We start from the raw sequence: 144179 nt of genomic DNA, 5'->3' as shown, positions 1-144179 counted from the left end.
ATCTCCAGATATTGCTAAAGGTCCCCTGGGAGGCCAAACTGCCCCTGTTAAGGAGCACTGATCAAGTAGTATTGTCCTATAACTTTTAAATAACGTTAGATGTCTGATTCTCATTTTGAATATTAGTAGGAACTCTATAGTTCAGTGTGCTGGCTTACCCAGTCTGATTCTAGCAGTCTTCCTGTTTACACTCCCTCCAAAATGCCCACAGCAGGTGAGACCCACAGCAGCCTCAAAACAAAGGCAAGCAGTTGCCTAACAAGGGATGATGCCATAGCTATGCACAGCAGGTGCAATTCGGGCCCCAGGAAGCAGTGGGAAATGGACAATACTGTCTCTGTGTAACCTGATGGCCAAGGAAGTAAAAACCACCTGGATATTCAAAGCACAGATATCTGTGGCATTGGGGCCAGCCCTACATCAGGTTCTGAAGTATGCCCAGGTCACCTTGGGTCACATGCTTCATCTTTCCAGCATCCTCCTTCAGCACAAGTCCAACCTGTCTCCCACACCACAGGAGCTTCTGGGGCATCCCCCACCTGGGCTTGTCTGCCCTGGGGGCGTCGAGTGCTTAAACCATCCACTCGTTGAAATTTACCTGTCTGGGATCCCGTCTGCAGCTGACCTCAGAAACTAATCTGCAGTTATCGAGATCAAGGTGTCTTAACTTGTGGCCCAGGGGCCAGGTCTACTCCCTGAAATATATATTTCTTTAGCCAGCACGGTGTTTTGAAACTCTTCCGTTTAACTGCCAACATTTATAAACCCAGAACTTTTACCTAAAAATTCCAGATTTCCAGCTTCTCCGGAAGAACTTGCACGTGACACTACTGGCATTGAAACAATCAGCCATGGCTAAGCCAGAGCAACCTGTTTAGACAGATCAGACTGTGTGCTCCCCAGTTCATCCCGGGGCCTGCCTCCCTCCTTTATTTGTGTTACCTGCCCTACCCCCATAGGCATCTGAGTATGTGATCCTTTCATCTGAATCCCGGAGATTGACATGCTAAAATTGTAATTACTTCTGGAAAACAGAATCAGCAAGGCTAATGGAGGATGTAATAAAATTAAAAACAATAACTAATGTTTTAAAGCTATTCACGCACTTTTCAAAGACGTCATTTTTTCATAACAGACAATCATCAAGAGCCTCTCATCCAGTGTTATTTTTAAATGCTATAATCAAATGCCAGTCACAGTGTGAAGCACTTTCCACAAAATATTTCATCTGATTCTCACAATAACCATCTGAAGGAGGCACCATGATTCTCCTCTCTTTGGAGATAAGGAAAACGAGGCACAGAGAGATTAAGAAACTTGTTCCAGTGTCAGAATGGGAAAGAATCCAGGGGGTCTGACTCTAGACTCCAAGCAAGTTTTCCAAGTTTGCCTGGCACTTTCCTGCCTCTGCAATTGTCGGTTCTCACCATAACTCTGAGAAGCAATCATTATTACTATCTCCATCTTTACGGATGAGGAAATTGTTGCTCAGAGAAGTTAAGGAACTGTTCTGAAAATACTTGTCAAAGCATTGCAGAGGAGAGATGACTTACAGTGTACACCAGCTTCCCAGAGTCAGCCGTGCTGGGGTTTCAGTGCCACGAACCATCCATGGCTGCAGCCCCTTCCCCTTCAGACTCTAACAAAAGGACATGTGAGTCACCGTCTGCTCTGCTCTGCTCCAGCCCCTAAGCCCTGTTTGGGGTCAGCACAGGCAGCCAGGAAAGAACTGTAGATTCCCTAAGCCAGGTGGCCACACTCCCTGAAGGGCAGGCTCATCCACCAACACCTATGCCGCGTCTGCTGAATTTGCCATGCCCTGTGTGACTGTTCCTGTTCTGCTGAGGGGCAGAGGAAGAAGCTGAAGTGGGAGCTAGGGAGTAGGGGTGGAAACTGGGACGGCTGGAGGATAATTGAAGCAAAAGTTACAAAGTAATCCACCACAGGTACACAGAAAGGGCAAAACCTAAAGGATTCAGGAAGTGATCAACATGTCGTCTTGAGTTCTACCAAAGCTATAGCCCACGCTCGGTTCTCACTGAATGCAGCACAGACAGACCTAAAGGAGCTCATCTTGTACAACATGAGAAATAATTCTCATTGAAAACACACAGTGGAGCCGTGAAGAGACTTCTGGAATCCGCAACAGACAAGTGCTCAGCCCAAAGCCCAGGAGTCATCCTTGATCACTCCATTTCTTTCACATCCTATGTTCTATCCATGTAGGTCCTATCAGCTCTTCTCCAATACTGACCCCAAATCCATCCTCTTCTCTCCATCTCAACTGCTGAAATCCTTGGCCAAGCGACAGTCATCTCTCATCTGAGTAATGCAGTAGCCTCTTAACTCGTCCCTTTGCCATCTTCACCCCTCCAATCCATCTTCCAAACGGCAGAATAAATCCTCCTTATAAAACATAAATCAGATCACGTCATTCCAATGTTCAAAACCCTCCCATCATATTTAGAATAAAGTCCAAACTTCTTGCCATGTCCTAGAAAGTTCGGTCTCTCCATATTCTTCTCCTACCCTCTCTCTCATTTACTAAACACCAGAAATCCAGACTTTGCTCCTCAAATACAAGTTGATTTCACTTGTGTAGACTCTGCCCACGACTCTCTTTCCATGCATTTTCCCATTGTTCCTTCCTCCCTTCCCTCGTTTCTTTTCTGATATCACACCCATAGAGACTGCTTCCCTGAGCATCATTTCTAAAATAGCCTTCATTCCTGTCTCCTCGTCTCATCCCAGCTGTCTCTGTCTCCTTACGCTGCCTTGTTCTTACTTTTTTTTTCTTACTTAGCACTTAACATTGTCTGAAATTGTCTAATATATGTGTTTGCTTATTTTTTTCTTTTTAGCCGCCCTTAACTAGGATATAATCTCTGAGAACATAGACCATGTCTGTCTTGTGTAGGGTTGTGTCTTCAGAACCTAGGCCCGTGCCTGACAGACAGGAGGTGTTCTATAAATATTTGTTGAGTGAAAGAACGAAGTTATAAGCTCACCATCATATTTCTAGCTTCGGAGATTAAAAAGAGACTAAGAAGACAAGGGAAAATTAGAAAGAAGGAAGGGAGCATAGTCATATTTTTTAAACACCTACAAGAGAGCGCAGTTCCTCGAATGTCATAAGTCCCCACCAAAATGCTAGCTGTGTACATACGTAATTGCACTTAATGCTTTCATGGATCCTACGAGGTAGACATGAGTGTCCTCATTTTACGGAAAAGGAAACTGAAGCTGAGAGGTGTGGAGTAACATGGGCTAGTCAAACAGCTGGAAAGTGACAGAACCGACCCTGAAGCCAGAGATCTCTTCCTTCTCGCCACTCTGTGACTTTGACTACAGTCCCTGAGATTGACCGGATGACCTTACATCCTTGCACTTTCTCCTTCAAAAAGTTGGCAGAAAAGAACTTGCCTCCTAAATCCTAGGAATGTGGCCAATGCAAGGTGATAATGCTCAAAAGTTGTTTCAGAGTCTTGGAAGCAGAGTACCCTTTGATGGCCAAGTGTCTTGATTATCTGGCATGCCAGAAGGAATTGTGTCCACGTTGATAAAGTGAGGTGAACAACTGAAGGCCTGCTGTGTCCATTCCTGCTCATATTGATGCAACACAGCGTCTGTATCTGCCAGTCTCTAGTGGGCCAGGTACTAGGACCCCAGGTTTCCCCGTCAATTATGATGTCTTACCTTGCAAAAGAAATGTAATGTGGTCAGACAGCATGATCACAAACCTATCACAAATTGGTTTTTTTGCATTTGAAGAACCTTTATCAAGAATCAGTTTCCTAAGGAATTGATGCTCTATTTTTTTTTAAACAAAAAAGAGCATGCTGGGAAGGTAAAATAACACATAACGCAGCCACTCTGAAAAACAGTTGGGCAGTTTCTTTAAAACACTAAACATATGCTTACCATATGACTCAGCAATTGCATTTATCCCAAAGAAATGAAAATATATGCGCACACAAACCTGTACACGATTGTTCATAGCAACTTTAATCAAAATAGTCAACAAGCTGCAGTACATCGATACCATGGAACGCCACTCAGCAGCACAAAGAAATGAACTAGCTTGTATTGATACAATTTCGATGGGTCTCCAGGGCATTAAGCTGAGCGCAAAAAGCCAATCTCAAAAGGTCACCTACCATATGAGTCCACTTATATAACTATCTCAAAATGATAAAATTAGAAAGATGAAAATCAGATTAGTGGTGGTTAGGATTTAGTTATGGTGGGGGGGGGCAGGGTAGCAAGAGGGAAATCTTTGTGGAGTTGGAATAGTTCTGTATCTGGTGTATCTGGATTGCAGTGGTGGTTACACAACTCTACACATGTAATAAGATCACATAGAACTATCCACACACATTGTCCCAATGTCAGTTTCCTGGTTGTGAAATTGTACTATAGTTATGTGAGACGTAACCATTGGGGGGAACTGAGTGACCTGTATACAAAGGAATTCTCTGTACTCTCTTTGCAACTTCCCGTGAATCTAGAAGAATTTCAAGACAAAACGTTTTTTAAAAATAGCATGTGTGGAGAAAGAGGAACCCTCATACACTGTTGGTGGGAATGCAAACTGGTACAGCCACTATGGAAAACAGTATGGAGATTTCTCAAAAAGTTAAAAATAGAAATACCCTATGACCCAGCCATCCCATTACTGGGTATCTATCCTAAGAACCTGATAACAGATATCTCAAGAGTCCGTTGCACCCCTATGTTCATCGCAGCATTATTTGCAATAGCCAAGACGTGGAACCAGCCTACATGCCCAGAAACTGATGACTGGATAAAGAAGATGTGGTATATATACACAATGGAATACTACTCAGCCATAAAAAAAAACAAAATTGGCCCATTCACAACAACGTGGATGGACCTCGAGGGCATTATGTTAAGCGAAATAAGTCAGTCAGAGAAAGACGATCTCTATATGACTCCACTCATAGGTGGAAATTAGTATATTGAGAAGGAGATCTGATCGGTGGTTACCAGGGAAAAGGGGGGGTGGGGGGAGGGTACGAAGGGGGAAGTGGTGTACCCACAACATGACTAACAAAAATGTACAACTGAAATCTCACAAGCTTGTAATCTATCATAACATTAATAAAAATATATATATATATTAAAAAAAAAAAAATAGCATGTGTAAGCCACCCTGGGTATCCAGGAAATGGTGGTATAAAGCATACCATAAAATGGCATAAAGCAGATCACTTATTCTCTGATTAGAATAACTAAAATTTCATACACGTCATAAAGATTTGTGATTTAGCTCTTAACGTTTTCTATCCGCACAAGAGACCTGAATAAAGTTCCCCCTAAATCACTGACTTACAGCATCCGTTCTCATTTCTCAGTGGATCTCACTCAAGGTTAGCTTCCACCAGTTAGGCAAGAGTTCATACACCCTCTCCTAACAAGTGCCCAGTTCACAGTAGCTGCTTAACAAATATCAGCACATTCGTGAGTATAAGATAATAAGGGGGCCAGCCCAGTGGCATAGTGGTTAAATTTGCACACTCTGCTTCAGCGGCCTGGGGTTCGCAAGTTCAGATCCCTGGCATGGACCTACACACCATTCATCAAGCCATGCTGTGGCAGCATCCCACAAATAAAATAGAGGAAGATTGGCATAGATGTTAGCTCAGGCACAATCTTCCTCAAGCAAAAAGAGGAAGATTGGCAACAGATGTTAGCTCGGGACCAATCTTCCTCACCAAAAAAAATAATAAGACTATGTATATACGACTATAAGAAGACAAATCACCAGGGCAACCTACATGGGAAATATGGGAAGGAAATTAATAAATGAAACCACTTGAAATGCTAGAGAATAAAGTCTGTGGTGAGGGGAGATGGGATTCTCACTTAGCATCATAATGCTTTGTGCACATACAGAAAACACTATGCTCCCCAAATCAGACCATCTTATAGAAACAATTGAGATGAACCCCATCCTTAGAGTAATTCCAGGAAACTCCTTTGAGTTCCATGTCAATCCAAAGTCACAGTTCTATATAGATAGATGTAAAGATAACCAAGCTTTGAGGGTCCTTCCACAGCTGGTTTCAACACAGTTCTGGAAGCAAAGATTGAAAATGCTAATTGTTCCATTTATTCTAGGATGGTAAGAAAGCCTCTGTTTCCCTCTGCATTCTGCCTGCTTAACCTAAATAAACTCAGCCTCAATGCCGATTTCCTTCTGTGGTTTTAGTCTGGGGAGGCAAGGTCATTAACTGCAGGCCTCAGGCAGGTAATGTAAATACGCCAGTCAAATAGGAAGTGGTGAGACTTACAGGGAACCAAAGAGCATGCTTCACCTAAAATCATTCAAATCCAAATAATATAAAAAGAAAGAAAAAGCACGAATGTTGTGCCAGCCCAACACATTTGCAACTTCTGGTTGGACATCAGGGCTCAGAGCAACACAGTTGCCGCTGACCTCAGTAAACAGCCTTGCAGGTGCACACTCACTGAGGGGGAAGCCAGCCTTGTTTGTTTTCTTTGAGTCTAGATGAGGAGGCAGTTCTAATGAGGAAGTGCTCAAACTGTTGCCGTGAAATCCTGAGGGCTCCTCCCAGAGACACCCACCTGTTGAACTGTTCACTTTATCAAGAGTTTGGTGTGGAACTGGATGCGATGAAACAGGCTACAACTCTAAAAACAGCAGCAGTAAGTTGGATGCAAAAGGCTGCTAGGAAGCCTTCATGAATATTCTGTTCCCTCCCACTCACGGTAATTTGTAACATTTATATTGTTCTGGGTAAATCGTGAGGGAAGTAGAAGAAAACTTGCATCAACAGGGAGTTCCTAAAAGCTGCCATCAGTTGCTTTCTGTTGGGTTTCTGTTGAGCGCTGTGTTCTAAGTCCCAAAAAACACAAAATTCTGTTAGAAATACCTGCAAATCTTCAACCCATGAATCCATCCCCCCATCTTCAAGCAAAATAATTCTAAACCTATTAATGCAGGCTGAAAATCTGGAAGCTTCCATTGTGTGACATTCACAAGCTTATTTAATTCAGGATCCAAATCGTTCATTTAAAAAATGTAGCACTTATGTCTGTTTACTGCTAAATGTTATTCAAATGGTTGACATCTGGTCTATTATAAAATCCTATGTAATTTGAGTCCTGATTATATTATTGTATCTCCCTCTGTCCCCTCCAGAAAAGATGCTCTTACAAATGCCTTCTTTTTTTAATTTCAGGAAACCACGGATTATTTGGACTTTATGTTTTTAACTACAGGACAAATATAGATCAGATTTGCCATCCTTCTGGGTACTCATTTATTAACTTATTTATTCAATGGCATTTATTGAACAGCTGTTATGTACTAGCCACCATGATAGATGCCAGAAATAAAAGAATGAGTAAAACATGATACTCAATCTCAGCAAAATCCAGCAGAAAGAAATAGAGTAGGTGGACATTGGCAATTGTCTGTCTGGCATGCGTTTCCCCAATAGGCCTTCCAAACAGAACTCTAGCTGAGGGCAAATTCATTCCTCTTGTCAGTGATGGGGGTGGGTGAAAATTCTTGCCAATGAGTCATGAGAATAGCAATCTGGGGGCTTTCCCCATGTTCTTCAGAATGAGCTTCTGGAAGCTTTTTTGGTCTTCCACTCATGATATTACTCATGCATTATATGTCTGGAACTGCTGCGTGCAATTCTCTACCAGCCTGAGGATGGCGCTGACCCATGGAGAGATACAGAGCTGAGAGAGTCACAGGGAAATGGAGCCAGAGTTGACAGATTAAGACAACTGAAAATCTCTCCTATGTCTGGGCTTCCGGTTTTGGGAGTCAATACATTTCTTTGTCATTTAAGCCCATTGGAGTTGGGTTTCCGTGTACTTGCAAGCAAAATTGTTTGATATGCTTTTACCAGCTGCTCTTCCCATAAGAAGATAGATGGTTTGCAGTATTTCTTTCTCAACGATGAGAGTGACATGTAATGCCACAAACACATCATGGCATTTGCATTAACTTGCTTCTGCTTCTCAGTTAAAACACTTGAGGTTATTGGACACCTCCTCCTCTCTCTTTGTCCTTGTATTTCCGGTGTCCCTTACTCCCAGCTAATTTAACCCAGACTACAACATGAGAAATGTAAAGTAGGCACAGGAAAGTTTCTCAAAATAGGATTGTTTCTGCGGGGAAATTTTCAGTTATAAAAAAAGTTTCTCAGTGAAAAAATATTTAAAATGAGAGCCTGGTTGCATTCATCTGACCCGGTTCAAGGATAATTCAGCTGGAGCAAGGCCACAGAGAGTGGACACAGATAGGTAAACAATCTTCCCAGAGTAGTTGTAGTCCTAGGGCCCTGGGAAACTTGGCTCTATGTGTAGCGGACATGGCGGAAATGTTAGCTGACCTCTACTCACTGCTATCCTCACAAGCAAAGGGCTGAAACTGAGGAAAGATGGGCATTTTGGGTGGCTCGACTGAGGGGTGAGGAGCCATCACCTGGAGGGCTAATTCTAACTCTGAGGATCTGTTGGTCTTAAACTAGCTGTGGCTTTGGTTTTTCACCCATCAGTATTGACAGCTCAACTGCAAAGGATGCCATTCTGTGCATAAACCATCATAGATTCAAAATTGGGAGGGAGGGATAGCAGGGAGAATATTCTGGAACTGACGTCAAGAAAATTGTGTTTGATTCCTAGCTCACACAGGAATTAACTGGGGATAGCAGTATAGGATCCCATCCTTCCCACCATCTCTAACATTGCTTGCCCTCCATGGTGAGCAGCCAAATCAATTCCTATACTAACAAAGATAATGGAAGGCCTGAGGTCCTCAACACCACATCTGCCATCCATACGGAAGAGCGACTGCAGGTGGTCATTTATTTAATGATCAAATTCTATCATTTAACATTAAGAGAGGAGGGCCAGTATATAAAATGGAGCACCAAAATGTCAAAATTAGAAACCCTTCGTTTTTTAAAATTTCTGAAGTGTTTAATTAAAATGCCTTAAGGATAAAATCCTGCATTGTTTATGATTTCCCTCTGAAAAGAAACTACTTCAATATCAACTTCTAACGTAGGTAGAAATGTTAAAATTTCGCTCATTTTTGTGGTCCATGTTGCCAAATAAAGCAAATAACGACAATTCTATTTAGAATATTATTTTTTTCTTTAGCTTTATTGTATTTCTAAGTCCAAGAAGAGATTGCCATTTTCAAAGGACTGTTGCTGGTTCCTCTAGTTGGCGGGACACATGATCTGCCGAGTATTTTAAAGTGTGTCTTCAAGACTCCCACGGTATTCACAGATGAAACACACAGAAAAATGCGCAGCACTTCTCACTATATTAATACAACCTCGTATTTCTATGATACTGTTTGTTTGTTTGTTGATAACACTTCTTTGCTTGCCTTAGCACATTTCATTTTTCACTTGTCTGTGAGGTAGGTTTCATGATACCAATATTAAAAGATACGAAAAGTGAATATACAAAGAGCATGAAAACACACAATTAGTAAATGAAAAAGTAGAGCTCAAACTCAAGTTTTCTGGCTGCCAATTTAGTCCCCTTAAAAATAATTTTCTTGGAGCTGGCCTGGTGGCACAGCGGTTAAGTTCACACGTTTCGTTTTGGCAGCCCAGGGATCACTGGTTCAGATGCCGGGTATGGACCTAGCACTGCTCATCAAGCCATGCTGCAGCATGCGTCCCACATATAAAGTAGAGGAAGATGGGCACAGAGCTTAGCTCAGGGCTAATCTTCCTCAAAAAAAAAAAGGAAGAGGAAAAAATAATAATAATGTTCTTGTAAAAACACTGGCCATCCTGAAGAACATCACTGACAAAGTGCTCCCTTTGAGGGATTCCTCTGGGAAATATCACAGTGACACGGACTATGTTACTGCTTAACTTAGGTTGTCATTATTTTAGACTATGATGAAAATATTATTTCAATTTTAATATAATAATCACAACTTAAGGGCAACACCCACATGACTTCTCTCTGCCCCACATTGCTTGGCCTAGTGCTTTAAATGTAATAGAGTCTCAAATAGCCCACTCCTTCTACCCTACAAAAGCACGAGTCAATAGACGGCGACTGATGGGAGCGACTTCCATCCTCCCCAGACATTCTTAAACACATCAGCATGGGTCAAAGGGAAGCATCTTGCTCTCATTCCTCACCTCCAACAAGGTCAAAAAGCAGCCCCAGATACCTCCCTTTGCCTGGCCCCTAACGTTCAAAGCCTCACCACCACTGCCTTGAATCCGCTAGGATGCATCTCATTATGCCCCATATCTTTGTGCCTATCAATCACCCTAAGAAGTCCCAGATGTTCAGGTCATCTGGAATCTTCCTCACTCGAATCCCCTTAAAGCTCTGGCCAGCCCCATTCAGTCCCACGTTCTATGACCCCAATCCTTGGAACCCTCCCCACACTGTCCTCTGCAATTCACAGCCCATCCTTTGTAAAACCCCTGTATCTACAAGCTGCCTCTGTATAAGCCCTTCTTTTTCCTGCTCTAACTGTATCCTGTCTCTTCCCTGAAGATGCTGTTTGCTCTGCAGCCTCTCAGCCGATGGACCTCTTGTCTCCCACAGCCCTCGTGTCACTTGGATGTCTAAGAGGCGTCTCAAGACTGACATGTACAAAACAACTCCTGATCTTCCTCCACAAAACTCCTCCACCATAGACTTCCCTATTTCATGGATGGCAACTCCACCCTTCCAGTTGTTCAGGTCAAAAACCCTGGAGTCATCCTTGAGTCCCTTTTCTGTCACACCCCACATTCAGTCTGTAGGGAAATCATGTTGGCTCTACTTTCAAAGTATATCCAGGATCCAACCTCTGCTCTCCACCTGCAGTGGTTCACTACCATCCCTCACCTGGATAACTGCAATAGCATCTGTGAAAGTCTGACTGCTTCCGCCTAAGTCGATTCTGCCTTCTTGAGTCTATTCTCAATCCAGCAACCACAACGATCCTTTAAATACGTAAGTCAGAGCATGCCACCTCTCTGCTGGAAGCCTACCAAAGACTGCCTGTTTAAATTGTAGTGATGCAACCCAAAGTGCTTACAACCACCTACGAGGCAGTATACATCTGGCCCCTTGGTCCATCGGATCTCTTCTACTGTCCATGAATTACTCTTCACTCCCTGATGCTCCTGGGAGGAACCAGCAAGCACTATCTGTCTTAGCGCATTTGAACTGACTATTTCCTCTGCTTGAAACACTCTTCTTCCAGACTTCTCCCCACCCCCACCCCAGCATTCCTGATCCCTATACCCCGCCCTATGCTTTCTCCTAGCTCTCATCCCTTCTAACATATACATAATTTTCTTATGTGTTGCATTTTTGTCCCCCACCCTCCATGAGAATGTAATGGCAGGGGTTGGAACCTTTGCTTGTTTTGTTCACTGAGGTGTCGCAAGTCCCTACCTAGAGCACAGGACTGACTCCTGACCATCTCCCACAAACCTGCTTCACCACGGACCCACCCATCTCAGTTGATGGCAACTCTATCCTTCCGGTGGCCCAGGTCAGAAACATTGGAGGCATCCTTGACCCTTTTATCTGTTATACCCACATGCAATCAGTCAGGAAATCTTTTTGGCTCCACCTTCAAAACAATTGGTCAATAACTTCATGTTGAAAGAAGGACTGATTGATCTTTGTGAAACTGGCTAATAACATGATGCAATCCCAATAAAATACTATGACCTAATTCCAATATATCTAATCCTTTTACATATCCCACACATTGATACTCCTTTAATTACGTGCATATGTATGGGTATTCATTCTAAATATTAATTTTGAATTACTTTTGTCTGGCTTGATTTCTACCATGTATAGACTTCATTAACTTCCTAAGAGCAGAGACCACGTGCAAGATTCTTTTTTAATTTATTTTTTTTAATTTTTCTTTTTTTGAGGAAGATTAGCCCTGAGCTAATATCTGCTGCCAGTCCTCCTCTTTTTGCTGAGGAAGACTGGCTCTGAGCTAACATACATGCCCGTCTTCCTCTGCTTTATATGTGGGATGCCTAGCACAGCATGGCTTGCCAAGTGGTGCCATGTCTGCACCCGGGATCTAAAACGGCAAACCCCAGGCTGCAGAAGAAGCAGAACATGCAAACTTAACCACTGTGCCCCTGGGCCAGCCCCGATTCTTCTTCTTTAAAGATTGGCACCTGAGCTAACATCGATTGACAATCATCTGTCTTTTTTTTCTTCTTCTTCTTCTCTCCAAAGCCCCCCAGTACATAGTTGTATATTCTAGTTGTAGGTCCTTCTGGCTCTGCTATGTGGGACGCTGCCTCAGCATGGCTTGAGGAGTGGTACTAGGTCTGCCCCCAGGATCCAAACTGGTGAAACCCTGGTCCACCAAAGCGGAGCCCACAAACTTAACCAGTCAGCCATGTGGCCGGCCCCGATTCTTCATAAATCTTATAGATCCAGTTCAGTTCTTCTAGCTATGAGGGCTCAGTAAGTGTTAGTTGATGGTAATACAGATAGCAATTTCACAATCTGCAAGGTCAGAACTTGGAGTTCTTGAGATCCTATTAAAAAGTCAATCCAATTCAACAAATCTTTTATTGCATGAGTATACTAGGAATTCTACTGGTTGCTGAAGAGAACAAAATATGTAACTTTCAAGACCCTCATCATCTGATCGACAACACAGTCATTTAAACAAATAATTTCAATGAAGTGGGATAAATGGAATATGAGTATTGATACAAGGTGAGAGTAATTCATCCTAGCAATCCAGAGAAAGGCAAGGGCCAGTCAGAATTCATCAGAATACAGCATGGGGGAAAGACGACCCAAACAAGGAAAAATGGAACCAGACTTTTCTGTTTGTTGTTAAGCTTCTGTTCTTTATTATTGGTGTTGCTGCTTTTGGTCATAAGAGGGCAGATGGTGAGGAGGGACTCAATTCATGGACCAGAACACATACTTTAGGTAAAGAGTTTGGATTACACTCTTTCCAGAGTCCCTTGCAAAACTTTGATATATGATGACTCATATGATCAAAAAAGGACTATATTAATTTAGTCAAGTTTCGACTCATAGAATGCTTTTGGCAAAGTTTGCATGAATAATAGTATTTTATGTGTCTGGTGCCAAAACTGAAATATTAATAGACTGTGTTAAGATTTAAATCTAGTCATAAACATATCTCCAAGATCAGATGCATGATAATTAGGAGAAAAAATAATCTGGAGCTGTTTCTTTCCGTGAACCATTAAAACTGCGAACAGCTACAATCTGTCTTTGCATTTTCCTTGAAAGTCAAATCATGAAACAACAACGAAGAAAACTGTCTGTACCTATACAATGGCCTGGGTATAATTCTGTTTGAATTCTGTTTTAAGAAATTTTGACCACTTGTTATGGAAACAGTTTCTTCTGGAATCTGTAGATTAGTCTAGGCATTGCTTTTCCAACAGGCCTGGATAAATACACTCATGTCTTCACAAAACTAAAAATAGACAACAAATTTCATCTTTCTTTGGGAGTAGCATGCTTCTGTTGACATTCTCTAAGATAGTCTTAAAGACAGAAGTGGATTTGAGTGCTGACTTTAGCACGCACTGGGCAATTATCTCCAAGAGCTTCTGTTTCCTTCTGTAGAAAATGTAACTAGCCAGACTTGCCTTATCTCACAAAGTATTTGTGAGGCCCAAATCAGATCTGAAAGCACATCATAAGCACCAAAGCATATACAAACAAAAACTTGTCATAGCAGCGTTATTCCTAATAGCCAAAAGATGGGAACGACTAACTCAAATGTTCATCAACTGATGACTAGATAAATGTAGTATAGTACTCAATGGAATATTACTTGGCCATAAAAAGGAATGAAATACTGATATATGTTGCAACATAGATGAACGTTGAAAATTTTGTACAAAGTGGTAGAAGCCAGCACAAAAAGCCACATATGATTCCATTTATATGAAATGTCCAGAGTAGGTAAATCCGCAAAGAAAGAAAGTAGATCAGTGGATGTAGGGTTCAGGGGAAAGAGGACTAGGGAGTCACCAATAATGGGGACAGGGGTGATGAAATTTTTTTTTTTTTTTTCAGGAAAATCAGCGCTGAGCTAACTGCTGCCAATCCTCCTCTTTTTGCTGAGGAAGCCTGGCCCTGAGCTAACATCGATGCCCATCTTCCTCTGCTTTATATGTGGGATGCCTGCCACAGCATGACTTGCCAAGCGGTGCCATGTCCACACCTGGGATCCAAACCGGGGAACCCCGGGCTGCCGAGAAGCCAAACGTGTGCACTTAACCACTGCTGCACCGGGCCGGCCCCGTGATGAAAATGTTTTGAACTTAGATCATGATGATGACTGCACAACTCTATGAACCAGAAACCCCTGAATTGTACACTTTAAAAGGGTGAATTTATGGTGCATGAATTATATCTCAATTTTATAAATCATACGGTACAAATACAATATAGAAATATTTAGTTATTATGGTCATTATTGAGCAGTCTCCCTTCATTTCCAGATCAGGGGTCCTTCCCTGAGAATATGCTATAATTCCTTTTGTTTCCCCTCCTCAAAATCTCTCTCTAAAGTACTTGGAGCTGTCCTCCCAGGCTTCTGGACAATAATGGAGAAAGCAATGGGTACTTAAAAGCAAGCCAGGGTCAGGGGAACCGTAGAAGTTCACAAACCGCATTTAACAAGAACTCCTTTTTCCTCTATAAGCTGAATGTCACGAAGAGGGGTAGGGTCTGCTTTCACTAATACAGTGCCCTCAGGGGCTAGGTGTGTTGTGACATCATTTTTCACAATTGCACTTAGTGCTTATTTTGAGCCAATAATTTCATCTAGGTAAAATGTGTGTGTGGGGGGGGGGGCGGGTGTGTAAGGGACAAATGTAAACACGCAACACAATTTGACCGGAGCTCTCGTCCTCCTACACCTAAAATTCACCAAGATCTTACCATTTCCCCTGTTTTTGAAGAATTTCTTCTTAATTTCCAGAAATTGCGATTAACCAGTTTTTAAAAAGAAATCTGTCAGCAGAAGACAGAAGAATGATCAAAAATATAATACTAAAACTTTCACTAAAACTATATAACATCATCATCTGAAATGCTGCAAAATATGTATTTCCTATCCACAACCTAGTTTCAGACAAAAGGGAATATAATTTTATTTAGTTGGATCACTTTGTAAGAACAATTGAGAAACATACATCACACGAAAGAATATATTCAGTAAAACCACACCATGAGTTTCATAGAGAATTAATTTGTTGTTGCACTGATTGTTATTTTTTTTACCACCCAAAAGAATAGCATGGGGCAATAAACACAAAAAGATTTTTTAAAAAATATAATCTCTAAGAGTATAAGTATAGATACAAAAGTGAACACAGGTTAAAAAGCAGCACACGTAAAATGCTCTCGTTTTCGTTGTTTTCAGAGTATAAACACGAAAAGGAGAGGATGTGGAAGGCAGTTAAGAGTAGCTGCCTCTGAGCAGTGGACCGTGGGTGGTCTCAGCCTGCTTGCGCTCTTGTGTATTTTCTGCCTTTTCTGTAGTAAAGATGTAATAAAAGATGGAGTATTGTAATAAGAGAAAAGAAGTCATTTGTACGTAAAAACACTGTCATTGTTTTAGTTCGATTTTACCAAAAGATGCCATGCAAAATAAAACAACTTCTCTAGATTTTAGGAAGGTTGATAAAAATCCAGAACAAAACAAGGGCAATTCACTCAGACTAAGCAAGACACATACAAAGTGAGTCCTCCCAAAGAAAGAAAATTAAGTCGTTTACATTGTCTGACTTGATTTTTCCTGCATTTTTCCTTTATATTGTTTGACTTGATCTTTTCCTTTTTTTTCCCTTTCGGTGGTTATTAGAGACTCAACCTAAATTATGGAAGGCTTTTAGAGCAATGCTCTTTTTCTCATTTTCAACTGATATTTTAAGAATACTTTGGAATTAGAGCATTGTATGCAAACAGCAGATGATTTTAAGTTTATTAAGTAGGTAGAATGCTTTTGTTTACACATTTTTTTCTTTCTCCCCAAAGCCCCAGTACATAGCTGTCTATCCTAGTTGTAAGTCCTTCTAGTTCTTCTACGTGGCATCGCTTGATGAGTGGTGCGTAGGTCCGTGTCCAGGATCTGAACCAGCCAACCCCAGGACATGGAAGCACAGTGCACGAACTTAACCTCTGCGCCCCTGGGCCGGCCCCTGTTCACACGATTTTTGCATTAATAAAATCTATTTTCATAGGAAGCACAAATGTAAGGTTCAGTCTACCATGTGTACAAATACAGTAATTTCATCTGGTTCTTAACATACTCATTAAAGTATAAAGAAGACCATCAAATACATTTAGACCTCTCTCTTCCCTGACACCACCTGCGTGCCAGAAATTGATCTTTTAAAACATTGGAATATATCTTGTTTTGCCTATATCATAAATTTCTATTGTCTAGCATCAGACAAAGAAAAAACACAAATGACCATTTTCAACAGATAGATAACAACTGAATAAAACTGATATCAAGAATTTATTCAGGAGGGGCCAGCCCCGTGGCTGAGTGGGTAAGTTCAAGCTCTCTGCTTTGGTGGCCCAGAGTTTCTCTGGTTGGGATCCTGGGTGCGGACATGGCACCCCTCATCAGGCCATGCTGAGGCAGCATCCCACATGCCACAACCAGAAGGACCCACAACTGGGATATACAACTATGTACTGGGGGGCTTTGGGGAGGAGGAGAAGAAGAAGAAGGAAAAAAAGAAAAAAATGTTGGCAACAGATGTTAGCTCAGGTGCCAGTCTTGAAAAATAAATAAATAAATAAAATAAAAATAATTTATTCAGGAATTTATCATCCTTACACACTCACACAGGCACATAAACCTATATTTACAATCATGTTCACTGGAACATTGTTGGAAATAGCGAGTAACTGGACACAACCAATATGTCCATCGATTCTCGGCTGGTTAGGTTAAATCAAGGTGCATCTAAATGATAGAATATCGTGCATTCATAGGTCTACAAGATAGAGTCGTCTCTCAGTATTCGTTGGGATTGTTCCAGGAACCCCCGCGGATCCCAAAATCCGCAGATGCTCAAATCCCTTATATAAAATGGTGTAGTACAGTGAATGCAGTTGGCCCTTTGTATCAGCAGGTTTCACATCCACAGATTCAACTGCCACAAGAACCCGATACGAAGGGCCGACTGTATATCATTAAGTGAAAAATATAAAGTATAAAATAATATGTATTTTAGGACCCCATTTGTGTAAAACACAAAAAGGATATACCATATAGGCACGTTTATGCATTAAGAATATCTGTAAGGACACCTGAGAAAATATAGTTACTTCTAAAGGGCAAGGCTGGGCACTGGGTTTGTTAAAGGTCAAATTTCATATTTTAGTTTATTTCTTTCTGTACTATTCAAATTATATCTTCATGCATTTTTTTTTTTGAGGAAGATTAGCCCTGAGCTAACTACTGCCAAGCCCCCCGTTTTTTTTTTCGCTGAGGAAGACTGGCCCTGAGCTAACATCCATGCCCATCTTCCTCTACTTTATATGTGGGATGCCTACCACAGCATGGCGAGCCAAACCAGTGCCATGTCCACACCCAGGATCTGAACCAGTCACCCCTGTGCTGCCAAAGCAGAAAGTGCAAACTTAACTGCTGTGCCACCAGGCCAGCCCCACATGGCATATATTCTTACATGGATCTGAGAGTAAGAAAGAATTGAGGACTCTGAAAATTCCAAACTCTGAATTTTATACTCTGTGATGTTTAATTTTAGGTGTCAACTTGACTGGGCCACTGGGTGCTCAAACTTTTGGTACAACATTATTCTGTGTGTTTCTGTGAGGGTGCTTTTGGACGAGATTAACATTTAAATGAGTAGACTGAGTAAAGCAGATTGCACTCCCTAATGTGGGTGGGCCTCATCCAATCAGTTGAAGTCCTGAATAGAACAAAAAGGCTGACCCATCCCTGAGTAAGTGAGATTTCCTCTTACCTGACTGCCTTCAAACTGAGACATCACTTTTGTCAAATGTAAACATCAGCTCCTCCTGGGCCTCAAGCCTGTGGCCTTCAGACTGGAACTTACACCATCAGTTCTCCTGAGTCTCCAGCTTGCTGTTCACCCTGCAGATCTCGGGACTTGCCAGGCTCCATAATTGTATGAGCCAATTTCTTATCATAAATCTCTCATTATTTATTATTTATAATAAATCTTCTTTTTAGGATAGATGCATATATATTTTAAGATATTTATGTAAATATGTCTCCTATTGGTGCTGTTTCTTTGGAGAACTCTGACTAGTACATACCAGATTTAAGGAAATATGATCCCAGATAAGCTGAGGAGCCCGCATTATGCTATTTCCCAAATGTTAGAAGTGGCCTCAGAAAGTGTAGCAGGGCTAGGAAAATGGTTTAGACACACGCTCTAGTGCTTTTACTGGAAACATTACTGAGAAATCTGTCTACGCTAGCTTCTTTTTTCTTATTTGGTTCATTTTTTTTTTTTTTTTTTTGAGAAAGATTAGCCCTGAGCTAACATCCACTGCCTATCCCCCTCTTTTTCTTTTTTCTTTTTTTTTTTGCTGAGGAAGACTGGCCCTGATTTAACATTCATGCCCATCTTCCTCTGCTTTATATGTGGGACGCCTACCACAGCACGGCTTGTCAAGCAGTGCCATGTCCACACCTGGGATCCGAACTGGCGAACCCCGGCCACCGAAGCAGAACATGCACACTTAACTGCTACGCCACTGGGCCGGCCCCCATATGTTCTTAAATGAACCTCAAATTTGTCGTATCAAATAGGAGCTAGTGTCTACTCTGTTCCCTTCCCTCTGGTGTATGTGGGCATATATGAATTGTATATGAAGGCCTGCTTATGAATAAATGGATTTGCTAGATCATGAGAAGAGACTGATTCTATAACACTTGTCCTCCCAGCTGTGACAGATAACCCCAACGGACAGTGCATTACATGCATTTTTGAAGATGTGTTGCAGGTGAAAATACCAGCTAAGCAGCAGTTGGGGTAGTTGTGTCAATACTGGGACTTGTCTTGGCTCAATTCTATTGTAATTGACAAAGGAAGGTTTGTAATAAAATCTCAGAATTTATAGACACTCCCAGCAGTGGAGTGGGGGAAGGGAAGGATATTATCAAAAGGACTTTATCTTATCACTCATGAGGGAAGAAAAGACTTATGAAAATATTTGGGAAATAGACAATTTTTTGAGAGGGAGATTAAGAGCTGAACTTAAACTGTCAGAAAAAGGAACAATTCGGTGGTAACGTCTGATGGAAACATATGCAGACGGTGAGTACAACTGCAAATAAACGGACAGTGGAAATGTTAACATAGCAATACTTTCCTATACACAGCCTCATTTGACACTTACATCTCCATGGGGCAAAAGTAATGGTCTGGTTCTACAAATAAGAAATGTGAGGCTTGGAGGTTTCCATGGTTTTAGAATCCTAGAGTCCAAATCAGGACAACGCACCATCTTTTATCCATGTCTCATAAATGTTCTGCTTTTCCTGGCTAGTCTTCTCATTGCATTCATTACCTTCCATGCAGTTCCAAGACAATATTGTGTTCTTCCCAATAAATGTGCATTATTATGCAACCCATGGGGTAGACTTCTCTCTCTCTGTCCCTCTGTGATATTCACTGTCTGCGGGATGATTCTTCTGGATCCCAGTAGCCCGTGATAAGGGCTCTGCGTGACTAGGGAGTGGCTAGGGAGGGGACCGAGAGTCAGCTCTGCCTCTCCCTCTTACAGACAGTGCCTCACATACCTTTGGCTGAAGTGACTTTGCACAGGACTGCTTGAGGAATGAAGTCAAAGCTTGCAAATAAAACCAAAGATGTGCAGAGCCATTTGGTACAGAGGGCAATTTTTTTTAATTCAAATCTAAGGGCCTTTGGGTGAGAGACACACTCATCACAAGGCCCAGCTGCCTTACACTTGGCTGCCTCTGGCATTTGAGATACGTCAGTGGCCCCTGAAGGCATTTGAATTTGTAGTTCCTGAAACAGGTCTTTACCTCCAGGTTGCTGATGTTTACTCCAAAGTTGCACTAAGTAGGGGGATGCAGGTGGGATCAAACATGATACCCCTCGTCTAGATGCTCAGTTCTCTTAAGCTTCACAATAGCTAAGATTTCATGTCTCACTTTCCCGGGTTGGGGGGATTAGCCCCAGGAAGAAGCATCTCAAGCTTTCAGAGGGTGCCCTGCCTGGGTCTCCCTTGTTAACTATCTCCTCTATCTCCCTTTAACCCATCCCTTCTAATTCCCGCTCCCTTATCTTTTCCCAATGCTTTCATCCCTCCCTAAAGAAGTAACTAGATCAATTCCATAATCCCAGGTATTGAGTGCCAGTGATAATAATAATCATAGTTAACATGAATAGACTTCCTAGTATGTGCTAAATGCTTTAGTATTTTACATGATGCTCAAGGGAATTATTTACCCCATTTTACATAGGAAGAAGCTGAAGCTCCAGGCATGGAATGTCATCCCCAGTGCCCCAGGCCATGGGATTCCGATCCAGATCATCCGTCCTGGCCTCTCAACCACATTACCTCTTCTGCATTCTCCGCCAGCTATCCAGCATCTTCTGCTCTACAGAGGAGAGGCCTGGGCTCTGACTCAGGCTATGGAAGCCTGCCCCAGAGAGAAGGACTGGGGAAGGCGGGCAGAAGAGAGGGAAAGCGGGAGTCTTTCTTTCAGGCTCAGCCCCTCCACCTCCCCTCTCTACACGTTCTCTGCCAACAGCAAAACCAAACACATCCACCGACACAAAGACTTGTTTCCTTCTGAAACTTGGTCTGGGGGGTCTAGCGTAGAAATTCAGACCCTTCCCATTAACAGAACTTTGACTGTATTTCTTGTAAATTCATATCCTAGTCTTCTTAGGCCTACAAAGCAATGGCCCTGACTTTTCCCCAGATCACACCTTGAGGCATCCATATCAACTAGATGGTGAGTAACACAAGGCTCAAATCACCTTTCCCCAGAGAGAAGGCAGGGGAAGGCAAGGGAGAAGTAGGGAGGGTCCCAGTGTTCCCTTTTATAGTTTAATATATGATAAATTTTGATTAAATGTTGATGCCTTTTTAATATGATGTCTTTAAAACTCTACATAAAAGAAGAAAAAAGACACCCAGGAAATGCATCCTGATATAGGGCCCTAGGGATCCAGGAGTACCTACAGATCTCACACCTGGCTCTACCCTTGGGCATCACAAGAGGCTGGCTTCTTTCACGGAAGCAGGGGCTATACGGACCACCAGAGACAGGCCCGCTAAGTGACCAAGCCTCCTGTGACCTGGAAGTCACCCATGTGATGGTAACCACAGAGGCTTATAAAAGTTAAATGAATGAATAAGAAAAATAAATAGGGCATACATGCATTCGTACATTTGTAATGTATTGAGGGTAGAAATCCATTCAAAGCTAATTGCTAACCAAATTAACAGACTAACTGAATTGCCTGGAAATTGTTATTTAGTATGGGTAATAATACAGTGTGTTAAATACAAACTATCGTTGACCCTAGAGGAAATTTTATTTAAGAAGGGGGAGAAATTATGCATTAGAGCATTCATTTTTTAAGCTCTTTGCCATCTGTTTGGGTGAAAGACTGCATAAAGGCCAGTAATCACCATTATCCCTAATTATCTGTCACTGGAAATCTTTTTCAGTTTACCATTAGCATTCAATTTGAAGCAAGAAGCAGGCTTGTTAAATCCTAGAGTAGGTTTTTATTCTCTATAGAGACATGTAGTTTATAAAATACTTTTGATATTCTAATGTGGACTCAAAGTCTCGAAATATAAGAGCCAAGCCGACTGGACCTCTGTGCGTGGAACTACCTGTCCAGTCCACCAACTCCAAGGGCTGTGTAATCTGGGCTCACGTGGGCTCTGAGTCAGTGCGGGTCTAGCTGGCTAGCCAGTAACCAGGGAGACTCTGAAAACTGTTAGGGGAGTAACAGGTAAGTGCTACGGACAGTTGGCATGGATGTCAAAGGCCTTACAACTCTCAGATTCAATGGTTCTAGACCCTGAAATAGAAAGGTGATATTTGTTTACTAGATAATGAATAAAACTCTCATTCACTTACCTTGCTCCAGTCACACAAATGCTTAACACAACCTCGGGCCCACAGAAGTTTGATAAATGTTAGTTGTTGTTTGCAGTTGTCATAGAACAGCTCCTGCCTTCTTGGCTTGACTTTTTAATTCAGTTGTTGCTAGTGATCAACTAACTTTATTTTTAAAAAACCAAGATAGCAGATAGTCTGTCTTTTTCACTAGCTTACTAAGCAGTCTCGTTTCCGGTTGCCTTATCTCTATTTCATGGCTTGATGTCCACTGTAAAATCAAATTAACCTGCTACTTGACACTGGAGCCTAGGGCTTACCCAGGAGCCAAAGAATATTTTCTAGAAAAATATGGCAGATTTCTCCATGATGCGTCCTCAGAGATTACGGACACCCTGGGAAGTCTAAATGCCTCAGCCTGCTGCTTAATACCCTTTAGACTCTGATACCATCCTATATTTCCAGCCTCATTGCCTAATATTCCCTGTGTGAACCTTGGGCTGTGATAAATCCAAGCTATATAATGATCCCCAAACCTCACAGTTTAATTCATGTGGAAAATTTACTGACTATATATCAAATACCTTTGTTCTGTGCCTTTGTTCATGCCATTTCCTCTTCTAGTAGCTAATTCTTCCATATCCTATTCACACTTTAAAGGTGTTGTAGACATGTTTTCATAAATGTGTCTTCCCACAATCCCTTTCCTGGAAACTGCCACCATTCACCCCATCCCACTAGGGCTGCTGAAGCAATGGGTGTAGATGACCATGTTTTTATCGTGTGTTCCCTTCCTACTCTCAGCTGAATGCATCATGTTGGGTGCCTAGCTAACCCAAAGTGGACAGAGCAGATTCTTTTCCTGGGAATCTGGAATTAACACACTGAGTCAATTCAACATAAAAAGCTATGTCAAAGCTCATCTAGGGTCTATTCCTGAGTCAGTACCATGTCAACCCGAAGCCATGCACGAGACAAAGTTATGGAGGCTCAGAGACTAAGAGTAAGCAAAGAAAGTCAGTTTGCCAAACAGAAGAGAGCATGCTTGCAAAATTACGCACAAAGGAAGAATTACACAGCCATTGAAAGAAAAAGCAACTGTGGTCCTTGGCAACTCCCTAGTTTGCAGCTCCATTCCCAGCTGTATCCCATTTATGTGAGAGCTCTATGTCCTAAAAATAAACCTCCCTTTCAATTGGAATTAATCTGAGTGGTTTTCTGCCCCTTACGACCATTGAGTTTTGCCTTTAAAAAAATATGCCCACTCAGATGACAACTCTTCCATGATACTTTTCTGAATTGTCCCAGCTGGGACAACTCTTGCCTTGCTATGCTACCTTGTCAAGACCTGCCAGCTTCTCTATTCCCACTGCCTTCTAATGCATCCCCTCCTAGAGGCTCACCCCCCACCCTAAGCTCTAGGATAGATCGAATTGTGTTATCTGAGGAAACCAGAGAAGCCTTCATTCATTCGCCTAGCACTACTCTGATCAGAGTTCTATCAATCAGTATTTAGCTCTGAGGATACTAGGAAAAACAAGACAATGAGACAGAAGTGGTCCCTACCTTCACAGAACCAATAATTTAGTTCTAGTCAGATGTTGTGAACATGTGTAAGATTTATGTTTGATTTCAGGAACATGTGCTGGAAAGAACACCAGTGAAGAAGTGCTATGTGTGATACAAATTACAAGGCCAATGATTCAATCAAGGTTTATGTGTAGACCTCAAAGCTGTCTGCAAGCTGTGGAAGATACCTAAACTGTGTCCATTACTTCATCTCACTCCCTGGTAAATGCCCGCTCTGGCATTTGTCCAGATTCCAAGCTGAGAAGGGAGTACAGCTGCCAGAAGCATGCTCGTGCCATCTCCACCCATGTAGCTATTGGGCCCTTGGAATGTGGTTCTTCCAAATTGAGATGTGCTGTAAGTGGAAAATGCACACCACACCAGACTTTGATGACTTAGCATGAAAATAAGAATGTAAATACCTCGTTGATAATTTTTATATTGATCACATATTGAAATGTCAATATTGTGGATATGTTGAGTTAAATAAAATATATTTTTAAAATTAATTTCATGTGTTTCTTTTTACTTTTTTATCACAGCTACTGGAAACTTTTAAATTACATATGTGGCTTGCATTCCATTTCTGTTGGATAGTGCTGTAGTGGAAATTAGCCTTCTCTGTACACAGATTATCTCATGGAATCAAGATAGGGAATACGTCTGGGCCACCCACAGAATCAGAAGAAGAAATCTGAAAGCTCTCTGAAATCAAGATATGTGTTCTGTCTTCTTCTTTCTTCTTCTCTGTCACTGGAGCCACGTGGTCACTGGTCTCTGTCTTCATACCTACTGGTTTTACACTTCTTTCTCTGTCTCTTTCATGCCTGTTCTAATCAGCTACAGTCAGGAGGGTGGGGCCAAATGGCTTGATGCCCATTCACATGACAATAGGAACAGGTTCTCCAGAAGGGGGCACGAGTAGGTCAGACAAATTGACTGATGTGTTTGCTCGGCAGGTAAAATGTGTAAATGCTACACGGACTTGGCAGCTGTCAACATTCCCCAGTTTTTATACTTAATAGACTATATTTGCTTTGAGGCGTTTTGTAAGAACTCTGTGTTGAATAGGTGACAGATTTAATCTGAGGTTATACTATTTAACTCATGTCATCCCTAAAGAAAACATGTAACTAGTCTTTCTTTCTGAGGCTTATACAAGTACCTAGAAATAGTCACCCTACTGAGATGTCTTGAATTTCCAACAGTGTACCTTGGGCTCAATGCATATTCATATAGGACCGGGCTCTTCAAATCATATGCAGAAATTATGTGAGGGTACAGATTTAATAAATGAGAGATATACTCCCAAATATAACTCTCCTTTTGGGCTGGAACTTTTAAATTTTAGTGCCATTCTCTGGAGTTTAAGAAACATCTCCAAGTAGCTCCTGTTAGAATATATATATATATATATGTATGTATATACAGTCATGCATCACTTGACAACGGGGATACTTTCTGAGAAATGTATCATCAGGAGATTTTGTCATTGTGCAAACATCGCAGAGTGCACTTACACAAATCTAGGCTATTTGGTACTAATGTTATGGGACCACCATCATCCATGCAGCCCATCATTGCCTGAAATATCATTACGTGGTACATAACTATACATACATACATATGTAACATATATGACCTGTTTATGACTGCATGTATATATATGATTGTGTGTGTGTGTATATATATATATATATATATATGACCTAGAGAGATTACCAGATGGTTTTATATTCTCTGGAAGCATTATTACACCAGACATTGTCCTAAATTCATGATCACCGTTAACAATTAATCAGAAATGGATTTTTCAGTTATCTCTCACCCAGCAATAAAAAAAAAAAGGGGGGACTCATAAGGAGTGGAATAAAGGATAGTAACTTTTTTTGAAAGATAGGATTTGGTTAGCTTCAGAGTACATCCAGGAAAGACGAGATTTTGTGGGGTTCTGCCGAGGAACACCGGACAACCAAAGTGTAGATTAGAACCCTGGGCATCAGGGAGGGAAGGAGAGGTAGGAGATGGTACAGAAAGAGGTGGCAGTCGTGTCACCAAATGCATGTTTTGCTTGCTTTATCTTTCTGATGGAACTGGAGCTTTGACGACGATGCTCTTTTTGCTCATCCAGTTTCATAGCCCCGCTTTGAGGCTATGGACTTCTAAGTCGGTAGGAGCCTCCTAAATCTCTGAGGTTCTTGTGGACTCATCTCGATAAGTAGACGACCTTCCAGAAATGAGCTGACGTTTCCTGTGGCATTTTTAGGGTGCTGAGCAGGGCTGGCTGTAAGCTGTTAAGGGCGCCTCCTTTGCCTTTCTCTCTCCTGCAAAGCCTGCTCAGAGTACAGTGGGTGTGGAGGTCTGACAGGAGAGGGCCGCCACTCCGACAGCACACTGAGCCGGGTCTACCATCTCCCATTGAAAAGGTGACCTACCCCCCGGGAAGCCTCGCCTTTCCCTGTGGGGGATTCTTTCACCCTTTCACTGGGTGGGGGTGGGGTGACCGTGCTTCTGCCAGCTGTACTCCCCTCACAGCTTGGAATCTAGACAAATGCCAGAGGGGGCATTTACCAGGGAGTGGAATGAAGTCACGCAAACAGCTTAGGTATCTTCCAAATTTGTGGATGGCTTTGAGGTCTATGCATAAAGCTTGATGGAACCACTGGCCTTGTAATTCACATAATGGAGAGTACTTCTCAGTAGATGTTCCTGAAAGTAAATATACACCTTACGCGTGTTCACAACATTCAACTAGAATTAGATTATTAGCTCTAGGAAGGCAGGGACCACTTCTGTCTCATTGTCTTGTTTTTCCTAGTATCCTTAGAGCTAAATAAACGCTGATTGAATGAATGAATAAACAGTGAATTTACTTATACTCTTCGTGTTGTGTTGTCTATGTCAACTGTGCATCTTTGTTATACTCATTCTTTTAGGGAAAGATAAGCTCTGTTTTCCCTTATTCTGTGCCTAGCAGACTGCTATGTTAGGGAGCCACTTACTACAATTTATTTGCTAAAAAACAATTGGACAAGAATACCTAGAAATTTTAATTGTGGAGGATAAATATGCCTTTCCTCAAAAGCACCAACCCCCTTTTTCCACTTGTTATATGAAAATAAATAATAATGGAGATCACCTAAAGATAATAAACAGTATCTGCACAGAACTCTATCGTGTAAAAAAAAAAACCACTTTCACATACCCTATTTCATTTTACTCTTAGAGCAATCTTCTCAGAAATAGAGCTGGCATTATAATCTGTTTTATTAATAAAAGAGGAAGTTAAGACCCAGGTAGTTGTAGGGTAAATGAAGGAACATATCTGCGATGGCACCAGACAGGTAGAGCTCACTAATTATGTGCTGCTTACTTTAACTGTGAAATCTGGATGCAGAATTCTGTATATTGACACTGAGTTTACAGACTTGCGAATGTAGCCAAAACTAGATTTTATGTCTGACTCCTACACATCCCTCAGATCTCAACTCAAATGTTTTTCCTCAAGGAAGCCCTCTCTCTATTCTCCAGGCTGGGTCAGGTCTCCCTAGAATATGCTTTCATAGCACCTGGTAGCTTTCATGCACAGTACTTATCATAGTTTTCCCTCATGGGCATTTTTTGTGGCATTATTTGATTCCTGTCTTATCTCTTTGGACAGAAAACATGCTGTTTTAGCACGGTATTCCTGGAGCTTAGCACACAGTAAACATTCAATAAATTCCATGGCATTAAGGTGTAAAGGAACACACAAATGTTGAATTTTTAAAAATGGAGTTTAAAATCCTAGAAGGCATTCAAAAAAAAGGTAAGAATAGAAATTCATTTTCAGAGGATTTGGATTGATGTTTACTTTTCAGAAGAATTTTTAAAATTTAAATAAATGTAGCAAAGAGAATTCAGTTATTACTAAATCTTATTATTTTTGTAGTTACATATATATAACAAAAGACTATTTAAAACACTTCTTAACATCTATAAATCAGTAATACAGTTTGAACTTATTTTTTATTTTTTTGAGTAAGATCAGCCCTGAGCTAACATCTGCTGCCAATCCTCCTCTTTTTGCTGAGGAAGACTGGCCCTGAGCTACCATCGGTGCCCATCTTCCTCTACTTTATATGTGGGACGACTGCCACAGCATGGCTTGCCAAGCGGTGCCATGTCCGCACCTGGGATCCTAAGCGGCGAACCCTGGGCCACTGAAGCGGAACACCACTGTGCCACCAGGCCGGCCTCTGAACTTATTTTTTAAATACTTGATTTATTTTACGATTTCTTTATAAAGTGTAGGTTAAATGTTGAATTTCATTAATTTTCCTCCCTAATCACCTGAGTATCCTATGTTTAGATAGAAGCATTTGATTCATATATGTGTAGAAATATATTTTATTAAACTGATGTTAAGCAAGGAAGAAAATACTAGGGAATTTAAAGAAATAAAAATAATGTAATAGTATATTTGGATTCAATTTACAGGAAATTTTATCCTACTTCCTACTTAAATTTTATAGGGCAGTAAGACATAAAAAAATTTTTTTAAGTTGGGTAATGGAAGAAAAGAAAATTTACAGGATTTTCAAACTCTTCTTGGTCCATATTAAAAAAAGTAAATACCATTTAATAGAATTTAAATGTAAGATATTTAAATGTGGAAAAAAACAGTAGCTAAAAATAAAACGTCATATTAAAACTGTCAAAATTTTAATGTGGAAGATTACGGTTAATTTTTTTTCAGCCTAAACATTGATAAAATATTTATGGAGAGATTGTAATTTTATTAACATTTTTCATATTCACATATAGGTATAAATATGGTGTGTTGAGATATCCTTAGATTTAGACAAAGAAAAGAATATCTAAAAGAGTAACTACAAAAATGAAAAAAGGATTTGGGGGAAAATTCTTGAGACAATGTCCTTAATATAAAGACTCCAGTAATTTGTAAAAGCGACTGAGATCTTTAAATAAGAGATTCAGTCAGAGCAAGCCAAGAGGACTGTTTGGGAAGAATACAAGAGGATGGAAGTCAGAGTTGTTCCTAGAGTAAGAAATAGGCAAATCTTTCGTCCTCTGAAGAGTTGGTTTCCATAAATATGAGTCTCTTCCCCGGTACGCTGTAATTTCCTACTAGTGTTGTTTAGTTTAATAGTAGAATTTTACCTTAGTCAAAAGTTAAGTAGGCTTACTAAAATTCTTGAGTGTTTCGTTTTGGTGAATTCCATAGTTACCAGGAAGCTGATTCGCAGGAGTCTGACATAAATGATACATAATGCTAGAAAATTGAGTTTAAAATACGCTTCTCCTTTATATTCTCATCCCCATAATAGAAGAATAGAAAATTGAGTCCAATGCTGCTGTGTTACTGACACTTCAAATAAGATTTAATTAGTTTCTCTGACAAAGCAGTAAATTTTTAAATTAAAGAGTGCAGGAGTGCTTAGCCCCATAAATTCTCTAAGGAAATTTAAATAGGAATAATAAGTTTTAAACACATCTTTCTTTGTGCTTCCCATGAGACAGCCAATGTTGGCCCTTGACAAATGGCAAACATAAGTATACCTTGAATCTATAAGAATCCATGTCAGGCATTTAGTAAAATAAAATTACACAGTGTTAAGGAATCCAGAATACCAGAGAATCATATAGACAAAACATCAATCAATCAATAAATGTCATATTCTTTTATAACAATAGCCAACATTTACTAAGTGCTTATGAAACTCTATGGCCTGTTTTAAGTACTTTACATGGATTGAATCTTTCTTTAATCCTTCTATCAACCCTGTGTGGTTGGTGCCATTATTATTTGCATTTTACAGATGAGGAAACAGGAACATAAACAGGTTGAGTGACTTCCTAAGACTAGACTGCTAGAGGGGCTGGGCCTGTGGCCCAGTGGTTAAGTTCGTGTGCTCTGCTTTCGTGGCCCAGGGTTTCGCCGGTTCGGATCCTGCACACGGACATGGCACCGCTCATCAGGCCATGCTGAGGTGGCATCCCACATGCCACAACCAGAGGCACTCACAACTAGAATATACAACTATGTACTGGGGGACTATGGGGAGAAGAAGAAAAAAAAGGAGATTGGCAACAGATGTTAGCTCAGGTACCAATCTTTAAAAAAAAAAAGAATAGACTGCTGGAGGATGTCTGTAGCAAAGGCTGTGGGTGTGCCAATGATATAAGGCCGTTGGGCCTTATCAATGTGGTGTACACTGGGGTCTCACTTCCAACTGCCAGGGCCTGCTGTATGTAAGACAGGTCAGAAACACCAGAGCTAGAATCTGTGCTGACCCTCTCAGGAGCCCCCAATCAATGACAGATGGAATTTGGTATAAAACATCCCAGGTACCTCACCCCGCAGGTAGGACACAGAGTTGTACGTTCTATATTGACTACTAAGAGTTCCCAAGCAGGATGAAACGTGTTACCCACAGTCATAATTTACTCGAAAATTCATCTTTTATTGGCTGCCTTCCTTTCCGTTTCTTATTTCCTTAGTCCTTACTAGTAATTACTAGGATCACCTCCCAAATAAACTGTTTTCACTCATATCCTTATCCTAGAGCCTTATCTTTAGACTCAAGCTAAAAGAGAGCCCTAGACAGGATTAGAACTCAGTCTGGCCACAGAGTCTATGTGTTTAATCACTACAATATGCTGCCCGTTCTCTCAAAAAGTTGATCTGTATTTTGCAAAAATTATCTCAAGACATGATAGGAGGGACAGTCTTTGTCTCCATGCTACATCCCAACTTCTTGTCAAGAACTGTGAAGGGTCTAAGATTTTGCTCTCCTTGCCAGCAAACAAATTAGCCTGCCATAGCTTGACGAAGGCTGATAGAAGACGTGAGACTCCTGGGTCAGAGACAAGAGACTTTATTACACACAGCAATAGCAGTAGCTAGAAAATCAGTATTTGCACCAGTTCTCAGAGGCTCATTTCCCACAGGATGACCTGGATGAGCCCAGATAGATAGTTGTACATACAGATGACTGTGTTGTGGGAGAGAAACTCTGAGGTTAGGGGACCAAATCTTTTATACTGGACAATAAGCATGCCTACTCTTTGCTCAAGAGAGAGAGACATACACTATCTCTGTCTTTCAAGGCTGCTAGCTATATAAAAATCTTTGAAAAGATAGTCCGTAATAAAGGCAATCAGTGCCTCATTGGAAAGGTATGCAGATATGCAAGAGACTCATGGAGAATTGTCTTCTATGTTCTGAAATCAAGAAAGATGTTCATAGTTTCATCACACAATGGTAATACAATTATGCCTTACAGAAAATGGTAAACACAACCAAAGGACAAAATTTTTAAATTGTTAATTGTGGTGTTCTTAGTTTGTATGTTTTTGTTATCTTGTTTTCAAAGCATAAATACATTTTCCTTTGATGCCCACAATAATCCTGTCAGGTAAGTATTTTATAGCTGATGGAAGAACGACTCAGAAAATAAGGAGTTTCACTGACACTCATCTAGTGAGCGGTGGAGCCAAAAGTTAAACCCAGGACTTTTAACCCCAAAGCTGCCAAACATTTGACTAATGCACTAGTGTAGAAGGACAATTGCCTAGACCTTAAAAGCTAAAAGATTTGGTGGGTCTCTTCATTTCTCCAATGCTGCCACACTTCCATGTCAGAATTTGGGGAGTAGTATTGAAGACATGAGCTGAGATGAAGGGAGAGATGCAAGTGGAAGAAAGAACATAAATATGTCCTTTTTGTTTTTTTAATGCTCGACTTCCCTTTTCTATTTTCATATTTTTTTTAGGGTGGTTTGCACTGTGTAAATCAGTCACTGATAAAATTTTTTTAAAAAGTCCCAGAAAAGTCATGGGTTTGGAATTGAGCTGTGAAAAAAATTCCAGAATTATCAGAATTATAGCATTTTCATTCAAATGGATGCAATACATACTTATTTCAGAATTGCATGCGTCTTTCCCCGCTAGGGAAATGTGCACAATTTGAGTGCATTCAAAAGCTCAAGCTAGTGTTACATTTTTGGACATACTGTTTATAGCAGCAGGGTGCCATTGTTTACGACATATACGATACCTGAAAAAAGTATATAGAGCAAATTCTTCTATATCAAATTATAGTTAAAGTGCATTATGGAAATTGGTTATTTAAAGGAATTCTATAGTGAATCCATTTTGTAAAAAATAACTGCACTTAGAGAGACATTGTGGATAGTGGCAAAAGCTTTGGCCGAAGAGTAGAAATTCTGGGATTCTAGTGCTACTGACCTTTTGTGTCATTTGTAACCAGGGGTGGGGAAATTGAACTAGACAATCTCTAAATGTCTCTAATTTAGATTTCCCTGTCCTGGAACGCAAGACTAACAGCATTGGCTGTAGACACAGACAGATGTGGTTTAACTCTCAGCTGTCCTGCTCGCTGGATGCACATCCTCCTGCAAGTTCTGTAATCTTCTTCTTTTTTTTTTTTTTTTTTGAGGAAGATTAGCCCTGAGCTAACTACTGCCAATCCTCCTCTTTTTGCTGAGGAAGACTGGCCCTGAGTTAACATCCATGCCCATCTTCTTCCACTCTTTTTTTATACGTGGGATGCCTACCACAGCATGACTTTTGCCAATCGGTGCCATGTCTGCACCCAGGATCCAAACTGGCGAACCCCAGGCCGCCAAGAATCGGAACGCGTGAACTTAACCACTGTATCACCAGGCCTGCTCCTCTGTAACCTTCTTACACCTTTTCCTAACCTGTAAAATAAGGGTAAATAATATATACTTCAAACAGTGCTTGTGGGTATTAAATTAAATTAGATAACACTTACTAAGCACATTGTACAATGCCTCGCACACACTAAGCACCCAATAAATTGCAATCAATATTATTGTTAATTCTACATTTTCATGAATCAAGTTCACTTAATATGAGACTTCCTATAATGCATACACATTCTGGACTCTTCTTTGAGATAAAGTCTGAGAACAATTAGTTTAATCCATGCATTCATGTTTTTTTCTTACATTTTATTGAAAATTTTCTCTTTTTTTAAAAGATTTTATTTTTCCTTTTTCTCCCCAAAGTCCCCTGGTACATAGTTGTGTATTTTTAGTTGTGGGTCCGTCTAGCTGTGGCATGTGGGACGCTGCCTCAGCATGGCTTGACGAGCGGTGCCATGTCCGCACCCAGGATCCGAACTGGCGAAACTCTGGGCCGCCACAGTGGAGCATGCGAACTTAACCACTCGGCCACAGGCTGGCCCTGAAAATTTTCAAACCTACTGTAAACTTGAAAGAACGAGGCAGTGAATCCTTATATACCCATCACCTAGATCCTACCATTAACATTTCACTAGATTTGTGTTATCACATATCTGCTCATTCCTATACCCATCCAACAAGCCTTCTTTTTTGATGCGTTTCAAATACAGTGGAAAATATCACTACACTTCTCTCCTAAACATATCAGCCTGTATATTGTTAAGTAGAGTCCAGAATTCGTTCGTAGGCCTTTTCTTTTCCCATTTGAGGTAAAACAACATACAATCAAATCATGCATTTATTTCTATATTTTGGGGTGATTTAAATATTCCAAACTGACCCTTGTGGTGACTTAAATTTTCAAAATCAAATCACCAGTTATATTTGCTATAATCTATAGCATAGGGCATTGAAGCACCTTTAAAATCCTGGTGTCATAGGGTCTTACCTTATAGGTCAGTTGAACCAGATCAAGTTTCTCTTTGGTAGTTGTTGTATCTGGGCATGTGTATTTTAATCCTAGTGTTGTATATCCAAATCCATAAAATAATGAAGACAAGTTCCATCACAAGAAAAAATATTGTAAGTATGTGTGGTGATGACTGTTACCTAGACTTATTGTGGTGATCATTTCACAATATACACATATATTGACTCATTATGTTGTATACCTGAAACTAATAAAATGTATGTCAATTATCTCTCAATTTAAAAAAAGAGAAGAAAAATAAACATACAAATATGTAATAAGAAGACTTCAAAAAAATAAATAAAATGATTACTGCGAGTCAGTACAATTAGAATGATGACAAAGGTCAAGTTATGGTTCTCCAACTTTTTGTTTGATTGTTCGGTGTTCAAGCACCCAAACTCAGTAGTTCCCAGGAGTAACACTGACAAGATCCCTAATCGAAGAAAGGGCTTTGACACTCTTGAGTCTTATTACATATACTTCAGGAGAAAGGATTCCGACAATACTATCCCCTAAAGTGTATCTGTTCAAAGTGTTTTATAAACCACACCTTTTCCCCTCTCACTTCTCATAATATATTTGTTATACAATGTAAACCCTGGACTGAAAAAAAAAAAGAAATTCTACTCTGGTTACTGAAAAAGCATCAATTAATCATATCTTGGACACTCAGAGAAACCTAAATTTTCTGGTGGAAACTAAGGAAATTCACTTTGCTCTAAAACCTCTGTTGAAACTTCGGTTCCTTTCTCTAACATTTGAGAACATACTCAGCAAAACTCAATTTTTCCTTGCTAAGTTATGTCTTAAAGTACCTAGAGGTAGCCTTCATGAGTAAAGAACACAGTAACACAGAGGGGAATAGAGAAGCTGCAGAGGGCACGAAGAATGATGGACTCTGGATGACCCTGCCTTCACCCCAAACCAAGCCCATGAGGGTGTATGCTTTATTGGCTAGTATGTTTGTTTGGTTTTAAGTTTCTTTTGTGTCATTTCTCTCAATCAGAGCACAGAAAACCAAGCCAGGTGTGATGGTTAATTTTGTGTGTCAACTTAACTGGGCTAAGGCATGCCCAGATAGCAGATTAAACATTATTTCTGAGTGTGTCTGTGAGGATGTTTCTGGAAGAGATTAGCATTTGAATCAGTAGACTGAGCAAAGATGATTGCCCTCACCAATGTGGGTGGGCATCATCCAATCCATTGAGGGCCAGAATATAGTCTCAGAACGTATCCCCATTTAAGCAAGGCATGACTAGAGAACAAAAGGGGAGAGGAAAAGGGAATTTACTCTCTGCTTGCGCTGGGACATTCATCTTCTCCTGCCCTTGGACTTTGGCACTCCTGGTTCCTGGAGCTTCAGGCTTGGACTGAATTCTACCGCTGACTTTCTGGTTCTCCAGCTTGCAGACAGCAGATCATGGGACTTCCTAGCCTTCCTAATGATGAGCCAATTGCTTATAAGACATCTATCTATGGATCATCTATCTATCTTTCCATCTATCTATCTCCTATTGGTTCTGTTTCTCTGGAGAACCCTGACTAACATCCTGATTCTTAAGTTCTTGTCATCTAAGGTTTTGCTATACATTGTGCTAAATTCATTCTGCGCACATTGAGAGCTTTTTCAAAGCAGGAGGCAATTCAGCAGATGGTCGGGAACATGGGTAATTCAGAACACACACTTCCCTCCAGGGTTTTCTCAACTCCCAGTTATGTGACCTGGGGCAACCACTTCACCTTGCCCAAGCTAGGAATATTACTACATTTTCAGGCCATCACTCAAAATTGCAGCAAGGTAGTTTGTCAAGGTCTTAGGCACACACTCTCCCTTTGCTGGTCATTCAGCGACATCCACTTAGCGCCCTCTAGGTTCATAGACCTCTGGAAGAAGTCAAAAAAATTCTTCTTCTTCTTCTTCTTCTTCTTCTTATTTTGGTGAGGAAGATTGGACCTGAGCTAACATCTGTTGCTAATCTTCCTCTTTTTGCTTGAGGAATATTCACCCTGAACTAACATCTGTGGAAATTCTTCTTTTATTTTGTATATGGGTCCCGGTGATGGCATGGCTGCCAAGAAGTGGTGTAGGTCTATGCCTGGGAACCGAACCCGGGCTGCTGATGCAGAGAGCGCCAAACTTAACCACAAGGCCATAGGGCCAGCCCCCCCCAAAATTATTTTTGATCCTCCACTCTTAGAATCTTCATCCACTATCCTGTGTGGAATAGAGTGTGTGAAACAGATGATTCAACAGAAAAATGACATAGTTGTGATATGTGCAGACTCTAGAACTGGACAAGCCTGAAATTAGATAAAAGGGTTTGAATCCCTCCCTCACTACTTATTTATGTGGTGACCTTAGGCAAATGACTTAACCTCTCTTAGATATGACAGGTTACTTAATCTCTCTGAGATATTACTTTATGATCTGTAAAATGAGGGAAATAAAACAGCAGCAGATATTTACTAAGTGCTTATTATTCGCAAGGTGCTGAGCTCAGAGCACTTAGCGTTCCTTAACTCGTTTAATTCTCACAACAATCTCCTGTGGTAGGTACTGTTATTATCCCCTTTTTATACAGGAGCAGCCAAGTCACTCAGCTAATTAGTACGGTGCCTGAGGTTGAACCCAGAGCTCTTCATCACGTTGCTAATAATACTGAATCGCACAGGGATGCTGTGAAGCTGAAGGAAGCAAAGCTGAGCTGTGAAATGTGCACGGAGTAGATGTGCAAAAGTGGACCCAAAGAAGAATACCAAGAAACTGTACTTTAGATATTTTCTTACTTTTAGGAAGTTAGTGAATGTAAAAAAAAAACCAAAAAACAAAACAGGCAATAAATTAAGAATAGGTCTGACCTAAAATACTTACTTCTATTCCCAAAGGGAAGCTTTCTTGTCACACCACTCCTTATACCTTTGGGAGACACACACACCTTTGCTACCAGACGGTAAAGACAGGATTAAGAGCTTGAAGGGTTCTAGAGTGATGGATAAACATTTTTGTATCAATCAAGTATAAACATTTCTGAGCTGAACATCCCCATACAAAGTTCTCACCAACCCACTCACTCCCTTGAGGAGGGTCTGACATGAACCCAAGGTCATACTTTGGTCTTGGGAGACATCTTGATTAATTACCATTGTAATGTAGAGAGGAGCCAACCTCTTAGTAACAAGCAGGAAGTGGAGTGAAGAACAGAATCCACCTCAGGAGCCAAGCTAGGAGACAGGAGCTCCTGAGGGACATGGCTTCTCTCCTGAGAATCTTAAGTCCTTGGTTTCTTCTCCATACATTGGCTCAAGTAGGGTGCGTGTTAGAATCTCTGTCACATCATTTTCCCATGTGTTTTGCATATATGTGTTTGTCTGACTGCAAATCTAGGCAAAATGATAAAGAAGCTCCTTTTCCCTTTTGCAGGATCCTGCTCATCTAGGAAATTTGCTTGTTTCTAGGAACACTTAGTTTCTATGATGTAATAATTAATGCTGGGGTGTTGGTGGGCTAATGTAATCTTCTTCCCACAAGCAGTTACTTTTGAAAAGACCTTAGTGCCTAATGCTTTGTCCAATAGTGGAACTGCTGGCTTTGGGGCTCAGGGTGGAGTACTACGGCGTCACGAGAGACAGCACAGGGCCTCTCTCACCATATCCCACAGCTAACTATCTTGCCCACCAAGCAGATGGCTAGTTTGGTCTCTGTGTTTTTGTGCATTTGGCTTCCTTTGTTTTTAGACGGGAGAGTTTTGGAGGTTAAAGAGGCCTCTTCACCACCTGTTGAATTTCCCTCTGTGGGCAACTACCTTGTCCTCATTTGCCTGTGGCTGTCCTCTTCTAGAGATCCCATGAAAGCAGGGAGCAGAGAATAAGGTTTATCCAGCATCTCTGAAAGAGAAGCATATGATTCCCGAAAGGAGAGCGCTAGGGTCTGTGTACACGTGCGTGCCCATGGCACCTTTCTGAAACAGGCTGCAGCTTCCCATGGGTCCCTGGCTGTGATGTACCTCTCTTTGATCTCCTTATCTGTGTTTGAGAGCTATCCTTTCAGTGCAGTTTGGGGCCTGAGATCATGCCCCCTTCATTGGCTAAACACCCTATTATTCACACACACGCATGCGCGCGCACACACACACTTCCCCTTCCATACTCCCTCAAACTCATTAATCTCCATGTAAAATCTGTTCAGACAGAAATTGCTCTGTACCAATAGGTGGTAGCAGTTGACTCCCAAGATCTCTTCTACTCCAGTGATTGGTATAAACTATGCCCATTCCCCTTGCCACTGAGTGGGTTAAAACGGACATGAGAGCTAGTCTTGGCTAATGAGCCATGAGAGAGTCTCCTGGGACTGCCTCTGGGAAGTTTCCTACCTCATAACCCAAAACCATAAGGAAAAGACAGTCTCTCTTTTTCCTCTGGATTTTGTTGTGTCTGTAAGTGATACCTCTAATGATCAGAGTCGCCTTCACACCAGCCCAAGCCCAGAGCCAAGAGAACTGCCATAAAGCTGAGCCAGAGCCCTGATGTGCCACACCTGGAACCCATCCTAACTCTGGACTTCTTGTGATGTGAGATAATAGAACTGATCATTGCTTATGGTGGCTTGAGTTGCGTTTTCTGTTACTTGCAGCAGAAAGTAATTTAGCTGAATTGGATGCACTATTTTCATGGACAAATTTAATTGTTAACAGTCAGCTAATTTCTTGTATTTCTTCAGCTGCTCATCTACTTGATTGCTTTGATATAACCATATGATAATTGCTAATATTCTTTGAGTTCAAACTACATGCCGGGTATTTATATAGAGCAGAGTCTGCGGGCTTGTTTTAAAAAGGGATATTGCTTACCTTCAATTAATTTGTAATTCTTCCCTATCCTTACCCATGGTCACTTGTTACCATGTATCACTGGTTAGGGTTAAATGGTACTGGTTACCATGTAAATTCACCCAAAACTGGCAGTGAATGAGTTGATTGAACCAGAGCCATTGGACTATTTCTTTTGCTTCTAAAAGTCTGGACACAATTATGGAAAAGACTGCCTTCTTATCAGTAGACATCAAAAAATACTTCAGATAACATAGCATCATACTTTCAATCAAAATTTTAAGGATGAATTTAATTTGCCATGTACTTAACATTGATGTGAGAATCATCATTTTTCAGTTGTAATAATGTGAGGTCCAGCTGTGCCGTCGTGTGCAAGACAAAAGTGACACGACAGTGGGGAAAGGAATGCAGAAGTACAAATGATGATGAATTGGACTACCTGTAATTTACATATCCAAAGTTTATAATTTGTATGTTTTGGAAAGAAAGAACACAGTATAAGAAAGATCATGAGAAGTGACAGTCAGGATACATTGCTTTGTGTGTTTATTTTTAAAAGTCCATTGTCTAACCTTAAAATAAGCACAACAGATTTAAAGTCTGAGTCCTAGAATTCTGGTGCAACCAAATCTTAATCAAAGTACAGGGAAGGTGTCAGCGCTTTAAAGCTTGTTGAAGATTTTGACCTGGTTTGAAAGTCAAAGTAGAGTTTCTGCCATTATTTCTTCTTTTCAGTTGTTTTTAGGAGTCTTGCTCCTCCTGAGCCTCCTGGGAGGGCAGATAACTCGAGAACTTCCTCCACAGATAAGAGACAGCTAGTGAATAGGAGAAAAGAAGAAAAGTCGCAGGGAAGATGAATGCTGATTGGAAAGAGAAGTGATCGAAAGGACGGAAGTGTGGGTACCAGATCTGGATGAAGGGGAGGCCACCGCCTAAGGGGTGATGGAACTGGGCATTGGGGAATAGATTGAGCAAACTGGATGTTGTAGTGGCTGCATGAATGCAGAAACATGCAAACACTTGTTTGTCATTTTACCGAACCTAGACTGAAGAGTCAAAAATGGTGTTGGAATTAACTGTAAAATAATTGCTAATATTCCTTGGGTTCAAACTACCTGCCAGCTCTTGTACTAAACACATTACCTATTTCATTTGATCTTCACACTAGCCTTGTGAAGTTGGCACTGTTATTAAGCTGATTTTACCGACGAGAATAAATGGGGATCACTTGATACATTGCGGAACTCCGATTAGAAACTAGGTAGTCTGATTTCAGAGTTGGCACTCTTAACCTTGGTGCTGTATTATTTCATAATTTAAAATGTTAGTGTACTGGCAATGCACAGCCACTCCTAGTCTATATGATGGTTTTCATGCAAATTAAAAAAAGCCAAAGGGTCTCCCCACCACCCAGAGAAATCCAGCCCTGTATCTTCACAGCTGAGAGGGCAGGTGGCATCTTTGATTAAGGAAACAGGTGCTCCTTCTTTCAGGAAATGACAGCACTTGCCAGGGCACATGCCTTAGACATCAACCTCCATTAACCTTCTCAGCTAGGCACCTTCCTACAGTGTACAGACTCTACAACTATATGAGACAAATTTTAAAAAGTTAATATAAATGTATATTTTACTTTTTTTTTTTTTTTTGGTGAGGAAGACTGGCCCTGAGCTAACATTTTGTTGCCAACCTTCCTCTTTTGGCTTGAGGAAGATTGTCCCTGAGCTAACATCTGTGCCAGTCTTCCTCTCTTTTGTATGTGGGACGCTGCTATAGCATGGCTTGATGAGTGGTGTGTAGGTCTGTGCCAGGATCCGACCCTGTGAACCCCAGGCTGCCCTGAAGCTGAGCATGAAAACTTAACCACTAAGCCACAGACCTGGCCCCTGTTTATTTTACTTCTATCAGTTAAAAGACTTGTTTGCAAGCCCTCTACGTGGATATTCCTGGTTTGCCTTTCCAGATCTATTCTCCCGCCCTCTTCACTCTGCTCTGTCTCTTGGAAGGCTGCCCTCTATGGTCTCCATCTCTGGGCTCCCTTGCCTTCTGGCTTCCAGTTAGGTTCATCCAATAGGAGGCATCAGCCCCAGCCTGAGAGGAGAAAAGCGAGGCCGGCATATTTTGTCCCCTGGCTGTCTCCCTACTGAGCCAGTAGCTTGGGTCCTCTCCAAAGGCCTCAGTTTGTCAGGCAGCCCTTTCCCATAGCTACAGAGAGAATTCTCTCTCCAGGTTCTGGTGGCCACTTCTCCTCTTGGCCCTTCTAGCCAAGAAGTAGGGCAAGGCTCCTTACTGTTGCTAGTCTTGAGATGCTTCATCATCCCTTGATCACTCCCTAACTCAGCCCACACTTCTGTAAATAGTCCCTGAATTAAACTCGCCTCTATTTCCCTGTTTGAGCAAGCCATCTGTTTCCTGCCGGGACCCTGAGTGATAAGACAGCGGAAACAAACTTTGCCTATTTTAAGAAGAAATGGAATTTAGGGAAGGCATGTTTGGAGTCACAGAAATGAAGGGAGGTGGGAGCACCAGGATTGGAGAACAAGCAGGAAGCAGGGGACTGCTGGAAAGTTGAAGAGCAGGAATGACAGCTAAAGTCTTTCAGGGGGAAGAACCTAGGCTACTCACTGCCACTGCTTGCCTGCCCACTAACTGTCCCTGTGTCCTTCAGGCACCTACTGAAGAGTTTCTAGGAGACGGTCTGATTGCCTGAGTCGACATTATACATCTCCAGGCTGAGCCGGGGAGCGGAGAGGGAGGATTGGCCCCTTTTGGCTCTTGCGATGGGAAGTGGACACCACTCCCCACCAAGACCACACTCAATGGGTGAATCCTTCAAAACAAGAAATCAGGGTGCTAATAGGAAGCACCACCTCCCAAAACAGGACAAGTGTCGCTATAATAATTAATAAAAGAATGGGAAACTGCCTTGACAATCCAAGCATCTAAAGTGACTATTCCCAAAAGATGAAGGTTCATGTAGGGATAAGCACTTCTCAACAAAGATTTCAGGAGCAGAGAAGTACCATCTCTAAAGGTCTCATAAATGAAAATTCTGTAAAAGGTTTTTAACTGGGTTAGATATAAAGCTGCTGGTTTCATCTTAACGAGGTGTCCACGTTGTCCCTTTCTGAGAACCGCTCATTCGATGGGTCTTCTGACCAATGACCAGCCACTCAAGAACTAGAAGATTCAGAAAGCTGTAAGTTCAAATCCAGCTTAACCTTAGGAATTAATTCATTACATCAATTTGGGGCTAGAAATTGGCCCCAACAACTTTTTTCTTATTTGTTAGTCTCTTAAAGGTTATTCTTCATCTCTACCAGCACTCCTTTGCTTTACTCAGATTTTGATTTTCACTAGTTCGAGATATAAGAATAAAGAATACAGTTTTACTGCAAACTAAAGACAAATAGGTTATTGAATAAGTTTAAAGATAATGTATTTTATTACATTTGCTGACTGTTGTATTTATAATTCATACAATTACTAATTCTAGCATAAGATTTAGACTATTTACTTTTATAGCTCTTTAGAATCATGCTTTATCTCAACTCCAAAATTAACTTACTTCACAAAGACAGAGCTGATGAATTATAAATTTCAACATATACTTTACTTGTCAAGAATGAAAACATATTCGTAATTGTCCCCTCAAGGTTTCTTGATAGAGTTACTCTTATCAATAAGGGGAAATTCTTTTCCTTCAAAATAAAATTACATGAATGTAATGTCTATAATTCATTTTTTTTTTTTTTTTGGTGAGGAATATTGGCTCTGAGCTACCATCTGTTGCCCAACCTTCCTCTTTTTGCTTGAGGAAGATTGTCACTGAGCTAACATCTGTGCCAATCTTCCTCTACTTTGCATGTGGGACGCTACCACAGCATGGTTTGATGAGCAGTGTGTAGGTCTGTGCCCAGGATCTGAACCTGTGAAGCCCAGGTCGCCAAACCAGAGTGTGCAAACTCAAGCACTATGCCACCAGGCTGGTGACTACAGTTTTTAATTGAGAATTTATATTCTGTTAAATTAGATGGTTACATATATAGATATTTTTATTTCCAAAATATTATTGGATAAACATGGAATAAACAGAACACTGTCCAGGCCAACTAGAAAGTTTCCAGACCTGCCAGTGAGATGATTTTATTTAGCATGACAATGGGATGAAAAATTGAGATGGATTTTGATGCTATAATAGACATTTCAGATTTTTCTTTAATTCAGGACACAACTTGTCTTATATGCCCATATGTCTCATATGCTTCCTGTCTCAATGATATATATATAAAGAAATGAGTAAGGACAAAGTGGAAAATGTGTATGAAGAAGATCTACAGGTTTCATACTTGTAAGTATCTGTGGCTATGTTCTCAGTGGGATACTCCTGTAACATGTCATCTTTAGAGCACATACCAATGCTACTCTCTGAATATTACAAATCCAATGGCCTACAATACTTACTAGTTGCCTGGTGGAGACAGGGGAAAAAGTAGCAGATCTAGACCTTACTTTCAAGGAAGTGATGTCATATCCATAAATCTTCCCCTTGCCATTTGAAAAACACACACCTTTCCTGAATACAGTCGTTGTCTCTTCAAAACCATTGAACAGGTCTTTCTAACTGAACTGGCAGGCTGTCAGCTGTTTTAATAACCAATATCTGCACAATCAAATCAGCAGGTCTGATACAGTGATTAAAGTAGTTTGGTATCCCGGATGCCCAGAAACTCATGGCCAAGAGAAGGCTGTTCCCTTTCACTGGCTTCTCAGTGTGCACCGTCTCTTTCTAGACCGAGATGTAGAAAAGGGGCTGGCCCACTGAGCCTCTGGCTTCTCTGACTGCACGTGCTCCACGCGAATAAATGGAAACGGGGCCACTGTTCTCCTGTGTCAGGACTCAGTCAGCATAAGTAGAGATACCAACCGCCAGGCATGCAAGATCTAGTGAGTTCCTATTCCAGCACTGTTTTCTCTGCTAGATCAGGTGGCAGCTGGCAGAAAAACTAGCATCCTGAAAGTTCATTTGCTATCTGCAAATCAGGGAATAGCAGTGGGCAGAGAAGAATAGTCTACTGCTGTTGTAGAGAGTCTTTCATACACATTTTGGGGATGCTCGTTTCCTAGGAAGGAAAATCTCTGATTTCTGCACTGGCGTGTATAGGAAGTTGTTGCTAATCTAACTTGGGTCTGTGGTTACCAAATTTTGAAACGTGAAAAAGGACCCTACGTCCTGTGATGGCAGGTCCCAGCTGTCTTATTCACCTTAGTGCCTGCCATATAGCAGCCATTACATAAATATTTCTTGAATAAACGAGCAAATAAGTGAGCCGTAGATTTCTTAATGGTAGTGGCAGATAAAGTCATTCTGAAGAGTTTTTCTGGGTCATCGTGATTAAAAACCTAACAGAAGACACAGTTGATAATGATTCTTTTAAGTGCAGTTAAATTTTGCTTAAGCAAAACCAACATGTAAAAATCTGAGTCCACATAACAAATGAAGGGTGATTATATGCTTCACAATTACTTGGAAATATGCCTTAATGCAAGGGGTTGCTAAATGCTGGCCCATGATGATCTCTCAGGTTCACAGTGAAAGGAGAAAAATCAGCTCCACGCATTGTTCTTCATAGGGCTGAATTAACCAATTTAAAGGATTGTCCTTTCTTCAAAGATTGACCTCCCCCATTTCTGTGGTTAAAATATTTTTTTAAGAAAGATAATGATGCTAGTCTATGGTAGTTATTCCTTTTGAATGCCCTTAGTTGCCAAAATAAAGTGGCCAATCCTATATTGGTTCCTAGTTTTTTAAAGAAATATTTGATTGGTTTGTGAAATTTAAGTGTTGGAGAGTAGCTTAGTTTTATTCATTTTATAAAAACATACAAGTGTTCTTAGAAACCTACATATTGGATAAACAAAGTTAGTATAAGTGCGGCCTTAATTACTCATGGTAATAATAGCCAACAGGTGTTGAGTGGCTGTTCTGTGCTGAGCACTGCTCTCAGGGCTTTTTTCTTTTGGTGAGGAAGATTGTTGCTGAGCTAACATCTGTGCCAATCTTCCTCTGTTTTGTATGTGGGAGGCTGCCACAGCACAGCTTGATGAGCAGTGTGTAGGTCTGCGCCCAGGATCTGAATCCACAAACCCTGGGGCCTCTGAAGTGGAGCGTGCGAACTTAACCACTATGACACTGGGCTGGCCTCCTTAAGGGCTTTTTTTTTAAGATTTTCTTTTTCCTTTTTCTCCCAAAGCCCCCTGCTACATAGTTGTGTATTTTTAGTTGGGGGTCCTTCTAGTTGTGGCATGTGGGATGCTGCCTCAGCATGGCTTGATGAGCCGTGCCATGTCTGTGCCCAGGATTCAAACCGGCGATACCCTGGGCCATAGAAGCAGAGTGTGCGAGCTTAACCACTTGGCCGCGGGGCTGGCCCCCGCTTCAGGGCTTTTAAGAATATATTAATCATCTAAATTTCATAGTAACCTAAGGAGGAAGTATTATTTTTATCCCCATTTTACACATGAAGAATTCTAGGCACCAGTAGTCAAGTCTTTGCCCACAAAAGCCACATAACACAGGGAGTAAAGTGGTAGAACTGGCTCCAGAACATATATTCTTATATTACAAAGAAACTGGGCCATACGACAGCACAACCAGTAGAAAAACATTGGTTGTTATTATATTCTAATGATTATGGAAATGGAGGTTCAATCAGTATACAGATTATAAACTCCTATCCAAGACTCCTCTTATATTTAAATCAGAGCCCTTCCCAATTCTACCTTATCAACCCAGTTCTGGATGACCTATTTTTAGCTTGAGTATTTACACAGATATTGCTTCAAGCAACATCCTTGTTTCTTAAGCTCGTGTTTTTTTTTAGTATCTCATTTATTTTGTTTTTGTTGTTATTTTTGCCTGTATCCGATTACCAATGTTGCCAAAAACCTATAGGTTTTTTTTTAAAAGATTTTATTTTTCCTTTTTCTCCCAAAGCCCCCTGGTACATAGTTGTGTATTTTTTTAGTTATGGGTCCTTCTAGTTGTGGCATGTGGGACGCCGCCTCAGCATGGCTTGATGAGCGGTGCCATGTCCACGCCTAGGAACATGAACCTGCGAAACCCTGGGCCTGGGAAGCAGAGCGCAGCAACTTAACCACTCAGCCACAGGACCGGCCCCTTAAGCTCGTGTTTTGATTAGCAAATACCAGGAAACAAAATGAGAAAATGTGATATTTCCCATGGAACATTTCAACCAAGTAAAGGATGAAAACACAACACTCAAATTTAGTCATCAGGATTAAGTTAATTTATGGCAAATTCAACCTTATAGTAAACAAATAAAAGAGTATATTTCAGTTTACTTCTTTTTAAAAAGTATAAAAATCCCCAGCTTCCAAATGCTATAAGAAAGTACTAAACCCCAGCTTTAAAAAGTATTTAAATAAATAAAGCATTAAAACTCTAGCTCTTGAGTGTACATATCCATCATATTTAAAACATTACAAACTCAAGTGAGAACCCACATATTCCTCTGCAGAGTCAGAAATCCAAATAGGGCAAAGATGTAAATTAGGAAGTACAATTCATAATAAATAGAAAGCAAAACTGATGAATCAAACTAGACCTTTTGACTATAATGACAAAAAAAATTTCTAAATTTACAGCAAACTGGAATCAACAACAATAATTTTGGCTTTCAAAATCTACAGTACTCTTGGTAATGGTAAAAATGATTTGGCAGGTTAAAGATAGCTCTTTATCATCCCATCGTCTATTTAACACCATTTACCAAAATATTGCATTACATAAAAGAAGTTCTCATTTTAGTTCAATGGTAACGAAAAAGAGATTTTTAACATGAATTAGTCCTGGGTCCCCCAGAATACATCAGTGAATCAAGAGGTCCCGAAGCGCCCGCAGTTTAAGAAAATTTTGTGGATTAACATCTGCACCTCTCAGTCCTCAGGCGGGTGGTGCACATCCAACCTGAATACCTTGTTAAGCACACAGGACCCTAATTTCTGACAGGTAACTCCAGCACAAAACTTTTCTTTCAACTTCCTGGCTTCTGCTCAAGTACCCACCCCTAGTCCACATGCCCTAGAAAAACATAAGAACCTGTTCTGGGACGTGGTTATCCATCTCGCACCCCACGCTCCTCCCCGAGACTAGCCTCCTTGCGTGCCAGCCCAGCCCAGCCGGACCCAGCCCACTACAGTCCAGCTCTCCGAACTTCCCCCGCCCACTCCGTCCACGTGACCAGGACGCCCCCCCCCCCCCCGCCCCCGCTCCGCTCTCCACCAATCAGCTGCCACCTCCGCCCAGAGCCGGTCTCCAGAGCTCCCCTTTCAAAAAGGCAGTTTACTCCTCCCGCCCTCAGCCACGCCCCTTTCCCCACCTCCCCGCCCCGCTGGCCCCGCCCACTTCCCCAACTCCCCGTTCCCTTCCTCCCCTCCCGTGGTCCCCTCCCGCTCCCCGGCTTCGCCCCGCCCCGCCCGGGGCCGCGCGCTCGGCGTCTTCTCGCGAGATCTGAGCGTCCCCGCCGCGGCCGCCCGTCTCCCCTCCCGTCTTCCCACCCCCCCTTCCCCCAATCTCTCCACTCTACGGCTCTCCTCCCTCCCTCCTCCCCCCTCCACCCTCTGGGCCGGATCTCGTCTCGCTGAGGCGGAGGAGGAGAAGGAGGAGGAGGAGGACGTTCGGCCTGCGCAGTGAGATGTTTGTCCGTCGCCGCCGCCGCCGCCATCGCGGAGGAGCGCGATAAAGGGAGCTGAGCCGGGCGCGAGGGGGACCCCGCGGAGCCGCCGCGCCAGCGCAGCCCCCAGCCGAGCCCGAGCCGCCGGAGCCCGAGCCGCCGCCGCCCCCGCCGCGGCCGCCCAGGGGCCGGCCAGCTCCCAGCCCAGCCCGGGGGCCGCGCCGCCGCCGCCCCCAGCGTCGCCCCTCGCCCGCCCGCCCGCCTTAAATGTGACACCGGCGCCTCGGAGTGCGACCCGAAGCAGCCGCCGGGGAGGGGACGAGCACCATGTCGAATCTGAGCAAAGGCACGGGCAGCCGGAAGGACACCAAGATGCGGATCCGGGCCTTTCCGGTGAGTCTCTCGTCGGCGCCGGGGACCCCGGGGCCGGGGGCCCGGCCGAGAGCCGCACGCTAGGCCGGGGCTGAACTCCCCCAACAGGCCGCAGGCCCGGCCTCCCCTCCCCCACGCCGCCGGCCGCGGGGCGCGAGCCTTCCCGGCAACGGGGCGCCGCGGGGCCCCGGCGCGGCCGCCTCCCGGGCCGTTCCCCGCGCCCCCGCCCGGAGCTCGCCGCCCGCCGGCCCGCGGGCGGCGGCTGCGGCCGGGCCCCTCGCCGGTCCCAGCACCTCCCCGCGCCCCGGGCTGTAGGCCCGATCCCCGGCGCTCCGCTCCCCGCCGGCTGCCCCGGACTCCCGGCCCTGCAGCGGCGGGGACTGTCCAAGTCCTTGTATGGGGCGTGTGTGTAACTTTTCACGTGTGGTTTCGCTGCGGTTTGAAAAATAACCCAGCCCAAGAGACGGCCAACCAAACCTTGAGAATGATGGAGGGGACTGTCCTCTCTTTCTCTCTTCCCCTCCTCGGAGAGGTTTCTGCCACCAGCCTACCCCCGACGCAGTGACAGGGGTTCCACGTAATGCTCGATAGTAATGTATCAGTAACATCGGTGTATTTATGGCATATTTCATCCACGAGCTTCCAAAGCGCTTGACCAACTCTGCTGGGCAGGAATCGCCTCACCACTCATAGGGGAAGCAAGAGAGAGCAAATTGGACAATCGGTTCTTTCTTTCTTAGCCCTGGAAGCCCGAGGAATGAGTAGTCCCCATCCTGAGTTGCTTTACTGTATAGGTTTTAGTGACAGCAAACGTATTCTGTTTGGAAACTTTTTCTTTTTTAGCATTACGTTGAGTCATATGCTTGCGGTGTTTAGTGTATAGGGTATAACTTCGGATGTCATATCTGATTCAAATAGCCAATGGCAAGCAATTAAAGTGTGCTGTTGTAACAGAGAAACTGGACATACTTGCTCGTGTCGCTACAGTAACAGGTCTACGTCAAGACAGACAAACTAGCAATTGAACAGAAAATTTTAAAACAGTAAAACCAGAGAAAGGTCTTGGGTTTCCTTTCTTAGAATCATAAACATAGTGTGTGAGGGGGCCAAAGAGGGAGTTTGTACTCACTTTTTAAAGCATGCCTTTTCTAAAGTGTAGTTTGCAGTGAGGAAAGGCTTATTAATGTAGTTATCCTGGTTGAGTAAGAAATGACCCAGAGAACTTGAGGACCTCTCTGAATTTTTAAAATTTAAAAGAAAAGAATACATCTGGTGCAGAATTTTGAAGTTGTAGTAACATAAACACTAATGTCGATGTGTAGAGACTTTTGGCTTCATGTAAATAAAGCTAGGATATATTCAGGAGTTAAGTATTTTGATACTGATGAAAGGGATTTTGAATTTTTTCTTAAGTAAATGTGAGAAACTACAAAGAAAGTTAGAAATGGTGGCAAAAGAGCACCAGTGAAGTTCACTAGCCTGTTTTCCCTTATAGTGGAACCAGAGCTCGGTTTATGACTTTTCGAGTAATGTAGTTTTCCTGCTGAATCAGTTCTGACCATTTTTAGCAGAATTGGAATAGTTTTCTGCAGCAGATTTTCTGGGGAAGGTTTGCTATTCTTGAAGTCTGAGTTCTAATTCAGATTTATTACTAAAATGTGGACTCGCTCACATTTGACATCAACTCACTTATTTTAGTATTCTCATTAACCAGTTGTACCTTTATCTATGTGATCAACTCTCTGATCTCTTTAGGTTTGCCTGTTCCTACCTGTTCTCCCATTCCTTCCATCATTCAACAAATACTGAGTACTGTGTGCCAGGTAGTGTTCGAGGACCTTGGGAGTTGTCTGTATAGCTTGAAAGACCAAGAACCCTGCTTTCTGCATCTTGTATTGTTGGGAGGAAGGGGTGGGAGAGAATTTCTTTAGCTGAAAAGTATACTTTGATAGGTTAGCACGTAGCACTGCAACTGATTATTTTAAAGTAGTGTTATGGTTATGAGCTAATTTGGACCCTTTCTGTTGATAACTTGTTGGCTAAGTTTTTCTAAAATCCTTGAATGAAGTTACAAATATTAAACTAGTGTTTGACATTTAGTAGTTAATATCTGCTGATTTTTCAAAGCGTAAGAAATTTTCATTATTTCATAAGTATTGACATCATTTATAAGTAGTTCTCACTCAAAAGAACTATTATATCTTTTAATATGTAAATTTTTAAGTCGTAGTTCCTTGAGCCTTCCTTAAGGATAGATATGTGCCTCAGTGGTATGGTATTTCACTGACTTATCCTTTAGTAAATGTTTGAGTACTTAGAGATCTTGAAGAAATTTTTCTTTCTTCCAGGTTAGCAATCTTTTACATGACTGTAGTCTGCATGGATTGTTAGTCAGAAGTAGTAAATGTATAGTATTCTATAAAGAAAAAATATTGTTTGTGTATACCTATGTACATATAGCTATTGTATTTTACTTTACCATTTGGCTATATAGTTAGCCGTAATTTAAAGGAAGTTGTAGTTTAACCAAAGGTCTCGAGCGCTCATTTCAGATTCTGTTTTATAAAATGGATGTGTAAAAATATATTTTGGGATTGTTTTGTTTTCATTGCAAAATAGAGTGGTACGTGAACTTACAGGATATTTTATAGATGTGTAAGCCTGCTGCAGATATAGTCTCATCAATAAAACCAGGTTCTTTCTAATGTTTTGACTGCATATTTTAAGTGTGCCTTCATCATTGTTCACAAGAGTAAAAGTTACGCCATCCCACAGTCTTATGCACAGTTTGCATTTTAAGGAGACTTTTTCATAAGATTTCAAGAGAAATTGGTTCCTTTTAAGATGGGAAACTGTAAGGAACTTCCTGTGTTTATAAATTGTTGATGGAGGAAAAGTTTATCCTAGTTTGTAAGCTTTCCTGCAGTGCACAATATATATGTCATTTCACATCTTTTTTTTTGCTACCCAGTGTGACAGCAAGGGCTGCAAAACTTTTTTAAGGAAGGAGGCTCTGGTTGTGAAACTCCTGGAGACTGTGGATTTGCACCAAAGAATGCTGCTCCAAGAAGTTTCTGCTCTTCTTGACTTGCTGTTGCTATGTGTCTCACTCCTGAGCTTTTGTTCCACTATGTAGGATTAGTTGCTCTCAGGTGAACCTTTTGTCCTTGTCTTTGAAAAGCCATTCCTCACCATCTGTACCATCCAGGGTTTTGTCCACGTGGGCTTGAAAAGCTTGATTGCATTGGTGGGGATATGTTTGAATGGAAATGTTGGCCTGTCCTCTGATTTGCTTTTCTTAGCTTAGCTTTCTGAGTTTAGGAGACATATTATGAAAGTGATTGTCATGAGAGTGTGATCTGGAAATGGCTTCAGTTATTAGTTTATAGAAGCATGCTAAATCGTGATGAAGAACCTCTGGTTGTGATGTCCACTCCGTAATTCTAGATGCGCTTCACAGAGCTCCACCTGTATGGCATGGCTAGTAAATAATGTGGAGGTTATTGTTAGATGGAACCCGCAAAGTGACTGACGTTAGAAAGAGATTTTTAAGATCATTTGTGATGTCCTTAAGAGCACAAGAGTTTAACAACAAATAGGCACAGTTAATGTTTTTGTTGATCCTAGCTACAGTAATATTTGTCAGGATTGGGGGAACAGCTTTGATCTTTGTAAGAGGTTGCTCTTCCTTAGGGAAAGTAATTCTTGCCTAGAAATACGTGGATTATACATACTGGAAAGCTGAATAATCTTGCAAATCACATAGGGCAGGGAATTTACTATAACTTTGTTTTTTATTGTCTTGTATTTTCTTACATCTCTGTAAGAAGATTGCTGAGTGAGGTGTAACATTCATTAAAGTGTTCCTTACACTTAAACTGATTCTTTCTGTTTAATAGTTTTATGACAGCCAGCCATGTTGTAACTGTTACTACCTCTCTGGCTTTAGAAGTTGAAAAGTAAAAGCATAAGTGGTTATCTATAAGGTATTTATTTTGCATTATCTTCCTAGGTAGCAGTTCAGAGGAACCTGGAAAATTATTAGTACCAATGTTGAATTTGAAACTATTTTAGTAATATAGAATATCATGTGAGAATTTGGCCTTTTAAATAATACCTTAGTCACAAGGTTGATTCATTCAGACAAAATAGAGAAAGCTACATTTGTACATCATTCATTTAAATGTAGCTGTTAATAAAAGCATTTTTCTAGTTCAGGAAGATTATATAATTAAGACTAGAAAAAGTAGTATGCCTCCTCTTTGTATTACAAATTGAGAGACCTTAGAGATAATTTTTTGCTATTATTTTCATTCAAGATTATCTGGATGTTCTTTAGCGGTTTTGTTAGATTTTTATAAAGGTTACTGGACAATTTGTAGTTTTAAATAATGCAGCTTTGAAAATAGTTCTTATTTGTCCATTGTAAAGTCAGCAAAAAAGGGAAAGGTGTTACTTGTAAGGAAAAAAAATCACTGAGATAAAATATGCATTAGAATTAGTGTGTATCAGTGTGCTGTGAAAACTGTTCAGTCACAGTCTGTCAAAGCAATGAGTTCATTTTAGTAGCTTTTCTAATTATAAAAGTGATGCATATTCATGATAGAAAACTTAATAAATACCTAAATTTATAAATAAGGAAATAAAAATCACCTGCCACTTGGAAAATTAGCATTTTGATGTGTTTTGTTTAATCTTTCATACCCACATGAGAACACAGTAAAATTGAGGTACTATACCATTTTATATACTGCCTTTTAAAAAGTATATCATCTTACTTTATATCTATTTCCATGTTAAATATATTGAAAGCATGATTTTCAATGACTGTGTGATACTCGACAGTATCTCAGTTTGCTTAACCATTTCCTACTGCTAGGTATTTTGATTGATTCCAGTGAATCCATATTTTCTCTATTATAAATAATGCAACTGAGACTATTTAGGCACATAAACATTTGAGCCCATCCATGATTATGGAATTACTGGGCTAAACATAATTGATATATATAAATTGACCTCCAGAGAGCTAGTAATAATAATAGCTAAAACTTATTGAATGCTTATGTGCCATGAACTCTGCTCTGTGCTTCACATGTGTAAACATTTAATTTGCACGAATCTATAGAATACCATATTACCTATTTTACAAATGAGGCCTTGAGAGGCTACGGTCACTATGCTTGTAAGTGGCAGAGCTAGGATTCTAACCCAGGCCATCTGCCTCTAATGTAAACGCTCCTAAGAGTTAATTTATACATTTTAAGGTTGTATTAGTTTAAGTTCTACTGTGTCGCAGTGTCTTAGCCAGCATATTATATCTTTAATTTCACAGGTGAAAAAGTAGTACTTTAAGTTGCATTTCTTTACCTACGTGTAAGAAAGAAACGATGGATAATCTGCAGGGAATTTTCATCTAGTTTTACATTAGAGTATTCAACGTATGTATTAGGAGTATGACTGAAAAGTACAGAGAGACTGAGGGCATAACAGTTAAGGGTGTGGGCTCTGGACTGCCAGAGTTTGAATGTCAGCTCCACCTCTTTCTAGCAGCGTTACCTTTAACAAGTTGCTTACCCTCTTCTGACTTACAATGGGATTACTAAGAGGACCTACCTTAGGGATTGTTGTGAGAGAAAGAAAATAGAGCATTAGAACAGTACCTAGCCTACAGTTAGCTGTTTTATTATACCGACATTTAGCCATGAGTATGCCACAGTTTAAAGATAAAAATTGAGTGTCATTTTTGCAAGTGATTATTTTGTAATACTATACACTTATTTTAGTAATGCTGCCATTTTTTGGTATAGTTTTGAGAACTTATATTTTGAAAGGCCTGCAGGGTCAATTTGTGAACCACACTGAGAAATCCATCTCAAAGGATACAGGTTTGGAACCACTGGGGCACTTCACAAGAATGCTGCTGGCTCTTGGGGTTAGATTCAAAAGAGAAGTCCCAATGATGATTCTCACGTAATCATTGGAGTAAGTATGTAACCTCTCCAGTTAATTCTACTGAAGGAGTAAACACTCGTTTGGTGTGTGCATTCTAATAGGTACATTAGATGTTTATCTAAAAATATATTGTTTTTCTTGCACTGTCCTTACTTTTTTCCCTTCCTTTTCTCTTCACATCCTCATTTTTTTGTTTCACTCGTGAACTAGGTTATGGTCCCTTCCCAAAGCTTATTCCAGACACACTTTTGAACCACAAAGCACTTAGCATAGTGTTAGACACGGTATGTGGGTGGTTAATGAATGGTTGATTAAATGAGAAACTAGTCCTTTAGGCCAAACCATAGTACGTGATTGATTAATTAGGTAAGTTGATTGAAGTAGGACAGTAGTCCCCCCTTTATGGGGGATACATTCCAAGACCCCCACTCAATGTCTGAAACCTTGGTTAGTTTCCAAACCCTATATATACTGTTTTTTCCTATGCATACATACTTATGATAAAGTTTAATTTATAAATTAGGAACAGTAAGAGATTAACAACAATAACTTAGTTCTCTTTGGCATGTCTGAATTTCCAGCATCACTCCTCTTGCACTTTGGGGCTGTTATTAAATAAAAGAAGGGTTACTTATTATAAGCACTGTGATACCCGACAGTCTGATAACCCAGGTGGCTACTAAGTGACTAACGGGTGGGTAGCAGATACAGTGTGGATACAGGTGGGCAAAGGGATAATTCACATCCAGAGCGGGAAGGAGCAGGATAGCGCAAAATTTCATCACGCTACTCAGAATGGTGCACAGTTTAAAACTTACAAATTGTTTATTTCTGGAATTTTCCATTTAATATCTTCAGACTGCAGTTGACCGTGGGTAACTGAAACCACGGAAGCGAAAGCATGGGTAAGGGGAGGACTACTGTACTTTGAAATGTTTGAACTCTTTGCAGCAATAGGTGAAGTCTTAAGATGTAGTGGGTCGTTAATGATCTTGTGGCGCTGTCCTTAGAAGGGTAGTCAGCCTAGTCTCCGGAAACAGTAATGTCTTGAAAATAAAGGTAGTATGATGCATTGGCAGTAACCTTGGATTGAGCATCGAAGACGTGACTCTGGTCCAGTCTTTTCTATTTACGAGCTTAACTCCACATTTTACTCCCCCACCGTGACTCCTTCCTCCCAGCCTGGTCAGTCAACTGTACACTCTGATCCCCTACTTCATTGGAGATTGACTCTCCCTATCCTCAGCCTGTTCTCAGAATTCTTTGCTGCCTTTGCGTCTGAAACCTGGCTTTGCCCTGAGGATACAGGCTTATCTTCTTGAATTGAGGTATCTGTTTTCCTTATAATCCTTGAATAATTGGGCCCAGATGCCATTTATTGCCACATCCATCATCCTCTTTTGTGGCTCAGGCTTCTGTGAACTATTCTTTTGAGACTACCCTCTGACCATCTCCTAACTTCTTAGAAATGCTCCCTCAGTCATTGAAGACTTTAATACCTCCTTCACAGAGGTTCTCTCTCGTTCAGATCTTAACTTTATCCAATGCATGTGGGCATAGTCATTCATTTATTAAATTTAAAGTATATTTATTGTCTGTTGCTACCAGGAGTCAGGCCTTAGATATAGTGATCCAACAAACGGCCTCTTCTGTGTTGTAGTGATCTCCACCCTGTCTCGGAGCTTGTCCTCCCGCTACTTTAGAAATCAGAAACTCCGATACTGCATTCTAACCTAGCTCCCCTCCATTTGTTAGATGGAGGACTTGAGCAGATCACTTAACCTCTGCCTGTTTCCTCTTTTGTAAAAAGGAGAAAACAGTAGTACCTACTGCATAAGGTTGTTATAAGGATAGTATTAATTCACGTAAAGCTCTTAGGGTAGTGCCTGGCACATAGTAAGCGTTATAAATAAATGCAAGCTGCTGTTGTTTTTGATTATTCTATCCTACTTGTTGCTTGTTTCCTTCTTCCGTTAATGTGCTCTTGGATCTCAAGAAGACCCCTTCCTTCTCTTAAGCTGTGGTGACTTATTAGTTACCCTTTCTTTTCTACTGCCTCCCCAGGGCAAGGCCAGAAATATCAGCAAAAAGCATCTTGGGTCATTCCACCCATGTGTCTTCACTGCTCAAGGTTTTTAGGCTACTGTGCGCTTCTGGAGAAAATTGCAAGACAGTGGTCTCTAACTTAGATGGGTTCTCCGTGCCTCTGGGCATTTTTTTTATGTCCCTGGTAAGCTACCTCTCCCCTTCCCTGCATGAGCCATTCTAAACTTTAATCGCTATCCGTTCTCTTTATTGAGAATTCCCTTATCTCTCTTCAAGAAACTTAACTACTGCTTCACTGTGACAACTAATGTTTTGAGTAAGATCCTTCAGCTTTCTTCCTTTTCCATTATCTTCTATTAGAAAGCATTTCTTCATTTTTTTAAAAGTCAGTTTTAAGGTTGAAAATATAATTAAATAAAACGTCTTAATGTGACTTTCATTCAGTTTAGTAGTTGTAATCATTGAGAACAGAATGGACCCAAATTTGCTTTTCAAATGAGAAAGGCTACTGCTAAGCAAATGAATAAAGACTTCAAAGGGACATCTTTACCTACTTTAAGAAAATACAAGATTCGTTGGAGATACTGTTCTAGAAAAGCAAGCCATCATTGCTAAGAGCTTCACCATACTGATGCAAGTCCTTCTTATCTAAAGCAGCTGTTAACTGAGCAACCCTTAGCCTCTTCTATCTGCCCTATCCTCTTGAAAGTAATCATGAAAATTCTTTCTCCTTTTTAATTCCCAATTCATTAATAGTGTGAAAATTTGCTTTATGAGGTTAGTAAGTACAGTTGTTGTATGTCTACCTTGTGTTAAGCTCGTTTTAGGTGCTTTGAACTATAACTATCACAAATCCTCACAACAATCTTAAGTTTGGATGTTGTTAGTCCTGTTTTAAATCTTATCTAGGGCTCAGAGAGATCTAGTAAAATGTATATTACATTTATACCTAGGAAACGGCAGAGCTGGGATTCAGATTTCAGGTATGTCTGACTCAAAAGTTCATGTTCTTTCCATTATACCACACTACCTAAGAATTTGCTAGATTCTGAAGTATTTCCTTTCTTTATAGGAATATATTGGAAAATTAATTCTAAGCTTGCCATTTACATTATTAGCCAGGAGCAGATCCAGGGGCCCTGAAGCTCATACAACGCAGTTCTTTCTTTATGAAAAGAATTCAGAATTGGGTTCTAGGCCTTGGAAGAAGCTTTTGCAAGCTTAAGCCTCAGTAGATTCAAGATAAATGCACCTCTTGCAAGAGATTAAAAGTTATAAAAACTTTGAATCGATGGAAGTATATATTGGTCAGTAAAATTTGAGTATATAGGGGCCGGCCTGGTGGCACAGCAGTTCAGTTCTCACGTTCTCACCCCTGGTGTGGACATGGCACCGCTTGGCAAGCCATGCTGTAGTAGGCGTCCCACATATGAAGTAGAGGAAGATGGGCGCGGATGTTAGCTCAGGGCCAGTCTTCCTCAGCAAAAAAGAGGAGGATTGGCGGCAGATGTTAGTTCAGGGCTAGTGTTCCTCGAAAAAAAAAAGAAAATCTTTAAAAAAAGAAAGAAAAAAGTGATTCCTTCAAGTTAGCATGTTTAGATACTTTTACTATCTTTAATTTTTTTGTCTTTGAGAATATACTAAGAGGTAGGTTAACCAGTAAAATGAATTTTGAAACACAAACAGCAGATACTTTAAAATAATTCACTTTTCTTCATGGTATATGCAAATGAGACATGAAAGAAGTATATATTTTTTGATGAACGCTGTCACTAGCTGAATAAACAAGTAATTTATTTGCTCCTATTTGTATTCATATTTTAATTTTTAAAAGCTAAAAGAGACTTTAGAGAAAATCTGTTCTAATCTTACTTAATAGATGAGGAAATGGAGAACTGGGGAGGGTGATTTACCCAAGGGATACGGTCATGACTGGAGTTCATGGAAGAACCGTGATTTCCGGTTAGAAGCTCCTTTCTCTAGACCAAACCGAAATAAGCATATAGCCGTAGTAATTCAGTGTTAACATTAGCCTGTTCAGTTATAAAATTATTTGTTAATATTGAATACATAATATTGAGGTGATTTGAGTTGACATGGTATAATGGAAGGACAGTAGTTTAGGACTCTTTAGATTCCTTCATAGCTCTAACTAGCTGTGTGATCTTGGATAAACCACTTGGCCTAAGTTTCCTCATTTGTAAAATGAAGAGATTTTTAATTTGGAGTTATCTTAGGCTCAGTCTAACTCTTTTCAGTAAAGGCAGCATATTTATTCCTAACTGTAGGAACTGAGTGCTAGTATATTCTCCTGTGGCCTAAAACATTTTGTGTGATGTTGCAAACATCCACTTATGTTTTCAGCCTTAGAATTTTCCTTAAAATAAGAAAGGTGGATTTCGGTCATGATGCTTAAATCCTAATGTGAAGCAGTGGGAGGGTTAGCTGTCTTTTTGCATACTTACTTTTGTGTGAATTGGTAGTTTTAGACAAAGTTTGAGCGTATTTGATATCAGGTTTTTGTAATTTTATGTGATGGGCCTTTTGCTTCATACCACTTTCGGTGATAGTCAGGCTCATTCAAAGACAAAGCTCACTGTAGCAGTTTATGATGTTTTACATGTTTTTTCCCCCTTCCTTTGGATTTTGTGTAGCTGATTCCAGTGTAAACTAATTTGTTATTGTCTTAGAGTTTATAGAGCTTTTACACATTCTAATTTTAGAAAACCTGGGTTTACTCATTTCAGAGAAAAACCTTAGTGACTTAAGCTAAAGAGAAGAAAGTATTGTCACGTTTGATTTAAATTAATTTTAGAGTGTAGGATAAAAATACGGAACTCAAATTGTACTTAGATATGAAGTATTTTTCTCTCTGTAAGAGTACTACTAGTATTTTGTGATTCTATCCAAAATATATGATTCCTGCTTTCCTATTATTTCTGTTTTCCAGATGAATGTTTAAAGAGCAATTTTATACACAGGACCCTTTAATAGTAGTTTGAGATTTAATAGTATATTGGGAAATACAGCAAACGTTTAAAGTGTTGATCATATAGATGTAATAAGTAATTTTCTTAATAGGGAAGGTCTCTAATTACAACGTTTGAAAAGTTCCAGTCAAGATGAATATTGTATTCTCTGGATAAAATGTGTTTCAGGGTGCCCCAAAACATCTCTTTTTTCACCAGGGAAAACAGCACCCATAGTAGGACAATGACACTGTTCCTGCCTCAGTAAGAGTATTTGTGATTGCATCTTGCTTGTGATCGTCACACTATGAAATGTTACACATAGATCATTTTCATATATTGCTAAAGTCATTCACAGAGATATAACTGAAATAATATTGTTAATACTCCGAAGTCATTGTGAATTTCATGGACTTTTGTAGGCTAATCTGAAGTTGACCCTGTGTCTTTGAAAAAAATTATTCCAAATTTTCAAGTTGATTTTTGAACAGCCTGCTCCTATTGAGGACAGAAATGCAGATTATAATTGAACCCTTTTTTGATGATTTGCCTTTCTTATTATAAATGTTATTGTTCTATAATTTAATGATATTGGAGAGCAGTTGAATGTGGATCAGACCTAGTTTGTGATTTCACAGAATTGTCCCAGGGTATTGTGCTTTTCTGATAATCTTTTTCTCTCCTTCCTTGACATCAGTTACTGCTTTTGGCAGCACAATTTCACCCTCATCTAGTCTCCGCTATACCAAAGAGAAACTAGTTAACCAAACAGTAGTAGTCTTTACATTCAAGTGTAAGTCATAGAGGAAGGCTATATATCTCTTCTGCGTAGTAAAGAAAGGAACAGATTTATTGAGCAAGTGCTGTGTGCCAGATGCTATCACAAACTTTCTTAATTGCCACACAGTACACCTTCTCCTCCCATTTCTCCTGCTACAAGCGGATGAGGAAAGTGAAGTTAGATACCTGTCCAAAGTCTGAGTGTGTCCCACTGGTCTGTTTTCCTCAAAGCTTGGATCTTTGGGTATATTTTTGATGGATGAGGTTGCTTAAAGATTAACTGATGGATAAATGGGATTATTGCAGATGCCATAGGTCATTGCATAGTCGTCATTCATCAAATAAGATTTATTAAGTATAGCTGGACTGCATTCAAATCATATTTTTGAATGTCATCTAGGCATCATGCCGTGTATTATAAAGGATAAAATAAAAGAAGAGAGACTTTATATACTCTGAAGTGCTTACAGTCTGGGAGGGGGCTTCCTTACGTAATTTATGGGTTAGTTGTGTGCCATTCCTCAGATATTTGTACCAAAGCAACTTTTTTGAGACTGAAGCTCAAAATTAAGATGAAGCATTTTTCCTTGTTTATTTTTTTCTAGCTGCGTCATTCTGAATTGCCTGGAATTTCAAGTTCTCACCCTTTTCCCCCACCCACCCTGTTCTAAATTTCTTGTAGAAAATTATTCACAGGGGACTAAAGGCTTCTTGTCCTTTGTATGTAAGTGGATGTGAAGAATCCAGTTCTCTTCATTTTAGTTTTAATTGGCTCATGCTGTAGTTCTCTCCAACTCTTAATAATCACAGAACTTTCAAGATGTGTAAGTATATAATAGGCTGATGTCCTTTCAAAGTCATGGATTTTGAAGGTTGTTTTTATATCATTTGAGGTAATGGAGACGAAAAACCAGAGATGTTTGTGAAAGAAAATAGCGTTATTTTTGCTGTTGATAATTAGGGAATTGTAGTCTGAGTTGGGGAAAGATGGGGGGTGAAGGTCACTTTCACAAATTAAAGTCTTGATTTGGTTTTTAAAAGTCTCACTAACCATAAGCATTTAAGAATACTTAATTGGATCTTTCCTTTTAAAAAAGAGCTTTTGTTTCTTTTCCTGCTAAATGAATTTCCGTTCTTGCTGATCACTTTGTAACTTGAGCTTCTTGGGGAAGGATACTTATGCATCTAATAATTAGCAAACATTGAATGTTTATGTATATATGTAAATATGCATTTTATTTTATCACTGTTGTTTTGCTGAAGTATTGTCCCAAATGCCTTCCCTAAGTGTATTTGCAGTTACTGCATCCTCAGTAAATCAGTTTCATCAACGAGATTAAAATCCTGCTTGAATAACTTAGAATATTACTTTAAAAGAATATTACTGCTCTTTTAAAAAATGTGCGTAAAGTTAAGGTCTTTAAATTTTGTGACTCTGAATGAAGTATAGACTGATGTTTTTATGGTTAACATGCTGATGAGATTATTTAGTCCTTTTAACTTTTATTGACAGTTAATGTTGTGTTCTATATCAAGGATGCGTGAGTGAGAAATTGAAGTTCACTGATAACATAATTCTTTTGCCACTGTTGTTGATTTGTTCACTTGATGCCAAGACCAAAGCACATATATGTAGGACTCTGCACTTGAAGCCCGTTTCTGTTGGCAAATTGTTTTCGCACTCGTTTGATTTAGGGAAAGATTCTAGCTTATGGACCCTCTCCTGAAGGGTCTTTTCTGTCGACTGTTTTCATCTCAGTTAACATTTATCAATAAAATTCATGATTAAGCAGCCTTCTGAGGCATTTAGTTAGGTGAATGGGAAAATCTGAAAATACTACTCCATATATGGAATTTGAAAGTCTCTTGCTTTTGCATTATTGTACTTTATTTCTATTTGGAAAAGACATTTGATTATTTAAAAATTACATTCATTACTGTAGATAGGCACATTAAAATATTTTTTTCCATATTACTGTGCTTAGTGGTTCAAATCTTCATGTTTTCAAAATTGCATTAGTTTAATAGGTAAAATGATACTCATTCACCAAACATTTGTTTATGACTTTCCAAGTGGCACTGAAGAAAAATGCACAATCTCTTAAGTATCTTATAGTCTAGCGGAAGAAAACAACGCACAAATGTAATTACGAAGTAGTATGAGAATGTAGTGATACATATACGCTGAGTATTGTGAAAGAGCTTAGAAGGAGTCCTTAGCTTTGCTTGAGAAGGTTAGGGAAGGATTCCTGGAGGATGTGACACTTGAGCTGTGTTCAGAGGCTATGTGAAAAGTCAGAAGAGGCAGGAGAGGAGAGCATAAAGAAGACATGAGAGGGTAGGGACTGGGCGAGGTGGGACAGTGGGCCGGAATAACCATTGGTTTAATGTTGTCAGGGAATAAATGTAAGATAGGAAGTAGTGAATGGAAGGTGAAGTTAGAGAGGTTGGCACAGACTAGATCTTGAAGAGCGTTATGTTCCCTGTTAAAACACCCCGCACCCTGATCCCCGTTGATGACGAGAGCTGGGTTTTCAACAGGGGCATGATGCTCCTGTGTTTATTGTAATGGTGATTTTTGAGGAAGATAGATTCCAGGAGGTTATTAGAATTCGTGATGGTTGGAAGGCTGTTGGAGTGATCTAGATGAAAGTTTTAGGATAATAGTATTCAGGATGAAAGAATGGGAACATATTTGAGAAATATTTGGGCCTCATGTTAGTAGCACCTGATGATTGGATTGGAAGGGGATGAGGGAGAGGAAAGAAAAAAAGTTAAGGCTCATGCTTCTAGCCTGTATAACTAGGTGGTTTGTATTGCCGCTGCCGAATTAGAGAATACAGGAGGAAGATTTGGGTGGGTTTGGAGAGTGAGTTTACCAGGGATTTTGGACCTAAGTTTGATCTGTGTCTGCAGCATTTGGTTGGAGATGTCTAGCAGGTAGTAGAATACAGTAGTTTTAGGCTTTGGGGGAACATGTAGGTGGCAATATAGATTTGGGAGCAATTTACATATAAGCCAATAATTCATCTTTGAGATATGGGCTAGACTTCTTGGGAAATCTGATTAAGAGCTAGAGACTAATTATCCAGAAAAGAAGAGGACACACATTTTATTTCCAAGATTGTATGTACAGTTTTAGAAGGCTCTGGAATCCCTTGCCAGTCTAGAGTCTTAACAGATTTTAGAACCCTAGATGTGTGGGTAGTAGTTGTAACCATGATAATGAATGAAAATGCATAGGGCCCCAGTAGAAATGGAAACAGCTAAGGGCAGAGCCCTGGGGATTAAAACGATTTAAATGGCATTGGAAGAATAGGAGAGGTGAAGTAGGGGAATACCATTTCTGAAAGAAGGCCACACTATTACTGACTAGCATTTGCATAGTTGTACTCTTAAGTGCTTTTGTTTTAGCTCTTATCTATTTATTTGCTAAGCTTGAAAAGCTGTATTTCTTTCTGACATTTGATGCCCATAGATGAGAATTCACAAGATTCTATCACTGGGTGCTTTTGTTAGTTGACATGTGAGGGATTATGCTGTGCCCACTGACATTCTCATTTAATTTCGTGATGGGCCTTTGAGATAGATACTGTTATTAAACCCACTTTACAAGTAAGGACATAAAGGCGTCTCCATGGCTTGTGAATTTAGCAAAGCTGTGACACAAATCCAGTTCTGTTGAACACAAAACCTATGTTCTCTACTAATATACCATCCTCTGTTTACCAAGATAACCAGTGACTCACACTGTGCTATCACTTTACTGTATGAGCATGGTGGAATGTGAGGTGAGTCCAGTGATTTGGACATATGTGAGTTCTAACCCCAGCTCTGTGATTTGGGTAAATCATTTAATCTCTGGGTCTATTTTCTTCTCGTTGTTTGAAAATTTTTATATTCAAGAAGTCACTAGAAGAAACCTTGTTGTCCTGTGGCTTCGTCTTTGCTCTGTCTATAAAGCATGATACTGAGGAAAATACCACGTACGATCTTAGATTATAAAACAACTCGATTTGTGTATGTGAGAAGCGATCCTTTTATAATGTGAGAGTGTTTGTACAATATTTGAAGCCTCTTGGTGTATATCTTTAAAATTCTTTAGTTCCTAATAGAAAATTCAGTAATTTGCGCTGGGTAGAGACCTTTTTGTATGTTTTCTAGCTTTCATAGGATCTTATGTTACAGAGCCTGAAAAGATCATTTGAAGTTTTGCTAAATTATTAGCAGTATAGTTATCTCTAGAGTCCATACTAACTTTGTTCTTTCTTTTTCTTTATTTTTTTTGAGGAAGATTAGCCCTGAGCTAACTAGTGCCAATTCTCCTCTTTTTGCTGAGGAAGACTGGCCCTGAGCTAACATCCGTGTCCATCTTCCTCTACTTTATATATGGGACGCCTACCACAGCATGGCTTGCCAAGTGGTGCCATGTCTGCACCCGGGATCCGAACCGGCGAACCCGGGCCTCTGAAGCGGAACATGCTCACTTAACGGCTGCGCTGCCAGGCTGGCCCCTTGTTCTTTCTTTGAAATTGTTCTGAATGTTCTGCTTTACATGTTTGTTATTTAATGTGAAGGGATGGTGTCTTAGCTTTATTATAATCTCTGCATGTGCTGTCACCAGACTAAAACCACATTACACATGCATGGAGTATTTGAGGCCATCATTACCATATGGGCTTGTATCTTGTATTTGTGAAAAGTTGTAAGTAGCCCCATATTATTTATATTTATATGGAAGGCATCCCATGTATCAGGATATCTGATAAAAATAACAGTTTAGATGTAATAGTAAATTCTTTTAAGGCCATTTCAGAAAAATCTCTGATAGACCTGGGATTTGAATATTTGAATAACAGGAAAGAAGTTGTTCTGTTAAAGAGTTCCTTTTTAAACTCTCCAGAAAAGATTAGAATAGTAAGACTCAGTTTGAGTCATCTGCTGGACAGTCCTCTTGAGTGAGAGTTGATTTTATTGCTCGGGTGACTGAAAGAACTATTTGCCTACCTGCTGCTTCCTCTTTCACCTTCACACCCACTGGACTTGGCTTAGAGAGAGTTTTTTTTTTTTTTTAACCACTTTATTGAGGTATGATTGACACAAAAAGCTGTACATATGTAACGTATGCAACTTGATGAGTTTGAAGGTAAATATTCACCTCTGAAACCATCACCACAATCTATGCAATAAATGTATCCATCACCTCCAAAACCTTCTTCCTCCCCTCTTTGGAGAGGGTTCTGTTAGCTCAGTAATTTCTATCCAGTTCAGGTCAGATGTGTGTGTGAAGCTGATGCGTAATTGTTGTGGTGTTTCCCAGGTTGAGAACGCAGAATTTATAGGTTTTCTGTGGCGTGAAAAGAACCCCCTAGTCAGAGATTAGCCGAAAATCAACAAGTCAACAAGTATAAGTGACTGTTATCTGTTAGGTACTATTTTACTGGCCCGCCTTCACAGGGCTGACATTTGTCTGGGAGGAGGGAGGCCAGGAAAAGAAATAAGGAATCTGGGGTTGGAATTTGGGGGTCACTAGTAGGAAGAGGCTGCTATTTTAAATGGAGTGGGCATTAAAGCTTCATTTTAAGGTGACAGTTGAGCAGTTTTGAAGTTGATAAGTAAATGAGCCATGCAGGTATCGGGGGAAGAACATTTCAGACAGATACTGTTAGCAGACCTAACACCTTGAAGTGAACTTGCTTGACTGATCCAAGGAATAGCAAGGAGGCTGGTGCCATTGGAGCAGAGTGAATAAGGAGGAGGAACAGATGAAGCCAGAGAGATGTGATCAGATCGAGTAAGGCTTTCTAGGGTAGTGTAAGGACTTTGACTTTAGCTCCAAGAGAAGTGAGGAGTCACTTGAGGATTGTGAGCAGATGAGTGACATGATTTGATTTATGTTTTCAGAAGATGTAAGTTGTTCATTGTTCTTAGGGCACAGCACACTCTCGTTGGCCCATGCAAGGTCCCTCTGTTACTACTTTTCCCTTTCATTTTTTTCCTCTGCCCTTCAGTGCTGATGCCTGTACCCTGTCGTCTCCCCATCCCCTGTCATGGGCCAGCACTCTAGTATTTTTGATGTAGGTCCTCACAGCCTTGTAAAATGAGTTTTGTGTGCTTGCGTTTTTAAATTACATAAATAACATGGTATTTAAAAAAAAACAAACCAGGAAGAAGTCACTCTGCCTGCTCTATGATAGTGAGTCAAGAGCAGAAAGAGCAGGTAGGAGGCTGTTGCAGTAATTTGAGAGATGGTGGTGGTTTGGACTAGTCTAGGAACACTGGAAGAGGTGAGAAGGAGTTAGATTCTGGGTACGTTTTGAAGGTAGAGACAACAGAATTTCCTCTTGGATTAGAAGTGAGGCGAGGAGTAAAGAGGATTACAAGCTTTTTGGCCTTGGCAACTGGAAGGATGGAGTGAACATTTGCTCAGTTGGAGAAGACTAGGGGAAGCAGATTTAAGGAAAAGATTAGGATTTTTGTTGTAGACTTGATAAATTTGAGATGCCTAATAGGCATTCAAGTAGAAACATTGATTAGGTAGCTGAATATATGACTCTGGTATTCAGGGGAGAGAGCCAAACAGTATACATTAAATTTTGAGGTTAACTTAAAGTCATAGGCAAGATCAACTTCACCTAAAAACTGAGTGTGGCTAGACAGGAGGTTCAGAACCTGAGGCTTAGAGTTGGAGGTTGTGGTGATGAGTAAGAACCCGTAAGCCGATTGACAAATAGGAGCTAGTGGAACAGGAAGAAAAACAAGAGATTGTAGTACTTGGAAGGCAAGTGAGAGATCTGTTTCTCAGAGTGGGAATGATCAGCTCTTTTGCTTGCTGCCAGGTAGGTCAAGTAGGACGAGGACTGAGACTCTGAGCATGAGATTTAGCAGTGCGGAAGCCACTGGTGACCTCGAGAGCAGTTTCAGTGAAATGGTAGAGATGAAAGCTTTATTAGTGTAGATTCAAGATATGATGGGGGAAATGGGACTTGGAGACAGTGAATGTAGACATCTCCTCCTCCTCCGCCCTGTGATTTTGCTGTAAATGGAAAAGAGGGAAATTCAGTGGTGCTGAAAGAGAAATATGTGAGGTTGTGAGGATTTGTTTGCTTTTAAGATGGGAAACTGATGATTTTGAATACAGGTGGAAATTACCTGGCAGAGAGGAAAAAATTTGATGATGCTAGGAAGGGAAATTGCTAGAGGGAGGTCCTTGAGTAGGTGAGTTGGGATGGAATGAGAGCAGTGCTTGTTAAACTTCATTCTGTATACACCTCGGGTTCTTGTTAAAATGGCAGATTATGGTTCTGAGGTCTGGAGTGGGGCCTGAAATTCTGCATTTCTAACAAGTCTCTAGATGCCTTTGTTTCCGGTCCTTGCTCTGTAATTTGAGTGTAAGAACTTGGCACTTTGAGCATAAGAACTAGCAGATTATATTTGTATGCAAATCAGTTGGGTTAGTGGACATGGTCGGAGTTTGTGCAGTGTCTGTCTCTTCAGGTTGTTTCTGTTTTCTTAGTGGAACAGGAAGGAAGTCATTATTGTAGAGTGAGGACAGAGGAGCTGGTGTAAAGTCCTCAAGGAGAGTAGAGTCAGTAGACTAGAAAAGTAGGATTGTGGGGTTGACTCAGGGCTCACTTGTGGTTAGTGGTTGTGAATTTAAACTGCGAGGGATCGAATATGGGTGCATGCGTGTTGTTCTTCATTTACTTTCAGCTACATGGGTGCAGGTGAGGAGTAGGTAGGCAGTTGGGCTTTAGAATGGCAAGTATTTTGGAGGGAGGAACAGAGGGGCAAGTGGTTTATGGGTGTATACAAGGTAGTTACAGATGATGGACCGTGGAATCTAAACTGGGAAAGGAAGGAAATGAGAGAATGCTAGGTTAAACAAAGAAAATGTGGGGGTTTTGTTTGTTTGTTTGTTTTGTTTTTAGTTGCAGGTCTTCTCCCAATCTTTAATTTGCTAAGGAGCTCTGTAAATCTTCAGGAGAGGAAAACAGTGTTCACGTCCCCAATTTTTTTTAATCAAGGAACAGTTTCTGTTTCAGTATCTCTCTGAGCTTGTATTCTGTTAAATAAACTTAGGGAAAAGATGTCTTATACTTTGGCTAAAGCAAGTATTAATGTTAACCTCAGGGATTATGATTTTGTTTAAAGTGGACGGTTCTGCTCCAGATCAGAAAGGAGGGAGGTCTTAGAGGATTTAAAAAAAAATTGTTTCTGTCAGTTCTAAAAACTATTTTGAACTATATCCCTTTATTTCTGTTAAAACAGATTGTTAACATTGTTACCAAGTCATGCAGATTTATAATCATAGCCATATAATGTGAAATATTTACTATATGGACAAATACAGACAGATATTCAACCATTGGTGTTTTTTTTGTCTCTTTCTCTCTCTCTCTCGGATATTACAGATGACCATGGATGAAAAATATGTAAACAGCATTTGGGACCTTCTGAAAAATGCAATTCAAGAAATCCAGCGTAAGAATAACAGTGGTCTTAGTTTTGAGGAGCTCTATAGAAATGCATATACAATGGTTTTGCATAAACATGGAGAAAAACTCTACACTGGACTAAGAGAAGTTGTTACCGAACATCTCATAAATAAGGTATCCAACTTTAAAGGACTGTTGCTAACTATGTGCAATCCAGAAAATCCTTTATACTGTATTTTACTTTGACCAGAAGTATTACTTGTCAAGGCTCCAGGAAGCCTGTGGAAATAATAATCAATTAATGGTTGTATTTATTATAAAACCTCACTCAAAAGTTTAGCTAAATCAGAATTTTTGATAATTAAGGGAAGATGAAGTTTGTGATCTATAATAAATATATTCTCTGTAATCATAATTAAGGAAGCAAACTTTCAGTTATTTAGAAATATTTATTAATATGTTAAGGAAAAAATAGTTATCTGTAATTAAAATGCTTAATCAGTCAGCCCATGTTAGCTTTCTCTACTTCCTCTAAGTGTTTAATAAAACTACATTGTTTAAAAAAATATTGCCTAAGACTTTTCACCAGTTGAAAGTGACTTTATTCATTTTAACTGTTTTATTATGGTAAACATGAATTTTTTTAAAAAGATAAATTAGTAATGGGCTGTTTATAAACATTATAATAAAATGGTTCTTTGGTTCCAAAAAGATGTATTTGTTTTTTTAGAACAAATGTTTTCATAGAGCAGACTCTTCTACTGCAAGTATGTCTTGCTTTTAGATTGTCAGAGAAAATATAAAATAGCACAGATAAATAAAACTTCCTGGAGTTTTTGTGTAGTATTAGGGTATTTGTTTTTTAAATTTTATTTTGAAAAAAATGGAAAAGTTGCATCAGTAGTACAGTGATCTCTTGTATTGTGGATTCATCAGTTAAGATTTTGCCACATTTTTGCCAATCTTTCTATTGATACCTATTATTACTATTATTGACATTATTATTGCTGAGCAATTAGAGAATGTTTTAGATTTATTTACCCTCTAATACTTGGGAATGTTTCTCCTAAGAGCAAGGAAATTCTCTTACTTAACCAAAGAACAACGTAAAAAATGAGGCAGTTTAACATTAATACGGTTGTCTAATACAGTCCACATTCCAGTTCACCAGTGGTCCTCTGTAGCAGTGATGTCCTTTATAGCAGTTTGTTTTCTGATCCAGGATCCAATCCAGGGTCACACACTCAGTTCCTCAGCCTTTCTTTGTCTTTCAGCACACTGACATTTTTGAAGAGCATAGGTCAGTTGTTTTGTAGATTGCCCCTCAGTTTTTGGTTTGTCTGATTGTTTCCTCATGACTAGTTTCAGGTTATGCATTTTTGGCAGGAATAATACATAAGTGATGTTGTGTCCTCAGTGCATCACATCAGGAGGCACATGATGTCAGTTTATCCCATTATTGGTGATGTTAACTTTGATCACTTGGTGTTCGCCAGATTTCTCCACTGTGAAGGTACCTTTTTTTCCCTTTGTAATTCATAAGTGATTTGTTCAGAGAGATTTTGAGACTGTATAAATATCCTGTTCCCCAAGAAACTTTTGTGTGATGGTTTAGCATCCATTGATGATTCTTGCATGAATCATTATTACTATGGTGGTTACAGAATAGTCACTTTCTATTTCTACTATTCCTTCTATAATTCCTTTCTCTAAAATGGAATTATATGAGCACATAGCTAGTAACTCATAAAACAAGGTGATTGTGTTTTTCATGCAATCAGTAGTTTTTTGTTAAGTGCCTACTGTGCACAACTTTGTAGGAAAATACAGAGGATGTGAAGAGATATGATATATCCCTTCTTAGATTTGTTTTTACTCTGATGTGAGAGATGATACACTCATTCAGATAACAGTGTGAGGCATTATATAATTAAGTGGCAAGTGAGTTGTATAGGCAATAAATGGTTTAGGAATTCAAATGAGGAAGAGATTACCCTAGACTGTACGGTTTCATGGGAAAGGATCAAATTGAACTGAGCCGTGAAAAATTTGAGTTGTAAGTGAACATTGTGCAAGATATTCCAGGATGACAGTTGTCATGTGATTATACAGAGATAAACTGAGTACACTTAGGTGGTAAGTAGAGTTTGATTACGGTATATATAATAATTCATGGGGATTAGTGGATTATAGTGTTGCAAAGATAGTTTGGAGGTTTATTGGAGGTTTTTAAGTGAATGATAATGTGACAGTATTTTAAGATTTACGATGAGAATGATGTAAATGTAGAATTGGAGGGATGTTTGCTAGAAACAGGAGAAGACCTCTAAAAATCTGAGTAAGGTGACAGGCTAGAAGTACGTGGATGATGTCAGAAATTCTGAAGTTAGATTAGATAGAATTTGGTTAGTGGGAGAATTAATGGTGCCACCAGTAGAAATATTGTGAAGTTGTAGTGGAAAACTGATTGGCAATCGGTAGAGATGATGATGAATTTTGTTTTAGATTATATTGGAAATTTTTATAGTTGGAAAGCACCTTAGAAATTATTTTACATGTGAGGAAACTTGAGTGTGAGATTGTAATAAGATGCTCAAGTAGAACTATCATATGTTTAGAAATACACAGATTAGAGCTTGGGCAGGAACTCAAAACTGGAGATCAAAATTTGACATTTGGTAGCATATATTGAGGAATAACTGTTGGAATTCAGAGAACGAAAATCTCAGAGTTAGGGGATGAATCTTCAAAAGCAAACTATGGTAAGTAGGTGCAGGAAATGAAGAAGACTTATTTAAGAAGCTTGGCATCAAAAGAAAGTAGGAGAACAGTAGGGTGGAAGAGATTTCCTTGAATCTATTGAAGGAGCAGAAGACTGAAGCAACTGAGTTCCTGGATATGGAGGGAGTGTGGAATCGAGAACAATGGAGAAGTAAAGGGAGAAGAGGGGCACGTTCTCATTTGCTGGAGTTTTGATAGAGAATGATAGTAATGATCACATCTAACTTTTAATTAGCCTTTACTATGTGCTAGGTCCAGTTCTAGTGCATTTACATGTATTAACTTGGTTAATGGTCACAACCCAACCAGTCAGAAACTGCTAATAGCTCTATTTTACAAGTGAAGAAATTGAGGTGCAGAGAATTGATTTTCCAAATGCATGTAGCTAGTAAGTGGGCCAGCTGGAACAGCATTCAAGCAGTGTGGCTTCAGGCTGAGTCTTTGACTTCACTAGAGCTCTGCCTCTGAGGCATTATAATGGATGGATCAAGATGCAATAAATATGCTGAAATTGAGGGTAAGTGAGGAGCTTCAAGTAAATTGGGTTGGTGTTTTTAAGCTATAGTCCTTTCAATTCTAGGTCCTGGTGTATTTATAATTAAAATGAAGGAGTTGGCAGTAATATCTCTGTGATTCTTTAGTTCTTAAACTATTACGAATCTAACAACTAAGCCATGCATCTTCTGAAAATGAGGTGAAGAGACTTGGAGTAGCCCTTGTGGGGAATATACTAGGAATTGGCAAGTGAGGAAAAAAGCTCAGTGGGAGTTGGCCTGAATGTGTGATTTGTCATTTTTTTTTTTTTTTTTTTTTTTCTGAAGCAGTGCTTTGCAGCTTGGGCACAGAAGCAGAAAAAACATCTGTAGTTATGTGCTATGGTCAAGAATTGACTCATCCAAAAAGTGAGGAGAGGAGGGGAGGCCAGAGTGTGAGGTCAGTGTTTAAGTGACTGATTTTTGGACTCTGAAACATGGTTAGGTAGAAATTGAAGTCATGTGAACAATAACTCTGTGCTAACTGTAAGAACTTCAGCATGCTGTAACTTGCTTAAAGTAGTCCTATGTCTAAGGTTAACTGTCATTTCCAAGTATAGGCAGTTCCCTAGACTGTATTCCAGAGAACGTTTTCAAGTTGATTGTGCTAAAGAAGTAAAAAATATATGTGCTAAATTCTTAATTTTATTTCTCTTACACAGGCATTAATGATAATATCACCAGCATGTGAAAATGTTCATTAATCTTTTTTCCACATTCATTTGACCAGCTTAAGCTAGTCAATTTCTGACTGGGAAATGTATCAGTTTCAGCATATCCAAAGATTGATTTCTTTATTTCAATTGAATTAAGTTTTTGAACCTCTGCTTGTATCTGTGCTTCCATTTTTGTGTTTTCCATTTATCTTATTTCAGTTTTACCCTTATTTTATGAAAAAACTTTTAATAACCTTACAAATAGAGTACTGCTGTATGAAGCGAACAGTGTCAAAAGAAGTCTGTTAGGGGCCAGCCTGGTGGTGCAGTGGTTAAGTGTGCACGTTCTGCTTTGGCGGCCTGGGGTCCACCGGTTTGGATCCCGGGTGCGGACATGGCACTGCTCATCAGACCATGCTGTGGCAGGCGTCCCACATATAAGAAAGTAGAGGGAGATGGGCACGAATGTTAGCCGGGGCCAGTCTTCCTCAGCAAAAAGAGGAGGATTGGCAGATGTTGGCTCAGGGTTGAGCGTCCTCAAAAAAAAAAAAAAGTTGTTGTTGTTAACTGACAGGCGGAGTCATAGCCCAAAATGTTTGTTCCCTGATGTAAGAAATCTCGATTTGTTCTACCAAATGGGACTTAGGAATGTTACTGACACTGCAAAAGTGTAGTTTGCATGAAAATCTATATTGCCTGTCTTTACATTGTGTCTTCTGACTGGAAGGTGAGAGCATGGTTTATGGTTCTGTGGTGTCAACGTAACTCTTTTCAGCCTCACAGAATATGCCTCTTGTTTAGGTTCTGAGAGCATTACTACATGATCTATTCATCAATTTTGTGTTCACTGTGCTTTTAGCAGTTAGCTGAACTGCCTAACTAGTAATATGTTTTCTTAAAGTGAAGTTATTTTCTACTGCTGTGAACCTTTTAGTGATAGGATATAGAGGGCCAGGACCTATCTTTTCCTGTTGAAGAATTCAAAGGAAATACAGTTTTTACATGGCGCGTCAGGGTTGGCTCATTATAGTTTGTGGTACCCTGCTTTCAAGAGAACAGTAGTGAATATTTTGAGGAACAGTTTGGTAAAGCAGAGCGGTACAGACTACCGGAGGGTACATGAAGGGAGGACGCTTCTTTGGAATGGAAGTAGCTGATTATTCGCTTTGGAAATAAGTTCACAAAATTGAAGTGGGTGTAGAAAAGCTAAGTGCTATTTCTCTTACTTGGTAGTATATTCTTCCTGTCTCTAGAAGAATGTTTCCTTTGAGGAAACTGAGACCCAAAGGAGGTTAGTGAATTTCTCAAGACCACAAAGCAAAGCTTAGAGTGTGATGTGGCCTTTGTGCCTCTCCATGAGAAAAATCTTTTGTTTTAGTAAATGTGAAAACATTTCAGAATTCACAGGGGTTGTTTTTTCTTTAACTTTTTTTCCTAAATAACTTTAAGTGCATGGTTATACTGGAGGAAAAAAAGTTCTGCTATTTTCCAGTTTTGAGGATTTTTAAAGACTGTTTTGTCAAAGCCTGAAAAGTATCCTCATAAGACTTAGCATCACAGGATTCAACATTCAACAGTATTAATTATTTGCCAGGCTCAGATTTAGGTGTAAGAAATATATTGGTAAATAGAATGCCTCTGATTCCTGCACTTATGGAATGAATAAACAAGTAAACAAATGTTTAATTATAGAATATAATGAAGAAAACAGGACACAGTGATAGAGAAAAGTAGTGAGGGCAACTACTTAGGCCAAGAAAGGGCTCTTTGAGGAAGTGGTGATGTTTAATCTGGGACTTGACGAATGAGAAGGTGCTCATGAGAAAAGTGGGTTGAAGAGCATTCCAGGCAAAGGGAATGGCTGTAGAACATTTTTTCTGTAACGTCCCAGATAGTCAACATTATCAGCTTTCTGGGCCATGTGTTTTCTCTCGCAGCTCCTCAGCTCCTCTTGTAGCACTAGAGCAGCAGTAGGCCCTATGTAATGAATGGGCATGGCCACATTCCAGTTCAGCTTTATTTCACAAAGAGAGCATGCCATCCTCTGCCAATCTCTAGACCAGAGAAATTGAAAAAGAAAAATGCCTATTGTGAATGGGGTATTAAGAATTGTCAGTGGAGAAGAATGGGATAAGGTGAGGTTGGAGAGAGAAGCATATGCTAGATCATTCCAGGCTTTGAAGCCATCGTATAAGGGCTTCATACTTCATTAGATGTACATTAGGAAGCCATTCAAGGATTTCAAGTGGGCCGGCACCATGGCCGAGTGGTTAAGTTCGCGTGCTCCGCAGCGGCCCAGGGTTCGGATCCTGGGTGCAGACATGGTACCGCTGGTCAGGCCACATTGAGGCAGCGTCCCACATCCCACAACTAGAAGGACATGCAACTAAGATATACAACTGTGTACAGCGGGGGTTGGGGGAGATAAAGCAGGGGAAAAAAAAAAGATTGGCAACAGTTGTTAGCCCAGGTGCCAATCTTTAAAAAAAAAAAAGATTTTAAGCAAGACAGCAAAGTAATCTCATGTAGGTTATTAAAATATTACCCTCGTTGCTGTGTGGTGAATAAGTTAGAGGGCTCAAGCGTTGAAGTGAGAGGAACAGGAAGGAGTAATTCAGTGATTCAGGTGAGCACTACTGGAGATTTACACCACTGTAGTGACAGTGGGGATAGAGAACAGTTTTCAGATTCAAGATCTGTTTCAGATCTAAAAAGATTGTTTCCTTCTGATAGAGTGATGATAGGGAGTGAGGAAGAGGGAAGGATCCAAGATGACTTCTAGGTTTTTGGCTCTTGGACAGCTAGGTGTTTTCATTTTTTGATACAGATTTGGGGTAGAAATAGAAGCTCCATTTGGACAGGTTAATTTTAAGATGCCAGTGAAATTGGATATGCAAATGTAGTTGTCTTGAGAAGTTTGGAGTGGAAATGCAAGTTTGGGAATTGTGAGCATATTGATACTTAAAGCTCTGAAAGTAGATGAAACCACACAAAAAAGAAACGAGGGCTCCAGATTGAACCCTTAGGGATTTAAACCTTTCACATAGATTGAGAATTGCAGTGGAGACTGGAAAATGGCCAGAGAGTCAGCGGTATGTATTTTAAGACTCAGCTCTAACCTTAAATTATAAAATAATTTAATTTCGACATTCATTTAAGTAGAATTGTGGTTTTCACAACCATTTTGTCTGTGTGTGTGTTTAATGTTAAAAGACAATCTTATATTCAAAAATAATGATAATCAGTTCTGTTTCTTGTGGGGAGGATTAGGCAAAGGTGGAGCCATCTTTTTATGTTTTTTTTTTCCCCCTTCAGCTATTGAAGTATAACTGACAAGTAAAATTTTAAGATATTTAAAGTGTTTTGTTTTTTTGGAGCCATCTCCTTTTAGAAGATTCCTGTTTGGGGTTCCACTTGACAGAAAGTCTCTGAACTCACAATAAAGTAGTCAAGGACTTGCCTTTTCTTCTTCTACCCACCTCGAGCACTCCATGTTTAACAACAAGAAGTAACTTAGAAGTAGCCGCAGTGGGAAAAGTACTGGATAGGAAGTGGGGAGAACTAGGCTTGAGGCCTAATTCTGCCACTAACAATCTTGAAGAAATTAGTAGTTTTCTGGACTTCATATTATTAATTTATAAAGTGAGATTGGGATTGGTTTTGTTAGCCTGAGTGAGCTTTAAAATTCTGTAACAACGATCATGTGTCTTCATAATTTCGGTTTATTAGGACTTAGGAAGATCACAATTTTTGCAGTTTACCATTATGCCTTAATATGCATTTAGAATAAAAACGGTTCCATTTTTAATTGTTTCTTAAAGTCAGGGGAGAAACTTTCTTTGCTTTTAATGTGGCAAGAACTTTATTACCCAATTTTGTGATGTTTAACAGGTTTCTTAGATTTGCCTTGTACTTAATTTCCCCTCTCTTTCAAATGATTACTCTACAGCAATAATTGAATAATGAATGTGGCAGCCTCCTAAATGAGTTTATGAAAGCAAATTCTTGTACTTTGAGAGTTTGTTTTCCTCTTAGAAAAACAGCTGAACAAAAAGGATACTGACTTTTTAACTCTACTAGAAACGGCTTCTTAATGTTAAAAGAACGTTTAATCCAGTAGTTTTCAAAGTTATTCTATCCATATATCCTGTTTTTCAGTAATATCTTAGTTTGATTGAATGGGCGGAAGGCACAATAAAAGGAGCGTCATCCTGCTCACTTTTCATTCATTCAGAAAACTGCCTCTTGAGGACCTATTATGTGCCAGACACAGGGCTCATAAGCATTTATGGTATATGGAAGATCCCTGCCTTTTCAGGACCAGTGTTTTGGACTTAGATACTTGAATCTGTGTCCTGTAATCCTAATCAATTCTAAGCGCTTTGTTTTACAGGTAGGGAAGTTGAAGGCTTGAAGGGGAATGGTTTCAATTTTTAGGTGACTTTCTTGTTTGAATTTTGTTGTAAACTGAAGTCTTTTTGTACAGTAACACCCTACTGATTATTTCTTGTATGTAGGGTCGCATTTGCTGCCAGTCTCTATGTAAACTCTTTTTTCAGTATATTGATTTTCCTCCCCATTTTCAGAGGGAGAATGAGAAGAGCCAGAGTTTTTAATATTATGTTTATCTGTAGGTAAATTAAGATGTTTATGTGAGGATACTAATTGCAAGTGGAAATGAAGTTGGTAGTTTTATCAAGCTCTGGACTGTTTTCTAGGCCAGTTATTTAAACAGACTTAGCTTTTGTAATAAAGCTTTCTGAATACTTTTCCTTCCTTTCTAGACAAATGTGAATGAATGTAGAAAGATTTTTTCTGGCTTTTATGTACAAAATATAATGATTGCAGTGAAGTATGAAGGACATTGATAGAAACACTCAGGAATAAGATTTTCACTAGCAAAGACAGATTCAGCTGAGAGGCCCACAGATACTGAGTCTCTCCTGTGTTTCATCCACCAAAAAATAATTAAGACACCATGCCTGTCAACAAGAAGCTCCCAATTCTAGTGAGGTAATCAGATTTGAAGGGCAATTATTTTCTCTGAGGAATTCAGGGCAAGGTAGAAAGAGGAGGTCACTTTTGATGAGCCTTAAAGAATTATTAAAGATTCATCATGTGAATGAAGGCAAATATAGTCTCAGTCGGGAAAATGGCATGAGTGAAAAAGGTGAGTAGGGATGAGCATAGTCAGGTAGATCATTGTAGATGGAACATAAAGGACTTCTGATGCGTTTTTCGGAAATGAGAATGGTAAAGTTATAATTGGACTGGTTTTGAAAAACGTTGTAGGGGATTTGGGTTTTATTCTGCAGGTGATGGGAGCCATTATTTTTGAATCTTCAAAAACAGACTGATGCAGAGAAGATAGAGTAAAAGGTTTAGTAGGAGTGCCATTTTCAGTGCTTTATTGCTACTTTTCTTTCTTCTCCTGCCATCTTGTCTTGTTCTTTTTTCTAATTTAAAGAAAAAACTTGGAAGAAACCGAGAACCCATTACATCGAATATTGCAGTTGCTTAGGGTGATGACAAGAGTCAGAAAGTAAGAGGAAGGCTAGATGTAGAAACTCTTAATGAATATGACTTGTAAGAGTGATTTGACTATGTATAGGGTAATCCCCAAAGAGGAAGAGGTTCTTGGGGGCAGGGTGAGGACTAGGAATTATTAGAGATGAAGATAGCAACCATGGGATATGAGGGGCGTAGGAAATTGAGTAGTTTCTGCTTTGAAAGGATTAAAAGAGAAATGTTGAGGGAGAGCCAAGTTTAAAGTGTTATTTAGCAAGTTCACCCATGTCAGATGCCAACTATTCCCACTTAAGTTGTTGAGTAGACTGTAAGCACTGTGAGGGCAAGTACCCCTTTCTGTCTGTTCTGTTGTATTTTCTAGTGATGTTCTTTTAATATTTAAATAAGTGAATTTACAAGCTAGGACCTCTTTCATTCATCTGTGTGTCTCCTGCTCCTTCATAGAGTAGGCACTCAGTCATTGTCCACTGAAATGAACCTTGTAGAAGAATACTAGCAGTCAAATGGAAACCGTCATGGTTTAATCTGCGAACTGCTGAGATCTGTTTTGTCTTCTGTATGTGGGGTAATACTTCTACCTATCCAAGTTTATTACTAAATCTAACCATTATTAAAGCAGAGTGTATTTCACCATTTAAAAGCACAGTGTAATCTTTGGGCTGTTACCTTTGATTTTTTTGAGACTGGATTGTCTCAGTGTGCTTGGGAATCAGATTGTGTGATCGGAACTGTGGGTTTTCCCGTGATAGTCAAGAAAACCAAAGACTGCCATCTTTGTGTATGTTTTACTACTGATTCTGTCAGTGTCCCTTTTGTTCAGAGTTTAATTATGGTACTAATGCAAGAATGGCTTTTAATGTGTATCTTATTGTCTTAACCACTGGAAATGGAGTAGTTTACAAATGATGGTTCATATTGTCCTTCTGTGGTATACTACTTTTTTCTTTCTGTTTTCCTTTCCAACCAGTAGGTAAAAGGCTACCATTTTTCATGGCACTACTTACTACTCTATGTTACACATAGAGAAATCCTGATTTCCTAAGGTGTGTGATTTAAAAAGAAAAAGAAAGAATATTTGAACTAAGAATGTATTTCTTAAAAATGATGCCAAATTTAGATGATTTTTTAATTTGCTTTCCCATGTACCAAATTTTTTTTAATGTATGAAAGTGTACCCCTGCTTTGAACCTCATGACTTCTCTAGTGCATTGTATTCTACCCTGTATTTAGGTCAAATGAATGCTAGTTTTAGGCTCCTCTTTCCTCCGTTTCCCCATAGAGATTGTAAAGTGGCTGAATGTGTTTTATATCCCCCTTAGTGCCTGGCATCCTGCTTTGCTCCTTGAGAGTAACATTAAATATTTGAATTGTCAGTTTGGAAAGATTTCGATGTGTTCTTTTTGAGCTTCACTTTGGGCACTTAAAGAATGAGTGAAGAGTATTGCCACTAGGAATGAGTTTGATTTTGAAATTGCCAGTAGTGTGCTCTTTGTGAAATGCTTAAACTTAACATTACTAACTATATATACACTAGTAAAATTACTTAGAGAAGAATTTTCTGGCAGCAGTCAAGAAAAGTTTTCCCTGCATGGCTGTCTTACTCTTTTATTAATGATGCTGGTATGATTCTTTTGATCAGGATTACCACCTTTATCCTAAAAGTTAGTGAAAATAATGAGAACAATACCGTCAATCTAGAAAATATCAAGAGGGCATTGAATTTTATATCATTCAGGAATCTCTTGTCATTAGTGAATTATTGGCAAGTTTAAAATATCTACAAAAGTTAAGATTAATTCTCCTAATCTTAGTCGAAGCTTGTTTTGAAATACAGAAATCTGAAGGTTGTTATATGTATTATGAGAGATAGCAATATCTATTCACTAAATTTACATTGAATATACAGATAATAGGAGATTGCATTACAAACTCCTCAAAGTATGAAGTAAAAGAATTTCTTCCAGTTAGGGAGAAATTTCTGTTCTTTAGAGGAAAGGAAAGCAAGAATCAAGTGGAAATTGAGAGTTTAGAAAATACTGTATAGAATATGTGAACATATCTTTATGTTTTATGATACTTGTTTCTCAAAATTTAAGGCACATGTAAATTTTCTGGGGATCTTGTTAAAGTGTAGTAGACCTGAACTAGGACCTGAGATTGTGCATTTCTCACAAGCTCACAGATAATGATGGTGGTGATGATGATGGTGGTGGTGGTGGTGATGATGATGTTCTTGCCCCTAATGTTGCTCTGTGGACCACGGTTAGAGTAGCAAGATTCAAATATCTGTAGGAGTAATAAAATGAATAGGTAAGACAGGTAATGCTGTAACAGTAGCAAATGCTTATATGGCATTACGGTGGCCTGGGCACTGTTCTAAGCATTTTGTGTATATTAACTCATTTTATTCATACAACAGCTTCTTGAAATAGGTGCTATTATTATTCCTATTTTATGAAAACTGAGACACAAAGAAATTAAGTAAGTTGCTCGGGATCACACATCTCCTAAGTGTTGATCGGTGATTTGCATCAGGAAGACAGGCTTTTCAGCATTCACACTCCTGTGCTGCCACTGTTCACTGTATTTGACTGTTAGATAAAAATAGCGAAATAGTACGCTCTCTCTTTGTAATTTTTTAAATCAGGAATTCTCGGGGTAAGGGAAAGAGCTGTGGAGCATTTTTCAAACTCTGTGTCAGATTAGGAGAGATGTCCTCTATACTCCGTGGCTTGGCTCTCATTCACTTCTGTAGTAAGCCACTTTTGTCAGTAAGTTTATGTCATCTCTCTGGTGTGATGAAGTGAAAAATTTCTTGAGATCTTCAAGTATAATTATTTAATGGCATTCCTTGGGAAAATAGGATTTCCATAACTAGTAAAGTTTGTAAAGCAACAAGCCCACAGATCTCATATGCGGGACTCTGAAAAAATTCAAAGGTTATAAGTGGGATCTTAAATGCTATTTTCCATCATGGTAAATGTTGCGTATTTATGTAAATACTCTGGTTTCATCAGATGAAATGAGCAGTGTGTTTTTGAATGTAGCCAGAAAGGTACTTAGCAGATATCCAGTGGCTCTCAGTTATTTTAAAACTGTGGAAAACCCGTTTGTATGATTTTAAAAATCATACAAAACCAATGCCAATCATATTTAATCAGGGGAAATGGAGCCTGCCTTGCAGTGGTACTAAAGTGTCTTAGTGGAGTCTGGTGTGAATGCCATTGATCTAATCAACCCCAGTAGTATTACATGTAAGAGGGCTACAGACCAGATAGGTGGAATAACTTGGTCACAGTCCTACTTAGTAACTGCCCTAGGCGGTTGTCTGCAAATACTAATTTGATTGGTTTAACTCCTGCATGAATGTTAAACTACTACTAATTTCTAGGAGGTCACACCTCTTAAAATTATAATATCTCTATGATCCTTTTTTATGTTCTTTGTGTAATTAGCATGTGCTGTATGTTATTCATGCCCCATTTTGTGTTTTTAATACATGAGGTGTATTTCAATGCAAGTAATTCGAAATACAAATTTCTGTACTTCAGATATTTGTCTATATTTGAATTAAATATTGTCCTGAGTTTTGAGACTCTTTAAGAAGGAAGTCCTTAATTTTCAGTAGCCCATATCATCAATTATATGGCTCAGTTCTAGTTTCAGTGAACTTTAGAACTAAAATCTTTATAATTAGTTTTAGCTGATGAATTTTTTTGTATTACCTAGACATTTAATTATGGTTGGCTGGCTGGGATTTTGCCCCAGGCATGGAAATTTAAAGGGTGAAGAATTTTTAATTAATGATTAAAAATAATTTGTGTGTGTGTGTTAGAGGGTGAGGGGTACTGTGCAGTTTATTAATGTCATTCAGCTCTTCACCCGGCTGAGAGGCGCTGGCCCAGGGTCAGCCTCCTTGTCGCTCCGTGAAGATACTTGGATGTGCAAACTCAAGGGCAGAGGCTAGAGGGTAGTAGTTCGCACTCATGCTCATGCTGCTGGCCTCTCCTGTCATCCCCCTTTCCTTCGCCTTCCTCTTCCCTTTGCCAGTAATTTGATTGATTTGCAGATGTGTTTCTTGTAACTTGGACATTAATTTATTAGTGAACAGGTTTTATTACAATGTTGAAAAATAAAAGTTTCCTTTTGACTTAGTAATTTCACTTTAATTTTTGCTAAGGATTAAGAAAAAGGACAAGAAAAACTGTATATGAAGAATGTAGTATGCCAGTTTGAATTATTGCAGACTTGTTCATAAGATTGATATGCTCAAAATAATTACATCTTTCATTCTTTGGTATTCAACTTGCTTTTATGAGTAAATATTGTGGCATCATAGCTTGTGTTTATGATATAATAATAATAAAACAGGACACAAATTGAGATTCATAATTGCTGTAAGTTTTAAAAAATCAATATACAATAAAATTAGCCTTTTATTTTCATGTACAGTTCTGTGAATTTTAGCCGACGTATAGATTCATGTAACTGCCTTCACACTCAATATGGAATATTCCTTTACCACAGAAAAGTCTCTGTTTTCCCTTTATAGTCATGCTCTCCTCCCACCCCTAATACCTGGCAACCACTGATTATGTTCTCTGTCACTATAGTTTTGTTTTCTTAAGAATGTCATATACTAAACGGAATCATAAAGTTTTAACCTATTGGGATTAACTTCTCTCATTCAGCGTAATCATTTGGAGATTGATCCAAGCTGTTGTATGTATCAATAGTTTGTTCCTTTTTGTTGCTGAGTGATCTTCTCTTGTATGAATATACCACGTTTATCGATTTACCTATTTACTTGTTGAAAGTCATTTGAGTTGTATAGTTTCTTGTGATTATAAATAGAGCTGCTGTGAACATTTGTGTGCGGGTTTTTGTGTGAATATGAGTTTTCATTTCTCTAGGATAAATACCTAGGAGTGGGATTGCTGGGTCATATGGTAAGTGTATATTTAACTTTATAAGATACTGCCAGCTCTTTTCCTGTGGGGCTGTACCATTTTACATTCCCACTAGCAATGTGTGAGAGTTCTAATTGCTCTGAATCCTCATCAGCACTTGGTATTTTCAGTATATTTTATTTTAGCCATTCTAATAGGTGTATAGTGGTATCTCATCGTGGTTTTAATTTGCACTTTCTTAATGGCTAATTCTGTTGAACATCGTTTCATGCTCAAAATTGCCTTTATAGAAGTGTCCATTCTTTTGCCCATTTTTAAGTTGAGTTATTTTCTTTACTGAGTTGTAAGAGTTTTTTTTTATATTCTGGATAAAAGTCATTTGATATTTTCTCCCAGTGTGTAGCTTGTGTTTTTATTGTTTTAACAGTGTCTGCAGAACAAAAGTTTTTAATTTTGGTGGAGTCCAGTTTATCATTTTTTTCTTTATCATACTTTTCGTGTTATGTTGGAAGTTGCTTAAAAGCCCAGATGACTTTTTTCTTAAAATTCATTCTAACATAACCTTTTTCTTTGAATTACTGTGGTGCTTTGGAAGTGGTGTGATAAGCTAGATATTTTTCACCTAAAGCAAAGGTTAATGTTGAATGTTAATTGATGCTTTAAAAAAATCAGGACTCAGAATTGCTTCAATGTTATTATTACAACTATATAAAAACATATTTCATGTTTAAGAAATTTGGCAAAGGGAAGGAACAGAAATGGCCGATTTGGCTCTTTTCAGCCAGTAGTTTCCTAATCCTGGCTGTTGTATCAGAATCTCCTGGGTATTTTTCTTTCTTTCTTTTTGAAAACAACAGCAATTCTCTTTCTTTGGATCTTGAGTGGGCTCCAGAATCTTTTTTTTTAATTGACTTTATTTTTTAGAACAGTTTTAGATTCACAGCAAAATTGCGCAGAAGGTGCAGAGGTATCCCATATATGCCCTACCCCCCACCTCCTGCACTGTCAGCATCCCACACCAGAGGGATACGTTTGTTACAGTGATGAATCTACACCGATGTAGCATTATCACCCAAAGTCTGTAGTTCACATTAGGGGTCACTCTTGGTGGTGTACATTATATGGGTTTTGACAAATGTATAATGACATGTATCCACCATTATACTACCATATAGAGTAGTTTCACTGCCCTACAAATCCTCTGTGCTCTGCCTGTTCATCTCTCCTTCTACCCTAATCTCTGGTAACCACTGATCTTTTTTGTAGTCTGTTTAGTTTTCCCTGTTCCAGAATGTCATATGGTTGGAAGCCTTTTCAGATTATCTTCTTTCACTTGGTAATAGGCACTTAAGAGTTCCTCCATGTCTTTTCATGGCTTGATAGCTCATTTCTTCTTAGTGCTGAGTAATATTCCTTTGTCTGGATGTATGACACTTTATCTGTTCACTGACTGAAGGACATTTTGGTTGCTTCCAAGTTTGGCAATTATGAATAAAGCTGGTGTAAACTTGTGTGTGTGGGGTTTGTGTGCACATAGGTTGTCAACTCCTTTTGGTATTCATAGCAAAGAGCATAGTTGCTGGATCGTGTGGTAAGAATATGTCTGGTTTTGTAAGAAACTGCAAAACTGTGTTCCAGAGAGGCTTTACCATTTTTGCATTCTCACCAGCAGTGAATGAGAGTGCCTGTTGCTCTGCATGCTCACTGGCATTTGATATTGTCAGTCTTGTGGATTTTGGCCATCCTAGTAGATGTGTGGCTGTATCTCATTGTTGTTTTAATTTGTAGTTCCTTGATGATCTTCATCAACATCTTTTCATATGCTTATTTGCCATCTGGATATCTTTTTGGTGAGGTATCCAGGTCTTTTGCCAGTGTTTAAAATTGGATTGTTTGTTTTCTTATGGTTGAGTTTTATAAATTCTTTGTATGTTTTGGCTAACATATGTCTCTTGTGAATATTTCCTCCCAGTCTGTGTCTCGTCCTCATTCTCTTGATTGAAATCTGTTGCCCTTCAGATGGTTCTGATTCTCTGCCCGGTTTGCGATCTCCTGTTCTAAACTACTGTCTGTGTCCTGCTTCCACCTTTGCAAGGCTAAGTGCCATGCATAGCCATTAGTTTTCAGCTACTCATTTTAGCTTCTTTGTTACAGCTGGTCCCATCCTACTCTCAACTTCTGTGGCTTTGTTACTTGTTTTTCCTTATTGCAAATTCCAACTCTTCATCTGGATAACCAGTATGTAGCTTTTCTTAAGTAGTGATACTGGTCGCACTTGATCTGCAGGCCCCTTTGGTTCTGGTACCACCTTTACAACAGGGTTCCTTCCCGTTGCCTTTGCTGGTACAAAAACTACTGGTGGTTGTGTTAGGGTGTGAGATTATCAATGTTACCCACACTTGCACTCTCACTACTTTCTTTTTCAAATTTTCTGTATTGTTAATAATTTTTAAAATGAGTTAACTCGTTTATTTCACTTGATGTGTATTTTGGTTTATATGCCAATTTATGTTTTTTTAAAAAGCCTGTTTTGAATTTTCATCTCATTCCTACCATTTTATTGTATATATTTGAACAAATATCCATTCACTTTTTGTGTATCAGAGTAGAAAGATATTTTTATGGGGCAGTATTAGAGGAAGAATTTTTTGCTCATAGAGTGATCTGAATAATTAAGAGGAGGTTGCAGCAAGTGTGTGTAAGGCATTTATTTTATGTCTTTTAGTCATGTGTCTCTGTGTGTATATGTAATCATTTGAAAATAAATAGAACAAAATTAACTCTTAATAGCGGCTATTTTCTGCTAAGTGAAATTAACTCTTATTGGTTTGTCAGGATAATTTTTTGAAGTCCGATGCAAATAAAGCAGTTTTATCATTTATGACACATTGTGCTAATTGATTACATTTTTATTTTTTTGAAAGGCAGATATACATATAAATATTACATGAATACTTGATGTATTTTGAAGTGTATAAATCAGTGATTTTAGTAAACGTGCCTTAGAACATTTTTTTACTTAATTGGTCGGTTTTTCATTTCTCCAACAAATGTATCAAGCACATTATTGCGTTCCAAAATCAGGGTGAGTTTTAATAGAGTTAACACATAACTTGATTTTATAACAAAGGGTACGCAGAAGTTCACTTAAATCCTTAAGAGTAATCACTTGCTAAATATTCTGATGTTTGGAATATATAATTTTATTTTTGTTATGTAGTTCAGCTTCTCTAGTATTGTCATGATTTTAATTTAATTGCTACTCAAAATTTAGTGATTCAGTGAAAGAATATGAAGCTTGGTGAGGGAGTTCGTAAATGGGCACATTTTCAATTTACTGTGTTGGCTACCTTGGGAATGTTTGCATTTGACAAGTGATAGACTTAATGAGTTGAGGTAAATGGTATGTTATGCACTTTGTATAAAAGTATTTGTTTAACACAATACTGTCAACTAACTGATGTGGATGTTTATCAGTTTTGATATAGTCACCATATTTATAGAGTAATTTCTGGGTGATTTATTTTGAAGTCAAGGACCTTAGTCTTGTGGACAAAAGATTAAATATGTAATAAAATTGTAAACTATGTGATATAGGCTAGCGATTTTCATACTTTATGTTTAGTAGAATAGATGTGTTGTCTCATCACTAAAATCTTTTAATGACTTCTTTTCCTCTAATATATAAGAAAAAATAAGTTCCAGTTTTCTAAGTAAACTTATTCTCTCATATATTGGGAATAGTGTATTTTCTTTCAGTCTTCGGCACTTCCAACCATTTGTTTTTACTAGTTGTAATATGCAATAACATTTTATTTACATGCATTTATAATTTAGGTTTATTATAGATATCTGTATAACTCAACACACATACTAAATAATTTGTTTTTCAAAAAGCACCATGCCTTCACATGCTCCCCAACATGAAAAAATTTAACCACTACTATAGGTTATCTGTAGTGAAGGCTGTTTGGAGATAGAGGATATCTGTTTAGGCTGGAGTTATTGAGAGGAGCTAGACATGGAGGATTGGTTGGATTTGAATAACTGGAAAGGTTGCCAAAGTGCTGTAGGAACTTAGAGGATAACACACACACACTTCTTTGTGAGAAAGGGAGAACCAAGGTCTAGATTCTGTTTCCTAATCAAGTATTCCTTTGATAGCGTAGCAGGAGGAAGTAGTGGTCAGTAACCTTGTATGGGAGAAGGTGGCAGTATGCTTGTGGACAAGGGAAAGGAATTCTTGAAGTCTGAGTAGTCTTAGCAGGATTGCATTAAGATGGCATTTCAGATTTAAGGGAACTTTATGTACAAAGGCGGATATCCTGAGTTTACCATGTTGGAGGTGGATTATGGTATTGGAGGGTGGGGAAGATACAAATAGTTTTATATATACTAGGCACTCTTCTAGGTGTGGGAGGTACACGTGGAAAAGATGAAATTTCTCCTGCCACAGAGCTTACATTTTAGTGGATGAAACAATAAAACAGATAAAAATATGTAACACTGTAGTTAGAGAGTGATGAGTTACTGTGAGGAAAAATAAAGTGTAGGGTAGAGTAGTAGAGATCGAGATTGTTGTTTGAAATAGGGTAGCCAGGGAAGACCTCTCAGGAGGTGAACCTTGAGCAGAAAAAAGGGAAGGAGTGAGCTGTGTGAACCAAGGCAGAAGAAATGGCAGAGCACATTCGCTGTATGTAGCTCCGTTGAGCTGGAGGGGTGCTGAGTTACAGTTTCTGCTGGTTGAGTGTTTACTGAGTGCCAGCCACTGTTCTAAGTGTGTTACTAGTGTTAATTCAGTCCTTCCAACAATCCTACAAAATAGATGTTATTTCACAAATAAGGAAACTGAGCCACAGAGATTAAGTAATTACCCAAGGTCACACAGCTGGTCAGGGAGCTGGGATTCGAGCCCAGTTAGTTTGACTCCAAAATCAGTGTTCTCAGCCATTCTTCAGAGATGGGGAGGGAAGGTCTAGTGGAAATGTAGTTGTGGCAATAGCCTGGGGCCAGTTCTGCAGGGCTTTGTGGTTGATTATAAGTATATAGGAATTTATTCTGTGATATTCAGTCATTGGAGGGTTGAGAAATGCCTCAGAGGTTGCCTTGTGATTCTGGAGGTAAAGAGACAGGTCTGGACTATACAAAACACATTTATTAGTCATTTGTATATAGCTTATATTATAGATTAAAATATTTATAGTGGCCTATAACATATTTCTTTGATTTAAAATGAAGATTCCACTTCATTATTTTATTGAACAGATATTTGCATGTATACATTTGAGTGCGTGTGCGTGTGTATATAAACAAACTAATGAACTTTTCTGTTAATAGGTGCGAGAAGATGTACTAAATTCGTTGAATAACAACTTTCTTCAAACGCTAAATCAAGCTTGGAACGATCATCAGACAGCTATGGTGATGATTAGAGACATACTAATGTATATGGTGAGTAGAGCTTTTTTGTTGTTTTTCCTCTGAAAAGTTAGGCATTTCAAAACAATGGTGCTTTTTTAAAAAAAATAAACAATGTTTCCTTTGCAAGGGCTAACCTTAGCTTATATGAGTAAAATCTTAATTGTCTATATAGTTACTAAATGATTAGAATGGAAGACTGAAAAGGAAAGATTTAATTTTTTCCCCTCAGTATCTAGTACTTGTGCTTTAAAATGCAGGGAGAAAAAAGCCTTATTAACATCTCTTCTTGAGTAAGAGTGGTCTAGTGACAACATGAGAGATGAAAGCTGAATTTTCTCTTAGAAATTTTTAAAACCTTATGTCCTTATATCTTCAGTGATGAGCTGTCATATAATACAAATATTTTTATAATGATTATACTCTAATAGCTGTTGTGTCTCTCTCCTAATAGTAAATCTCTTCTAGTAGTAAATCCTTGCCATATATGTATTCTTCAGACATACATTCCATTTTTCACCTATTATTATTACTACCGTTTTTTGTTTTTATCAGTCAGGAAAAATACCTTATTTGGTAAGACGGTTTGGAAAGCATTGGCTTGAGCTAATCTGTTTAATAACTTTCAAGGAGATTAAACTATCAGTTGTTTTTAACTTTAGTATGATTATAGAATGAAGCTAGGTTCATCAAGCTTAATTATTGTGTCACTGCAAAATTATCAAGTCTAATAACTTGTTACTTCAGTGTTTATGTTTGGGAATTGGACATAATGATTTTCTTCTAAGGTTGGACTCTACTTTTCAAATTTCTGTTTTCCATTTCTTTAGTTTTGCTTTTTAGTTGTAATACAGTGGTGAGAGCTTGTCCTAGTTTTTTACTTGATAGAATAAAGCAGTGTTTGCAGAGAATTTCCGGCGAGGGCAGACAGCTCTGCTGTTTTTGTTCTGCCACGCCAACTCCTGTCGGGCCCGTTCCCCTGGTTCTGTAGGGCTCAGCGGCCCGGGGGTCTGGGAGAGGCTACTTCATCTTCAGGGGCTTGATAAAAGGGATAACAGGCTATTTAGCCTTTCTGAGGCTAATTTTCCATTTCAGGATATAGATTCATCTGGTGATAACATTTTGAGGTAAATGAGATAGCTGTGGAAGCATATATCATAATGTCTGGGGTATAAATGTGAAACACTAAGCTCAGTGCTGTTCTTGAGTTTTGGATTTGGTGAGTCTGTACATTCCACCACTAAGATAGAAAACCAGTTGTAATTTCATGGTCCATTGCTATTTTGATGAAAGAAGTGTTTTAAAATTATATACGCACTCACTTTTATATCATGTTATTTCTTAAGTTTCTGTTTTATTTCAGTTCCTTTTTTAGTCCTAAGTGAAATCTCAAACCTTGAATCCTGGCTACATGACTGTAGTCAAGAAACTAAGTAGTTCATTCCTCAGCTTCCTGATTTATAAAATGAAAATAATATTGTACAGTAGGGTAGGGTAGCCATGAGGCTTAAGGGAACCATTCATGTAAAGCACTTACAGGGCCTGCTCCATAGTAATGTGTGCTCAGTAAAAATCCCCTAGTATTAATATTTCTTGTCCCTTCATCCTTTCGTCAAACCCATCTGGTAGGACCACAACCCTGGATAAACCCAGCAATGTAACCTTCCTGTGCCTGTGCTGCAGGAAGCTCCACACAGGGTCGATCAGTGCCACTATCTGGCCATTGTCACAAACCTCCAGTCAACCCTCCACACTGCCCAGCAGTGGCCGCCTTTCTCTCATCGGCTCTTTCCAAGACTTTGAAACAGTTATTTCTCATCAGACCTCCAGCTCTCCTGCTGTTCCCTCACTCTTAATAAATGGTCTTGCCTTCCACTCAGAGAAGAGAGAAGGCATCAGGTGGAAACTGCCGTCATTTCTTGCCACTGAATCTACAACTTTACCTGTATTTTTCCCCTTTTGTGTTCCCTTTTCCCTCCTGCTTTAATGGAGGGCAGCATCTCCTTTCCTGTCAAAGGCCAGTTCTCCACCTGTGCTAAGGATTACATCCCCTTCTACCTTGTCAAAAACCTGAAGTGTTTTCAGGTTCTGCCTGTTTACTGGGTCTTAACTTATCAGCATTAGATACATTCAGGCCACTCTCATGCTCAAAATAAAATTCCACGAAATTTTTTGTTGGACCCCTGCACTGCCTCCCAGGGTCTCAGTGCCACCATAGCTAAATGACTCATAAAAAAGATTGACACTTGCTGTCTCTATTTTCTCATCTTTCATTCACTTTTTGAATATGTTTGAGTTAAGCTTTTACCTCAACTATGCTTCTGCCCAGTCTTGCTCTTTTTAGGGTCACTTATCTGTCTCTCTCTGAAGGGTAAGGATCACTGCTGATCTTCATTCTCCTTGATTTTCTCAGCAGCATTTGGCACAGTTGACTACTCTTCGTCTTTTGACATGTTGAGTCCTTGATTTCTGTGACAGCACTCCCTTGGCATGCCTCCTGTCTTTCTCACTGTTCCTTCTCAGCCGCTCTTCCTCCTCTGTCCCTTAAATAGAGATAAAGATATTTACTTGAATTTTTCTATATTTCCAGTCATTTCCACAAACAGCAAAGATACAGTACTATTGCAGGTTATCCTTGAAGATTAGAGGCTGTAAATTCAAAGGCATGGGGAGAGAGTTAGCCAGGAAAGGAGGGTCACTGCTGCTTTGAGCTATTTGGAAAGTCATCAAGGACAGGTAGAGGTGAGGCGGAATGTAGCAACAACTTTGTAAAGAGGAGAGAAGCTGAGGAAACTGTCTTCTCTTAGTTCCTTAAAGTAGAAGGTGGGACCATCAGTTTAGGGTGGCAGAGGCATGTGAGGTGTTGAGGAATGTGGTAGGCTGAATATTGATTCCCCACACCTGTCCATGACCAGTGTCTGGAATGTAGGTCCTGTTGCCTTATATGGCTAAAGGGACTTTGCGGATGTGATTAGGTTAAGGATCTTGAGATGAGGAGATTGTTCTAGGTTCTCCCAGTGGGCCCATTGGACTCCTAGGGTCCTTGTAAGGAGGGTCACAGTCAGGGGAGAAGGCAGTGTGATGACAGAGGCAGAGACTGCAGTGATAGGCTTTGAAGATGGAGAAGGTGCTACCGCCAGGGAATGCAGGTGGCCGCTGGAAGCTGGAAAAGGCAAGGAGGTGAATTCTCCCTCAGAGCCTCCAGAAGGAACCAGCCCTGCCGACGTGTTGACGTTAGCCCAGTGAGGCTGATTAAGTCTTCTGAACTTGAGGACTGTAAGAAAATAAATAAGCTACAGAATTTGTGGTAATTTGTTCAGCAACATAGGAAACTAATACAGGGAAAAAGTTTAGAAAGTCCCCGGTGCCAGAGTCACAAATAAATTGGTCATTGTAGTTGTGAAGGGATAATTTAGGTGAGTTGGTACAAATTTTATTTGGTGGAGGTAGTCAGTCGAGTTTGTACTTTTTCCAGGGTACCTAGCAGTCTCAGCGAAGCCTGTTGGAAAACCCACTGATAGAATTTGTCTTGTTGTTATGCGGAGAATTCTAAGATAAGCAGCATTATTGAAATGCTTCATCATGGGTCTGTGCTGCTCAATAGCTAGGCAAGTGAATGATAAGGTCCCAGTAAATATAAGTATTAAGGATCAGTAGACCTTGAGATCCAGTGAGGGTGAGGAGCAGGTTTGCTTAAGTGTAACAAAGCATGCGAGGTCAGAGGAAAATGATCTTCAGTGTCAGAGATATTTGATGTCTTCTCATGATGAGGTTCAAGGTTTGCACATATCAGTATGTGGGTGAAGGGACTCCTGAGAAGATGGGAGATGAAGATTTAGGTATCTCTAAGGAGTGTGTTACGTTGCTCATTGTTATGAATGTTGCAGTTGGCGAAGGTAATAAATGGCACTGAGCAGAGTTGAGAGAAATAACATAAGCTATTAACTGAAGTCAACATGGATTTGTGTGTTCTTGGAGGTCCGAAGATACAAGAAGATGGAGATGGTAGAATTTGTGAATCTGTATTTTCTTTTGTAGAGTTTGACACTTTTACTTCCAAAAAAACATTTCTTCTTTACAGTGTTCTAGATTACTCATTTAGAGAAGTTTGAAAAGAGCTATATTCCAGAAAAGTACAGATGGTTTGCTTAAGTCTTGTTACCTCCTTTTCTGCTTTCAAAGCGACATCTTAGAAGAAAATAGGATCTATTGGCTTTTGGGCTGTTAACCTTCACACTTATTCAATATTTTTACTGATTCTGCTTTTGCAAGAAGGGTCTGCTGTTGACAGGCTTTCCCCATGTGTGCTCTCATTCTTGCATTTGTGACTGACAGTATAATACTGTGGCATCTTTTTATGGTTAGGTCAAAAGCTGAGTACTAGGCCTTTATGTAAAATAAAACCAAGGCAGCATCATAAATACTGTGAAGGTTAAGAATATTGTGCTTGATAATTAGTATTGCTTCCTTGTTTTCCATCTCAGTTCCAGTTTCAGACAAATTGAAAGAATCGTAAATGTCTTGATTACTATGCCCTGTGAACTGTTTTAGTGTGTGTGCAGTGATGTAGCAGTCCACGACATTGAGTTCAGGGAGGCAAGTATTTTCCACTGCCTAGCATGAAGTAGGTCCTGTGGTACCGTCAGAAATAAAGCACCTATTTCTTAAGGTGGTAAGGGAAATGAAACTTGGTGTATATAGGAGACTGCTCTCAATACATAGACTGTAAGAAGTTTAGAGTAGTGAGAAAAGTATTTAATAATGAATTAAGAGACACTCAGCTTTAGTTCCTGCTTTGTTATTAATTTGCGTGTGTCATTTAACTTCTCTGGGTAGGATTCTTGTTTCCTTATCTATAAGGAAAATAAATTTATTGGATAAGAACTCTGGCTCTTATCTTTTTGGGGTTGTAGACCTCTTGGAGAATGGTCAAAGTTCATGGACCATCTCCTAGAAGCAAGCATCTCTGCATCTACACACCACACAACATATACTTTCATATGCAGTTTCAAGGGCTTTATGGGTTCCCTGAAGCCTGTCGGTGGGATCTGGTTGGGGATGTGTTGCTTAAGATCATTTTGAATTTTGGAACTCTTTCAGCTCTGAAGTTTCATACTGTTCGAAAACTCAAAGTTTCAGCTACGCATGGTGTCTGGGGAATGGTAAGGAGAAGGACAAAGCAGGGGGTGTGGGTAGATTAGTATGAAGTCGATGACAGTTTCTTTAACAACTTTTAAAGTGGGTTGATAGAGCCTGGTTGACTATCAGTCTACCCAATACCATTCCTTATGAAAGCAGATAACACTTTTTTCTAGTAGCTCTTAGTGTGTGCCAGGCACTGTTTTAAGTGCCTTAAGTATGCTAATTCATTTAAGCCTCACAATATCTTTCTATTGTTATTTTTAAGTAGTAGTTTGCGAAAGCAATAAAATTTTTATTGTTTTGTTACTTTATTAATGAAGTTATTTCTTTGAAAAAGCGAAAATACTTTTCTGAATACATAACAACAGATATGATTTATTATAAGGCTATATCCCTGTGCTGAATGTTATAAATACCTGACCTTCTAGGTGAGTATTGTACTCTCTGTTTTGCAAAAGAGTAAACTGAGGTTAGAGAGCTTAAGAACTGAGGTTAGAGAGATTAACGTGCCAAGATCATGCAGTTGCTGTATTACTGGAGTAGTGAATTGAATCCAAGTGATTTTTGATTCTAAAGCCCGTGGTCTTCACTTTGCTGTACCACCTCAGTGCAAAAGAATTATGTCTACTGACTCTGTTTAACAGAGTTTAGGATGATTTACCCAGAGTTGAACTAACATTCATTCACCTTTGTGCTTATGAGGATAAATCCATTCATTCAACAGGTATACTGTGAATTTGTATTATGTATCAAGCATTCTTCTAAACACTGTGGTTCCTTTTTCCAAGTCCTTCTGTCATTGAGCAATTTTGTGATGTGGACATTTGTTTGAGCAGATAATCCTGGTTTCCTAAGCCTAATTTAAGATGAGTGACTTTATCTATGATCTAAATGTAAACTGTCAAAGCATGTTAGAAATCTTTAGTGTTCTGTGTTTCTTTTCTCCTTTTTTTTTGCTGAGGAAGATTCGTCCTGAGCTAACATCTGTTGTCAGTCTTCCTCTTTTTTGTATGTGAGCTGCCACCAAAGCATGGCCACTGATGGGTGGGGTATGTCCACACCTGGGAACCAAACCTGGGCTGCCAAAGTGGAGTGCACCAAACTTAACCAACTAGGCCACTGGGGCTGGCCCTAATTTTTTATTTTCAATCTGATATTAAAATCCTCATTTTGAAGAAGTGACTTTCTAGGATTTTAGATTCCTGACTGTCATCAGAAGTTATTTAAAACCATCATTGTTGGAATACTTAGAAACTCACCAAAAATTATTAGATACCCTAGTCGCTATTCTGTGTGTTGGATAGTACAGTAGCCCTACACTAATTTGAGAGTCCTCTTCTAATTTTATTTGAAAACATTTTTGTTGATATATAGCAAATAAAAGTATACAAGTCTTTTTTGCCCATTTTTTTCAAATGTGGGTTTTCAGGGTTTTTTGTTTTTTAGTAATTAGTGGGAATTATTTATATATTCTAGATGAAAGTTCTTTGTCAGATATATGTATTGTGAGATACCATCTTCCATTCTGGGCTTGCCTTTTCTGTCTCTCAATGTCTTTGAAGAGAAATTTTTATTTTAATTAATTCCAATTTTTCAGCCTGCAATTGTTGGATAAAGGATTGTATACATATCAGTTTGGTAAATTTCTTAACCATCATTGTTCAGATCTTCCACATCTTTACTAGATTTTTTTTGTCTGCTTGTCTTTGTCAGCTATTGAGAAATGTTAAAATCTTCAGATTTGATTTTGGATTTGCCTGTTGCTCCTTTTAGTTCATATATTTTGAGGTTTTGTTTCAAACTGAATATAAATTTAGGGTTGTTTTATCTTCCTGTTGAGTTGACGCTTTTATTTTTATGAAATATCCTCCTTTACTAATACTTCTTGCTTTAAAGTCTACTTTGTCTGGTATTGCTATATGAGCTTTCTTTTGATTAGCATTTGCATGGCAAATTTCTTCCCGTCCTTTCTACCTTTCTATGTCCTTATAGTTAAGGTGTGTCACTTGTGAGCACCATATAGTAACATGCTTTTTTTTTTTTTTTTTTTTTTTTTTTAAAATTTTTTTTTTTTTTTTATTTTTTTTTAAAGATTTTATTTTTTCCTTTTTCTCCCCAAAGCCCCCGGTACATAGTTGTATATTCTTTGTTGTGGGTTCTTCTAGTTGTGGTATGTGGGACGCTGCCTCAGCGTGGTTTGATGAGCAGTGCCATGTCCGCGCCCAGGATTCGAACCAACGAAACACTGGGCCGCCTGCAGCGGAGCGCGCGAACTTAACCACTCGGCCACGGGGCCAGCATCCAGTAATCTTTGTTTTTAAATGGAAGCTTATGGTTCATTTATATTTAATGTAATTATTGATATACTTGGGTTTAAATATTCATCCTGTTATTTTTTTTCTCTCTCATCTGTTCTTTATTGGTTTTCCCAGTTTTCTTGCCTTCTTTTAAGTGAATCAAGTATGTTTTATTATCTCATCCCTCGTCCCCATTAGCTGTTATTTATATATTCTTTCATTATTATTTTAGTGGTTACCTTAGAGATTACAGCATAGATCCTTGACTTACAGTTTACCTTATATTAGTTGTTTTTTTTTAAACCACTTCCTGGATAGTATAAGAGTCTTTAGAATACTTTGAATTCCTAGGTTTTTTTCCTCTTGGTTTTCAGACATTTGATCCTGGGGTGTTTGTTTTGTTTTGGTGGGGGGACAAGCCTGATAATGTTCATAACATTGTATATGAAAAATTGTGAAGGCCCTGGATGATAACCTTCCTTCAAAGGAGATGTGATTTTCTTCTGGCAGGTGGGCGGGCGCAGTGTGGGCCGATCACAGATCTAGTTGAAGCTGGCCTTTAGGCTTTGTGAGGTTTGGTCTCTTTTTAGTTTGCCTTTATTTCCAGTGTATATCTTTACTCACAGGGAATAGCCCTTCTTGGGTCTCAGCTAAAAGCCTGAGGTGTTTACGAGTTTGGTCTCCACATTACTGTGCCTTGAATTCCAACTTTTGTCTCCTCACCACTGCAAGCCTGCCAACAGTTTCTCCTCAGTCCTTTAGCCTCCCAGTGCTGCTTTCTGTTTGGGGTTTTGGTCTCCCACCCGTGCTTGCTTAGGTGATGTTTTAGTAAACACCTTGATGAAAATTTGCTTGCAGAATTTCTGGTTCTTTGCATTTCTCTCCTCTTCAGACTTTGGCCTCAGCAGTTCTAGCTGCTTGATAGCCAGCCCACTTGTGACTTTCTGCTTAGCCTCTTATTTCCACTCCTCCAAATTTGTGACCTAAAGGAACAAGTGAAGGCAAATGTGGGGCTCCTCTCAGTACACTTTTCTTCAGAATCTTGGCCCCACAAGTTCAGGTTGCCTTTGGTGCTTTTTGATGCTTTTGAACAGTTATGTTTGTTGTATTTAATTGTAAAATACACGTAACATAATATTTATTAACTTTACCATTTTTAAGTATGCAGTTTAGGTATATTAAGGACATTCATACTCTTGTGCATCCATCACCTCCATCCATCTCCAGAACTTCTGTCTTGTAAAAGTACAACTCTGTACCCATTAAACAGTAACTCTCCATGTCCTCCTCTCCCCAGCCCCTGGTCTGTCACCATTGTACTTTCTGTCTCTATGAATTTGACCATATAGGTGGAATCAGAGTATTTGTCCATTTGTGACTCACGATTCGTCCATGTTGTAGTATGTGTCAGAATTCCCTTCCTTTTTAAGGCTGAATAATATTCTGTTGTATGTATATACCGCATTTTGCTTATCCGTTCATCTGTCAGTGGACGCTTGGGTTATTTCTATCCGTTGACTATTTTGAATAATGCTGCTATGAACACGGATGTACAAATATTTCTTAACGACCCTGCTTTTAATTCTTTCGAGTATATACCCAGATGGAATTGCTAGATCATATGGTAATTCTATTTTTAATTTTTGAGTAACTGCCATACTGTTTTCCATAGTGGCTGTACCATTTTTACATTCCCACCAGCAGTGCTCAAAAATTCCAATTTCTCCATATCCTTGTCAACACTTGTTATTTTCTGGGTGGTGGTGGTGGTGGTTATTGTTGTTTTGATGGTAGCTATCTTGTTGGGTGTGAAGTGGTAGCTTTTTATTTTCATCTAGTTTTTTGTTTGTTTTCCTAAGGAATATTCACCCCGAGCTAAAATCTATTGCCAGTCTTCTTTTTGTTTGAGGAAGAGCTAACATCTGTGCCAGTCCCCCTCTATTTTGTATGTGGGTTGCTACCACAGCAGAGCTGCAGACAAGTGGTGTAGGTCTGCACCTGGGAACCGAACCCAGGCTACTGAAGCAGAGCATACTGAGCTTAACCACTAGGCCACAGAGCCGGCCGCGTTCATCTGGTTTTTTAGTTGTTCTTGACAGAAGAGTTGATCTTATAAAAGCTATTTTTTTTCAAGATTAGAAGTGGAAATACGTGGAATAGTATTTTGGGGTAGACCTTACTTTACATATGAGCAAACAGACACGGATGTTAAGCTCACACTAGTAAATGGCAGAGATAAGATGGAAACAGCCTTTCTGGCTCTTAAATCTGTGCTCTTAACCAGAATTATATGACTTCTCTAATACAGATCTTCTTTCCTAAAAGTGATAATCTCATTGCTCCAAGACATTGAGGATGATTACTCTTATGGTTCTAGTAGGGATTATTTTCTGGTGGTGTTGGTTTTTTTCCCCACTACTAGATTATTAAATTTTGGAGTAGGCAACAGTGCTTTTATTTTATGATTTGGTCCAGTTTACACAGCTTTAGAGAAAGATGACTAGGGGTTTCATTTGTCGCATATCCTAGGATACAATTCTTAAAATAAATGGAAATTATTTTAAATAGAATTTCTTAACAACTACATTGTTTAAAAGATTTTTTAAAACACCCTGGGAGGAATTTGGGGCACATTTTACAGTGGTGGAAACTATGACTGAGCTTTAGTCGTGGAGCTAAGTTTTCAAGCCAGATTTTTTGACACCATATTCTGTGGGTTTCCATTCACTTTACCAGTAATATTGTTAAATTCAGACATGTTAGTCTGCCTGTAAATTTACTGTTTGCTGTCTTACCAGTGCCCTTCCAGCAATGTAGTCAGCCACTAGTGTTGTGGAAAATATTGGGACAGTGCTTTAAGCTTGGACCTAATTAGCCTTTTTTTTTTTTAACTATAATTCTGCAGTAGAAACTTTTTGTTACCTTTCTGGTTTTGTTTTTTAATTTTCTATTTCTCTTTTCATTGTGCTAAACCTTATTTATTTCATGGTTTGAAAGTGAACCCTGTTTGAAAAGACTTTAAACTTATACTTGTTGATAGAAGATTGCCTAGTGATTTAGCTTGGGAAAGCAGGTTCAAACATGTTCTAACAAATAGTAGCTACTTGTTATAGAGTTAGTTGCCTTTTTTTTTTTTTTTTTTAAATGAGTAGCGTTTTAGGGTTTATCTCTAGTTTATGAGCAGGATATTTAATATTTGAAAAGATTTTTAACCCTGTTCACATTCTTTTTTTAAAAAAATGAAAACAGTTATGGATCCTCTTGCTGTGAGGACAAGAAACTTGAAGGAAGAATTATTTAAGAGTTTGATTAATCTGCTTGAGTTTGCTTGATAAACCAACTTTCAGTGCTGTTCGCTACCATGTTAACAGTGGTTTTTGTCAGAATAAATAGCTACCATTGGCCATAAGAGGGACCAGGCAGGGACGAAGTGTAGATGGATGAGTACTAGTCCTTAACTGCCTTTGGTTTATTAGTGGTATTATTAAAAGGACTGAACTACCAGTATTTGAAGCAAACATTTTATAGAGAGTGCCCTTAAACTTTATAATTGAGAAGGACTTATTGTATTTTTGTTTGTAGTACTAAGTTTTCTTTAGAGTTGAATGTGACCCAAAGGTTAGTTTTAGAATTTGATTCCAAATACCTATCTAATCTTGCAAGAGAACGTTGTTCAAATATAATTTGTTTCTTTCCTTGGGTGCACCACTGATTACTATACCCGTTACCCATTTATTTTAGTTTGCTTTTCTATGACTTACTGACTATTGGTTAGAAGTATTTGCTGAACCATTTCTTGCAAGTAAATTAAGTAGTAAGTTATTTTTTGAACTTCATTATCATATTTGGTTTTGTTTTATTTTGATTTATTTTTAATACCATTCCCTGAGTAATGAAGCTATTTAGGCCACTTACAAAGTCAGTTCTTGACTTTGCACAGATTTTACTTTCCTAAGATCTATACTTTTGCATAGCTCATCTTGATACCTAAGAATACTTTGGTGTGCTGAGTTTTCATCTCTTGTACGTTAGTTAAATATTTAGGTATCTTGGTGAAACCATCAGTTAAGAGGAAAAGGCTAATATTTCCCAAAATGGTAGGAGTGGTAGTATCTGTGGCCTTGTAGGGCCAATCATCTTGTAGGCTCTGCTGTCCTCTTGTCTGCTGGGAATGCAAAGAGCTCTAGGTAATGAGTAGAAATTTACCGAAGGATTTTTACATGGAGATCAGCTGGTTGAGGTTCCCTTTTCTTAATGTCAGAGGAAGAAAGACTCATCTGTCTCCATCTCAACTCCTAGAGACCTGCCTGTCCTAGTTGATGCTTTTTTAAACAGGTGGTACTTTTTTATTTGTTATTTTACTTTTATAGTTTTTCTTGGGAGGGAAGTTGGTCTTACAAAAGCTATTCTTTGAAGAGTAGAAGTGGAAATAAGTGGAATAGCACTGTGAGGTAGGTGGTGTGTACAGAGGAAGAGATTGTAAGTTGGTTATCAAGCTAACTTTACAGATGAAGTCAGATTCAAAACCAGTCTGACTTCTTCCCAGCTCTGTGAAAACAGGGAGAATAAGATGGTCCCATCATTGGTTATGCCCTCTCACCCCTGGGTCCATCCAGCTTGTGAAGGTTCTTGCCCACTGTGGGTTACCTCGGCTTAGGAACAGCTACTCCTGAGAGAGAACCACGAATAGAGATTTAAAATGTAGTTTATCTCTGTAGTGATGAAACTTATATCCCTTTAATAAATCTAATGTTTGACTTACACATTAAGCTTTCAGACATGTTTTTCAGAACATTTTATATTAAAATTGCCTGTATTTTGGCTTAAAAAGGCAAATAAGAGGAGCCACCAGCTTTCTGTCTCAGTTGAGCTCTCCAGTAGACAAATGAGTAGTATTGGACTTATACAAATTTTGGTCAAAAAGCCTGAGATTAAAATACTATTTTTAGGTTATGAATATTTTTTCTCTCTTTTGGAATGATTTTATCTTTCTCTTGTTCATACTTTGAGACTGTGTTCTTCAGCTAGTTAGAGGCTAACTAGAGCTGGAATTTTCAATAGGTCTTTTTAAATTAAACATTCACATAGAAAGATGTACAGAGTGAAAGTCCCACAGTGATTTAAACGATTAGAACTACATTAGCATTGTATTACATAAAATCTGCCACATTTTTTTTTAAGAAAGAGATTGCTATTAGAAGAATCTATTAGGAAAATGCTGTTGTGTGCCCACAGGGTGAATTCCTTTTGATAGTGCTAGTAAGCAGTAAAGATTTAGCATGTCCATTCAGCAGATACTTTAACATGTATCATGTGCGGACCACAAGTTTATCGTGAATGTGTGCCTGCATTTCTGTCCAACATAAGTACCCTTAAACACTTGGGTATACATCTGTATAGCTTGATGATAATTAATCGTACATGCCAAACATTAAAATAAATAACTAGTTAGTAATACTAAATTTAAATAGCCACACTCAAGTTTGTGGGTTTTACCTTCTCCATTTATTAGCCCTCTGGTATCTATAATCAAATTTCAGGGTTAACAGGTTTTCTTAATATTATATGTCATTAATTATAATAATTATATACACCTTGACAGTCTCACGTTACAAGACAAAGGTTTAAATCCTATACTACAGTGTCTGTATTTCCTTGTACCCCAGTCATCTTTCATGGACTGAGATGTTCTGTGCTGTGCTTGAACAGTCAACTGTTTGTTCCCGTCATCCCTGGTTTCCTTTCCCTGAAGCATTGTTACCCCCCATAGGCAGTATACCTGAAGGATTCGTCAGCTGCTCCTTTCTTTGCTTTTTCCCGGAGGGCTTGAGGTAGCAGACATTATAGGCCATAAGCTTATAGATTCATCTACATCAGTAGTGATAGCATCACTGTGCTTAGGATTGAAGAGAGGGAAACTCAGGTCAAGAGAGACTGATAACAAATAGAAAGGGAAGAAGTAATAGTGAAATCTATCTTGATCCTTAGTATATGTTATTTATTTATTTATTTTTGCTTGAGGAAGATTGTCCCTGAGCTAACGTCTGTGCCAGTCTTGCTCTGCTTTGTGAAATGTGGGATGCTGCCACAGCATGGCTTGATGTCTGGTGTGTAGGTCCATGCCTGGAATCCGAACCCATGAAGCCCAGGCTGCCAAAGTGGAGTGCAGGAACTTAACACTTTGTCACTGGGCTGGCCCCAGTATATGTTAATTTTTGATCAGAGTGTTAAGCTTCATAGGAAATCATATTTGAGTTTTAGAGATTATCTTTACTAGCCCTTTTTGTTAACCAGGACCAGGGTGGATAAATGACTTACTCAAAATCACACAGCCAGTTAATGGTAGAGCCAGAGATCATACAAAGAATTCGTAACTCCACACCTAGTGTTTTCATATTCAAAAATTTACTGTAACTGATACATCTGTTTTAGAAAACAGTTTGTCAGTATCCATATTACCCATTACTTCCACTTCTAGAAATCTGTCCAAGGAAAATGAAAGGATATGTCCACAAATAGATTGTACCCAAATGTGCATAGCAACATGACTCATAGTAGACAAAAATTAGAAATGGCCCAAAATATTCATCACTTGATGAATAAACTAAATGTGACATATCCATACAATGGAATACTATTCACTACTAAAAAGGAATGAAATACTGATACATGTTACAACATTAATGAACTGTAGCAACTTTATGCTTAGTAAAAAATCAAACACAAAAGATTACATTTTGTGTGATTCCAATTATATGAAACATCCAGAAAAGGAAATGTATAGAAAGAGAAAGCAGAGGTGCTCGGAGTGGGGATTGACTGCAAATGAGCTTGAGGGGTTTTCCTTAGGGTGACGGAAATATTCTAGAACTGGATCGTGGCAATGGTTACACACCTATAGAAATTTACTGTAAATTATTGAACTGTGCTCTTAAAATGAGTGAATTTTATGGCATATAAATTACACTGCAGTAAAGCTGAATAAAGGGGGAATATTAAAAAAATTTCACTGTTACGTTTAATTTACTCCCAAGATTACAATGTTTATACCTTTTGTTCTGTAATTCTTATAGGTAGTATCCTTTCACCAAAAATAATGAAACTTGACCTAATTCTTTGACATTTCTCTTAGCCTAAGTTAAGAAATTTGATTTCTTAAGAAAGAGATCAGTGTCTTAGTAGATATATGTTAAACTTGCTAATATCATATATATTCCCTACAGGATTTGTTTAATGTCCCGTAGGCATATTACAGTTGAAACTTACAGGACTTGCCAGAATTTACCAGTACTTTTTGTTCTAGCTGCGACACAGGCTGAATGATGAGAGTTCTCTCACTGCTATTCGACTACTTTCCAGAATATCTTCTCTCCTCTGCTTTTACCATTTGAGCTTTGTGCTGAGAATCAGTGGTATTTGTTTTCAAACCTGTTTACACCAGTTGTACTTCTTATTGTCACGTAATTTAATATTGTGTAAATCAGTAAAATGGTGTGAAAAGCAATAGAATTTGTTCTTTGGCAAACTAGATTTACGTTTTGTAAAGACTTGATAGAGGCAAATCACTAAATATGGGTTTGAATTAGGAGTGGATAATTTAAAAGCCCAGAGTGGTAGTTGTAAAAATCTAGGATTTTACATTTAGATTGCTTCACAAATGTCTCTATTTTATGCTCCATCTTAATGAAACTAAAAGTAGATGTGTTCAACAATTGGTTAGGTGTGAGTGTATATGAAAGACAACGTTGAACTCTAATCACAAGACTCTGGTTCAAAGAAAAAGTCTTTATCTCAGTGGACATTTATATGTTTTAAATTAAAATGTTTAAGATGCAAGAGTGTGTATATGTTTACTAGTTTCTCTCTTTTACCACTTGTCTTCCACTAACCAATCAGTTACTGGTTTGCATTGCATTGAGTAAGAGCCATTCTGTATATGGTACTTTTCTATATCACAGAAATTTGTATTCCAAACCGCATAAATAAAATTTATAAGTAATTAATTTGTGTAATAATTGGAGTGATTATTTTCATTATTTTCTCATTGCTTTTTAAATTATTAGGTTCATGCTAGTTTTTATTGAATGCATCTTGTTTTATGCTAAAAAGTAAGCCAGAATCAGGATGGTAGGAGCAGGGAAGGTTGGGTCTGAAGGTCATGAGACTGAAGAGTGGCTTCAATACCTATGAAACAGTGAGAGCCATCGAAGAGGAGGCATGTGGTCAGGGGAAGCTTGGGATTTAAGACCTTAAGGATACAAGTGTGAACTCCAAGAACTTACCAGAGAAGTCATCAAGGAAAATTTTGAACTCACTAAACTTGATGTCAGAATTTTGAAAAGTGTGAGTTTGTGCTGAGATTATATAGAATGTAGAAATGTGAGCACTGCAGACGCTAATAAAAGAGCGACCTCCCTTGTAGCTGTTAAGTATGTACCATTGTGTGAGAGGAATGGAAAAAGGTTGAAAGAATGAAGTCATATGAAGAGAGTGCTACTCATGGAGACTTTAGTTAAAATTGGTTGGCAGGTTGATCCATACGATTTTAGTTGCATTGCTAATACGGTAAAACTTCTGTTCTTGTTCACTTTGTAGCTTTGTCTGGTGTTGCTTGTAATGACAGTGTTCCTTTTAAAAGTTTAAAGATCAGAGTCTGCAGGGGTTCATAACTGTTTGGGGATTACAGATGTCTTTAAGAATCTGGTGAAAGCTATGGGGTCTGTTTCCAAAGTACTTAATGTACAAACAAACGCACAATAATTTTATAATTTTAGGAAGTTCACAGACCCACCAAAGCCCAGAGAGATCCTGGCTAAGAACGAAAAGGAATTTTATTACTAATTCTTTTGTGAATTAAAAACAGTGGTTTTATTTCAGTGTATTTTGGTATAAATATGGGTTTTCAAATAATGCACAAAATAGAACTTTTATAGCCAGTAATTCTGGATTATCTGTGCTCTGTAAAGTGAGACACTTGTAACCATATTGGTAACAATTTGAATTGACGGTAACTAGAGGTGTTTTAATTATGTAATACTTAAAGCTGCTCTACTGTAAGCATTAGAGCTTTCTAATATTTACCAGTAAGCAGTCAACTTAGGTTAATATGGATCTGTATTTCATTCACTTCTCAATTTTACTTAAAAGAATATTGTCTTTAAGTACAGTATTTAAGAAAAATAAGAACCATATTTGGGTATGCTGTGTCTTTGGTGTGAAGGGAAAACTATCTGCCTTTCTTCTCTGCTTTTTACTTACTTGCCTCTCCTGGGTATAGTGCTTTCCACCCCCCCACTCCTCTCCTTTCTTAGGATAAATGGGCGCCCACCTATAGCCATTGTTTGTTTCACTAACTATTGTAAATTTTAAGAACTTAGTAACTTATATATATCTTGGGAAGGACAAGAAAATTCTCTGTTGCTTAAAATATTTTGAAATGTTTCTCACCTGAAAGATTGACTTCTTTTTGGAATTTTGTTTCCTTTATTATTGTAGCTCACAATGATTATTTTTATCTTTGCAAGAGTTGTACTCATGTTTATATGATTTTGTTTTTAACTGCAGGACCGTGTATATGTACAACAAAATAATGTGGAGAATGTGTACAATTTGGGATTAATTATTTTTCGAGATCAAGTTGTACGTTATGGGTGTATTAGGGATCATCTACGACAAACGCTATTGGATATGATCGCAAGAGAGCGGAAAGGAGAAGTTGTAGACCGGTATAATCATCTTTTTACTCTTCGGGTTTTGGTTTTTAGTGGTTCTATCTTGAGAACCAATTTGGTGTCATAATTTTATTAAAATAAATGTCCAGAACATTATGAAAATCCTCAAAAACTTTATATCACAGTTAACAAAATTACCTAGATTTTAACTTAAAAACACAATCTGTTTTTAGAATAGACTATCCTAAGCTTTTATTTAATATACTTTTTAAAAACGTCAGCCATTTGTCTTCCCTTTTGATTTTTCATTTATTATAATTTTATGCTGGCGTTTTGTTCTTTTTTTGCTGTGTGATAATATTTTTTATTTCGTCTCTTCATCTTTTTCTTTAAGGGCTTTTGGCTAGCCTTCATTTTTAACATATTTGAAGAAAAATGTTGGACATAGTCCAAAATGACTAAAATACCCCTTCTAGTGAGTCATACTCCCTCCACGTTTCAAAGATGATTTCAGTGCCATTTTTTGTGACGCTGCAGCTAGAGTGGCTTGAAACATGCAAGATGACTGCTTTCCTCTGTATTCAAAGCAGCTAATAGATCAAGACTTGTACGTTTCTTTTTATTGCATCTTTGGTGCTTGGTCAGGATTGCCCAAAAGCCATCTAGTACAAAAAAAGATTGCTTAGGAGTAGCTGTGTGTTGTACCCACGTCAAGCAGTAGAGCCTCATTCTCTCCTCTCAGCTTCCTGATAAATGATGTTTTTATTCTCTCTGTGTTTTTAAATACATGGAAATATTTAGATATCTTAAACATATTTTCTTTAAAATTTTAAAGTTATAACAGCATGAGAACAACTTGAGATAAATAGCTGTGCAGACAAGATATGCATTCCAGTTATAATTACTCTAAATCCTTTGTTATAAATGAGTTGCTTATGGGAGATTGGTCACTGATAAAAAAATGTTCTGCAAGTCTTTCCAGCTATTTTTATTGTATTTTTTACATGAATCTTTATTATAATTTGATTATTAAGTGGTTTAACTTCTTTGACAGAGGCGCCATAAGAAATGCTTGCCAGATGTTAATGATTTTAGGTCTTGAAGGACGATCAGTCTATGAAGAAGATTTTGAGGCTCCTTTTTTGGAAATGTCTGCAGAATTTTTTCAGGTAATCAGTGAAGATATAAATAAATACTCTTTTAAAGTTATTGAATATAGTTACTAATTTGAACTTTTTGACCTTTTTTTTTTTTTAACTGAGGCCCTCTGGGGATGAGGGTGCATAAAATACCCTTCAGCACACCTGCCCCACATTCTTGCATTTTAGTAAAGAAACTCATTGAAAACAAATGGAAGAGTTTGGACCTATACACATGATCTTTTAAATTATATGTTATAAGACATAGAAACGTAAAAATAACCTTAACAGTTTATTATATTTATATGTTACAGATTATTTACCATGACTGCATAGGCATTGCATCATCAGTGAAGTCTCACTATTGAGGCTTTTGGTAATATAAGTTACTAGTAAAATAAATATAGAAATATGTATGATCCCATAGTGCATATATGTTTTAAAAGCTGTTGAGTAGGAAATTATAGTCAATAAGTACAATTGATACAAATTTGCAGCAGTATATACAACCCCAAACCAACTAAATTGCTAAAAGTGAAGCTAAACTAGGACTAACTTGTAATGAAATGCTAATAACTGAGTACCATGACAGATGTCAGACAGTATTTATAAAGTAATGATAACCAGGCATCCTCCCTGAAAGTCTCAGCTGGCTGAGCCAATTACAGGAGGAGGTTTGCAGTGTTGCCAAAACAGAATTATTTGGACATTGAAAGTTTTTACTCCAGTAATATGCCTTTTAAAAAATGAATACAGAATTATAACAACTCCTAATAATTCAGTAGGTCATTCATAACAGCCATTGGATGTATATAAAAATGGAACTTGGTCAATTTTGGTTTAATTTACACGTAAAGAAGCAAAGAACGGACTTGCTGCTTTTTTCTTTTTTAAATTTCTTGCCCATCAGGAAGCCCTTCGTGGCTTGCACTGCTGAGCCTAGACCATGCTTTACGAACTATGAGTTTTATAATCTATGAAACAGTCTTTATTTCTAATAATACAGCAGCTCATTCTAAATATTTTGACCTTTGCATTTGTTTTGATTTCCTTCATTATGGTATATAAATACCAATAGAAGATTAATTGTCAAGATTCCAAAGTGTGCTGCAGTGACATATGTAGATGTGTGTATAACATGTTAAAACATACTGTTTTTAATAGTGAGTGGAGAGATGGGCTCACCAAGATTTTTGTTTGGTATGTTAATGTCTGTTCTTAGAAACTCGATTATTTTCAAGGATTAAAACTACTTTTGTTAAGAAAGTGGAAAGTGTTATTAAATGTTGTACGTAGTTTATATCAACATGTCTTGTATTATGTAATTCTTAGATATATTGGTTAATCCGACCATCAAACAGGTTAAAATCATTTGGGTTAGCATTTATAGTTAAGTGGAGCTTCTGTAAGGCTGGTGTTAGCAGACAAGATTAATAGTTATTGAGAAGCTCTATTCCTCAAACTGCAGTATGTGTATTCCTTTGAGACTGGGAGTGGGGTGACAGGAGGACTTTGGTGACTAGCAGTATGTCACCAAAATGTATGATAAATGTGATGAATTTTTCTAGGCATAATTTTACATTAAAACAAAGAAGAATTTCCCACTCTCCCTTGGGGTCAGATTCTTCATCCTTATTTTTGACCCTCACTAGCATGGGCTTATTACTTTTTCTGCTATTTGGAGTACATTGGTGAAGTTTGAAAGACACTGCTTAAGGATAATGTACTAATTTAGTCTTAGGTAAGTAATACTTTAAAGGATATAATTCAGACCGTATGAATGTGTAATAAGAAACTATATAAAATATTTTTAGTGCTTATGATATTTCATTTGGTTTATGATAAACACTATAGAAACCCAGTTAAAAGCAGAAACACACTTTGCTTCTATGTTTAGAAAAAAAAATCATGCTTCTTATTTGCAGATGGAAAGCCAGAAATTTTTAGCAGAAAACAGTGCTTCAGTATATATAAAGAAAGTAGAAGCTAGAATTAATGAAGAAATAGAACGGGTGATGCACTGCCTTGACAAATCAACTGAAGAGCCAATTGTAAAGGTGGTTGAGAGGGAACTCATTTCCAAGCACATGAAAACTATAGTAGAAATGGAGAATTCTGGGCTAGTCCATATGTTGAAAAATGGAAAAACAGAAGGTAAGTGTTAGCAATTGAAAAATAATTAACTCCTTATAAATTCTACCATGTTCCCAGTAATTTTTTTATTTTCCTAAAATTAAAATAAGATTATGAATGTCAGTTTTCAAGAAGTTGTGGTGTGTGTGGTTAGTTTTATCACTCTTGTTACCTTGATAGGATTTAATGGTAAAGCTTATTAATGACTGTTTTAATATGTCTAGTGAATTGAGTGGCTTTTTTCCCCTGTGTTTCATCTTAAGTCTCCCCACTTTGTGCTTTTCTTAACCCACAAGATAAGTCTAATATTGGTGAAGCCAGTGAGCTCCTCATCTATATTCCAGTACTTTGTTTTTATGTACCAGAGGGTTTGGACTCTCTCCATGCCATACTTGCTGTAGTTTTTGTGATTCTTTTAAGATCTGAAGTTCAATCTTAAAATTTTTGTAGGTTTTCTTTGGGAGTTAGTTGTGATAAGGGTGCTGAAAATGTTTGTCTTCCGTGTCGACGTATTTAGATAAATTAATAGGCTGGTTTTGGGAACTCAGAAGTTATAGACTGAAAAGAAAGGAGAATTGCATAAAAGTAAGAGTAACGTTTTTGAGATAACTCTAGCGTTTACTCTTTTTGGCTATTTACCTTTATTTTCCTGAAAATGATGTTTTGTGACGAGTACCCTAGAAGAAATAAGTAAAAGAATAAGTCGTGTTGTCTTCATTCTTATTTTCTGAAGTTTTGCTTTAAAACTATGACTGCATAAATTGCTGATATTGTATTAAAAAATAAATAAACATGGTACTCTTGCTATTCTCCTGCTCCTTAGATGATGTCTTAGCAATATTTTAACCAGTCAACTACTTATAAAAGAAATACATATTGCCTGTTGGAGTCATGACCTAACTAGAGAATGAAAAAAAATTTTAAGTGAATAATTTAAAAGAGAGGAAGGAGGATGTAAGAGAAGGGAAAAGAAAGATGGTGGGAAGAGACGTTGTCCATGCTTCCTTTAGTGGAATCCTTGCTTTGTGTTTTGAAATGTTTATTTCTATATGTGTGATAAGTTTCTGAAAAGTTGTATGTAAGTTTGTTTTTATTAAACCAGAGAAAGTTACTTTTAAAATACCCTCCCGGTAAGCCTTTTTTGTAAAAGCAAAAAACAAAACAAAAACCATTTTTAAGTATGTTTGTCAGGTTTTCTAAAATAAGCTACCCCTGGATGTCTAAGGTGTAAGTCAGGGGTTGGCAAACGTTTTTTAGTAAAGGGCCAGGTAACAAATACTTTAGGTGTGTGTGGACCATACAGTGAACTGTTCATCTCTGCTATAATAGAACGTAGGCATAGACAGTTAGACAAATGAATAAGCTTCGCTACGTTCCTGTAAAACTTTATTTGATTTTATCTGGAGATTAGGGACTTTATTTGATTAATCTGGAGATTAGGGGCTAGGAAATGTTTGATGGAGAGGTTGGGCATGCCTCAAGTGTAGTATCCTTTAACCTGCATGGAGACTTGTGCTAAAGGCATTAAGTATGCCTAACTCAGGGCAGGTGCTTAATAAGTACATAAATGAGAATATCAGCATAGCTACTTACCATGGTTCTCTATTTAGTACTCAGTGTTTTCAGCAAGTAAGCAGCCGTTTGTGATTCTCAATTAAATTTTGAAATCCTGGCTTCAGTTTTCCTGACTTTCCACTAGAAACCTAATTGTGAAATGTCTTAATTGTGCTAGGCCCTGCTCTTGAGCAGTATGATGAGAATATGTCAGAGTCACAACTTCACCATTATAAAGCCAAATGTCTCATAAATCAGAAAGTGAAAAACAGTTTTCCCACCATGAATGGAGGATGAATTGGATTGATTATTAGATGCAGATAGCACTATGAAATTAAGTTCAAATGGTATCTCATTTTATTGTTTATTAAGTATGTACAGAAATAATATTTAATTTTTGAATGCCAAATATTTGTCATTTTCTCTTTCGCATTCATCACTACACCATACATTTATAAACAGTGAGTTAAATATAGTGAAACTAGTAATTTACATACAGTTAAATATACAACATATAATTACACAAAATTGTGATAATGTAGAAACAAAACAGACAAGTTGGGTACCATTTTGTTAGAGGCATATTAAGTATATGACAAATTTACTGTAGTATATGTCCATAAGTTGTGGTTGCATTTGTAATACCTGTTTTTAACATGGGAAATTTGGTTTTAATTTATGCTGAACATGAGAAACTATAAGATTTGCTGCGGAAAGATTACTTTGGACATATATTACTGATGAAAACTTATTTTTTAACACAATTTGCTTTTGAAAGTCACTGAAACATATTAGAAGCCCCTTTTGTGAAACTTTCTTCTAAGTATTTTTTTAAATACATACTTTAGTTTTAAGATGTAAATTGCTTTTATATAAATATAGACCCAAGTAGGAAAATTATATAGCCTGTCTGCCACATCTGGCCCACCACCAGTTTGGTTGGAAAAAAATCAAAAGAAGAAGAATATTTCATTACACATGAAAATTATATAAATTTTAGATTTCAGTGTTCATAAATAAAATTTTATTGGAACACAGTCATGCCCATTTATTTATGTATTATCTATGGCTTTTTTTCTTGCTATAATGGCAAAATTGAGTAGTTGCAACAGAGACCATATGGCCCACAGTCTAAAGTATTTACTATTTGGTGCTTTACTGAAAAAAATTTCCCGGCCCCTGGTGTAGAAACTGCTGTTATAGCTACATTTTCAAAAGTTCTTGATTATAAAACTTTTTATATCATTGTAAAGTTCTGACAGTATAGTCTCCCACTAAGTTCTTATTTCAGAGAAACACTAGACATACGGAAAAGCAATTTTAACTCCACATTTTAATCTTGTAAAAAATGATATAGAAAATGGATAGAGTCTAGAGTTTTCATTCTAAATAAAAACAATGTAGTGAGATAAACCAATTTTTAAAGTACATATATTAGCATTGGATATCACCTGGGAAATACTAGGGATTGCTCTGAGGAAAATATTAAGAATAGGAATTTCTGCTACTAATTTTATATAAGCCTTACCATGATGTGTAAAGAAATAAATCCTAGTATATTTTATTTGTTGTCATTTGAACTTTAGAGATAGACATGCATAAAAATAACTGTTAAGACTTTGAATCATTTTTAAATTCCTTATTACGTTGACTACCAATTATAATAATTAAAGTTACTCTTTTTTTAAAAAGATTGGCACCTGAGCCAACAACTGTTGCCAATCTTCTTTTTTTTTTTCTGCTTTTTTCCCCCCTCCCCAAATCCCCCCAGCACATAGTTGTGTAATTTTAGTTGTGGGTCCTCCTAGTTGTGGCATGTGGGACGCCGCCTCAGCATGGCCTGATGAGTGGCGCCATGTCTGCACCCAGGATCCGAACTGGCGAAACCCTGGGCCGCCGGAGCAGAGCGCGTGATCTTAACCACTTGGCCACGGGGCCGGCTCCCTGAAGTTACTCTTTTGATAGACATTTTGTAGTATTACTAGGTTCTCACTTAGAGTTATGTAGGATAAATTATGTAGGAACTCAAAACTGCAGTTTTTATTTTTTGTGGCTTTGTTATGCTATTTGGACATCTTCTCTTCTGTGTAAACTAACATTTGCTAAGATGTTTTATTGATGCTTTCAAAGCATGCTTTCAAACACATCTGAAAGCTGTGTTTCATAAATTGCAACAACAGCTTTAACCTAGCCTATTAATTTGTTCTTTTTTTCTATTTTGCTGGGGGTTTTTTAAGTAGTTTTTCATGCGGTCAGCAAATTGTGGTAATGGAGAAATAAGCTGTTTTAAGCATCACAAATTAGCATGAACAAAGATTCATAGTTTTTCCTTAATCTTTAATGTGGCTGATTTGTGTGTTCTTTCTGATTGCAGACCTTGCTTGCATGTACAAGTTGTTTAGTCGTGTGCCAAATGGTTTGAAAACAATGTGTGAGTGTATGAGTTCCTACTTGAGGGAGCAAGGTAAAGCCCTTGTTTCTGAGGAAGGAGAAGGAAAGAATCCTGTTGACTATATCCAGGTAAGTAAATACAGAAGATTCTCTTTAAGTTTATGATAATTTTGACAAGTGCTAAGAAGCTCACTTTTACTAAGCTGTGTATTACATATTTTTGACTTAATTGTCCCAATGGTAAATTAATATGTGTATTTACCTGAACTATTTTAGAATTTTGCAAAGTATGTATATCACAGAGCCACACTCAATTGCTTCTTTTTCATTTATTAACTTGTCTAGTGAAGACCTTGTTTAAATAGTTTCAAGAATGAAAGTTATTCTTTGTACTTTTTTGTATGGCGTAGTGTTCATATACTGTGGTGTGTTAGAAAAAATAACTTTTTCTAGTTTAGTGTTTTAGTTAAATACTTTTTGTTTCAAAATGTTTTGCTTTCAAGCAATACTACAAATAAATTATGCTCTTAAGTTTTTCATGTTTTAATATAAATAATCAGCTTTTTGGTATGTTTTTAAAGCTAATTTTCTCAGGCTCAAGACAGAGGAGGGTGGGAAGAAACAGTGAGGTTCTTTGGCTCATCTTCAATAGAGTAATACATAAATGGAAGATAGAATACTTCTGTCATCACTGACATTTTTAATACAGGCTTAGATAGAGGCATGTAAATAATAAAAAAGAATCTGTAAGTTTAACACTGAATGTGCACATTTATTACCAGCAAAGTTAAGGTAAATATACATGGTCGTAAGTATTGTTTATAGAAAAATTATTATAATGTATCCTCAATGTCTTTGTTTTTCTTTGGAAGGGCTTATTGGATCTGAAGAGTAGGTTTGATCGCTTCCTCCAGGAATCATTCAATAATGACCGGCTCTTTAAACAAACTATTGCGGGTGACTTTGAGTATTTTCTCAACCTCAACTCCAGGTCCCCTGAATACCTCTCATTATTTATTGATGATAAGCTGAAAAAGGGAGTCAAAGGGGTAAGTATTAATGCATTTAAAACTACGTTAAATTTTATTTGTAGTTATAAAATTGTATATAAAAGTAGGAAAATATAAAATTAGGGGATTTTGTAGGTATAAAACAAAGCATAGCCCTTTGCCGTGCTTTAATGTGTGCTGTGATCTTTGAAAAGGATTGTTTAAGGTATTTGAAATGTTCAAAAGTACTTTGACATTTCACTTAATGTGTAGTTGGCATCAAAAACAACCAACCACGCAGTCCTTAGATTGTGAGGGTTAGCTATGCTAGAGAGATAATAAGGAACTAGAAAACAACTATCCATAGCACAGAATGTTACTTGCTCTCTTCTAGTTCTGGGGGTTATATATCAAACAGTACTCAGGATGCCAAGAATTTGAAGGCTGTCAGAAAATAGTTTGAAAGCGTATGTTGAAGCTCACTTTCAACCTTTTATTGCATATGGGATCCTAGAAGTTCACCACAGCATGGAAAATCAAGCTAGGCATATTGTGATCACACACAAATTGTTCTTTTTTACTTCATCTTGGAATTTGTGAGACAAAAGGGAAAAGCAACAAATGGCCACAGGTTTCACGGGTAGCTCTAACAAAGAAACAAGGGGAAGATCACGAAGGGCGCAGAAAAGGCGCATCCGTTCAGTCTTCTATGCTTTAATATAAGTTAAATACAACCTGCCACAATATCATCCTGCCCTTATTTAAAAGATAAGGGCAAGGGGCCTTCTTACTATTTGAGTTATAACAAGTTATCACCTTTCTGTTTGCACAATTTAGATTTTGAATGAGCTTATGTGAAAATATCTGTATTTCAGCTCTATAAATTTCTGCCTAAATATTATGCAGAGGCATCGTAAAATATCCTTTTTTGTGATTATAATCTCGTTTTAGTGGCTGGACCTTGAGGGTATTATGCTAAGCAAAATAAGACAGATAAGAAAGGTAAATACCGTATGATTTCACTCATGTGGAAGATAAAGAAAACAAATACACACACATAAATACAGAGAACAGATTGGTGGTTACCAGAGAGGAAAGGGGTTGATGGAAGGTAAAGGGGCATATTTGTATGGTGACAGATGGCAACTAGACTTTTGGTGATGAGTACAATGTAGTCTATTGAGAAGTTAAAATGTAATGATATTCATGTGAAATTTATATGATGTTATAAACCAGTGTGACGTCAATTAAAAAAATATGTAAAGCACTTAGCACAGCGCTCAGTAAATGGTAGCTTTCAAAAACCAGAAGAAATAAAACTTCATTTCATCTGCTCTCAGCCATCCATTAATGCAGCCGTCTATCACTTTGTGCCTCGGTTTCAGTGGAGCCCCCTAGGGAGCGAAAGTCCACTCCAGCCCCTGCTTGGTGCTGCACTCGATAAGGATGTACAAGTTAGGCTGCTCTATGAAGTAGGAAGGACTTCCTCAAACTGGGTCCCTCCTTCTGACGCATCTCAACCAGATAGTTATGTTTGTTGTCAGACAGTATCGTTTTTCACTGTAGATGAACTGTGGTGCTGTTTTTCCAGAACTAAAATTTTACAATTGTTAAATTGCCTTTTAATTGATTTTGCAGCTAACAGAACAAGAAGTAGAAACAATATTGGATAAAGCAATGGTCCTTTTTAGATTTATGCAGGAAAAAGATGTATTTGAACGTTATTATAAACAACACTTGGCACGGAGACTTCTCACGAATAAAAGTGTTTCTGATGACTCCGAAAAAAATATGATATCCAAGTTAAAGGTAACGTATATAAGATGGAGTGGAGTGCACCTAACTAATGTTTATCACGTGATTGAACACCAACAGCATGTACTGGGAAAATTTAACTGATGTGAAATATCTAGTTCCATAAATGAATAAAGTTAGAATTTTTTTGAGTAGGCTGTGCTTACATCTTTTCAAGTTCTGGAATATACAGTTTGCTGACATTTCTCTGAGTGTGACAGGATACAATCATGGAGACTGCGGGAGGCTTAGTACAAGGGAGACAATAAGAGAATAGTGCTGTGTCGTTCTGTTTCAGAGTGTGGACCGTAGACTGCCTGTACCCAGATCAGCGGAGGGCTTCTTACAAACACAGAGTTCTGGTGCCTGCCTTGGGTGAAGTGTATTGGAATCTCTGAAAGAGTCTGGGACTTTGTGTTTTAAAATGAAGTCCTTGGCTTATTCTTAGACACTACAGTTTGGTACCCACAGGCATGGAGCAGCTATTGCAAGGATTTAGAAAGGATGGCAGTAACATAGAAGAGTTTATTTCTTTGGATGTTTTCTCATAGAGAAATTCATCATTCATTTGTGTATATTTGTATTTTTCTTCCACAGACTGAATGTGGATGTCAGTTCACATCAAAACTGGAAGGAATGTTTAGGGATATGAGCATCTCAAACACAACTATGGATGAATTCAGGCAGCATCTTCAGGCTACTGGGGTAAGATTCTCCATTAATTTCTACTTTCAAATATGTATTCACATGAAGTCTTTTGTAGTGAACATTTTCATCGATGTATCAGATAACTGGTTTCCTTAAGTGTCCTTAGTGACAACATACATGTTATCTGTGAGAGCTTTAAAAACTATTTTCCCCCATATAACCTTTAAACTATTAGTGTTAAAATATTGTTTTCTTACTCTTCTAAAACTTGGTTTATCCTCCCTGCTTGAAGGAATGTGCTGAAAATTTAGTAAATGGAATGTTCTGCTGTTAGAACCATTATAGATTGTGGAAAGAATACTGGGCTTAGGCAGGCTTATGGAGTTTTAGTACCCTTTCACTTTACCCCAGGATTGTGCTATCTTGCAATCATTACCTGAGCTTCCTATACCCCTGTAATCTCATTCCCATCTGTAAGATCATGAAGGGGTCTGACATCCTCGGGGTTGGTGAGGAGTGAACTGAGTATAGAACACTGACACTAGTGTATTATAAATATGGTTTTGTATTGTGACTCCGAGAAGGCAGTGAGCTGCAACTTGCACAGCTTCAGAGTTCTGTGAAGTTCAGAATTTTGTTCTCCCCCTCCCTCCCCCTTTTTTTTTTTAACTATTTTTCAACTTTATCTCAATTGTAAGTTTAGAGAAGTTCGATTTTTTTCTTTAAAAGTTTTCTCTCTGAAGTGACCATATACCACATTTTAACTAAGACATGTTACAACCATTAAAAAATTTTAGGATCTTTCCTTCGATATTTAAATATGGGATCATCACTTCTACTTGTCCCACAGTATCATCACAAACAAATATGTGAAAATACTTAATTCTTTAGAAATAGACATTTATATATATTAAGGCATTCTGACTCGGACTTCTGGTCCCTCTCTGTTGTAATTAGTTGTGTGATTTGTCTCATAATGTTTACAGTGGAGAAGGACAGAGAACAGGAAAGATATGTCTGTCTGTAATCAGTAGAAATTTGAGTGGGCAGAAACTGAATAATGCGATTATCCTAGAAAGCTTTTTTCTTTTTTAGATTGTTTAGGGATTTGCACTTCATTCTGTCTGATACGTTAATATGATTATATTTTCATGTGAGATAATGTTTTTTCTTCCACTCATCTTACACATATTGAAAGCTATAGGGAAATTACCTGGCTTGAATAAATCCTGCGTTGAAACCATTTGTAAGAGAATGTTCCTGGAGGGGTTCAGCACCCTTACTATTTTCTTAAGTGTCTCATTACCTTGTCTGTGATAGTTGAAGGCCTTTTGATAAGAAAATTCCAATCTTTAGTCTTGACCACTATGTTGCAATTTTTCATTTAGAAAGGGGGGAGGGTAATTGTGCAATATGATGATTTCATCAGATTCTGTTTGCCTTTGTTATTTTCTGTTGTTAGAAAGTTTGTGAATTTTCCAGTCTTTCATCCTGATTATTCAGATATATGCTGCACTCTGTGGTAGAATATTTGTTTAATAATTTGTTAACTATAATAAGTAGAGTACTTATCAAGATGCTCAGTTATGTATCTGCTAATCCAATTGCAGCTTCTACTTTAAGGCTGTTATTTGCATGCAGTTATTGGCTTTTTTATAGTTATTTGTGCCAAAGACCTTGAGCTTCAAGTCTCCTAAGCGTTAATCTACGTTAGAAAGATTTGATGAAAATTGACGGAGTAATCAAAACAAATCTTGAGCTTTCTGAATCTTTGAGCCCTTTAAAATACCACCGGTTTTCAGGCAGATGAATCTCTGCAACTTTCTTGAAGATTCTTAGCCTGTTGAAATATACCAAGAGAGTGGCACTTCCATTTACTTTCAGAAGTCATATAACAAGTACTTTCTTAAAATTGTAATAATCCTTATGGTATATTTTATTTAGATAAATCTTATTTATTATCCTGAAGGAAACGTAAGTATTTGTCCATTTTTTCCTGTGTTTTTTGTTTTTAAAATGGGACAGGGGCAGGAAAACCTTCTTGCTATCGTATTTCTGTTTGTATATACCAACAAATCGTATCACATCCTGACAGACTTTTCTGATACCTCTGTCTCTGAGTACTTGCCACCGTCATGTGCTGTCTTTGAATATACAGTCATGCATTGCATAGCCACAGGCGTATGTTCTGAGAAATGCATCATTAGGTGATTTCCTTGTGTGAACATCATAGAGTGTACTTAACACAAACCTAGATGGTATAGCCTACTACACACCTAGGCTGTATGGTACGCTAATCTTATGTGACTGCTGTTGTATGTGCAGTTCATTGTTGACTGAAATGTTATGTGGTACTTGACTGTAAGCTGAATGGCTCAAAATATAACTAAGATAGCTAGGAAGCAAAGACACAAACCACTAGAGTAATAGCTCTTTGAGGTCCTTGTTTTTCCTCCCATTTAACAAATAATTCGTTCACTGCTTTCTGTGCCAAGCATGGTTCTAGGCACTGAGTGCACAGCAAAGAATGGAATAGACCAGAATCCCTGCCTTGATGGAGCTTCTATTCCAATCTGAGAGACAGATGATGAACAAGCTAAGTAAACACGTAGCACCTTAGCTGGTGATAGGAGATACAGAGGAGATTTGTAGCAGGAAGAGTGGTCAGGTAAGACCTTCTTTAAGAAAATGACATTTTGAGGAAAGACTCGAAGATTTAGGGATCAAGATCTTTGTATGGGAGAAGAGGTCACAGACTTTACTGTCTTGGGTGGGTTGAACCAAGTTGTGCCCCTGATGCACTTGCCAACGTACAGAAAGTTCTTTGCCCTCCTCCGTTCATTATCCAAGAGTCTCTGCTTTGATCATGTCTCCTGTGCCGTCATCAAAGATTTCTGCTTTCGGGGCTGGCCTGGTGGTGCAGCGGTTAAGTGTGCATGTTCTGCTGCTCGGCAGGCTGGGGTTCGCCGGTTCGGATCCCGGGTGCAGACATGGCACCGCTTGGCAAAGGCCATGCTGTGGTAGGCGTCCCACATATAAAAAGTAGAGGAAGATGGGCATGGATGTTAGCTCAGGGCCATTCTTCCTCAGCAGAAAGAGGAGGATTGGCACTAGTTAGCTCAGGGCTAATCTTCCTCAAAAAAAAAAAAAGGATTTCTCGTTTCAATTTCTTTAAAACGAAGTAATCATTCAGTAGATATTTGTGAAGTAATTTGAGTGTGGGATACTTCTTGATATTTATAAACTCATCCTTCCCTTTTAAAAATCTGTATCACTAAATCATCAGGGTTAGATAAAAATGGAATAATGGTTCAGAGCAAGCTGAATATCAGTAATAAAGATAATACTTCAGAGTCCAGAGTGCCAGCCATTACGCCATGGAACCTCTCTTAATAAAGATAATATTTCACCCTTAAGACTTCCTGTTGATGTGCTTGATTGTTATTTTCTTAAAATTTCAATTCATTTAAAAAAAGTAAAATCTCTAATGGTGATTTTAATGGTATATTTTGTAGAGGTAGCCATCCACCATACAGACCCTTAGAGAGCACCTCCCTTATGTAATGCATCTGCAGCGTCCTGTGCCAAGGTTGTTAGAATGTGAACTGCATGTGAAAACATCAAAGTTTTGGTCAGTGTCGTTGAAACGTAAATAGGATATGAGAAATATGTTGTTTGTACATTAAGGTGGTAAAAATATTTAAAAGCTGAGATGAAAGATGCTGTCCTAGAATTTTCTCTAAAGTGATACTGGTGTGACCCCTCGATATTTTGTCTAAAAAAACTTAAGGACCACAACATTGCACTTCTCGATGACACTAGTAAGACTTTGTTCAAAAGCTGAGCACTGTCCTTTGGTCAGTATTTTAAAGTCATCTTAAGCAATAATTATAAGTGTTTGCCAGGATAATTGAAATTTGGAAAACACTGGATGGATCTAATCGTTAAGAAGATATCTTTTGTTTGCTAGATGTTTGACATGGACCTAACTACTTTGCGAACTCTACCACAGTGTCTATACAGAACAGATAACAAATCCTCGTTAATTTGAGGGGACCACTTCTTTCTTTTTGACACAGGTATCTTTAGGTGGTGTCGATCTCACCGTCCGGGTGCTCACGACAGGATATTGGCCCACTCAGTCAGCCACACCAAAGTGCAACATCCCACCAGCACCGAGACATGCGTTTGAGATATTCAGAAGGTAAGTGTAGATCACACTTTGTATTTCTAAGTACACGTAATTATCCAAATTTGAAATAAATTTGAACATTAATAGTGTCCCTGATTAAGGATCAGTACACTCTTTTTTTTTACCTCATGTTCAAAAGCAGAATTCATCCTTTATGCTTTCAATGAGTAGCATAAACTCTGTTCAGAGGAATGTTTTCTTAACTGTCCTTTTTTCAGCACTGGTGCATGGTTAGGAGTATGTTTTGTGTTGTTGGTGTCTTCCACTGCTTAGGGCAAGTTGATTTTTGGGTTTCTGTAGAGAAAGGTAGTCTTATGAACAGCAGTGACTGAGCAGCAGGCCAGGGGCAAAATGTACTGATAGAAATTGTTTCACTTACTACCTTTATCATTTAATAACTTCTAGCTAAGTTACTTAGGTCTGTCTTTTTCTTACTGTCTCCCTGTCTCTTCAATTCACCTCCTTTATTTTGTTTCCTATTCTGTAAAAAATTGGCACTGAACTTGATTTCTAAGGTTTCCTTTAGCTTTTAAAGTCTCCATTACATATGTGTTTGTTAAAGTTGTTATCCTGTAGTTTATAATTTCAAATATGTAAATTGTATGGTTCTCTAAAACCTGGTTTGATTTGCTACAGGTTTTACTTAGCCAAACACAGTGGTCGCCAGCTCACACTCCAGCATCACATGGGTTCTGCAGATCTCAATGCCACCTTTTATGGGCCAGTTAAAAAGGTAAATATTGATAGTTTGAGCATATTTATATTAAGTAACTTAAAATTAGTGTATAGAACTGATTTGTGATTTTTGTTGACCTGGGTAAATCATATATTTCTCTTATTTCCCTATGTGTTTCAAATATTAAAAAGTGGGAAACTTTGGCTTTGATTTGTTTTTTTTTTCTGTTCCCTCAGTTGCTAACTTCATTTGACAATGCTAAGACTATACCAGTAGACTTTCTTAAGGAATAAATAATAAGACAATTACACATTTTATTTTTAAGATTAGACTTGAGACAGTATTACATAAAATAATAAAATGTAAGTTGATTTGAGGGCATTCAAAGCCATGAGTCCCTTTTCAAAATTCTCAGTCTCCTATAATCCTTATTTCCAATAAACCAAAACCAGGAAAGTTAACACTTGAGTTTTATGAGATGTACCAAGTGTTACTAAAGTGATTATTTAAGAAATTAGCAATACACTAGTGAATTGCCTTCATTTAAAAAAAGTAATTGCTTTTTTATATCTAAAATCGTGAGGTTTAGAGTAATAGTTTACTTTCATTGCTTGGTCTAAATCAGAGTCATTTGCCTTAAAATAGAAAAATAATAGAAAGCTTCCAGAAAAACATTAAAGAAAAATGCCTAAGTTGTCATCTAGGCAGCAAATAACAGTCTTATTCTATATTTTAATTAGAATCTTACTAGTTTCATATGGGAAGTCACTGTAACACCGAAGTGTTTTTTTAATACTATTGAAAATGCCTACACTTTAATTTTTATATTTAATTGAAATGGGAAATATTCCTTACAGTTTGTTTAGTTGAATAATGTTCGACGCTATTATATATTTAAGTGTAAGTGGGAAGTTCAGGGATACTAAAGAACTCAGCTTTTAATTACTGTTTGTTTTTGTTTTAAAGGAGAGGTTTTTTACTAAAAAATCATGTTATTTTTTGAAGTTTTATTAAACAGTTCGCAAGGTTTTAAAAACATAGTTCATATGTTAATTATTGAGGACTTAAATTTCTGCTTTGTACTTCATAAATTGCAGCGCAGAAACAGGCTCTAAGGATGGCAGAGGGTTTTCCCCCATCCTGTGGAATTCTTTGAGCTCTTACTGTGAGCAGACCACCCACAAAGAAACTAACTCTACCACTTTTGGTAGTGGTATAATGGCAATGATGTCTTATAAGTCCATTATTATCCCATTGTGTACTGTTAAAATAATTTTGGCTGTAAATATAAAGAATTATTGATTCATTACTTGCCCAGATACGTTAAAAATTATTTACAATGGAAAAAAAAGTCCTCAATAAAGACTTTGTGTATGTGCCTATGTGTGTACACACACATACACACAACACTTTTTTAAAATGACGTTTCCTTTTTATATAGGAATAAGTTATGTGGTTTTGTTAAGGGGGGGGTTGGACATCACAGGGCTTATTTCTTAAACATACTGTTAAAGTTACCAGTAATTATATCTTGTTTATATTTTTTAAAAAATGAAACAGGAAGATGGATCTGAAGTTGGTGTTGGAGGGGCACAAGTAACTGGCTCTAATACACGGAAGCACATATTGCAAGTCTCCACTTTCCAGATGACCATATTAATGCTCTTTAATAATAGAGAAAAATACACGTTTGAGGTATGGTTTCGTTATATAAATTTTAGCCAATTGTGTTATTTCTGCTTCTCACCTGTTACTTGACTATTTCTTATTTGAGTAACCTTTAGAGTTATTATTTGCTGAATGGTTATCTATTATATGGCTCTACTGTGTTTTCTTTATCCATTCAGCTGTGGACGGGCCTTTGGGTTGTTATCAGGTTTGGGCTGTTAGGAATAGACCTATAGTGTAACTTTTTAAGAAACCGTCAAACTGTGTCCTAAAGTGATTGTACCATTTTACATTTCTGCCCGCAGTATAGGAGATTTCCTCTTGCTCCACATCCTCTCCAAAATTTTGTACTGTTAGTCTTTTTAATTTTAGCCATTTTAGCTGGTGGGCAATTGTAGCTCATTGTGGATTTAACTTGTCTTTCTTGCTGACTAATGATGCTGAGCATCTTTTGTGTGTTCATATGCCACTTAGATGTCTTGTCTGTTGAGGGGTCTGTTCATAGCTTTATTGAGTTGTTTAAAAGCTCTTTATGAATTCTGGATACAAATCCTTTGTCAAATCTATGTGCTGTGAATATTTTCTCACATTGTGTCATTTGCCTTCTTCATTTTCTTAATGGTATGCTTTGAAGAGCAGGATTTTTTAAATATGGACAAGGTCCAGTTGCCAATTTTTTCCTTTTATAGTTTATGCTTTTGATACCATCTAAGAAATAATTGGCTACCCTGAGATTGCAAAGATGTTCTTCTGTATTTTCGTCTAAGCAGTTATTATAGTAATAGCTTTTACATTTAGGTCTATGATCAATTTCAAGTTAATTTTTTTGTATGGTTAGAGGTAAGGATTAAGAATTATTTTCCCCCACACACAGATAATCATTTGTTTATTCCAGCATCATTTGTCAAATGCACCATTCTTTTCCCTTTGAATTACCTCAGGACCTTTTTAAAGAAAATCAAATCACAGTATCTATGTGGGTCTCTTTCTGTACTCTCGAATCTCTTTCTTTGATTTCAATGTCTATCCTTATGCCAGTTTTAGACGTAGGTGAACATAGGAAGAAGTAAGTTTTAAGTTTGAAATTAAGAGCAAGATTAAATTCCAGGCCTATTTTAATACTTATCTCCATACTTCCATGTATGTGATAGATGTAATTAATCCATTATATTGGATTTTTGCTCTTACGTATTTCCAGGTGTATTTTACCCAGGGAATAATCTTAATTTTCAAGCGTAAGTTACATGTGATTAAGTTCCAAGAATATGGGTTAAGCAAGTACTGGATACCTTACTCAGACATTGTAAACCTTTCAGACAGAGGTGGAATTAAATTATCTCTAATGGCTTGGGTGTTTTATTCTGCAGCTCTCATGGATAGATAATGTATTTTAAGCAAAATAAGCTACTTGATAAGTGCTAGAGTTGGCTTTCACAGTCCTAGTTTATAAAGAGCTGGCAAAAATAACAGGATAAACAAAAACATGAATTCATTTTCTAAAATAATTATTAGAATTGCTAGTAATTTTAGTGGTTCAAGCTTGCTTTTCCCTTTCCCAGCTGACTTGGGGTCACTGATGCTAGTGAATGCTTATTAAGTAGAGGGTAAAATTAAGTAGAAAATTCCTCTGATATTTCACATTTTAGCTGTCACAAACCAGAAGCCTGAGCATAAATGGCTCTTGTAGAATGCCATTCGTGTGACTCCAAAGCCTTCTGCCTGCTTGTCTCCGACTGGGGACATTGTGAGAAGGCACGCGAAGTTTGTCTTGACTCATGCCATGTATTTGCTGTAGTCTGCTGCATGAGTTTTATTAGCCAACTCTTTAACGGAAATCATCTCCACCGGTTAGAGGAGATAGTTAAAAGTATTGAACTTTAAGAGTTTTAAAGGAAGCTGATCTTTTATCTTTGAATATTCTTTCTTTATGAGTTCAATAAAATGATGTATTAGTTATTTAACATATCCTGCAGTGCCTTTATGACCTACCTTTGGAAGTCACGTACTGTCACTTCCTTATTTTATTGGTCACCCAAGTCAGCCCTGTTTTACTGAGGGGACTACACAGGTTAAAACACATGGATCATTGCACCCCATCTTGGAAACTGCCTACAAAAGGTGACATTTATTTGTAATGTCACATTTAGTCCATAATGGTCTGACTGCTGAGGCTTTTCCCTCTTTTTTATATGTTTTTTGAATGAATAGAAGTCCATATTTTAATTTAGAACAGCTAAAATCAGGAAATATGTACAGTGGTAATCTATACCTTGGATTTTAGTATCTCGCATTTAGTTTTTAAAAGAGGTATAGATGTTTATTAAGACATGTATTTTCTGAATGTTCTTTATACTTTTTAAAATTTTCTGAGAATGAGTCTGAAATATAAAAGACTAATTGTGGACAGTGGCAAAATTAATGTCAGACAGTAGAATTTAAATAGAAGAAAACATTAAACAGCAGTGATAATTAGTATTTTATCAAGCAGTTACAGCAATCATTAATAACAAAACTTCACAATATAAAAGGGAAAATGGTTGGGAGTACAAGGAGAAATAGACAATTCCACAATCACAGAAATCCCTCACAGATGTACTGACTGACCAGACAATAAAAAAGGGGCAGCTATAGAAGATGAGAGTAACACAATTAGCAAATTAAATTGAAAGCTGGACAGAGAACTGTGAACTCAGAAAGCAAAACACAAATACTGCTCTTGGGAAATAACTGAGGGTGATATAACTTTATTAATAAAACTGAACAAGGAAAAAAACTATAGTTATTTAACATAAATACACAAGTCTTAAATAAAATATTAACAAGTCATATTCAGCAATCTTTTGAAAGAATAATCCAGTGTGTCCAAATAAGATTTATCCTTGGAATACAAAAGAGGAATTTAACATATAGTTAACATATAGTTATTGAGATTTTATAGTACTACTAAAATTAACTGAGCACTTGCTGTATTGCTAGACACCATTTCAAGGAGAAAATCAATTGATGATCTCTACAGATGTACAAAAAGCATATGATAAAAGTCAGCCTCTCTTCCTTATTTCCAAGGTTGGAAAGTCTTAGCCGCCTAAGAATAGAATGAAAGGCCCTTAATGTCGTAAGGTGTATCAAATGAGAACCCTAAGCAAGCAATAGTTAGCATAAAATATTGGACACCTTCCCATTAAAGTTAGGAAGAAGTGAGGATACCTGCCTTTCCTGCTACTGCTCAGCCTTGTTCTGCAGGTCCTAAACTAACGCACCAAGGAAAGAAAAAGGAGTGAAATTTATGAATATGAAGAGTTGACAAAATTTGTAGACAGTATGGTGGTCAACTATGATAATAACTGAGAAACCGTTCTTTGAGAAGAGTTCCATTGAAAAATCAACTTTTCTATGAATCAGAATTAATGAGAAAATGACATGAGGAAAGGGGTATTTTAATAAGAATCATAATCTGCCTAGGAATCATTATAACAAGAAAGGTAGAAGACTTACTCCAAAAAGGCAGTAAAAGCAAAAGAATATGAAAGGCTAAATGCAACCTGAAGAGGAAGACTACGTATCTTATAAAGGAGTCATATTGGCTTTTGACATTGTGTAAATTTCAAGTGTACATTTTTATATTTCAACTTCTGTATAGATTGTATCATGTTCACCACCAATAGTCTAGTTTTTATCCGTCGCCATACATGTGTGCCCCTTTACCCCTTTTGCCCTCCCAGCAGTGTATGCCCTCCCAGCAGTGTAGCTGTCTTTAGATGTGTGGTTTTATTTCTGGGCTCTCAGTTCTGTTCCATTGCTCTGTGTTTCTGTTTTTCTGCCAATACCATGCTGTTTTGATTACTATAGCTTTAGAGTATAATTTGAATTCACGGAGTTTGGTACCTCCAACTTTGTCCTTTTTTCTGAGGACTGTTTTGACTGTTTGAGATCTTTTATTGTTCTTTATAAATTTTAGGATTTTTTGATCTATTTCCGTGAAGAATGTCTTTGGGATTCTGATTGAGATTGTTATTGAATCTGCAGATTGCTTTAGGTAATATGGACATTTTAACTATGTTGATTCCAATTCATGAGCATGGAATATCTTTCCATTTCTTCCTGCCTTCTTTGATTTCTTTCAGTAATGTCTTACAGTTTTCAGTGTTTAGGTCTTTCACTTGCTTGGTTACGTTTATTCCTGGGGGTATTATTCTTTTTGTTGCACTTGTAAATGGAATTGTGTTATGACTTCTCTTTCTGCTAGTTTATTATTAGTGTAGAGAAATGCAACTGATTTTTTGCTGGATTCCTTAGGGTTTTCTATATATAGAATCATACCATCCACAAATAGTGACAGTTTCACGTCTTCCTTTCCAATTTGGATCCCTTTTATTTCTTTTTCTTGCCCAATTGCTCTGGCTAAGACTTCCACTATTATGTTGAATTAGAGTGGTGAGAGTGGGCATCCTTGCCTTGTTCCTGTTCTCAGAAGAATGACTTTTGTTCTTTTTTCCATTGAGTATGTTGTTGGCTGTGGGTTTGTCATATATGGCCTTTATTATGTTGAGGTACTTTCCTTCTATATCCATTTTGTTTAGCATTTTTATCATAAATAAATGTTGGATCTTATCAAATGCTTTCTCCGTGACTATTGAGATGATCATGTGATTTTTTATTCTTTTTGTTAATGTGGTATATCACATTGATTGATTTGCAGATGTTGAACCATCCCTGCTTCCCTGGAATAAATCCCATGTGATTGCAGTTTATGAGCCTTTTAATGTATTGTTGTATTTGATTTGCTAGCGTTTTGTTGAAGATTTTTACGTCTGTGTTCGTCAGCAATATTGGCCTGTAATTTAACTTTTTTGTGTTGTCCTTGTCTTGTTTTGGTATCAGGGTATTGTTGGCCTTGTAAAATGAGTTAGGAAGAGTCCTGTCCCCTTTAATTTTTTAGAAGAGTTTGAGAAGGATAGAAGTTAAATCTTCTTTGAATGTTTGGTAAAATTCACTAGAGAAGCCATCTGATCCTGGACTTTTTGGTTTTTGTGAGGTTTTTGATACTGTTTCAATCTCTTTGCTTGTGATTGGTCTATTCAGATTATCTGTTTCTTCTTGATTCAGTTTTGGGAGGTTGTATAATTCTAAGAATTTATCCATTTCTTCTAGGTTATCCAGTTTGTTGGTGTATAACTTTTCATAGTATTCTCTTATAATCCCTTGTATTTCTGTGGTGTCTATTGTAATTTCTCCTCTTTCATTGCTGATTTTATTTATTTGGGCCTTCTCTCTTTTTGTCTTAGTGAATCTGGCTAAGGCTTTGTCAATTTTGTCTGTCTTCTCAAAGAATCAGCTCTTAGTTTCATTGATCCTTTCTACTATTTTTTTGTTTCTATTTCATTTATTTCTGCTCTGATTTTTATTATTCCCTTCTTCTACTGACTGGGCTTTGTTTGTTCTTCTAATTCTTTTAAGTATAGAGTAAACTTGTTTGAGATTTTTCTTGTTTGTTGCGGTAGGCCTGTATTGCTATAAATTTCCCTCTTAGTACCACTTTTGCTGTATCCCATTGTTTGAGTATGTTGTCTTTCATTTTTAGTTGTCTCTTGGTACTTTTTGATTTCTCCTTTGATGTCTTCATTATTCAGCAGTTGTTCTGTAGCATGTTGCTTAGTCTCCACATATCTGTGACTTTCCCAGGCTTGTTCTTGTAGTTGATTTCTGGTTTCATAGCATTTTGGTCAGAAAAGATACTTGATATGATTTCAGTCTTCTTAAATTTATTGAGGCTTACTTTGTTTCCCAACATGTGGTTTATCTTTGAGAATGTTCCATGTGCACTTGAGAAGTTATTTTTTTTGTCACCTATAAATTCAGTGAAATCCCAGTTAACATCTGCAAAAGGTTGGTTTTCTCTGAAACTTGAGAACGTGATCCCAAAATTCATCTGGAATAAAAATTGCACAAGATTAGGCAAAACTCTTTTTTTTTTTTTTTTTTGAGGAAGATTAGCCCTGAGCTAACGTCTGCTGCCAGTCCCCCTCTTTTCTCCTGAGGAAGACTGGTCCTGAGCCTAACATCCATGCCTACCTTCCTCTACTTTGTATGTGGGACAGCTGCCACAGCATGGCTTGATGAGCGGTGCCATGTCCGCACCCGGGATCTGAACCGGTGAACCCTGGGCCACCAAAGTGGAACATGCAAGCTTAACCACTGTGCCACCAAGCTGGCCCCAGGCAAAACTATTTTTTGAAGGACAGGTTTTGGGGTGGGAAAGCCCAGAAAGAGGGGAAGGAATTTGTCCTAATACCAAAACATACCTTAAAACTAAAATTATTTTTAACATGTATGGACAAATAGCTCATTTGAACAAAATAGAATCCAGAAACAGATAAATATAAAAAGAGATATTTGGGATATGATAAATTTGCCATTTCTAACCAAACTGAATTAAAATACTTGCTTCTTCATTTGTGGGAATGGGAGGAGAGTATTAGGGGACTTTAGTTCCATACATCATATCTAATACAAAATCAAATTCAAGTTAGATGTAAGCACAAATGTATAAAAATAGTAGAAGAAAACAGTATTTTGATAAGATTGATATGAGGAAGGGCTTTTTTTCAAGCCTGTTCATAAACCACAAAGGCAAAGACTGATAGATTTAACCACATAAAAACTAATAAAATATCTATATGGTGAAATTTCATAAGTTAAAAGAGAAAAGATAAAGACATCAAGAGAAATTATTCACATGTAAGAGAATTGAAACCATAATATATAAAGATCACCAATAAATCAGTACAAAAAGAATTGAATAGAAATACGTGGAAGGAGTATGATTACACAAAAAGCACAGAAGAAAAGTCACCGATATCTTATAAACATAAAAAAATGTTTTTTTCCTCCTATTGGTCACGGAAGTACAAATTAAAATAATGCGATACCATCTTCAGCCCAACAGATGGGCAAAAGAAAAAAAATGTGTGTTGAGGATAGAGAGAATGGATATTCATAGACTGTTGTGAAGTTAAATAGTTAAAATGAAAGGCAGTTTGCCAGTATCTGTCAAATAGAAAATTTTTACAAGTGTGATGAAGGAAGTGCATGTCTAGAAAGTTGCTTCAGAAAACTTGGCTTTTGTGCTCAAGACAGAAATCATGTTCCATTACAAAATTGCATGTAATCTGTCTCCATTCATATTGTAATAGAACACTACTGTGGAATTCTCTGTAGCTTTAATCTGTGTATGCTAAGATGGAAAATCTCTAAGGAATTAATAGCAGAATTCCTAAAGTGTGATCCCATTTATGTTTACCACTAATACTAGTGTATAGCTGGGCATGTTTATGTACATGCATGTAAATGTGTGTATTTGTATTCATGTGTGTGTATATGTAGATTTATAGGAAAAAGCGTAGAAGGATTCATATTGAATTGTAATAGTTACCTCTAGGAATGATCTGTAATTGTAAAATTTACCTGAGAAGATATTTCTGATTCTTTGACTATGATTAAACAATAAGATATGTAAATAAGTCATTTTTAGCATGTAGATAGTTACAGACAACATTCTATTAATTGACAGCAGCTATTTAGTTTGCTGGGACTAACATTTATAGTTTTGAGATGTCTAAAGTAGGGAAACATAAGCAGAGATCGTTTGAAGCAAAGGAATGTGTGTTGTCATCACTAAAATTCACATTTTTCCCAATCCTCACTTACCTGACAGTCCTTTAGAAAAACCTAAACTCTTGTTGAGACTCTTGTGAAAGAGAGAATGACTTTCTCCAGATCACTTGCAGAATCTGAATATCACCATGCTCATGCCCATTCTTCCTGAGCTGCTTTTGAGAAACAGCTTTGTATGTTGAATCAAAGCAGTGTATCCTAACGTGAAGACTTGTTGCGTTGTACATCGCTGTAGAAGTGTAGGGACTAAATCATATACGTGTCCCATTGACATGAGAGGAGTATAATAAATTAAAAAATTATACATTCATTCATTTCCGAACTGCTTCCCCCCCCCAGTATTGCATTTGATTCATACCATACAGATTTCTTAATTGCTTTTCATGTTTAGTATTAATTACCAGGTATTTAATTTTTTTTTTTTCCATTTGGTCCTACTAGCGGTAAATGTGGTCAACTTGGTTGTAAATTTTGATTGTGTGATAGGAGGCCTCAGCTCAGGCTTTCTTTGCTTCGTTCTGTGAAAGAAGTTGCTAAGCAAGCATAGCGTGGGTAACCTTGGAGGGAAGATTGTGGAGTATTTCTAAAATTAGGAATCATATGTCGGTTAACACTTTATTTTTACCTAAATAGTAACACAAGTGCCTAATAATTTCTGCTGGATGACATTTTTAGACTAGGCCTCTATGTCCTAAAACAAGTATGTGTGTCTTTAATATTTTGTAATTTGAATAACATTTTTCTCTAGTTTGTTCAAATAAGTGAGGTTTTAGTGATAATCAGAGAATTCTTTGTTATGAATAGTTTCTTTAATGGAATAACTTACTGCTTGGTCAGTTTTACTTACTAATTAATCTACTTTAATCTTTCAAAAAGTGTGATTATATCAATCTGATGAAATTTCAGGAAATTCAACAAGAGACAGACATCCCCGAAAGAGAGCTTGTTAGAGCCCTGCAGTCCCTCGCCTGCGGGAAGCCCACGCAGCGGGTCCTCACCAAAGAGCCCAAGTCCAAGGAGATTGAGAACGGCCACGTGTTCACCGTCAACGACCAGTTCACGTCCAAACTGCACAGAGTCAAGATTCAGACAGGTATCTGGAATTAGGTGTTTCCTCTTCAAAAAATTATATTTTTTTCTCTTAAAAAAAAATTCTTATCTGTTGGCTTTCTATATTATAATGCTTTTCTGCTGCTGCATGACACAGAGGCTTAAGAAATAAAGCAGCTTTTATTGATAGATGTTCCCGTCAAAATACAGTTGAATCTAAGTACAGTAAGCCTTTAAAAAAGTAATTCATAATGTGAACAAGGTACTTATTTCCGTATGGTTTCTGACCAGTGAAATACAACTTTTGAACATGGTAGTACTTATAAAAATAATTGTTTTTAACTGGTTGAGTTAAACTATTAGTGGACATCTATTTTTAAACCTGATTTACAGATTTCTCAAAATTGGGAGTTATCTATCTAAAGTTTGATCTTCAGATGCAGGTGTTTATGTTTTGATACATATTTTTAAAATTTCAAAACCATAAAACCCATATTATCTCTCTAACTTAAAAACATGAAAATGACCCTCTTGTCAATAGTTTTTAGTAAGGCTTTATTTTTAAGTTGATAATGAGCATCCTATTTATTGTATATTTAACATAATGTAAGATGTCTTTCTTCTGTGTATTTAAGGGGGGAAAAGGCACTCCATCTTTGTGGATGTTTAAAACTCGAACGGAGTTGGCCAACTGGTTTCAAAACTAGTGTTAGGTGAGCTTCCCAGTACTAATTCATCCATTAGAGCTCATGTGTCTAGCATGCTATCTAGACATAATTATATCTATTAAATTATATATTAAATGATCTCTCTGGGATTTTAAAATAAGGTAAATTTTTTAAATGACTTCAATTTTCTGATTTAAAAAAATTGTATTTATATTATACATTAATAAAAAATAGTCTCCTTAAAATTATTTTAATGGTAAATACACAATTGATTGCCAAAGTACGCTGATTCAAGAACTTTGTATACATATTGTTTTCCTTTCTGACCCTGATTGTATGTGGATGCCTTGCGAAGCAGGGTGGTGTCTCTGTTACTGGCCTTGACGACTTCGTCCACTAGTCGCAAACTGTAGCACTATATCTTCATCACCAAAATTGGCCCCCATGTCTTGGGGACACAGATATATTTTAAAAGTAAGACAGAACTGTGTTACGAGTCATGGAATAAAATATCTTTTTTCCCCTGGTGCAAGGCATATAATTTTATAGTTTTGGGCAGATACGGATTTTGGATTTCAGGACTTGTTTGTATCCTAGATTTGGAGGAAAATGTATGGTATGTAATTTATATCTGAATTATTGAGCCTCACTCTACTTTACCCTAAATAAGCGACTCTTTTTGTAATCTCACAGCCCGTCATGTATGGCAATAATATTGTCAGATATTATTGTTATTATTATATAAAAAATGGTCTTCTGTTCATAGATTTTTAATTTTTGGTGTTAAATGTGTGTTTATAGTATTTTAGATCTGATTAGAATAGGAATATAGTTATATACGATGAAGAATTTGACTAGATTGATCTCCTAAGGTATTTTTGGGCTATAAAATTCTGTAATGAAATGATTTTTTTCATTTTGGAGTGGTACCTAGGTTACGTTGGTTCTTACTGATATTTTGTATTAGTTAAAATTTTCTCGCTGGGGATAAGTATTGTGACCATGTAGGTTTTCTTAAGTTGTCAAAATACATGTTTACCTTTTTTAGAAAGTACTCAGGCTCATAATCAAATACTCAGAGACTCTGATATTGCCTATTTATTCTGCTTTTACTATCGTCAGTAAATAAAGGTCAAGCAAAGAAGTTAAAAGTATTACTTGAAGAACGAAACCTTTGAAAAGAATGAGATTCATCGTAATTCACAGCAATTTCCATAGTTGACAGTCTTCCTCACCACTTCCCCCACCCCCCCAACCCCCCACCCCAATACACACAGCTAGATACATATGTACCCACTTAGACAAGCAGACACCTCTGTTGTGTGCTCTTCCTAAGTGCAAAGTATTGTGTACTAGGCTCAGGGAGTGAGCTCCTGCCCTCACACTTTTAAAAACATCGTAATTCAGTGTGTATCACCACTGTCTTCTCATTTATCTTGAAGTATCCCTATTTAGGTGACCAAATCTAAATGAACCAAATAGATTGTTTAAAAATTTCTATTTTTCCTCTAACTTTTTATTTTAAATATTTTCAAATCCACATAAGGTGAAAAACACTATAATGGACATCAGTATAGCCATCACCTGTGTTTACGAGTCATTAAAATTTTGCCACATTTGCTCAGGCGCCCTTGTCCCTGCCTTCCTTCTCTCCTCCATATATGTATATATTTGCCACAGCATTTTAAATTAATTTGCAAACATCATAACACTTACCCCCTGAATCTTCAGCATATCTCTGTCTCCTTAGAATAAGACATTTTCTCACATAATTGTAATAGTGTATCACATGCAAGAAAACTAATAATTCCATACATCTATACACCACCCATATTTGCATGTCTGCAGTTGTCTCAAAAATGCCTTTCATGCCTTACTTTTAGGCAAAGATTCAATCAAGATTTCGACATTACATTGACTTTTATGTCCCTTTAGTTCTATTTAATCTAACCTAGTGCCTCTGTCCTTTTTTTTTTAATGACATTGACTTTTTTGAGGAAGAGCATTATTCTTCGTAGTGGACCCTTTTAATCTAAGTGTAGTCTTTTTTTTGTTAAGATTATTGATTATCTTTAACTTGGGAAATGACACTGAATACAGAATCCTTAACTGAGGGATTCTAGAGACAGCTGAATGGATATGCACACCAGAATGATCTTTTAAATTGTGCAGTTTGCTGTCTCGTAGGTGTGTCCGTGCCTGAGTGAGGAGTGTCCCATGTGGTTCTTTGTAATTTTCCAATTTCCACCTCCAGAAACTTCATATCTATCTCCTATTGATGACCAAATAAACAAAACATCAGTTACTACTTTTCTTTCTCTGCTACTTCAATTACAGCAAAGTTGTAGGAGAAAAGGCCTTCTGTATTTAATCCCTTAGCAGTTGCTTGAAGACCATAGGGAATAAGAGAGTAAGACTTCTCCTAAGATTGGAATATAGTCTGCATTAATGGTAATGAGATCGTGACATGAAAAATTAATAGGATATATGACAAGAAATCTTTAGATAATTGGGGAGAGCTGCAAATGAATTACTTAATTGTTATGGGGTTCCTTTAACTGACATTCTAGTGATACTTTTTGATTATGAGATAACTAAATCTTGGCAGTACATACTCCTTCCTTCTCTTAAAGCCTTAGAGATTACAGCCACATTTTGAGTTAGTAAGACATCAGGTGTTCTCCTGAGATACTTTTGGTGATGTTTAACTTGGAGTCATGGCAGTAAAATGCTAGTTGACCTCTGGAAGTCACAAACAATGAAAATTTATTTACTGATAATTTTACTACTGAAGGTACTCCAGCTTTCATTTTTCTTCCAGGAAAGGAATCAATGTATTCTATAAAAGTAAAATTGGTTTTATTATCTCTATAAAATTAAATTCCTAATATTTAAAAAGGAATAATTTAGAATTTTTTAAATACTTATTAAAGTAAAGATTAAATTAGGCACTTTTTGAATGTTTAATTAATAGGTATATGTTTATACTTGGGTTGAAATTGTTTTTTCTCTGTGGATAATACTAAATTATATGAAATTTATTTATAAACCACAGTCTTTCATTACATTTGAAATTACATGGTAACTACCTGGTAAATTCTCTTTATTTCTCTTTTAGTTGCTGCCAAACAAGGTGAATCTGACCCAGAAAGGAAAGAAACAAGGCAGAAAGTAGATGACGACAGAAAACATGAGATAGAAGCTGCTATAGTGCGGATAATGAAATCTAGAAAGAAGATGCAGCACAACGTGTTAGTAGCAGAGGTGAGGACACTTCAAGACTGGATTAATGTAGAAAAAGCAGAATAACGTTAACAGTTTAAATTTAGGGGAGTATTGTATTCAACTGATTTAAAATATAATTTTAAAATTAGGAAATTATAATGAGATAACACATTATGAAAAGCATGGCACTTGATAATTAAACATAGCAATATGTCAAAATATCTGCACAATTTAAGAACTAATATGTTTGTAATGAAATAAAAATAGAATATTATCACATGAAGAATAAAGAAAAAATTTTCGCTGGTATTTAATACTTTTGCGTAAAAAACTACCTTTATTTCTAAATGTTGGTAACTGTTACCACTTATTGAGTGCTTACGTATCACAAAGTAAGAAACTAAGGAGAGGAAGACCTGGTGAGAGGCCATTGAAGTGGTAAGTGAGAGATCATTAGGGCTGAATGAAGTATTCGTGGAGGATGGAGAGCTGAATGAAGACAGGCAAGAAGTAGGATTGACAGGGTTTATTGACTGATCTTGGGAAATGGGAGAGAGGAGTTGAGGATCACTCTGGGGTTTCTGGCTTGAATGGCTGGTCAGGAATCAGTCCCTTTAACCGTAAAGGGAGGGGCAGTGTGCTGCTGTGTTCCACATGTCAGTTAATACCATTCTCTACCAGTTGACTTTATGTCACATGGTAAAGGAGGAAAATTATTAGGAGTGACTGGTCAGTAATTTCAGAAATCGGGAAAAAAGCAAATCAAATAAACACTTAAGACATATTTGCAGTTAAGTGGCTGGTTTGTTTCCCCAGACATTTTCATTGGACTGATAAGAGTGAACATTGAATGGCAGTGCCTTGAGAAGTAAATGGAAGTGAAACTGTTGAGTGGCTTGTCCTTTGAGATCTTGGCTCTTGGGAAGGGCAGAGAGAGCAATACTAGTAGAGGATTAAGTTGTGAGTTGAGGGGTTCTGGATTTTGCTTTTCTCGATAGAAGATATTCAGCATGTTTATATCCTAAGGATAAGGAAGAAATGCTTAAAAACAAAAGGGGAAAAAAATGGGACAAGGGGCCAGCCCTGTGGCATAGTGGTTAAGTTCAGTGTGCTCTGCTTTGGCAGCCCAGGTTTGTAAGTTCAGTTCTTGGGCACAGACCTACACTACTCCTCAGCCATCCTGTGGCACCATGCCACATATAAAATGGAGGAACATTGGCACAGATGTTAGCTCAGGGTTAATCTTCCTTAAGCACACACACAAAAAAAGGAAGATTGGCAACAGATGTTAGTTCAGAGCTCATCTTCCTCAGCAAAAAAGAGAAAGAAAAAAATATATATATATGGAAGAAGAGGGTAATTGGTTTACTAAAGTCTAGAAGAGGAAAGGCGAGAGGATTATATAGAGAACACAGTGGTAGATGTGTTAACAGGGGTGTTACTGAATATGCCTCTTCCTGGGAGCCCAGGGCAGGGTACAGGGTGTGTGCTAACCAAGGATGGATAGAAGTGTGCATAAATGTATATATGTAAGGTGGTGGGAGCTTGAGGAATTTCAAACTGAAATGGCCTCTTTCCCTATGTAAAACAGGACGTGAGGTTACAGTGTTCAGCAACTTATTGAACTCTAATACTATAAATTGGTATTATCAGTCTATACCAGAGATAGGCAGACTTCTTTTTTTTTTTTTCTAAGGAAGATTTGCTCTGAGCTAACATCTGTGCCAGTCTTCCTCTGTGTTTTAGTATGTGGGCCACCAGCACAGCATGGCCACTAACAGACTTGCTGTAGGTCTGTGCCTGGGGAACCAAACCCTGGGCCACTGAAGCGAAGCATGCCAAACTTAACCACTAGGTCACCAGGGCTGACCCCAAACTTTGTCTTTTTTTAATGGCCAGTTGTAGCATGAAGACAGCCATAGATGACAAATGAGTATGGCTGTGTCCCAGTAGGGATTTTTAGAAAACAAGCACTGGGCTCTAGTTTCTTGACTTCTGGTCTATACAAAAGGTGTAAAAACTATAACTTTATTCAGCAAGGAGCTGAGGAGCACATTTTGAACGATAACATAGATGTAGAGTGGCTGTTGATGGATTCGAACCAAAGGAGTGAGGGCGTTGAGCGTCCTGGTGAGGGTGCAGCAGAAGCGGCCTTGTATGCACTCTAGACCCTGTCAAGAAGGAGGTGTGGTCATAAGTCAGTTACAGCTTAGAAGAAAGGGGCAGAGGGGCAGAGAGGTCTCAGCGGGTTGAGAACGAGTTAGTTGACAGTGGAGTGATCCTACTAGGAGGGTGCTAGATTTTAGTTGGAGAGTGAAGGGCTGAGGTTTCAGATTTCAAAAAATTATCAGTCCGTTGTGGCCTCGAGAAATGAACTGATCCAACAGGAATAAAAGAAAAACTGGCTGATGGATGGATGGTCTGCAAGAGAGGCAGGTGGATTAGTGGGAAAAGCATGGACGTTGAGGCAGAAAGGTTTAGATTCTCATCTCTAAGTGCTCACTCTGTTTACTCCGTGTTCATGTCAGTTTTCCTCTGTGGCTTATTTTCCTCATTGGTAAAATGAGATAACCTACTTCACAGGGTTAAGAGCATTAAATAAATTAATATATACAAAATGACTGCTATGTAGTGCATAGTCAGACTTTGACTTTTATTTTTATTTTTTTATTTCTATTATTTATAGTTTTATTATTACTGATATCACAATACCTGGAATCCTAACAGAAGTTGGAGGAAAGAATAATAAGAGCATTTCTGTGGACCAGGCATTATTCTAAAGCATCACATCTGTTAACTCATTTAATATGCACAGCACCGCATGAGGCTCAGTAGCTTTCCCTGGGTCCTAGAGCTAATAAGTGGGAGAGCTGGGCTTTGAATCCACGCAGTCCCAGCCCAGAGTCTGTGCTCTTAAACGTAAACTTAGGGAATTTGTGCTACCCCAATTCTGTGAATTGGGAGAGTAACCCAGAAGTCAGTAGATTATAGCGTCAAAATGGTTAAACTGTAGAGTGGTGTACATTCATATTAATATATTCCAACTGATTCAACTACACCTTAACGTTCACAGTCTGATGTGAGGATGTATGTTCTAACCATACGTTATGTTTTCAAATAAAGCCTTTTTTAATTTTCTATTTTTTATTTATTTTATTTTATTTTTTTAAAGATTTTATTTTTTCCTTTCTCCCCAAAGCCCCCCGGTACATAGTTGTATATTCTTCGTTGTGGGTCCTTCTAGTTGTGGTATGTGGGACGGCGCCTCAGCGTGGTGTGATGAGCAGTGCATGTCCGCGCCCAGGATTCAAACCAACGAAACACTGGGCCGCCTGCAGCGGAGCGCGCAAACCTAACCACTCGGCCACGGGGCCAGCCCCCTTTAATTTTCTCTTTTTAACTTTGGTAATCAAATTACCGAAGTTTAATCTGAGTCTTAAAATGACACATCAGTTGGATTCAGAGATGATAATTTCTGCGTGTTTGTATGGAAATGCTATATGTTTTAAGTTTTCTGGTAGGAATTAATTTTCTCACCTTCTCTTTTAGGTAACTCAACAGTTGAAGGCTCGATTCTTACCAAGTCCAGTTGTTATTAAGAAACGTATTGAAGGACTTATTGAGAGAGAATATTTGGCACGAACACCTGAGGATCGCAAAGTATACACATATGTAGCATAAAATGCGCTCAGAAATTTGATTTATTCTTGGACTGTACTCTTCGCATGGACTGGGAAGTTCTTTTAAATCATTCAATATTAAGACGACCATCTCTTCTATTAAATTACAGTACATGTTCTAGACCATTCAGATCCAGCCTTTACTCCCTTTGAGAGTTTTCACCATCAGTTGATTGAGCTTCAGGCTTTACAACGTTTAACCCTGTAGAGATCATCTTTACAGCTCCTCAGAAAAATGTGAATGTGCCGCGTTTTGTTTTCAATACTGTATGAAAACAGGAAAAAAATAAAACAAAAATTTAGAAAATACAGCTCATTAAAATAAAATTGTTGGATTTCATTTCCCCAGGCCTTCAGTGTTGATGTAAATGTGTTTTGTAGTGTTGCTTAGCACTTTGCGCATTGTATAAGTTGGGTAACAAAAATGGTAAAAGAAATGACACAGTTCCCAGTTATCTCGCTCTGCTTAAGACATTTCTTTAGCTCGTCTTGTTTAATTTAAAGGTTTGATGAATATGCAAAGACCGAAGCATACAATTTGAGCATGCTTTATTCTACCACTTGCACTTACTAATCTCATATATGACCAGGAACTTTTGTTTTGGGCTCAATACATTCCCGGATTTGGTTTTTCCCTGTTGTAATTTGAGATTTCCCAAATTAAGTCTTATAATGATTAGGCTTTGTTCTGCATTATCTCTAGAGAAAGAAAATATTTTAGTATGTATAAATTGTACAATAATCTTTTGCTGTCGTACTCACTGCTGATAGTGGATTGTATAGGGCAGTGTTTATATTTCATTTATTGTAGACAAAAGTAAATGAATTTAGTATACACATACCCACTAATTCAGTATGTCAGAGCACAAAGTTGGCAACTGGTTATATTTAATTCAGCCCCTTAGAAAAGCACATGCAGCCTACACTTTGTTTATAAATATCTTAGGTTCCCCCTCTCTTAAATATATATTTTGGTGAAGCTGGGGTGCACTATCAATTTTCTGTTTCAAAATGCATTCTAAAGATGCAATAAATATGATTACCTTGATACTTTTTAACGACATCTTCAGTTCTTGCAGCTAATTGTGTTTTGGAAAGTGATTAAGCAATATTTTTCAAACCTGATGATTCTTGGAGGTTTAGCTATCACCCTCCAAAGATTCATCATTTCACGTTTTCAAAGATGTACTTTGTGCTGAAGATTCATGGGGGTTATCTTGTGCTTCCAACTTTCACCAATGTTTTTTACCTGATTGATGGGCCAGGGATGATAGTTTGCTTTACTTTAACTCCAGAGTATTTTTATCTTCAGTTCTATTTAATTTTGTTTCATTTTTGTTTTTATAAGACAGTGTTTCAGATATGTAATTGGGGCAAACCACTACAGATTTCTGTTGGATAGAAAAATGAAATGTTGCTAGTAAGCTCAAATAACTGACCCTTCGTTGACTATCAGTACTGTTGATACATTTATTAGAATGTATGTCTTAGAAGATGGTTTCTGTTTAAATTTATGGTCAAGTTACAACGACTGAATTCTAATATGGATTAAAAACTCCACATAAATCTTTTGCCCCATGCGTCTTGGGTTATAATTTTCCTTTTAGACCTGCACATATTCCCTTACTGCATTTAATTCCGTCTCCATTTGTACTGTAGAATTAAAAGCCCCGTGCTCTGAATCTCTACATTTTCCACTTTTACATGATGCATTTCAAATACAGGTGAAAACTATCATGAACATTATTCTCAGGATACTCTTACCAGACTTTAGCAGTAATGGGTCAGTGTAACATGGAAAACCGAAGGGTTTCACCTTCTGATTTTTACTTAATTGGAATTTCTATAGTGGTACAGTTTATCTACAGGAAGATATTGGTATTTGAGGTTTCAGAATTTTTTTATTGATCTCAATTCCCTATTAAATGATATATAACGCCTTGAGAAATAGAACAATTCAGATTGTCAGGTTAATAAATAGGAAAGCTGTAAAAACTCCATTTGAAATCTCCTAAATGAGATACTAAAACAGATTTAAGTGCTAATTCAAACTACTAAAAATCAGTAAAGTTAAATTTATGTCAGTGTCTCAAGTGTGGATGTACAAATCAAACCTAGAGTTTAGGTACATTGTTGTTAGGTTTGGAGCATAGGTTTGACATGTATGCGTCTAAATGCTTCTAAGTATGTTGAAACATTTCTGAATTGCACTTGAGTGGACTGGTCGGAGAATGATGCTACGTTGAAAAACAAAATTGGGTCACCTAATGTTTATATGTTTAGCTCATAAGTATTATTTTAGCTCATAAAGCTCATGATACATTTTGAAATAACTTTCTTTTCAGCAAGAGGTCATTCATGCTGTTTTTCTGTTTTTTTAATGTCTTAATTTCGAAGAATGATGCCTCCTCACCCTTTGTTTAATCCTGTCGATGTGAACAAATTTTGGTGATTTACTTGAAGAATTTTAAGGAGGGCAGATACATAGTTTTTCCAACTGCAGAGATCATGTAATCTTTGTTCGTTTGTTAATTTGTAATTTTCTGCTATCATTTTTGGATCCAGGGCACTGTTTATTTTGAATTGTTACATAGTTATATTATTTAAAGATTGAAATGCATTGCAACTAGGGAACACGGCCTCACAAAATAAAATGTGATGGTGATTGCAAGGATTCTCTATGTCCCTGAATTTTAAAAGGAAATGGCTGAAGGGATGCCTGTCTCTAAAGGATATATTAGGATCACGTGTGTAGCATCATAAACACAGATGTACCACTCCCAAACTCCCGAGATGCTGATAGGCCTCCTCGGTAGGCATCTTTGTCATAGTAAAGCACTGTCGATGTTCCATTTGCCCAGTGCGTGTGCTGGGCAGCAAGAAGAGCGTAGGTGACAACCACTCGCCTTAAGGTTGTGTCCCCATTCCTGGAAGACTAGTACATTGGCATCACCTCAGGCTTCTAAATATTGTTCCTCAATTTGGAAAGTAACTTTAATATGTCAAGTCCAGATAATGCTGTTTTTGTTTATAGTTTATTCATTTTGAATAACTGACGGTTATTACAGGTTTTATCTTTGTCTACTGTAACACTCAATTTTTATAGCCTGATTTTCCGTAAGCTATTTGTTGTGTACTGCTGTTAGATTGTCGTCTTCCTGAGGGAAAGCTGTTACATACCAACACTAGATCTTAGATTTTACTATATGGTGTGTAGAGTGACTCAAGTGTCTTGTGCCCTATTGACATGAATGTTAAAACATTTCAGGTTAGCAAAATAATTATAAATCGTTTCTATTCCCCAAAGCAGAAATAATTAGAAATGTTAAATAAACAGTAAAACAACATGTAAGTGTTTACTACCACGTGTCAGACACATCCTGAGTGCTTTACATGTGTGATTACGTTTAGTCGTCACGTCAGCTCTGAGATGAGAACTGCTGCTCTCCCAGAGTTGTCCAAGGTTACTGCCAGGAAATGGCAGAGCTGGGAGTGGGACCCAGATTGGTCCTATGTGCTGGCGCCTGAGCCTGGACTCCATATGTCAGGCTGACAGAATTTCCTACTTATGAAGTTTTCATTTACTTTGTACCTCGTTCACATGAAGAAAAGTTAGGGTATATGATACGGCAAACTGAAGTTAAAAATAATACATGGAAGCATCAATAATACATGGGAGCATCTCAGTATGGAACAAGGTATTTTTATTTATACTGTTTGCTGATAGTTTTTGCTAGGAGGGGAAACAGGCAAGGTAGTGGCTGCTATTCTGCAATCTTCAGATCTTGAATTTTAAAAAACGTTTTCCTTATTGTGTGCCTTTCTTGTACCAAATCAGTTATTTAACCAACAGTAAGAGGGAGTCTTCAGAATGACAGTGAATTTGACAAGTAATGATACAGAGATCATGAAGCTAGCTCTCAGGAAACATGAACAGCTAGAAAATCTTGAAAACTTATTCATTTAGTCATTTTAGAAATAGCAAATTTGTCTGTAAATGTGTCATTTAAGTGATTTGATGCTCAACATTAGGATCTAAGTTGAACCTTCAGTTAGCTGTGCAAAAATAGCTTTAAAATTATAGGTGAGGAGCTTAAAGTAGCTTTGTATGTTTTTTAGTAAGTTAATGAAATTGTCAAATTTCGATATTTGGATAACAAAGTACAGTTCAAATAATACATGAAACTTTATTAAGAATTCTTACAGTGTGGGAAAATTAAAATCCTAAGTCTCAAAATTCTTTCTGCAGTTGTGATTCTTAAATAAATGCCTCAGCACAATGTCTGGCATGTGGTGGGCGTAGGCACTCAATAAATCTCAGATGAATGTGCTTAATGATCACCAAGTGTCTTGCAAGAAATTCTTAAAAAAATTGAACTTCGTAAATTAAGATTCGCGTTGCATTGTTGGGGCTGTGACGTAGTCATGGTGTAAGAATTTTTTTATACTTTCATGAGTGTAAATCAGCTGATCTTTGGTTTTCAACTAAGTAAAAAGTGGGAAATCTAGACCAACTGCTGATTTGTTAGATGGTAGTCAACACTGATTTAAAGCTGCCTTGACTCGCACAACACCCTATGAAAAAACTCAGACTTAGTGATAGAAAAACTCATTCAAGATCCCACTGACAGTTAATGGGGTGCAGGAGTTTGGGCCCAAGTCTGTCTGATTCCAAAACCTGTGCTTTTAATGAGTATTACTGTGTTCCCAGTAATGTGGTTTTGGTAGACTGTGGACAGAGCTTTATAAATTGCACTTGGATCTGAAAGTAGATTTTCTTGGTGAGTATTTTGGTGAAAGTTTGTGTTGATTGATTAGAAACTGTTCCATTGGAGAATTCGTATTGTGAAACTTTTATAAATCCTTCACAAGAGAAGAGTCGGTAATAGCTGTGCATATTGGTGTATATGATATATGCACGTTACTTTGTTTATACTGTTTATAGAACTGTCAGATATCAGTATCTAGAATTCATTTTAACTTGTATCCCCTCTATGATGCTAATCTCTGTATGAAAAAATAACTGCTAGAATGATTTTTTAAATGGAATGGAATTGTAGGACGAAAGAGAAAACTTTTACTTGAAGGGCATGGAATGAAGTGGGGGAAGGGGCAAAATCTGCTCTAGCAACCGGGAGACCGGTGTATGGAGCTATAAAATAGTAAGACTGTCAAAACCTGTTGCAACTTCTACATCTGAATGAAGCGGGGAGGGGAGAAAGCCCTTCCAAGTAAGAGAGTCTGCACAAACTATGGTCACCACAGTTTAAAGTTTTGCAGGATTCCTCAGAAAAGCATTCTTACTATTTTTTGACCAAAATTAATATTACCCAAATTTGTAATAAAGCATTCATATTCACCAAACTGACGAGCTCATTAAAAAGTAGTGCAAGCCATTCTCCACGAAATGAAGTGTTGTAATCGTCGTTATACGAGAGTGAGCTGCGGACTTTGAAACCCTATGCCAGAAGAGGCCTGGCGAGAGCTTTGATGCTTTAAAACCTACCTGCACACCAGAATTTCCCTGGGAAGCTTCAAGGCACAAAACAAAACTAACGCCTCCTGTAGATTATGATTAGGAGGTTTGAGGTGATTCTCGTGCAGCTAAATTTGGGAACCATTTCTTTAGATTATAGGTGTTATAATAATGCGTATTAATTCCCAATTTCCCTAATTAGAAGAGCACTTTCATTTGACACGTAAGTTGTGAGATTTTAACATCTTACATGGACTTATTACACCTCAGCTGGTAAGGCAACATGTCAAAGTAGACCAGTTAATTCCAAGCTCCTCCCGGTCACAGATCACAATATTAATCACGACCCAACCAACTGTCATTAGCGGGTCCTCCTAACTGGGAGGAGGTGGAGAATCAGTAATTGTGTCCTCATAGTCAAAGGGCAACCTGTGGTCTCACAGTTTTAATTAGGCATTTCCACTGGGAGAAACTGAATCTGGAAAGCAAGTATTCAAAACTCAGTGACCTCTATCCCATTAGCAGGAGTTGAGATAGCAACACTGAAAGAGTGATTCTAAGAAAAAAGCAAGTGCCTACTGAACACATTTGGATTTCTTGTCCCCATAAGAATCATTTGTTATGAAGCAACTTTGTGACATCTGAGTGACAAAAATTGGTATGTTTATGCCGCCAACTTTGTAAGATTATAAATGCGTGTAAACCACAGTCTTGGCTGTCAGTGTAATCCAAGCGGTTCCGTGTTTCCAGAGAGATTGAGTCTTTGCTGGGAT

General features: G+C 38.1%; 2 protein-coding genes across 4 annotated transcripts; one reads left to right on the top strand and one right to left on the bottom strand.

The window, feature by feature from the left end:
* Positions 1-46608: 46608 nt before the first annotated feature.
* On the bottom strand, positions 46609-47281 carry LOC139083196 (uncharacterized PE-PGRS family protein PE_PGRS20-like). The gene is made up of 2 exons (XM_070618158.1): positions 47273-47281; positions 46609-47214 (listed from the first exon to the last, which is right to left on the bottom strand). The coding sequence occupies exons 1-2, from the start codon at positions 47279-47281 to the stop codon at positions 46609-46611; spliced, it is 615 nt and encodes a 204-aa protein (XP_070474259.1).
* On the top strand, positions 46796-138274 carry CUL3 (cullin 3). 3 transcript variants are annotated; one of them, XM_070619956.1, is made up of 16 exons: positions 46796-47345; positions 67489-67686; positions 87259-87372; positions 104343-104503; positions 105504-105618; positions 107514-107742; positions 111650-111795; positions 112539-112715; positions 114294-114464; positions 115047-115154; positions 119177-119301; positions 119926-120022; positions 121526-121660; positions 130214-130400; positions 134144-134289; positions 137800-138274. In XM_070619956.1, the coding sequence occupies exons 1-16, from the start codon at positions 47280-47282 to the stop codon at positions 137929-137931; spliced, it is 2307 nt and encodes a 768-aa protein (XP_070476057.1). In that variant the 5' UTR covers positions 46796-47279; the 3' UTR covers positions 137932-138274. The 3 variants fall into 3 exon arrangements, with proteins under 3 accessions (XP_070476057.1, XP_070476058.1, XP_070476059.1); XM_070619957.1 differs by lacking the exon at positions 67489-67686 and having other exon boundaries at positions 47164-47345; XM_070619958.1 differs by lacking the exons at positions 46796-47345; positions 67489-67686 and adding an exon at positions 71112-71226.
* Positions 138275-144179: the final 5905 nt, after the last annotated feature.

The sequence above is a fragment of the Equus przewalskii genome, chromosome 5 (genome assembly GCF_037783145.1).
Source record: "Equus przewalskii isolate Varuska chromosome 5, EquPr2, whole genome shotgun sequence".
Lineage (NCBI taxonomy): Eukaryota > Metazoa > Chordata > Mammalia > Perissodactyla > Equidae > Equus > Equus przewalskii.
The sequence above is the reverse complement of the archived record's forward strand: the minus strand, read 5'-3'. Positions and strand labels throughout refer to the sequence as shown.

Coding starts and splice junctions, on each gene's coding strand:
- CUL3 (XM_070619956.1), top strand. CDS start 47,280: ATGTCGAATCTGAGCAAAGGCACGGGCAGCCGGAAGGACACCAAGATG. Junction 112,716..114,293: donor TGAAAAAGGGAGTCAAAGGG/GTAAGTATTAAT, acceptor TTGATTTTGCAG/CTAACAGAACAAGAAGTAGA. Junction 114,465..115,046: donor ATATGATATCCAAGTTAAAG/GTAACGTATATA, acceptor TTTCTTCCACAG/ACTGAATGTGGATGTCAGTT.